We start from the raw sequence: 121,896 nt of genomic DNA, 5'->3' as shown, positions 1-121,896 counted from the left end.
CAAAGATACAAATGTACTGATCCAAAGGGGCACATGCACCCAAATGTTACAGCAACAATGTCCACAATAGCCAAACTGTGGAAAGAGCTTAGATGTCCATCAACAGATGAATGGATAAAGAAGATGTGGTGTGTGTGTGGGGGGGAGTCTGTGTGTATACACACACACACACACACACACACACACACACACACACAATGGAATATTATGCAGCCATCAAAAGCCCCACAAAATCTTGTCATTTGCAACCACGTGGATGGGACTAGAGGGTATTATGCTAAGCAAAGTAAGTCAATCAGAGAAAGAATTATCATATGATCTCACTGATATGAGGAATTTAATAAACAAAACAGAAGATCATAGGGGAAGGGAGGAATAAAAGAAACAAGTGGAACCACAGAGAGAGACAAACCATAAGAGACTCTAAATCTCAAGAAACAAACTGTGGTTTACTGAAGTGGATAGGGTGGCTGGGTGATGGACACTGGGGTGGGTATGTGCTATGGTGAGAGCTGTGAATTGTGTAGGACTGATGACTCACACACCTGTACCCCTGAAACAAATAATACATTATATGTTAATTAAAATAAAAAATAAAATAAAAGTTAAAAAAACACATTTGTTTACAATTGATTGTTTTGTGGCTGTAAACTAGGTGTATTAGGTAAAGAAGGCTAACTGCTCTGATAAACAACAAAATTGTGGTAACAATGCAATAAAATTGTTGATATGGTGTTTCTAGTTGGCAAGTAGTCTTTTGTATGACCAATCTTGAGAATCTAAAATCCTCTCTTACTTTGGAGTCTCCTGCTTTGTGTACAAACCTCGAATACAGAAAAGGAGCGTGGAGAAGGCACACTCACTATTTAAAAGGCTTGCTGTAGAAATGACACATTCCATTTCCATACCTGGACAAGAATCGATCACATGGCCATCCCTCCTGGCAAGGAAGCAGGAGTTCTAGTGGAATGTTCAGGAAGAAGAAATGGGTTTGGTGCGCAATGAGCCAGTCTCTGCCATTCTGGGCTCTGATTACCTACTTCACATTCTTCAGTATATTTACTCAAATGTCTATATACAAATCTAAAACCCATATAAAGATCATGTCAGTGAAAAGGTGCTGTGTCCTTTCAAGACAGCCTTTGAAGTGTGTGCAGCAAATGGAACAAGGGAGCTTATGACAGGTGCAATTTTACAAATGCCTATATTTTTACATGAGCTATCATTCAAGGTAAAATTTCAGTACCTAGAAGTGACATGGAGACATTTGGCCACCTCCAAAATATGCAGTCTGATTAAAAATGCGTTGCTTTGTAGAAGTGGTTTCAAGTCATGTCTCCCAGTCTTTGAGGTCAATCAAATTACCACAGGCAACCAACGAAGAGTAGAGACTCCATATTTCAGATCCTATTCATCTGAAATTTTCGATGTCATTGGAGATTGAATTATAGCTTGACTTATCCATATAGAATGTTCATAAACCAACTTAATAGAGATCACAAGATAGAGAAATTTTCAAATACATATTTTAAAAGTTCTTGAGCTTTGATATATTTACAAATAATTAATGTTATATAATTTTTTTAAAAGATTTTATTTATTTATTTGACAGGGGGAGAGAGAGAGAGAGATTAAAAGAGAGAACACAAGCAGGGGAAGTGGGAGAGGGAGAAGCAGGCTCCCCACTGAGCAGGGAGCCCAATGGGAGACTTGATCACAGGACCCTGTGATCATGACCTGAGTCAAAGGCAGATGCTTAAGGACTAAGTCAACCAGGCACCCCTAGAAATATTTTTTTAAGATTTTATTTATTTATTTGACAGACAGAGATCATAAGCAGGCAGAGAGGCAGGCAGAGAGAGGAGGAAGCAGGCTCCCCGCTGAGCAGAGCACCCAATGCGGGACTCGATCCCAGGACCCTGAGATCATGACCCAAGTTGAAGGCAGAGGCTTAACCCACTGAGCCACACAGGCGCCCTAGAAATTTTTTTTAAGGCAAATTTGGTATTTTTCCTAGGCAATATGTTTAGCAGCTACTTGGAGTGTTATATATATTCACATGTGAAAGTATTATAAATTTCTTATATATTTATATTTATTTTTATATTTATCTAAGTATTTATCTTCAAGATACTGCATTTATCTTCAAGTACTCTGTAATTCATAACATTTATTAATTAGAACAAACCCTTTCTGCAGATTAGAAGTTCTACTATATTACAAAATCAGTGATGTGACACAAGTACTTCTACATTATAATAATATATAATAACACTGATTTGCCAGACTTTTCCCTCTCCTTACATATTTTGTAAAATTCCTAAATTGTCAGCTTCTTTTGCAGAAAAGGTGACTTGTTTCATTTTTGAGACTTAAGATGAGTACACTGTTTTAATTTTAAAACAGGAAATAAAAATCTAAACAAAGAGCCAGCATGTAAATTTCCATATCCTGTGGTGAAATATGATAAATGACCTGGACAGCTCTTGCCTAGAGTTGTTGGATTAATCTATTAATGGAGGAAGAGATTGTCTCAGACCATTTCCTGCTGAGATTCTGAGTAGTAGAGAAGGCTTATTGAAGAAATAAATGACTATTTCATGAAACATCAGGACACTAGAAGACAATGAAAACAGAATTCATCCAGAAAGAACAACACTGATGCCTTAAACACTGTTGTTCAGTTAGAGAGTTTACATATTTCGTTTAAGACAGATAAAGTAACAGGTACATATGGTCAAAGGCACTAATTAAATTCTCTTCTGAAAGGTTTTTCATTCAGAAAATTCCTTAAAGCAATTATAATAGCTAACAAGATGATTCTCAGTTAGTTAGCTGTATTAGTTAGCTTTCCCTGGATTGTTCAGTGCTAATAAACAGTTTCAAACTGCTCTCACCCCTCCACTGCCCCAACACACAAAAGAAAGATGAGAAAATCTAAGGGTCTGGAAAAGACTTTTGGCGTCTCTCTTGAACCATTTACATCCAACTGAGAGGACCATGGGGTCACACTTAACTCTACAAAGTTTTAACAATGGGTGTGATAGCCACTCCTTTCATATGGTTTTTCCCATGGTATTGAGTTTGTGGAGGAGTATGAAGTAGAAATTTCTTGGCCTTAGACTCCTGTCTTTTTTTTTTTTTTTTTTTTTTTTTTTTGTAGTGTTTCATTTTCCTCTTCAGGATGAAGATAGCATTTGGATTCCCTCTCATACTAAGATAACTACGTGGAATTTCAAACTTAAAGAAGTTAGCCAATGGGCTTGTCTTAGTTATCTGTGCCTTGTAACATTGGGCATAAGAAATTTAAGTAACAGCCAAGAGTTTAGATAAAACCAGATTGAGTCTCAGAATCTCTGGCAACATCATTATTTTTGGTAAACAGAATAGTAAGGATCCAAAACTGATTAATGTTCATTTCCCACACTTGTGGAAATGTTTTGAACAACATCTTGTTAGATATTGTACCTATGGGAAATTTTCTAGTTTAGTATGGAATCATTATGCCCAGTGAGACACCACACACATTTCGCTTCCTTGGGTCTTTTCCTTTGGCTGCTCTTTAGCTCTCAATTGTAATCACAGTTTTCCTTGGTGCTGTCATCTGAGGTGTTCAATTAACTAAACAAGTAGGCCATTACACTGATGTGGCTCTAATGTCACAGCAGCCTAAAAATCTAAGCCCGTAAATGCCTCTAGGTTATGAAATAGAAAGTAAGATAACCAATGACAAATAGTCAACTAAGCTTTAAGCTATAGCCAATCAATCAATCAATCCTGCTTCCACACCTTCCTATGTAAGTCTTTTCCCCCAGCTCCTGTCAGTGGAGGGTCCCTAACTATTTCTGGTTTGGTGTTGCCCAATTCCAATAAATTTTTGTTCTTATAAACTCTTACACCTTTTAATATGCCTCAGCTTATCTTTTAATGGTTCTGATATCACTATCGAAATTTTTTGTTAGGTATACTCTGTGGGATAGATCTTTGAAAAATTTTCTTTTCACAAGCTCCTGCCCTTATTTCCAACAAACCTTCTTGAAAATTCCACTTGATTTCCACTGTCAACTTAAATATTTCATAACTCTCCTAAATTAGTTCTTCCTCTCTCTACCCTCTTGGTTTCCCCATTTCTTTATTTAATTTTATTTTTTAAATTTTTTATTTTATGTAGGCTCTATACCCAATGGCAGGACTCAGATCCATGGCCCCAAGACCAAGAGTTGCAGGTTCCAGTGACTGAGCCACCCAGATATTCCACCCCATTTCTTTAGATGCTACTTCAGATCCCAGACCACAAATGTAAAAATCTAGGTATCTTTTTTGATGCCCTTTCATTTATTTATGTCCACCTCCCATGCCTTCCTGAATGTCATACCCAGTCAGCTACTAAATCTTATTGATTCTTCTTTCAAGATGTTTTACATCCTTCTCTTGGCTACAGTGTTAGACTGGTTTTAGGTTTTATATCTAGGTGACATATATCATCTTCGCCAGGTTTCTAACAGAAGTTTTCCCTTTTATGATTTGCCTTATACTTCATGCTATATTAGAATCTTAAAAGCAATGAACACTGTATCTTCCCTTCTCAGAAATATTAATTGGTTTCTCAGTTCTTCAGGGTAAAAAGTCTGCTATCTTTCTCCAAGATTTAGGCTGTTGACTTACTGTAATGGTTAAGATCAAGTTGAACTGCAAGTGACAGACAATCCAAAATAAAAGTGATTTGAACAAAACAGATGTAAAAGTTCAGAGAGAACCAGGGCTGGTTTAATACTCCATACTACCACTTGCTTTTTCTATTTCATTATTCCTTCGTGTGTTACTTATATTCTGAAGTTCATTTCATGGTCCAAAATGGCTTTCCAACTCTATCTTCATTCCAGTCTGCAAGAAGAAGAAAAGGGCTTGTCTTTTTTAGGGAAATTTCCAGGACAGTGTGCCTACTGCTGCTCACACCCTTTGGTGAAAATTTATTTTTCTGGCTGAGTGTACTTATATTCTGATGAGCAAGTGCCCCACTAAAAATTGAAAGTGCTATTCCTCAAGAAGTTGTGAGAATAGATATAGGGATATGACCAGGAATCTCTTCTGCACCTAACCTTCTAGCTGCTGCTTCTTTACACCAGTCTGCCAGTCTAGTTAAATTCTCCCTGGGTCCATTTAAACATAAACGCTTCAGAACACTCCAGTTCACACTTGTGTCTGTCCTTTAGAGAAAATGTTGATTTGGCAACCAATCAGGAACTTATTTTGTAACAGGCTTATTAATGGAGTCTTAATGATTAGAGCATTGCTTAAATTTTCCTCCTTGTCTAATCCTTTCAGCTAGATCAAGGAAGAACCTAAGCTCTACATAGCCTATCTCCCAACTGTGATTGCTTGGCATGTTGCCTGGCATACAGTACAACTTAATGACTATATTCTAGTTTACCTAACAGGCTGGGAGCACCAATCTGGCATTTATCACACCTATTTCTTTATTAGGGAGGGATTATGCATCAAGCGTTTTGATGCACAGTATTTACTATTTAGCTGGTGGGATAAGTTATAAACTACTAATATAGGTGAAATCTTATTTGGGAAAACGGGATCAAAACATAGACTCCCTCCCTCTACTCATTAAATCTTAAAGACCAATAATAGGTAATGAAAAATATGAGAAAAAAAAAAGACTCAATTTTTTTACTTTGAAAAAGCAGGTTTCCAAACATTCTGAGGACTGTTAGGTATAGAAAAAACAAATTTAGTACTGTATTAAAAGATATATTGGGCCCCCATGACCTTTGAATTGTTTTTCCTGAAATGGCTATGGACTGGGGTAGAGTAGCTTCAGCTGATCTTCTTTGTAACCTACACTTTGAACTTCTGAATTAAGTATATGAAATCTGTGGTCATGGGAAGTATATAACTGGGCAATTGGGATTTTAAAACTATGGCCTTGGTTTCATCAACACTGTAAACACATAGATTTCTCTTAATGTAATCATCTTTATATGATGAATTCAGGGAGGACTACAGCCTTTGTCCCACAAATGTTAATACACTATTCCATATGTTCTTTTTAAAAGATTTATTAGTGAGAGAGAGCATGCTCAAGCAGGGATAGCAGCAGCAGGAGAGGAGAGAGAAAGAATCCACAAGCAGACTCCCCAGCTGAGAGCAGAGCCTAATGCAGGGGCAGATCCCAGGATCCAGAGATGAAGACCAGGGCTGAAACCAAAGTTGGCTGCTCAGCCAACTGAGCCACTTAGGTGCCCCCTCCCCCATATTCTTTATACTTCATGAAATCCTTTCACAGTTCTATGAGGTTGGTTTATCTGATGTTATGAATCCCTATTTGAAGAAACTGTGGCTTAGAGTTTAAGTTACTTCAGGCTGTATAACAAGTGTGTGCTACCCAGACCCGTTCCATTTTTCTTGTTTTTTTTTATTTAACTCTGGATCAGTATGTTGTATTATATCACACGGGAACTCAGAGTCCTTGAAGGCACATTCTTTCCTGAATGTATTAGATAGTGAGAACTAGGATTCTAATGTGGATTACCTAAAAAGAAGAATTCTGCCATTATCTATCTAGGCTGATACCTTTTGAAATAACTTGTTTGTATTTGCTTAAAAATACATGTTTAAAGCAAAATGTTATTCAGAAATTTGAGATTCCCAAATGTGACAGTCTCAAATTCTCACCATAAAATGTAAAAATCAACAGTAGTTAAGGATAGTGTTTGAGAGGAGGTAATAACTGGTCATAGAAAGTTTGGCTGAGTTAGGATAAGGCCATTAAGGAGAGAATCAATAATAGTGAGGTCATCTACTTCATATGTAGACTTTTATGGCAAAAGAGGACTTAAATAACCATTGGATATGGCATTGTACAAAATAATTATATAGCTTTGGCAATATACATTATATACTTGTAGTAGTATACACACAAGTACAGGAGAGATGATCCAAGAATATTAACATACTTGTAGTATGCATTTTCCAGAGAAGCAAAAAGAGTAGGTAATCACAAAACTGCTGGGAAAATGAAGAAACTGATGTTGTCCTGCTATCAGAAGGAAGAGGAAAACCATGGAAGGTATTAAACCAATTTAGGATTTTAGTTTGGAGGATGGATGCCTTGGTTGTGTATACATAGGCAGTTTTTAGGCTTGCCACTTTCAAATCAATGGAAGACAATGTACTGGACAGGAAAAAATATTTAGGAATCAAAAATACTTTATTTCACCCCTCCCCAGCATCCAAGGTAGAAGATAATCGTAGTTATGATTGAGTGCTTATTGTGTGACAAACATATGCTAGAGGGTACATTGAATGCCCTCTCCTTTACTCTTTCAACAACCATGTGAAAATAGGTGATACTATACCCTTTTCTTAGAACTAGAAGTTCCAAAAGGTTAGTAAGTATGATAACAGTGAGAAAGAAGAGCAGAATCTATTTCTACCTGTTCCTGAGCTCGTTCTGTTAAACTCTATTCAGTGAGGCAACAGTGAATTCCTTTAGTTGGACCTCGTAACAAAGAGAACATAGTCTCTAAACTGGAAAAGGTATTAATGTTGGCTTGTGAGTTGTTTATCAGAAAGGCCCAGTGGAGCCTAGGTTAATTGTTACATCGGGTCCCACAGCTTTTACTGCCATTGTATCAGTTCGGTGGGGGAACTGATTAATTCTTCTATTGATGACATCATGAACAATTCCTCAGTTCCAGGGGGTGGGGGGAGCGATAAAAAACCTTAGTATTGAAATTATTGGGGATCTCTTCTCTCGAATTTATCTTCCAGAAATGGAGAATTCCTCTAATTTGATAAAATCTTTCAAACTGAAACTTTAATGTACTTAATACATATTTCAAAATTACTTCATGTCGGAAACACTGTTAAAGTGTAATAACTCTAATTATGAAAGATTTACATCACCACAAGCATCTGGAGATGCACACAGGTGTTATTAATCTATTAGTTGGAAGGCTAAGTAGCTGGCATTATGATAGTACTCTGTGTACAGGACTATTTTTTAAACCCACCATTTGCAATTGATTACATGGACCATCTGTAACTGTCTGTGAATCATGTTAGGAGTTACCCCACTGACATTTATCGAACATTTGTCATGTAGCAAAATGTCTTGTATAGAAAAGTTGACACATAATGGCTTTCAGGTTTCACTAAATCAACTTTAGATACCAGGCTGTAAGTACAACCCATTGATATGTAGTCTCCAGAAAAATACGGTTTATGATTCGATTAGGAAATACAGCCTCACCCCGAGCCCTCCGCGCGTAGAGCAAAAGGTCTTTTGTGACCAGAGAGGTGACTTTGCTCCACCGTTTGTTCCCGTGGAACTCTCGAGTGGCGTCAAAAGTGGCGAGGAAAGAAAATGTGGGACATACAGCTAAAGATGACGTGGGAGCAGCGGGTCGCGATCGTTCGGGCGGCTGGGGATTTGCTTACGGGGAAGACGCGAAATCTCTGTTAAGCCTGTGGTTCACCGAGGAGTGAACCATTCTCACTCCACGCGAACGCGCCACCTGTCAGACCAGAGGAGGCGCTGGGGATGGAGAGGGCGGCGGGGAAGAAGGGGCCCGGGGTCCCGGAAAAAAAAAAAAAAAAAAAAAAAGGCTGTGAGCCAGCGAGCGGGTCTCGGCTCTCGAAGCGCTCTGGTCGGAGTGACAAAGCAGTGGGGTTAGGGGAAGGAGTGCGAGCTAGATCCGGAGGCCACAACACGCAGACCCCGGGATCAGACTGGGAGACCGCGGGCGCCACCGCGTGCCCCTCCCCTGAGCCAGCCTCTCAGCTCCTCCTCCCAGACACGTGACCACAGCCGGCGGGTCTCCTCGCTCCGGCAGCGTAGCTCGCTCTGTTTCTTCCCTCCCGCCGCCGTGCCCTTCGTCTCCTCAGTTCCCATCCCTCCGCCCTCCCCCCACCTCCTTCCCCACGCCCCAATAGCAGCTGGAGCTGAGGAGTGCCCGCCCCTCTGCCCTATTCTTCGCTTGTTCATTGGCTGAGGCTTCAAGGACGCGTCCCGAGGGCGGGTGGCAGCCATTGGTGGGATGAGCAATCCGAGTTCCCGGATGAGGGAACATTCAGCAGTATAAAGGGAGCGGGGAAGGCGGGAGACAGCGCAGTTTGAATCGCGGTGCGACGAAGGAGTAGGCGGTGGGATCTCGCTGGCTGGCTGACTAGTCCTTTCTCTGCCTTGCTTGTTTGAGCTTCAGCAGAATTCGAAATGGTAAACTTCGCGGAGGCGCTCGAAGATTTCGCGGGTTTTTGCCGATGGGAGAAAAACCCGTTACACACGGGAGATGGGGGTGAAGTGGCGACGGTTGGGAACGCGCGGAGACAGGATTTGGAAGAGCGGGGGGAGGTGTTTTGTCGGCGGCGAGCGGAGCAGCCTCCGATCTCGCGGCGGGCGGCGACGGTTGGGTGGCGCGCGCAGCGCCGCTGGGGGCCGGCGGGCGGACGGAGGCGCGCGGCCGCGGCGGGCGCGCTGCGGGGGGCGGGCGGGCGGGGTCGCCCTTGCGGCGCGCGGCTGGCCGGAGACCCCGGCTGGGCACGGGGCCGCGCTCGCGCCCGGGCCGCGCCGCGGTGGGGGAGGGGCGCGCCGCCCTGGTAATCCTATATTCCCCATTCCTCCTTCGCTCGCGGGCGTGTGCGCGCCGCAGGCTGGCGGTAAGGCTGGGAAGGACTCCGGAAAGGCCAAGACAAAGGCGGTTTCCCGCTCACAGAGAGCCGGCTTGCAGGTCAGTGGTGGTTCGTGCAGTCTGGGAATTGTGGCGTTTTTCTTTCCACCGCTTTTCGTGTTTATCATCGCTCTAGATGGGCGTTTCGTCCTTGCGTGGGTGATGCGGTGTCGCGACTTGGTTTGCCGATACGATAAATATCGGAGGGGGGGCGATCACGTGTGTCGATGCTGGGGCGCGTTGCTGCACCAGCGTATATGCTCCTTGGTTTGGCGCGCGTGTGATATTACCATCTTTGACTCTAACATCTTTGTGCATTTATGTTTGTGTGCTTAAAATTAAGTTCCCGGTGGGCCGTATTCATCGACACCTGAAATCTAGGACGACCAGTCATGGACGTGTGGGCGCGACTGCCGCTGTGTACAGCGCAGCCATCCTGGAGTATCTCACCGCAGAGGTAAATGGGTGTACGCCTATAATCTGGAAAAGGTTTTGGGGGGGTTGGGGGGAGGCGGCGAGAGGGAAGGAGGAAAGTGATGCAAGAAAAACTCCCAGGCCCTAAACGCGGCTAGAAGCTTCTGAGAACGCTAGAGGGGGCTGGTGTTCATTAAGGAATCCTTTTGAGCTTGGTTGAGTTTGCTGATCTTGGAAATAAAATTGCGTGCCCCCTTTTGCATGTGTTGCCATTCAGGTAGTAGGGGAAGACATCATTTGGTAGACTTACCTTCATGAAGATTTGATTCTACTCTCTGGGCTTCCGCTTTAAGGAAAGTTGGAAGGAGATTGATTAGAATCTGCCTTGTAGGTACTTGAATTGGCAGGAAATGCATCAAAAGACTTGAAGGTAAAGCGTATTACCCCTCGTCACTTGCAACTTGCTATTCGTGGAGATGAAGAATTGGACTCTCTCATCAAGGCTACAATTGCTGGTGGTGGTATGTAAACACTAAAATTTTATTCCTTCGTAGAAAAAACTTTGTAGCTCGTTATTTTTTAGTACAGAAGAACCCATATTTTTATGGATCTTAAGTGTGGTTGCATTATGAAATTTGATTTGTGTATGTAACTTAGTGAATATTTACATACTTGAGCTTTGCATTTAAAGACCTTTTCCAAGCTGAACATTAAACTGACTTAGTTTTATGTTTTATGTGATGTTTATATATATTAAAAAGTAGTATTAATCGCTGTTCCTCTCCTAGGTGTCATTCCACACATCCACAAATCTCTGATTGGGAAGAAAGGACAACAGAAGACTGTTTAAAGGATGCCTGGATTCCTTATTATCTCAGGACTCTAAATACTCTTAACAGCTGTCCAGTGTTGGTGATTCCAGTGGACTGTATCTCTGTGAAAAACACAATTTTGCCTTTTTGTAATTCTATTTGAGCAAGTTGGAAGTTTAATTAGCTTTCCAACCAACCAAATTTCTGCATTCGAGTCTTAACCATATTTAAGTGTTACTGTGGCTTCAAAGAAGCTATTGATTCTGAAGTAGTGGGTTTTGATTGAGTTGACTGTTTTTAAAAAACTGTTTGGATTTTAATTGTGATGCAGAAGTTATAGTAACAAACATTTGGTTTTGTACAGACATTATTTCCACTCCAGTGGATAAGCTCAATAAAGGTCATATCCCAAACTCTTTGTGTTTTAAATTTGCTTGATTGTAATGGGAATTCCTTTCTTTTGAGTAGGGATCCTCATACAGCAGTTAACATAAGCCTATTTATTCTCTTGAAATGAACTTGGTACAACCAAGTCAGCAGACCCAAGTGTAATTTTTTTTAATGTTATGTAATGAGCTATTAAAAATTTTAAAACGTTGGCAGGAGCTGCAGTGGGGCAAGTTGCTGTTTCTTAGGCTAAGCTTGGCCATCTCGGTTTGTCGGTGGTGTCTGCTCTGTGTGATCGCATCACACTGGTGGGCTATTGCCTTGGTGGATTTGGGGAGGAAGAGGGCATTATAGCTACCTCCACAGAGGGAACTGTAAGTTTAGACTTTGGAGATAATAGATTTTCGTGTGCTATGGTGTTTTGAAGTTTACTTGAACTAAATTTATCAGTTAACATCTTGGTGGGGGGCTTCATGCTCTTCCCATTTTCCAGAAGAGTGTCAGTATTTATTTGCAAGTCCTGAGTTACATATTTGCATGCTGACAATAGCTTGATTGAACATGGTTAAAAAATGAGTATTTTTTGGTTGGGTCGAGTGGACCATTTTGACACTTGACTTGTGAAGTTCCTGCCCTAATCTGTTAAATTTGGATGACATTACCAAGCAATAAGTGGTCCCTTTCGCCCCACCAAGGAGACTCAACATGACATTAAAGATCACGAGGAAATGCTATGAAAATGGGGGAAAGGAAAAATCCAACAAGTCATTTTCTGTGGTGGAATATATTTAAAGGGGGTGCCTTCTTGTTTTGGTCATAAAGGATTTGGATTAGGGCTTTTCACCGGAATAATTTGCAAACTGCAAATAAAGTGTTAATATCTTGTGGAGGTACCGAGAAGCAATTTAATGCAATAGGAGTCAGGAAAATGGTGTGTAGCTGAAATTAAAAGGAAATAAAACAATACCGTAGTTAGGGTATAAAAGGATACTGTGGTTAGGTCAAACGGCGCTCTAATGAGCTGAACACCTGTGCCGGAAGCACTTCCTAGGGACTGACAGCGCGGTACTCACCTGACCGAAACCTCCCAAGGCTGAAGGGGCCTAGAAGCGGCCCTTTGATCCCTGGGATTTTTCCCGTAAACCAGCGGCCCCAGCCCCCATCCGTAGCTCCGGCCGCCCGGAAGGCGGTCTCCCGCCTGCGCTGGCCGCGTTGGGAGGTCAGGGGGCACGGCGCTGCGAAGGCGGGAGGCCCGGTCCCCGCCTCGACGGAATCCCCCGGCGGGCAGCCGGGCTGGTATCGCCCGCCTACTCCCCCCTTACCCTCCCCCCCGTCTCCGGCGTTGGTCGGCTCCGAGCGTGTCGGCGCCGCGCACTGACAGCCGAGCCGGCTCCGACTCCCAGGCCCGGGAGCTCGGTCCAGGGGCCCGGAGGGATGAGGCTCGCGCCGTAGGGGCCCGCGGGGGGCGGGGAGGCCGCCGTGAGGAGGCGGAGCTGTGAGCCCGCCAGTCCGCCCGGGCCGCCGCCGCCGCCACGGTGCCCTGCTCTCCTCCCCGCTCGCCACCGCACGCCCCCACCCCGGGTCGGCTCGCCTCCGCCGCGGCCGGGCGTCCGTTTCCCCACCCCCACCCCCTCCGTAGCTGCGCTACCGGAGGAAACGGAAGAAAGCGCGAGCCATGGAGGGGAACCGGGATGAGGCGGAGAAATGTGTGGAGATCGCCCGGGAGGCCCTCAACGCCGGCAACCGTGAGAAGGCCCAGCGCTTCCTGCAAAAGGCGGAGAAGCTCTACCCACTGCCCTCGGCCCGCGGTGAGGCCCTCAGTGCCCCTTCCCTTCCTGCCGGGTCCCCAGACCGCCGCGTAGTCCGCCCCCGCCCCCACCATCGCCCCTCCGGGAACCGGCGGCACCCCCAGCCTGCCAGACCCTGCGGCAGGGCCCCGGGAGGAACATCCCGACACACCCCCGCCCCGGCCCCGACTGCCCCGGCCTGGGCCTGGGGTGGGCTGCCCGAGATTCCCTCTGCACTAGCTTGCCTTCCAGATGCCGGCTCTCAGCTGACAGACGAGTGCTGCCGGTGCTCGGGTCCGTTTTGTAAAGGTCTAGCTGTCATTCTGCCAGGAGATTCCTCTGAGCCCGTCTTACCTGAGAGGGGCTTTATAAATGGCTGTTCGGTTGTGTGGCCCCCTCCCACTGCATCTTAATCCTCAAATAAGGCCTAGGCCCCTAAGGAAGTGAGAGGGATGGGGGACTCTGGTGGCCCCTGTACAGGTCTCCGTTCCACCACCTCTGGGCTAGAACCCTATTCCCAGAGCAAACATTTCGAATACCTGAGATGACATTGCTTTTCCCCGTTAGAGCTTTTTTGTTTTTTTTTTTTTTTTTATTGGTTGGTTGTTTTTTTAGAAGAGAGGAGCACAAATTTGGCAAGAATGATAGTCAGCAATGATTTCCTGAATAGTATCTGACTGATACTATTTGATAACACCATAATTATGGATAAATCAGGCAAATCACTAAGGAATACCAGACTGGACTGACTTATTGCCCTGTTCAGGTCCTGCTCTGTAGGCTTTAAAGTAATAATAATAGCCAGCATTTACTGAGCACTTTAGTGCCGGGCTTTGTGCCTAGTGTTTTGTATAAAATATTTCATTTACTCCTCAGAACAGTCCTCTGTAGAGATGGAATTTGTTTAACCGGGTTTACCCATGTGTAAACATTTTTTGATGAATGAGTGAATCAGTGAGTGAATGAATAAAAATATTTCACCGAAGATCAGAGTAATTAGTACCAAAGTCAGAGTAGTACTTGAGCTTTCCAGCTCCAAAGAGCCTTTAACCATCATGCTCTATTATCTTGCCATTAGAATACTGTTTCACTGGAGGTTCAAGGTATTTCTAGGTTAAGAAAATTAATGATAAGTTAATAAGAACGTGAGGCTGTTTTATTGTTTTCTCAATTTTTTTATATTGTTGAACCCCTTGTATTCTTTGTTTTCTCTGTCATTTTTGTTACACTGCTGTTGAATACTGTACCAGAGAGGACAGGAAAAGGAAGTGAAAGGAAAGAAAGGAGTTAATATTTTTTTAAAATGTGGCACAAATATGTAACAAAATTTACCAAATCATTTTTAAGCATTTGTTTCAGTAGTATTAACCATTTTTATACTGTTGTGTAATAGATCTCTGGAATTTTTCCTCTTCTAGAGCTGAAATTCTATACCAACAAAGCAACTCCCCATTTTCCCTGCCTGCTAGCTTTGGCAACACTGTTCTTTATTTTTTAAATTCTACTACTTTAAATATGATCTGTAAGTGAAATCATACAGTGTTTGTCCTTTTTGACTGGTTTATTTCACTTAGCATAATGTCCATGAAGTACATGTTGTAGCATGCGATATGATTTTCTTTTTTAAGGCTATATAATATTTCATTTTGCATGCGCGCGCGCACACACACCCCAACATTTTCATTCATCTGCCAGTAGACATTAAGGTTGTTTTTATATTGTGGCTATTGTGAATAATGCTGCTGTGAATGTGGGTGTGCAAGTATCACATTGCAAGTTTCTTCTGCTTTCAGTTCTTTGAGATACATACCCAGAAATGGGATTGCTGGATCATATTGGCAGTTCTATTTTTAAATATTTGAGGAACTACTGTACTGTTTTCCAAACCAGTTGCACCATTTTACATTCCCGCCAATAGTGTGCACAAGAGTTAGTTTTTTCACATCTCCTCACCAAAAGTTTTTTAGATGTTTAACGGACTAGGCCACCCAGGCACCCTTACCCATTTTTAATTGGATTATTTGTTTTGTGGTTGAGTTGTAGGAGTCCTTTATATATTTTGAATATAAAGCCCTTATCAGATATATGATTTGCACATTTTTTCACCCATTCTGTAGGAAGTCTTTCATTCTGCTGGTTGTGTCCTTGATGTACAGAAGTTGTTAAGCTTCATGTAGTTTCATTTGTCTGCTTTTAAGCCTGTGTTTTTGGTGTTATATTTGAGAAACCATTGTGCAGAGTTAAAATTTGCATACTGTATGAATACATGATTTCATTTTAGCCATTATCTAGTACTAGAGGGACAGTTTTAACAGATGGAATACTTTGGCTTTTGAATCCTATCTTCTCCAGTTTCTAGCTGTAACCTTAATCTTGGGCATAACCTCTGTAGCCTTTGGTTCTTTCATCTGCAAAATGGGGCTGTAATGTACTGATATCATGGGGCTATTGTAAGAGTTAAAGGACTTAATACATGCAATGCGTTTAACAGTAAGCACTCAGTTTTGGGGGTATCATTTCTATTTAACAAATGTGAGGCTCTGAGAAGCTTTAAACTTGTGGCTTGTTATTCTTATATAAACAATTTGTTGTTTTTGTTGTTTGCTTAATGATTCATTGAGAAATTTTATTCTTTGTGTTTTTTTCTTTTTTCTTTCTTTCTTTCTTTTTTTTTTTTTAAGATTTTATTTATTTATTTAACAGGCAGAGATCACAAGTAGGCAGAGAGGCAGGCAGACGGAGAGAGAGGTAGAAGCAGGCTCCCTGAAGCGGGGCTCGATCCCAGGCCGCCAGGATCATGACCTGAGCCAAAGGCAGAGGCTTTAACCCACTGAGCCACCCAGGCGCCCCTCAGTGGTTTTTTTCTTAACTAAGCTCTATGCCCAACATAGCTTGAACTCACAACCCTGAGATCAAGAGTCCTGTGCTTATGAACTGAACCAGCCAGGCATCCCTATCATATAAACAATTTGAATCAGTCTGCTAAAGGATACTGTAAGATATCAAAGCACAATACAGTTGTTGCTCTTAAAGACATGAACATAGAAAAAAATTAAGAAAAATAACTGAAAATTAATAGTACAATGTCTTGCAAAGACAGTTCTGTGATTACCAAGTAAAGTGGTAGGGTACAGTCGTGGTGTGGTCAGAAAATCTTAGTTCAGATGGAGACTTTGCCTCTAACAGTTTTATAACCAGGGACAAGTTACTTAACATCTCTAAGTCATTTTTTGTGTGAGTTGTGAAGGGTAAAATGTTATGTGTGAAATGAAGATTTTATCACAGGGCTGAGGTGAGCATTAGCTGAAATAAAGTTATGCTCAAATGCTTAGCAAAGTGCGTTTTACACAGAATGTTCTCAGAAGATGTTTAATGGAATAATTTAAGGATTTAGGGGAGGGAAAGATCTAGAACATTTGTTTAAGTCCTAAGAAAATATTTAGTGTAGAAAGAAATTGAAGCTATTGGTTAAAATGAAATTTTAAAATTTTATCGCTAAATTTCTCCTATTCTTCTCCTATTCTGAAACTCTCCTATTCTTCTAGATTACTTCCAAATTCTTATAACTCAGGGTTTTGACTGAAGGTTCCTATGGATGTATTTTCCTACTAAGATAGGCAAAAGAAGACATTGCTTATTGACTTTCATTATTCTTAATCGGTGAATGGGAAAACTGAGAGTAAATTCTAACCAAACTCAAGAATTTTTATCTTCTTTACATTTTATTTTTGCCAGGTGAGCATTTGGATTGATAAAACACTTTAAAAAGTTGGCAAGAGTTTTCCTTAGGGAAAACCTTGGTCTTAAAATGGATTAGGACATTATTGCTTTCTATGTTTTTAGTTGAGGATATTATTTTATGGATCATTTCAGTGGACTTCTAAGAGAACTGAATTTTACAAATATTCAAATATTTTCATACTAGGAGTTTGGTTTATGTTCAAAAGGATTGATATGTATGACTAGCTACTATATATTCTGGAAAAATAATGTCAGCAAGCAGAAAAGTAAACTACATTTTATTTTCTTAAACTGTATATTTATTGAATTATTGATATGTTTTGGACTTTCACAGAGGGATACAATCTCACTGTTTTAATGCTTTACATTGCTATTTACTTAGTATTGACTTTACTGTTTCATACTCATTGGGGCCAATTAGTATAGATATTTTCGTTGTTTGGTGTTTTTTTTTTTTTTTTTTGAAGAAAAGCATTTTGATTGTTTTCAAGAATTCTTAGTAACTTGAACTAAATTGTGGCCTACAACTTCAAAAAAGGCCATCCTGTGTCTACTTTAATGAATGGATAACTCATGTGTAATTTGCAGCATCCATCTGCACAATAGCACTTAAAATAGTCCTCTATTTTTTTCCCTCATATGGGAGATATATGTATAGAATTTTCCTTTTTTTTAATTAAGTTATTTCAAAATTTAAATCTAATAAAAAATTCAGAGTTCTATCCCTCTTTTGCCTCACTTCAAATAGTAAATTAAAGCTTTTCAAACTGTCATTACACATCTGGAGTATTAGCTAACCTAGTCCTTTTAAGGCAATTCGATTTTCTTTCTATTTCTGACTTAATTAAAATTTAGTGACGAATACAAATTATACATTCAGAACAGTTACTTAGATAATATTGAGTTAAGTGTTATAAAATGATCTCCAAATTTCAGCTAATAGCCAAACTGTTTCAGACATTATAGTTAAAGAAAGAAGACTGAATTTGGTTTTGAACCTTAATTTAATAGTTGTGTGACCTTGCATATGTAACTATTTTTTGGAGCTTCAATTTTCTCATCTCTAAAATGGGGATACCTTTATTCAACACACATTTACTGAATCCACACTTCTTTGTGGTTATCCCGGGAGTCAGTGAACAGTAAGTCAAAGTTCTTGTCCTTCTAGAGCTTACATTCTATAGAAATGAAGTATGACATATCTGCTAGACATAATAATGACTTCATTCCTGTGATTCTCCTTTCCTTTCTTGAAACTTAGTTATCTCATCTATAATTTTCACAAGACTATTATAAGAGTTTTGTATTAAGTGCTGTAAGAATGTCATGCATTATTACTAAGCCAAAAGTATTTGGGTGTACTGCCTTTGGGTCAACAGTATAATATTTATTTTCTGTCATTTTTAGATACCTGTTTGAGCACAAAATAATTGCTTTAAGTTAGGATTTTTCTCCATTTAGATTCAACTACTCATTCCATGCTTAGTTAACATGTGGTTCTCCCTCTTTTGCTGCATTCATTCCTCGCGCATATAGCCGTACTTCTCCTAGATTAAAAAGTCTTGCCATCACAAACCATTTTAGTCTTAATTATCCTTTTTACTCCCCTGGTATCTGACAGTATTTGCTTTGGCATATATAAGCTTGTATTTTCTGAAATGACACCTGTTTATATAACTTTATTCCCTTCAATAAAGATGATTTGCTAAATAATTAAATGAAAATCTTATAGCTATGTGGCTTAACATGCTAATATATTCACAAATGAAGCTTTTCAATAATCAGGTAAGTATGCAAATGTATATGTAAAAATTGTCACTAGCAAAATGTGGAAAGAGTATAAGTGTTCATCAGTGAGAATTGTTAAATAAATTACATTGCATTCAGATACTATGCACCTATTAAAAATAATAATGTGCCTCAATAATTCTCCATCCACTGATTCCCTCACCCTGCTCATTGGCCATAAATCCCCAGCTGTCTTTGCTGAATTTGAAGTTAAGCCTGATTACTCCCCTATTGCAGTAGTCCTGAATAATAAATAAATAAATAGTGACATGGACCGATATTTTGCTAAAAACTTAAATGCATGATGTTTTATGAATTAAATAAAGCTATCAACACATATAGATTATTCTAATTTTGTTTAAGCATACATAAAAAACTCGACAGTTAACTAGAGTAACTAAAGTCAAATATACCAAAGTGGTGAGTGATTTTCTTGTGTGGGATTTATAAGTGATTTTTACTTTGTTGTGTCTTTTTTAATGAGCTGAGAAACATTACTTTTGTAATTGCACAAATAAAAGCTGTTTCTGGTTTGTGAAGAGGAGGAAAACATCCATTTGTTTTTCAAATTATGCATCCTATTTTAGTTTAGCTAATAGGGGACATTCTATCTAACAGGTGTGCAATAGAAACAAGAAATAAAGACAGACCTTGGTTCTTCACTTTTGGATGATTCATATAAACATTTTTAATATTGTATTTACTTTTTCATTAGTCCCTAATATGGAGTATTCTTTTTTTTTTTTAAAGATTTTATTTATTTATTTGGCAGAGAGAAAGAGACATCAAAAGAGGAGATTAGGCTGGGGAAGTGGAAGGAGAGAGAAGCAGCCTTCCCACAGAGCAGGGAGCCCAGTGTAGGGCTTGATCCCAGGCCACTGGGATCATGACCTGAGCCTAAGGCAGACACTTAATGACTGAGCCACCCAGGTGCCCCAATATGGAGTATTTTTAAATTAAATGTAGATTCTGTCAAAATCCCCAAAGCAAAGCAATAGGTGTGGAAAGTGAAGGCATAAAATGATACTGTGTAATTTTAAAAACCAAAGATAAATGTAGTCTGGTTTATAAGTACTATATTCGCCCTATTAATGTTTGTAATACTGCACATTATTTGCAAATGAGATCTCATGGTAGCTAATACAGAAAAATCCAATGTGTTCTAAATTCTGGCAGTATTTGAACTGAATCATATTACCTTCTCAGGGATTGGTTCCAGAAATTGTTAATAAAGAAAGCCTTGCTGATTCCATTTTTAAGATGACAAAACTGGATATTGAGACCCAGAGGTAATGGAACTTGTCCAAATTTTCACTCTTTGGAGTCAAAGAGTATTTGGTGTGAGTATATGTACACATGTAGCCATTGTTAAGCAGAGCCCCTATGCATGAAATTGTAGACAAATTTTCACTATCATAAAAATGTTGAAAATATAAAACAACAGTGATCCTGCTTCAGCAATATTCAGCATCTAGCTATTAACCTGGAAGATGTCCAAAACAAACACTGGAGGAGTATTTTTGTGCTAAGAATGAAAGGGAATGCACAGATAACTTCTAAATTGCATGCATAGGGATTTTGTGTCTACCTGTAAATACTAAACGCACAAAACCATTTTCATATCTGGTTCCACAAGTTTTTAAAAAATTCTTCATTTATTAGCTGAACTACTTCTATAAAGAGATAGTTCCCCTTTCCTGTCTTTGGGTTATATAGTAGTACAGTTCATACAGGAAAGACAAGTGCTTGGTTGCTTTTATCAGTTTTCAAGAAAAGGAGTTTGTTCCCTGTTTTTCTACAAAAGCAACTAATTAGTATAATTGACCCTTGAACAACATGGGTTTGAACTGTGTGGATCCACTAATCAGATTTTTTTTTTTTCTAAATACAGTACAGTTCTATAAGTGTGTTTTTCTTATAATTTTCTTAGTAACATTTTTTCTCTTATTTTATTGTAAGACTATAGTATATAATACATATGATAGACAATATATGTGTTAATCAAGTATTTATGTCATTGTTAAGCTTCCTTCCAGTCAGTAAGTAGTAGGCTATTAGTAATTAGGCTTTTACTGAGCCAAAAGTTATATGGGTATTTTTAATTGTATGTGGATTGGTGCCCCTAACTGCTGGGTTGTTCAGGGTCAACTGTTATTATTTTTGGGGTCTTTGGCCAGTATGGAGCCCCTTTACATTTAGCTCCTAAGTACACACAGAGTCCCAATAATCTTAAATAGTTAACCTCCTGTTTGGTGTAACAGAATGTTTCAGGCTCCTCTTGTACATATTCTGTGATAGATCTGGAATCAGTCATATCTACAGTAAGTTTCTATTAATAGAAAATGGTGTTTCAACATTGCAGTCTGGCAGTAAGGATGCTGTAGCTACTAGATTGTTCATTATTTATGGGCTTTTTTAGTGTACAGACTAGGAAATAACTTTTTTCTTCTGAATCTAAAATAGTTTATGAGTTTATACTTTTACTTCTCATTCATATTAAGCACTTTGGGGTGTTAAATTTCTCTAGTTTATATTTCTTTTTTTTTCCTAGTTTGTATTTCTGTTTCCTTCCTTCCACAGTAGTAATGCTGGTTCTCAAGGCCATAGTAAATGATAGAATATGTCATGATTATTTTTTTGCTTTCTGCCATACCATATACTTACATAATAGTTTCAGAGTATTTTTAAATTAAATGCAGATTCTGTCAAAATCCCCAAAGCAAAGCAATAGATTAAACAGGAATCCATGCAATTAATACCACTCCCCTAATGCATTTATTGAAAAGTTAAAAATTTTGGCATATACTCTCCCCATTTGCCCTCCCCATTTCAAATTTTTTATTTAATTTGAAATAATTTAAAATTTCTATAAAAGTCACAAGAAAAGTATAGACTTCCCTTGTGTATCTAACTCAGGCTTTTTCTATTTGATAAAATTTTACTATATTTGCTTTATCATGCCCTTCCTCTGTCCTTTCTTGCTGTCTCCCCTGTCCTATGCATACATGCACAATTTGTTCTTATTATATTTTTTCCTGAACCAGTTAAGAGTAAGTTGTAGACAAGAGGTCCTGTTAGCCCTCAATAATTCAGTATATATTTCCTAAGACAGGGACATTCTTACATAACCACAGTATAACTGTTAAATTAATGAAACTAATGCATGTACCTCATTTAAATTCTGTCCATCTTCCCAATTATGTCTTTGATAGCAAAAAAGACACACTGCATTTATTTGACATGTTTTATTCTCCAGGTAGCATCTTATCTCTTTTCTCCTTTGACCTTTGGTGGGTACAGGCCAGTTATTTTGTAAAATTTCCCTCAATTTGGGTTTGACATTTCTTCATATGAGTTTTTGGCAGGAATACATAAGAAGTGATGTTGTTTTCTTAGTATAGAATATCAGGAGTGATATGGTCTTTATTGATTGATGCTTATTTTGATCATTTGTTTGAGTTGCTTGTTGTCAGGTTTCTCCATTCTGAACTTACTTTGTTTCCCCTTTGTAATATTTTATGGGGAAATACTTGAAACTGTATAAATGTCCTGTTCCCCAACAAACTTTACCCAACTCCTTTTAGAGTTCATCAATAATTCTTTTATGAATAAATTTCTAATGGTTGTCAAATGGTGGTTTTCTAATTCTGTAATTCCTTCTACTATTTAGTAGTTGCATTCAACTTTATTAGTTTGGATTCATGGATTCCTGTTTAATCTATTACTAGCATTTTTTAAAAAAGATTTATTTATTTGAGAGAGAGTGAGCATGTGGGTGAGTGGAAGGAGGGGTTGAGGGAGAGGGAGAGAATCTCAAGTAGACTCCCCACTGACCATGGAGCCGATATGGGGCTCAGTCTCATGACTCATGAAATCATGACCTGAGCGAAAACCAAGAGTCAGACACGCAACCAGCTGAGCCACCCAGGTACCCCTATTGCTATCACTTTTAATTTTGTTGCTCATATTGCCTCAAATTTAGTCAGGAGTCCCTTCCAGCTGACTCCTTTGTCTTTTTTTTTTTTTTTTTTTTCTTAAGATTTTATTTATTTATTTGACAGAGAGAGAGAGAGAGAACACAAACAGGGGGAGCAGCTGGAAGAGGGAGAAGCAGGCTCCTGCAGAGCAGGAAGCCCACCGTGGAGCACGATCCCAGGACTCCGGGATCGGGACCTGAGCCAAAGGCAGGCACTTAACCAACTGAGCCACTCAGGCACCCCTCCTTTGTCTTTTTGACTTATCTTCATCACTCTTTGAGCTTCCTTCCTTTCTGGCACAAAAAGATTTTCAGGTTCACTATTTTATTGTCCTGGGAATCAGCTATTTCTCCAAGGAGTTCCTATTCTTTTCAGTGATCAATGGTCCTTGGAAACTAAGATACACACACTAGGTAGGCTTCTTGCTACAGGATTGTCATTGCCTTTGGGCCGTCTCAGTCATTGGAGCTAAGAAATATATGTACGTGTGAATGTATGTTTTTATTTGTATGTGTATGTATTTCTGCGTGTTACATGTGTTTGTTTATGGACATACACACATTTATAGTAATTTAATCTTTATCAATTTTGATATCTGTGCAACACTCACAAACCTCCACCAGAGTTCATTCTAGCCTTCTGTTTCCATATTTGTAATGCCATTCTCAGCTGTGTTGTTGGCTATAACTCCCCTTTTGGTTCCAATAAGCTTCCTTCATTCAAACGTCAGCTGCAAAAGGGAGAGAAGGAAAGGGAAGAGAAGACCAATAATTTGTTTTTTCAAGTAAAAGACAAGCAATGGAATACTATGCAGCCATCAAAAGAAACGAAATATTGCCATTTGCGACAACATGGATGGAACTAGAGCGTATCATGCTTAGCGAAATAAGTCAAGCGGAGAAAGACAACTATCATATGATCTCCCTGATATGAGGAAGTGGTGATGCTACATGGGGGCTTAAGTGGGTAGGAGAAGAATTAATGAAACAAGATGGGATTGGGAGGGAGACAAACCAGAAGTGACTCTTAATCTCACAAAACAAACTGAGCGTTGCTGGGGGGAGGGGTGTTGGGAGAAGGGGGGTGGGGTTATGGACATTGGGGAGGGTATGTGCTTTGGTGAGTGCTGTGAAGTGTGTAAACCTGGCAATTCACAGACCTGTACCCCTGGAGATAAAAATATATGTTTATAAAAATAAAAAATTTAAAAAAAAAACAGATAACCTAAAAAAAAAAAAAAAAGACAGGCCAGAGGAAGCTCATCATTTTAAAAATATTTAAATCTGTTTACAGTGTCAGAGCATATTGTTATTATATACTATATGCTCTTTCTTTTGTCATTTAGTCTTATCTCTGTAGGTCACTATACATTTAGTTCTCACCATCAGTTCGTATATCAATGTTATTTTTAATTATTTTGGATTCTTAAAGCTTTTTCTCTAGTAGATTTCTAGGAAGGGCTTATGGAAACTATGCTCCTAAGTTCTGGGATGCTGAAAACTGTTCATTTAGGGCTTAGTGCTTGACGTTAATTGGTGCGTACAAAATACTTGGCGGAAATTTTATTTGCTTGGATATCTAAATATGTTATTCCATTGTTTTCTGCAAATACTACTTACAAGCAGAGTTTGATGACAATCTAATCTTCTTTCACTTATAAATTGTTTTGTCTTTTTGCCTAGATGCTCGGTTAATTTTACTGGACTATATTTTGGTGTTGGTTATTTTGTGTCAGTATTCTTAGGTATGTTATTTGCCCCTTCACTATATGATTTTAGATGTTTTTATCAGAAAAGTTTTCTCCAGTTATTGTTTTATTGGTTTTATTCACTTATTTTTCTTTTTTAGGACTCCTGTTATATGTATGTTGGGTAGTCTATTTTCAGTATTTGCCATTTCTTTTTCTCATTTTTTGTCTTTTTCATTTTTTTAATTTAAAAATTTTTCCTCCTTTTAATATTCTCTTTTGCTTACACAAAATTATCTGTAGTTTATTAATTCCTTATTTCATCTAGTTTAGTCTTCTTTTTTGAATTTGTTTTTCTTTTATTTCTTATTGTTTCTTGAGCTTTATCATCTAAGCTCTAAATGAATAATTCTAGGGTTTTTTCCAGTTCAAATTTATGGTATACTTTCATATTATGTATAATTTTTTAAAGTCTTTTCAACTTGTTTTGAAGTAGTTACTTATAACATTTACCCGTTTTGTTTGCAGTATGTAAGTCTTTGTGGTATGTAATCATTGTCTTCAGAGATTTATTTTATTCCTATTCACTCTTTTTCTCACAATAACTTTGTATCAGATATCAGTTCTACCATTTTCTTTTACTAATTTTTTATACTCATTTTTATGTAACGTTAATTAGCCTTTCTAAATACACAGAGATCCTTCTCCAGTTTTGGGGTAATGTTTGAAAATATGTCACCTTGCTATGTAAGTTCTCTCTCTTTTCTCCTTCCTCACTTAATCTGGAGTTTATTTCTTCTACCCCTGTCCTATTCAGTTTGGGTCCTGTTTGTGTGGCTTTGTTCTGGATGGGAGTTTTTAGTGTTTATAGTGCCTGGAGTTTCTATCCCCTTGAGAGTTTATTGTGGACCCTGTCACTCACTTGCTATGGTAATGAGCAAAACGCACTCTTTTTTTTTTACATACTTTTCTCAGTTTTTCCTGTTATGTTGTAATATAGAAAATCCCTGTTGGTTATTTTGGAGTTCTTTTGTTCTGTGGACCAGCAAATGCCCTGTTACTGTGCTCTACTTCTTCCCACACAGGTGATAAAACCCACATAGATCTCATAACTATTAGTTCATCCATACCTTCTGGTATTGGGGATTTTGTGCATGGGGTTTGGATTTTACTATCTAATTGCCAAGATTTTATAAGGCAATTAGCAGAGATTTAAAATTTTAGTTGCTGTGTCACATCCTTCTTCCCAGAATTCTTCAACAAAATTTTTGAGGATTTTGTAACCTCTAGACCATGTTGTCTTCTGCTCTCAGGGTTAACATTATGAGGGCATTAAATACAAATTAAACTATAGTTAAAAATTAACTATATAACATATATTATCTTATTAATAACTAATAGGTTGTGGTCTAAGAGCCTTTCTGTGTCATCTGCAACTAGATATTATAAAAACAATTTCTTATGTCTTTGGTGACCTCTTGAATGCATTAGCTAGATGGTAGAAAGAAATATACACACATACTTATATACGTATACACATATATAAACTTTTATTATGATATAAATAATAAACAACTATATGTTTACAAATTTGCCAGCACTGCTAAGATCTTTAATATATATACAAATATGCGTGTGTGTGTGTGTGTGTGTGTATATATAAAACAGCCTTATTGAGATTCAGTTCACATATGTATAATTCATTCATTTAAAGTACACCATTCAGGGGCACCTGGGTGGCTCGGTCGTTAAGCATCTGCCTTTGGCCAGGTTATGTTCCCAGGGTCCTGGGATCGAGCCCCACATTGGGCTCTTTGCTCAGCGGGAAGCCTGCTTCTCTTTCTTCCACTCCCCCTGCTTGTATTCCTTCTCTTGCTGTCTCTCTCTCTCTCTCTCTGTCAAACAAATAAATCAGATCTTAAAAAATAAATAAAGTATACCATTCATTGGGTTTTAGTACATTCACAGTTGTGCAACCATGGCAGCAAACAATTTTAGAACATTTTCTTCACCTCAAAAAGAACCCTATACTCATTAGCAGTTAATCCTCATTTGTCCCAAATTCCTCCTTTTCCTCCCCACTAGCCCTGGCAAGGACTAATAATACTTTCTTCTCTCTACATTTGCTTGCTTTATACATTTCATATTAATAGAATCATACAATATTTGTGACTTTTTTTTTTTTTTACTGAGCATGTTTTCAAATTCATTTATGCTGTAGCATATATCAGTACTTCATTTTTTCCCCAAAGATTTGATTTATTTCAGAAAAAGAGAATGTGTACAAGTGGGGGAGGGGTAGAGAGCGAATCAGACTCCTCGCTGAGCAGGGTGTCCAATGCAGGGCTTGATCCCAGGACCCTGGGATCATGACTTGAGCCAAAGGCAGACGCTTAACTGAACCACCCAGGCATGCCCTTTCACCCAAATCTGTATTGAAATTCTAGTTAGTTAATACACAATGCAATATTGGTTTTAAGAATGGAATTTGGTGGTTCAACACTTAATGTAACACCTAGTGCTTATAACAAGTGCCCTCCTTAATACGCATCACCCATCTAGCCATCACCCCACCCATCACCCATCACCCTACCCACCTACCTCCTACCTCCATCAACCCTCCGTTTGTTCTCTATCATTAAGAGTCTTTTATGGATTGTTTCCCTCTCTTTCTTTTTTTCCTTCCCCTCCCATATGTTCTTGGGTTTTGTTTCTTAAATTCTATGTATAAGTGAAATCATATGGTATTTATCTTTCTCTGACTTATTTCACTAGCAGAATACACTCTTACTCCATGTTGCACCATGTTGTTGCATATGGCAAGATTTCATTCTTTTTGATGGCTGAGTAATATTCCAGTGTGTGTGTGTGTGTGTGTGTGTGTGTGTGTGTATACACACCACATCTTCTTTATCATTCATCAGTTGATGGACATTTGGGCTCTTACCATATTTTGGCTATTGTTGATAATGCTGCTATAAATATAAACATCAGGGTGTATATATCACTTTGAATCTGTATTTTTGTATCATTTGGGTAAATACCTAATAGTGTAATTGCTAGACTGTAGTGTTTCTATTTTTAACTTTTTGAGGAACCTCCAAACTGTTTTCCAGAATGGCTGCACCAGTTTGCATTCCTATCAAGAGTGCAAAATGGTTCCCCTTTCTCTGCATCCTTAACAACACCTGTTGTTTCTTGTGTTGTTGATTTTAGCCATTCTGAGAGGTATGAGGTGGTATCTCATCATGGTTTTGATTTTTATTTCCCTGATGATGAGTGAAGCTGAGTATCTTTTCATGTGTCTGTTAGCCATTTGTATATCTTCTTTGGAAAAAATGTTTTCTTTAAAAGGTTTCTTTGGATAAATGTCTATTCATGTCTTCTTCCCATTTCTTAACTGGATTATCTGTCTTTTGGTTGTTGAGTTGACAAGTTTTTTATAGATTTGGGATACTAACCCTTTATCAGATAGGTTGTTTGCAAATATCTACTCCTGTTCCATAGGCTGCCTTTTAGTTTTTGTTGATTGTTTCCTTAGTACTTCCTTTCTTTTTATTGTTGATAATATTCCATTGTATGGACATATCACATTTTATCTGTTCATCAACTGATGAACATTTGGATTCTTTCCAATGTTTTTCTAGTATGAACAATGCTGCTATGAACATTTGTTAACCAGTTTTTGTGTAGATGTGTGTTTTTATTTTTCTTAGGTATATGTCTTTTTCAGATGTATGATTTCTTAAATATGTTCTCTCTTTCTATGGATTGTCTTTTTACTTTATTGGTAATATTCTTGGAGGGGACAGAGTTTTTAATTTTGGTGAGGTCTAGTTTCTCTATTTTTCTTTGTCACCTGTACTTTTATCTAAAAATGTTTTGCCTGACTCAAGGTCACAAAGGTATATTCCTATATTTTCTTCTAGGAAGAAAATTTTTCTTTACTTCTGTGTTTTCTTCATACACACACTTAGATGTGTAATATGGTTTTTTGTTATTGTTGTTGTTGCTCTTTTTGGTATATCGTGTGACAAAGGGATCTATCTTCATTTTTGTTCGATTTAATTTTCATTTCTATTACGATTATTTCTTTGGTATACAAATTGTCTTAATTTTGTTCTAACCCATTTGTGATCTTTCAACTTAAGTTTTTAAATTGATTTTTTACTTAAATGCATTGTGCTCATATGATTGTGGAATATATGACTACTTAGAAATTCAAAGAGAATAACATTATGGTCTAGCTATAATGTAGTCAGTGTTTTTATTCCTTGTGTGTCTGTAAAGAATGAATATTCACCCGTTGTTAGGTATAATGTTATATCTCTTAGATCAAGCTTGATAAATTAGACATTTATATCTTTTGTATCCTAGTGATTTTTTTCATCGACCCAGTGTTAGTTAATAACTGACATTGAATTGTGATAAATTGTGTTCAATTGAAATGTGCTAAAATCTTCTACCACCAAGGTGGGTTTCTGTTTCTTCTTTTAGTTCTTTTTTTTTTTTATATTTAAGTTTTTCTTAAACATTTTTTAAAAGATTTTATTTATTTATTTGAGAGAGAGAGAGAGGGTGTGTGTGTGAATAGAGGGAGAGGAAGAGGGAGAAGTAGACTCCCTGTTGAGCAGGGAGCCTGATTTGGGACTTGATCCCAGGACCCTGAGATCATGATATGAGCTGAAGCCAGATGCTTAACTGACTAAGCCACCCAGGCCCCTCTTATGTTCAGTTTTAACTTATGGAAAGTTTCAAGCATACACAAAAGGAAGGACAATAGTGTCTTCAATTCCTATTGCTCTCTCATCTTTAACCTTTGTGAATATATATGGCCAATCTTATTTCATATATATTTTCTCTCCGCTTTCTTTTATGCTCTTCCAGTATTTTAAAGCAAATCCTAGATATAACAATACTATTGTTTTATAGACTCTGTTTAGATTTATTCATATATTTACCACAGTATTTGCTCACCATTCCCTTTTACATTTTCACCTATCTTGGAAGCATTTTCCTTCTGCCCAAAACGTATATATAAAATACAGTATCCTTTAGATCTTAATGGTGAATTTTATCCATTTTTGTTTCTTGGAAATGTTTTTAATTTTGAGCAGCTTCTAGAAAATAAGTACAGAATTCAAGTTGACAGTTAACTCTTTCTGTGCTTTTTGAAGGTATTGTTACCATGCCTTTTAGCTGCCATATTGTTGAGAAATAAATAGAAAGTCTAATTTCTGTTTCTTTATAGTTAATCTCTCATTGGCTTCTTTAGTGACTGTCTCCTGTCTTTGGAATTCTGTAGTTTCACCATGATAAGACAAATGAAATTGTGTCATAAGGAATTAAATGATAACAATTTTGAGTTATTAAGTTTAATTCCTTAATATTCTATTTCTAAATGGTGATTAGTGGTCTGTAAACAGTCATATAAGGAAATATATTTTATCTTAAAAAATCTGGTGAATACTTTTGGAGTACATGATTCTTAATTTTTCAGCTTTATAACTTTGTTCTCAAGATCATGTGTATGTACATGATGTTTCTACAGCACTATTGGAAATAATTATGAAAAATGGAAGCACTGCTGGAAATAGCCCTCACTGCCGAAAACCATCAAGTTGTGGTGATCAAAACAAGCCTAACTGTACAAAGGACAGCACATCTGGTAGCAGTGAAAGTGGAAAGGGCTACACCAAAGACCAAATAGATGGAGTTCTCAGGTAGGGATAAATATGACTTATACCTCACCTATAGTTGATACTAATATACTTTTTGATATTTTAATACCTAAAAAATGTGTGAACTATAATTTAGTGGAAGAATTGGACTCTGGGTGTCTTATAATTTATGTTATTTATGAAATCAGTCTATAAAGTACCAACTCTATGGAAGGTTTCATCTTTTAAAGTAACTATAAGGCAAAAGTTCCTTCCAGATATTTTTTTCCTTGGGGAAATATTGTTTCAATTTTCTGATGCGGTATGATATTTAGATAACTAATAAAAGAGGGAAAGAATTGTTTTGTCTTTGCATACAAGAAAGTAGGAGAATTTCATATGAAAGGAAAATTGAGGACAAATAGCAACAGCATTTTCAGATTCCTACTTGTATTAATGTAGCACAATTTTTTCTATTTAAGGCCATCATATATATATACATATATATATATACATATACATATATATGCAAACAAACTAATGTGTTCTTCTTTTAATATTTTTCTTACTGTCATTATTCTGCCTCTGTGTTTTTAGTTTTACCTCATGTTACACTCTACTTAAAGTCAAAGAACTAGGTAGAGTTAGAAAATTGTGAACTGGGTTTTGGGGATCTGATGTGACTGATCTTAGAATTAAGAAAAGATTTTCTGGAAATAAAATGAGCCTTTCAGTGTGAAACGCAACAGAAAATGCTGTTTTGTTTTCTGCTACAGCTTAGGGAAGCTGTATTGATATTGTACTGATGTTGCTCTCCAGGGAAACTGAAGTGTAAGATTGAAGGACTCTAAACAATGATTAATCAGATAATTCACATGGAGAATGAATTGTAGTACAGTGAACTAGCTCAAGTGAAAAGCAGCTAAAACTAGATTGTTTTTCTCTTTGTTTTCTTACCTATTTTCCTTCTGATCTTATTTCCTTTTTTCCTCATCGTTTTTTCTCCATTGCTTTTTAGTTCATTCTTTTTTTTTCTGACCATAATTTAGAATTGAAGTCATTTTAATCAAATATCAATGTATTTACATTTTTCTTTTTCCCCTGCATATTTAGATGCTAAAGTTTGATTGTAACATTTTATCTGAGTATGGCCACAGATGTTGGTGTTTGGTTGAAAAAAGAAAAGAAAAAATACTTCCTAATCATGGTGAAGCCATGCTTAAAGGGTATTTGATTTGCATGAATGGTAGCAAAGCACTTTTGGGATATAAGTTAATTTTGCTAACTACTTTTATAACTAGTGTTGGGTGAGAGTTGTCTGAATATGTGAGATAAGTGAATGAAAAAATGGACACTTCCTTTTGAATTTCTTCAAGAAAAAGCTTTAATTAAATGGTGTGCTAAAATGTGTTCTAGGAAACCACATCTATTTGAAAACAAATTGTATTTTCTTCTAAAATTTACTTCTGCTGGGAGAGTATGTTCTTAATGAAAGACCTAGATAAAGTTAATTGTATTGTCTGTGATTTCTGTTTAGAATCATTTTGTGATTAAAGAAAAGACAAAGAACTACTTTTATATTTTGAAATATCACCAAAGAAAAGAGTTGGAAATTTTGGAGAATAGTATCCCCTAAATTTGGTGCTATTTTTTAAAAATCTTTTTTCTTTGTTTCCTCTACTCTCCCCTTGAAATGAAAAGAAGAGTAGTTCAACGTATGGTAGAAATAATGAAGAAAGAACAGTGCTTCATTTTACTGTCTCTTGGAATATTTAGGCAGGATATCTTGAGAATGGAATAGTGAAAGATGATGGTGGGTACAGATACAGTTTGTATATGGCCAGATTTGGAAAGATCGAAAGAAGTTGAGGGAGTTTCTGTCTGTTGGCTTCTATATTCCTGTGAAACTAGAGATGAGGTTATCATCCAAGAGAAGAGATGAAAGAAGCCGGAAGAGAGTTGTAAAAGTGTGGGAAATTTCCAGAGGGGAAAGGCAAAGGGAATGGAAGGATTGCCTGTTAGCACTGAGGACCAGCCAAATATCAGACCATGAATTCTTACTGGGTATAAGTATTAGCTTAGTAGTACAGCTGTGTTAGAAATTGTTTCTCTGGTCAATAATTTTCTTATCCCTTTTTATTAAATGCAGTTTTTTTTTTTTTTCTTTTGAGGACTAAATGTGATTGGAACATTCTTTAATAGAATCCCTGAGTTATTCAGAGTAACTTCAGTTGATAACTTATATGAGTTGCTTAGCTGAGTTATGTAACATTTACTCATTATATAAGCCTTCATAAGTGTTGCTTAAGTGAGGTAACAGATCACCAGCAAACACTTAGATGCTGTATGGTTTTGTTTTTTGTTTTACCTATACACAGGGGATTTTTTTCTGAAGAAAGCCATGTGATCTTATGTTAGCAGGATTATGCAAACAAGTTGCTCAGTGACAATTTGGCTCAATGGGAGAAGTCATGCAATAATACTGCATCCATTGCATAAGTTAGAGCTAGTTTACAGTAGGACTGAAGAAAAAGTGTATGACTTTGTAAAGATAATGTTCTGTGTAACTAAACACTGTTTTTGAGTTGAAATGTATTGAAAAATTATTGAGAAGTATCCTGGATCTAATTTGAAGTTTTTAATTTCTCATTGAAAAAAAAACCCGTCTTTTGTTTTAAAAACTTATAAGATCATTGTAAAAGCATTAACAGGGTCATCATTCTGTTTATCAATTAGGAACACTTCTGTACAATTATTATGTCATTTGAATTGTGGGGATTTGATTAGGGTTTGCTTTAAGCTGTAGTTCTTAAAATGAAAAGAAATCGTTTTGCTAGACTTATGAAATAAATAATCCTTTGTCTCAGGAATAAATAAGTATTTCCCTGAACACCAATTAAATTTGGAGTCTATTTAAATGATCAGCTCTAACATGCAAAAAAGAATTGAAAGAGGACCTTCCTGCCCTACCCAGTATGCATTCGTGCACATAAAAGAAGACATAGGGTCTGAGCTAGATGTACTTCTCCATTTCTGAGCTTGCAGTTAGTCTTTCTGGCCTGAATGTACATTATTTCCTTCCAGAGTAGGTAATAGGTTACCTCTTTTTCATTTCTTTATCTCTTTTTTAAAAATTCTTTGGTGAAGATGGAGAAAAAGATTTGACTCTTTGAGTAAGGAGTGAACTGTAGAAAGTATGACAAGTGCAGTTAATTGGTAAAGGAATGATAAATAGAAATATGAATTAAAATAAATATATGAATGGTAGTTTTTCATTCAGTTGTGAAAAATTAGGTAAATGTATCTGGAGCATTACTTGAAATATATTGTGGTCTTCAGCTGGTGCATTGGTGATTTCAACTTTATACCTCTGCTAGCCTCTCAAAAAATCTGTCTTCTAATATATGATGAAAAACTCAGTGCAGGGAGGATATGGTAAAACTAGCTACACTTATGAATTAGTGAAATAATTGTCTTCCTACCTTTTTTCTCTTTGTGACAATTCTTTTCTTTTTTTAAAGATTTTATTTATTTGAGAGAGCATGGGGGGTAGACAGAGGGAGAGGAAGAAGCCGACTCCCATCTTTGTGACAATTCTTAGCTTTATGACCCATCTCTAGAGGATTGTGAATTCCAACCTAATTTCCCTACACTATCCAGCAGTCCTCTCTTGGGCTGCCTTTTTCTATTGCCTAGACTTTTATGCTTAGGAAGTCTCTACAGAACAATTTTTGGAGGGTTAATCTGGTTATAATAAATCATCTTATGCATGTAAACCAAGTAATAGTGACTAGAATCGTTTAGTGTTTTGTTTATCACTTCCTTTTGTTTTCTGCATTCAGATATTATCTGTTGTATTCACAACTCTACTCTATTCCTTCTCCTCTTCTCCTATGTTCTCCTCTATTCCAAATTGATGTTTGTGCCAACTTCATTTTTATTATAGCATTTACCACCTTTGGCTTTTAGATCCTAACCATTTCTGCCCTTATATTTGGACCTATTCATCCATCTGTCCATTCGTCATCCATCCATTCAACACATATGGTGAACAAAACATAATCCTTGCTTTCAAGAGACCTGTAGTCTACAAGAGAAGACTAGTCAGAAAAGGTAGCTGCAGTACACTGTGGTAATTGCTGGGAGAGGGCTCACCTCCAGAGGTTTTTGAGGGGGATAGAAAAGGAACACCAAACCTAGTTTTGAGGAATTGGAGTTCTTGAGGAAAGGAAAGGCTAAGTTGAGGTCTGAAGAAATTGTAGAAACTAAATAAGAAGGGAGGCAGGGAAGGCATGTTTTAGGCACCAAACCCAACATTTGAAAATACCTGTGAGAGTAGTCTGTTTAAACAGTGATTGGAAAAGCAAACAGAAAGGAAGAGGTGGGTTACTCTGATGTCTGAAGGACTCATTTTCCTTGTTTTAATTTCTGAGATAGCAGGATTTTCAAGTCAGACAGACTGAGGTTTGAATTCTTACTTGTGAGTCCTTTCCTAATCATCCTATTTAGAGTAGCTGGCCTCCCCATCCATTCTCTCATCTCCTTTGTCATGTTAGATTTTTCTAAATATTTATCACCATGTGATATACTTTATATTTTACTTATATAATTTGCTCATTGCCTATCCCTCTCCCAATTGTAAATTTAGTGTGAGCAGAGATTTTTTTTTTTTACTGTCTTATTCACCATTAGCATCTGAAACAGTGTCTAGCAGAAAGTAGATGATCTGTAAATTTTTATTGAAGAAATAAATTTCATTTCCCATCTATTACTTGGTTATAGGACTTTTGGCAACTTCCTTAACCATTTTCAGCCTCGATTTTCTCATTGGTTAGATAGAAACAACATCTACCTGATGAGGAATAAGTGAGACAGTTTGTATAAAATAATCAACATAATAAGATTCTGCAACTCTCTGTGTGAAGTCTTTGTAGACCAGATACAGTTTGGAATTCAGAATTGTTCCCATTTTAGAATGGTAATGAGAGTATATTATACATAACATAGTAACATTTAACATCTGGCAAATAGCCCATTACTTAATAGTAACATTTCTACAGCAACATGTAGAAATACTCACACTTAAATGGGATAAATGAAAACTCTATAGGAACTTCATGTCCCTTCAGGTCAAATTTTGCCTCTAAAAGAGTTCAAGTCAGGTTTTTGCAGTCAAATTATAGAATAACTTTCATTTTTCAGAGCTTTATGGATATTGGAACATGGATATGTGATTGTGGACCTGTGCCTGACACACAGTAGGTGTTCTATAAATGTCCCCTTTCCCTTTTTCTCTATCACATAGTTTCTAAACATATCTGGGAGAATGGGTCTCTTCAAAGGCAGGAATCATTGTTTTATTCACTAATATATCTCAAGTGCCCAGAGCACTGTGACATAATTGGTGCTCCATAAATATTGTTGATTAAATAAAGGAAATACCACATTTATGAAATAAAGTTGATTGTTAGTATTTATTAAATATCTAAAGTAGAAAAAAATAATTTTAATTATTATTACCATAAAAACTGCATAAAAGACTTTTGTTGATAGGTGACTATAAAAAAATTTCTGTATCTTAAACATGTCTTTTCTTTTTACCTTTGTTCATTTGACAAATGTTGAATGTTTTCATTGTAAAAGGAGAGCTAAGGCTTATTTATTTCAGAAATACTTACTGAGAATCTACCCTGTACCAAGCACTATCATGGCTTATAGTTTCAGTAGTAAAATAAGATCAGTTTTGTATCTTTCCTTTGAGAACTTGTAGTCATTGCAATTCTTTAGCTGTCTGTGAACAATTATGCCTTAGATCTTTTCACCTGTTACTACTTTAAGCTACTCACACATGGAACACATCCAAAGTCATAAAGTACTCCACAGAAAATATTTAAAATATTACTGTATTTTAGTGAAGGAAAATTATTAGGTTTTAGAAAAATATTAATATTTAGAAGTATTAATATTCTCTGCTCCATTCAGAGTATTTTTTTCCTTAATATACTTTAAAGACTCTGGGCTTAAACCATTAACATCTTTAATTAGCTATGTAAGTAACCTTCAGAAGTATGCTAATCATAATGAAAATTGGGTCTCACAACCATTTTTGAGTCCTGTGATCTATATTATTATGAGATTTTCTTTTTCTTAGACAGACACAGATGAGTTCTCTTTAGTATAGCAGAGCTGAGTTAACTTGCCTTGACATTTAAACCACAAGGTATTTGTAATTGTTTTACATGCACTAAACTATTGCTTTGATATTTGGTAGGTCTACGTTCTGTGACAGCAAAAATCTTGGAATGCAATTCATATTAATTGATCTTTAGCTATAACATACTTGTGAAGAGTTTTGGAATTTCTTTGTGCACTTAAAAATTCTGTAAAATTGTTCTTGTCCTCTCATTTTAGTTTTGGTGTGTGCTCTGTCCTTCATCTGTGATTGTTATGGGCTTTGCTTTACTTCTGTAGTTGTGATAAAAAGCACCAAGGACATTCTCATGGCCAACTCTCCTTAGACTGGAAAGAGGTTAAAGGAATGGTCTGTGGAAAAAAAAGAGATTGGAGCAATAGCCTTTAATGGGATAAGCTATCATTTGGCACTGAGAAAATAATCCACAGACAGTTCTTTCTACTATTCTAATAAATAAATAATTAGACATATTACATGAAGTTCTTCTTTGAAATTTACATTATAACACATTCTTTTGTTCACAGCATAAACAAATGTAAAAATTACTATGAAGTACTTGGAGTTACCAAAGATGCTGGTGATGAAGATTTGAAAAAAGCTTATAGAAAGCTTGCTTTGAAGTTTCATCCAGACAAAAACCATGCACCTGGAGCAACAGATGCTTTTAAAAGTAAAGTAAACCTTTAAAGCAATTTTACTAAGCTCTTTTTAGAACCCACTTTACAGTGTTTTAAAATATTAAATTCTGCATTTACACTGGTACATTTAGAAGCCAGCATAAGTAAGGTCCTCAAAATCCTTTAAAACTTTGCTATTAATTGGTTATGCCAAGAGCCAAATAAATGCACTGTGGCTCGACAAAAGCAAAATGCCAGTTTGGGCAAAGTCCTAAGTAACTTTTCTAGATAATCATGCATGCTTTCTGGTTTACCACACACTGATAGTGTAGTGATTATACACAAGCTTCTTGTATATTACCATCTGTTTCCAAAGGAAACTAAAAATACAGATTTGCAAGTTTTTAGGGTAATAAAGGCTGTCTAGAATGGAAAATCGCTTGGAATTTTCTGCCTTGTGTTCTTATATTTCTGATAACTGGCCAACTTTTGCATTTTCTTATATGTGGTTTTAACTAATGTGATTTTTGTTTTGTTTTGTTTTTAAGAATTAGTTTCTTTGGGCTCCTGGCTGGCCTAGTTGGAGCATGCAGCTCTTGATCTCAGTGTCATGAGCTCAAGCCCCACACTGGGTATAGAGCTTACTTAAAAAAATAATAATAATAATAATTAGTTTTTCTCCTTTTGCCTATTCCATTTTTCTTCATTTTCTTTCTTAATATTATTTCGGGGTTGGTTTGGGGTTTTTGCCAATTTAGTAAATAAATGTTATTTTATTTTTAAAATTTTGTATTTTATTACATACAATTTATTCATAATAGTTAGCTTATAATTCACTGTAAAATGCTTATATTGTGATTGTACCTTCTTTTGAATTTGGTACTTATAGAGCCCACATCCAATGTTTTCAGTGAAGTGCTGGAGTCTTGGAATAATAGGAAGGAAATGCTAATTTTTAAAATGCTCCTGAGGCCCCTACGTGGCTCAGTCAGTTGGGCGTTTGACTTTTGACTTAAGCTTGGGTCATGATCTCAGGGTCCTGAGTTGTAGCTCTGCATCTGGCTCCATGCTGGGCCTGAAACCTGCTTAAGATTCTCTCTCTCCCTCTGTCATTCCCTGCACCTCATGCACTCTTTTTCTCGAAAAAAATAAATAAAATGAAATGCTTCTAAAGGATAGATGATTTCATTGGTCTTTCACAAAATACTGTTTAAATTGTTTCCACCAAAACAGTTTTATATTTTGAAGGAAGTTGCCAAGTAAAATATATTCAGGCAATTATTAATATGTTTCAATTAAAGCAATTGCCAAACTGGTGCTGGTGGAGGTAAAATATCACTGTGACAGTGAGAACCTTCTCTTTTGTTTCCTTAAGTTAAAAGTGGCATGTTGAAAGTACTGAAAATGTTTCTTCACTCAAAAACACCAACTTTAGCACGTTTCCCCAAAAGTTAAAAAATTTTTTTCACATTATGAATTAAAATCATTTAATTTAAAATTGTTGGTGTTTTTAAATAGTGGAAAACATTTAGGTAGTGAATTTTTGCATATTTGTGATCCACTATGTAATTTCAGTATTCTCCATTAATGTTAAAAATGTTAAACTGCTTTCTCTGACTCCTGTATTTAAATCATTTGGCATTATTAGTCTTGGGATAACAGTTAGTGGACCTCCCAATATTTTTACATCTTATGTATTTTGAAGAGGTGAGCAGCATAAATGTCATGCGAGCTAGACATTCAGAAAGGGCTTTTTTTTTACAAAGGTGATTACGCTTTGATGTGGTACATTTCAGAGTCTAATGCCCTACTTCGCACACTAGAAACTTAATATTTATCAACATGCTGGGAGGTGGTTCATCTCTAGAGAAGAGGCTCACATTATTCAATACACAGGAGGTTATCTGTAAATCAGAATACTAATTTATTAGTCCCAAAGAGGATCAGAATAGAGAGTTGGTTGATGAGCCCGTTTTTCATTGAGTGGAAACTCTATAGAAAACTAGATTGTAATCCACAGATGCTTGGTGAGCAAAGGTAGTTAATTAGAAAGTATTACAGTTAGTGTCATCATTCAGGAATAGGTTTCATTTATTCAGCACACAGGGTCTTAATCTTCTGAATCATCTTATTTTATTTTTAACCAATTAATCCCAACATCTGTTTTTTGGATACCAAGCTGTTTATTTTAAGCACATACTGTAGTAGTTTCTTTTGTATGAAAACGGTATAGATTGATTGCTCTGTAACTCCAAAACACTTTTTACAGAAGATGGAAACCACTTGCTTTTTATTTCTTCCAAGAACAGAGAAAGAAGAGGTAATTGGTTTAGGGAGTTAAATTAGGTAAAGAGATATTTTCATTTGTTGTGTTTTGTTTTGTTTTTTAAGTAAGCTCAGTGCCCAAAGTGGAGCTTGAACTCCTGATCAAGAGTCACATGAAAAACAACAAAACAAAACAAAACAAAACAACTGCTGAGCCAGCCAGGTGTCCTTTCATTTGTGTGTTTTGTAAAGCTTTAAAATTTAAGAGGTTGCTGTCAAGGAGGGTAGACTAAATGGACTCTTGAGTTCACGTGGCTGTTTGTTCTTTAAAGTTCTTTAAAGTTAAGATTGTAACTCAAGTTCCTCAAAGCAGGGAATATTTAAATAAAACCACATCTAGAGAGGGACTTGCACAGTATATATAAACACACTTTTAAAAAATATTTGAATGAAATGGATCCCTTTCCTTCTGTCTGACATGGATGTCTTCAAAATATACTTTGTCTCCTCTATCTTCAAAGAAAAATACTTCAAAGTATTTCAGAGACCATTTGAATAGTACGTGTGCCTGTTATACACATGAGAGTAATGACAAGGGGTGTGGTTTAGCTGTTTACATGTTTACATGATAAATAATAATGGATCAGTTGCTATAACCTGTGTTAGGTCTGGTAGTTCAATACTCAACATCTGGGCTAGTTTTTCTAGAGATATATAATGTCTTACTCTAAGAATTTGTAATTCATTAAGGAGAGAAAAGTATCACACAGAATATTTGGAATAATAGTAATATCTAACATTTGACAAGCATTTTATAGTTTTTCATTCTTATTTTTTCATTTAATGCTTATTAAAAATCTTGTGAAATAGTCAGGGGACTAGTGTCATCTGCCTTTCTCCAGTAAGAAAATTGAGGACCAGAGAGATTAACTGATTTACCCAGGATCTCCCAGAAGGCTGAATATAATTAAATACCAAAACATTGAATAAAGATATTTGAAGAAAAGCAGAAAGATAAAGTAGATTATAATCAGAGTAATTAGAGAAGCCTTCATATAATAGGTGAGAATTAAGAGATTTTTGAACATGAGTGTGATTAGAGAAGAGAGAAAATGAAAGAAATTTGAGTATGAGAATGAGGCAAGTGATTTAAAAATCAGTGAAGACTTCCACTTTCAAGAAGATGGAATAGATATGCTTTTCCCTAATCCTTGCACAAAATATAATTAAGTATTATATGTAAAACAAAATGAACATTTTAAAAAAAGCTTTGGAAGGTAGAAAGAGGAAGGTAAATGAGCTAAGAACCTTGGGACCCAAAAGAAGTACATGGCAGTAAGTTGCTTGGGTTTTCATTTTGCCTTTTATATTAGACTAGGTGCTGGAGAAGCCTAGAACTACAACCTAGAAATACAAATAAGCACAGATAAATAATCCTGAAGAAAAGCCTACTTTCTCTAGGTAAACCAGGAAGGGGGCAACTGAGTAAGGTAGAAAATTTTTAAGTAATAACCGTCCAGTACAGCTAAATATCAAAGAAAAAAAACATGGTCCCACCCACACCCAGATCAGCAAAGAACCTAGCCTGTCACCCTCTCTGGGCTGTAATAAGATGCCTTGACATGCCTACCCTCTTTACTGTAGGGTAACAGAGATGATCAAGTAAGGAGCTGGTAATTCTGCTTGGTAGTAACAAGGTGTCCCTTTCCCTCCCCACTGGGCTAGTGTCATAAATGGCCTAGTGGAGAATTAAGACTTTCACCACCATTTAGAGGTAAACAAAGCCATATCCTTGTGGTGTCAATGAAGCTACCTGGGGGACAGTAATATGGCACCCCTACCTACTCTTACCAGCCACAGGGTATCATTGGAGGCTGGATGGAAGGCTAGGAATCTCATCTCTGCTCAGCACTAACGAGGAGCTCCTCCTTTCAGATGTCATCAGAGGCCAAGGGGGAAACTGAACTTTTATTCCCAAGGTGGTATTTTTTCTTCCTGTACCAGAGTAATGTCAAAGGAGGACAGTTAAAAACAGGAGTTTTAGGTAGGTCCAGGGTCTCATAAGAGAGCAGCTCAAGAGGGTATGTGCTATGGTGAGTGCTGTGAATTGTGTAAAACTGATGAATCACAGAACTGTACCCCTGAAACAATACGTTATATGTTAATAAAAAATCAGAAAAAAAAATAGCTCAAATGACCACATTTCAGTAGAAAATCATTTGTCATACTAAGAATGAGGAAAACCTCAAACTAAATCTAAAAAGTCATAGATGTCCACATGGAGATGACAGAGAAGTTAGAAGTGTCTAACAAAGATTTTAAAGCATCCATCATAAAAATGCTTCAATGGGCAATTACAGATATGCTTTAATAAATATTGAAAAATGAGTCTCAGCAAAGAAATAGAAGATCGTGCAAATAAACAAAGGGTATAAAGAATCAAATGGAAATTTTACAACTTAAAAAAACTGAACAAAAACTAAAAAAACAAAACAAAATTAAAATCTAGCAGTGAGTGACATAACCAGTTAAATGACAGGAAAGAATCAGTGAACTGGAAAATAGAAAAATAGATGTTATCTAATCTGAACAGCTCCAGGGACAAGTGGGACTATGACAGTGTTTACTGGTTATATCATTGAGGTCTTAAAAGGAGAGGAAGAAGAGAGCATAGCTGAAAAGGTACTCAAAAATAAATAAGTAAATAAAGATTGAATACTTCTTATACTTGGTAAAAGATACAAGCTTACATAATTCAAGGAACTGAATGAACCCCAAATAGGTAAAGCTCCTAAAATCCATACCAAGACATATCATATTCAAACTTCTGAAAACTAAAAACAAAAAGAAAATTTTGAAAGAAGCAAAAGAGAAATTACACCTTACCTGTGGGGGAAAAACAGTTCAAATGAACAGTGAACTTCACATTAGAGACCATGCAGGCCAGGAGACAGTGGCCCATTTTTCAAGTTTTCAGCCTTTTGTAAAAAAAAGAACATTTGTCCAGAATTGTATACCCAGCAAAGGCATCCTTTAGGAATGAAGACACAATCCAGACATTTCATACCCTAAAAGAAAACTTCTCTAACCAAAATAAAACAGTAAAAGAAGAAATCTTGAAATATAAAAAAGGAAGAAAGAATGTGGTAAGCAAAAATATGGGTAAATGTAATGTACTTTGCTTCTCCTTTTGAATTTTTCAATTGTTTGACATTTGAAGCAAAATTTTAACATTGTCTGATATGGTTCTAAATGTATGCCAAGAAAATATATAAGACAGTTATGTTATAAATTGGGAGGGATAAAAGAAAGTAAAAAAAAAGGTAAGAGTTTCACAGTATCTTTGAACTAGGAAAATGATGACAGCAGTAGGCTGTGAAAAGTTGTGTATGTGTAATATATAATACCTAGAACAACCATTAAAAAGTTATACAAACAAATACACTCAAGAAATACTGGATAAATCAAAGTGGATTTAAAAAAAAAAACGTTTAAGTAACTCATAGGAAGTCAGGAATAAAGGAACAGAAAACAAAAAATAAAATGGCAGACATAAACCCTAATTTATCAGCAACTACATTAACTGCAAATGATGTAAATACGCCAGTTAAAAGACAGATTGGCAGGGTGAATTTTAAAAAAACAACAACATGACTATGTGTTATTTGTAAGAAACCCATTTCATTTATAGCAAGATAGATAGGCTGAAGGTAAAGAGATGGAAAAAGATGTATCATGGAAATGTCAATCAAAAGAAAGCAAGGGTGGCTATATTAATATCAGATAAAGGAGACTAAAAAAGTTACCAGAGAAGAAATTATATTACGATAAAAGGGTCAGTCCTTCAAGAAGACATAACAGTATACATGTGTTCACATCAAAAAAAACAGATGTGAGTGCTGTGAAGTGTGTAAACCTGGTGATTCACAGACCTGTACCCCTGGGGATAAAAATATATGTTTATAAAAAATAAAAAATTAAAAAAAAAAACAGATGTAAAATATGTAAATCAAAAGCTGATAGAACTGAAGGAGAAATAGACAAATTCATTATTATAGTTGGAAACATCAACACCTATCTGTCAACAACTGATAAAAAAGATTGACAGAAAATTAACAAGAATATGGAAGAATTAAACATTGTTTCCCAACAAGATCTAATCAACATTTGTAGAACACTCTATCCAACAACAGGAGTATAAATTCTTTTCAAGTGCTCATAGAACATACTTCCAGATAGAGCATATCCTGGGTTATAAAATAAACCTCCACCAAGTTAAGACTGAAGTCATACAGTATGTTCTCTGACCACAATGAAATCAAGGTAAAAATTAATGACAGAAAGATAATTGGAATATGTCTAATCACTTGGAAACTGGACAACACACTTCTAAGTAATATATGGTTCAAAGAAGTCTCAAGAAATGTTTAAAATAATACATTAATCTGGATAAAAATGCAGCATATCAAAATTTGAGGGGAACAGCAAAAACAATGTTGAAATAAATCTTTAACACTAAATGCATATACTAGAAAAGAGGAATGGCCCTAAGTCAGTCATCTAGACATCTACCTTTTTATATTTAGAGATATTAACTACATTTCTTTATACTAGCTGAATATATAGATACAAACTAAAAATGCATTGCCATTTATACATATACACAGGAAATACTTAGTTGTAAATTTAACCTACAGGATTTTTGTGCTGAATGCTATAGAATATTAGTGAAAGAAATCAGTGATCTAAATGAACAGAACAATATATCATGTTCATGGATTGTAAGACTCCGCATAGTAAAGATGTCAAGTGTTCTCAAATTGATCTACATATTTAACACAATTCCTACCAAAATCCTAGGAAAACTTTTTGTAGATAAAAGCATGTTTATTCTAAAACTCATGTGGAAAGATAAAAAACCTGAATAAATAGAAGTAATTTATTAAAATAATGGAGTCCTGATTTCAGGACTGACTTTATAGCTACAGTTATCAAAATAGTATAGTATTGGCAGAGGGATAGACAAATAGATAAATAGAAAGGATAGGGAACCCAGATATGGACCTATACAAATATACCCAGCTTATTTTTGACATAGGTGCAAAAGCAATTTAATAGAGGAAAGATAGAATTTTCAACAAATAGTTTTGGAACAATTAGGTATTCATAGGTGAAAAACATTAACCTTGACCTGAATGTTAGGTTTTTTTTTCCAAGAATGAACTTGAAATGAATCATGAAATATAAAACACTTTTTAACTTTTAGCAAAAGTCATGTGAGCAAATCTTTAGGGAACAAATCTTTTGGATTTTGAGCTAAACAATAATTTCTTATACTTAACACCAAAAGCACATTTCATAAGAGGAAAAGTTGGTAAGTTGGATTTCATTAAATTTTTTTTTTTTAGTTTGCTCTGCAGAGACCTTATGAAGAGGATGAAAAGACAAGTAACAGAGTGGGAGAGAATATTTGCCAAACACATATCTAAAAAGGACTAGTATCTAGAATATATAAAGAACTCCCCAAACTGGAAATTTAAAAAACAGACAATTCAGTTACAAAATGAGTGAAAGACATTCCACTGAAGATTACATACAAATGAAAGATAAACAATGAAAAGATTTTTAACATCATTCATTAGCCATTAGAGATAATGTAAAGTAAAACCCAAAGCGATATCCCTATGTACCTATCAAAATGGCTAAAATAAAAAATAGCAATACCACCAAATAGCTGGTATGGATGTAGAGAAACAGTACCACTCATATATTGCTGATGGGTTGTAAGATGACACAGTCACTCTGTAAAACAGTTTGGCAGTTTCTCAAAAAACTAAATAGTCAGCTACCATACAACTTAGCAATTGCATTCTTGAGCATTTAACCTAGAGGTAAAAGTTGATGTTTATACATAAACCTGTACATGAATGTAAATAGCAGTTTTATTCATAATACCAAAAACTAGAAACAAGCCAGATGTTGTTCATTGGGTGAATGATGAAACAAACAATAGTAAATTCATTGTTTGGGATACTACTCAGCAATAAAAAGGAATCAATTACAGTAGGCACCCCCCTTTTATTTGCAGAGGAAATGTTCCAAAACCTACAGTGGATTCCTGAAACCACAGATAGTACTGAACCCTGTATATACTGTGTTTTTTTCTTATACGTACCTACCAGGGATAATTTTTAAATTAGGCACAGTGAGATATTAACAATAATAACTAACAATAAAACACAACAATTAGAACAATATACCATCCAAAAAGTTATGTAAAATTTCTCTCTCTCTCACGATATCTTATACTTATTCACCCTTGTGATGATGTGAGATGATAAATTGCCTACATGATGAGATGAAGTGAGGTGAATGATGCAGGCATTATGACATAGCATTAAGCTACTATTGAGCTATGGATGATAGGTCAGAAGGAGGATCATCTGCTTCCAGACTATAGTGAATTAAGGGTAACTGAAGCCATGGATTGGGGGTGAAGGCGGGGATTACTATTTTGGCTTACATAACAACTTGGATTGATCACCAAAGAATTATGCTGATTGAAAAAACCCAATCCCAAATGGTTTCATTCCAATTGTATGTTATATTGTTTTATTTGTATAATATTCTTGAAATGCCAAAAATATAGAAATAGAGATTAGATTAGTGGTTATCAGGGGTTAAAGAGGAGATGAAGAGGGAGAAAGTGGGTGTAGCTATATGAGAGCAACAAGATGACAATAATGGAAATGCCCTATATCCTGATTATATTAATGTCAATATCCTATTTGTGAGAGTAATTTTACAAGAAATTGCCACTGGAGAAATTAGGTAACAGGTACAGGGATGTCTATATTATTTCTTACAACTTCATGTAAATTTAAAGTTACCTCAAAATGAAAGTGTAAGAAAAAAGAATATGATAGAAGGTACTTTTGGCAAAGTAAGTGATACTGAAGTAGAAATGTATTTTTTAAAGGTTTTTGAATGCCAAATTAAATTTTGGATTTAAATTTTTAGGTTATAAGGAACAGAAAAAATTTTTGATTACAGGTGTCGCACAAAGTAAATGAATAGAAAATGACTTTAATCACTGTAGATAAAATAAATTCTCTTGCATATATGATTATGGATTATAACAATATTTCATATAGATCTTCTAAAATATCTTAATGTTTGGAAGTTATTTTTTTAAATAGAAAAATTAAAACCTTAAGACCAATATATCAGTAGTTTAAAAAGTAACACATTGTGAAATTACCTGGAATATTCTATTTAGTATGTAAAGGTGAATCCTAAAACTGATATTATTGGAAGTACAACTCTGGCAGCTATTGACAGATATGCTTCTTTTTTGGGTATTTGTTAATACCTTGGTGTTGTTTATAAGTACATTGTTTGGATCTCTGATCATGCTTTCCCATTAGAGCAATATTATAAATGATGGTTATGTTTCTGAATCATAGATCTGTTTGAGAATCTAAAGAAAGTTTTGGACCATCTCAGATAAATAGACCATCGAACTAATTTTTCATACATTGGGGTCCACAGACCACCTAAAAGCTATCTCTGAATGCCAGCTTTTAGAATCGCCATCAGAAGAAAAGTTCCAGAGTATATGGGTATAATTAATTTCATTGTGTTACATAATCATCCAAAAACAACTACCTAATGAGTGTCTATTTGCTTGTACAGTACCTATGGCAGCTACCACATGGGATCCAAAAAGTATTTTTAAAATATCTCTTATTACAAAGGGTTTGCAATCTACTTTAAGAAGTAAGCTATATTTATGAAATGATTATTAGAAGTGTCAGAATGAGAATAGGGTAATTTCTACTTTTAGATCAAAGCACTGCAACTTTTGTAAATAGCCTCAAGAAGACATTTTGATAATCAATGTACCATTGCCTCTTTTGAAAATGGGAGTATAAGATGGGAAATAGAATTCTTTACTATAAATGAATTATCACAAAACTAGCAAAATGAGATAGTAATTCTAAAAACTATCTGGATCCATTCAAAAGCAAAATCATACTTTTTACTGGGCCACGGGGATATTGCAGGGAAAACATAGATACCCTCCCTACCCTCATGGATGTTACAGTTTAAAGAGGAGTAAATTGTTAATGAATAAAAGAAAAAGTAGCTCACTCTGGGCTAGAGTGTACAAAAACAGTTTTATAATATCAGTTGAATAGAGTATACCTACTATGCTAAAAAATTTTTGACCTTGAACAAGTATCCTAACCTTTTTGAATCTCAGGACACTCATTTGTAAATTAGGAACAGTAATGAATACTGTAATAATATATTGGGTTCAGGGCCTGGCACTTGGTAGCTACTGTAATTATTATTGGTTTGAATAGCACTAATGAATGACCAGATTAGTATATTCAAAAGAAATAGGGTATTAAAGGATGTAGCAAAATAGTAAGAAAACAAGATAAATGTTCCTTTATGTTCAAGATATTAGGGAGACTTACCAGTTTCCTGTAAAAATTTGTATTGGGAGGTAATAACATGTGTGATTACAAGTAATGTATAAATTTAATGTACAAAGCTAATGTATAAACCTTTTTTAAGGGGGGAAGAGGCAGAGGGAAAGAGAGAGAATTTTTTTTTCAAAGATTTTATTTATTTACTTGAGAGAGAGACAGTAAGAGAGATCATAAGAGGGGAGAAGGTCAGAGAGAGAGGTAGACTCCCCATGGAGCTGGGAGCCCAATGCGGGACTCAATTCTGGGACTCCCGGATCATGACCTGAGCTGAAGGAAGTTGCTTAACCAACAGAGCCACCCAGGCACCCTGAGAGAAAGAATCCTAAACAGGCTCCACACCCAGCATGGAGCCTTCTACAAATCTTAATCTCGTGAGATTATGTCCTGAGCGGAAATCAAGAGTCTGATGCTTAACCGACTGCATCCTCCAGGCGCCATTAATGAATAAACCTTTAAAAGAAATTGTTACTATTTTACTATTTTCTTGATTAGACTGAAATAGGATTTGTTTTGTTTTACTTTGTTTTTTGATTAATATGACAGTAGCTTTTATATGGGGAAGTCTTTTTATGATAAAAAAAACTTTGCTTACTAACCATAACTCTTTACCTTTTCAGAAATTGGAAATGCTTATGCTGTTTTAAGCAATCCAGAAAAACGAAAGCAGTATGACCTCACAGGCAATGAAGAACAAGCATGTAATCACCAAAACAATGGCAGATTTAACTTCCATCGAGGTTGTGAAGCTGATATAACTCCGGAAGACTTATTTAATATATTCTTTGGTGGTGGATTTCCTTCAGGTATTTTAATGTTAGTTGTAAATAATATATTTTATGAAACTAGAGATTCTCACCTAGATTATTTACGTTCTCCCCTGCATTTCATACACTGTTAATGATCCCCTGATGATTTTTCATGAAGGTAGAAAAAAGTGTTAGGCTTACTACCTTTACTGTGAGTTTACCTTTTTTTTGAGAAAATGTTTTATCTTTTGAAAAAAATAAAGGAGTACAAATATTTTCTATTTTATATAAAGCTGAAGAAATGATGTATAAGTAGAAAATCCACTGGCAGTGTCTTATTTAAATGCTATTACAATTACAGGAGGAATCCTAAACCCGAGATGAAAATTTGACTTTGGTTCTCTGAAGATCTGTATAGATATTTCATTCATAACATTATAAATTGCTAATTTGGATGTATTTGGAGGCACTTCCCATTGAAATATTAAAAAGTCTGATTCATGGGTTATATATAAAGTACATGGGTTTTCAAAATTATATTAAGAGAGAAGTAATTAGTTGAACTAGGCTATCAAAGTAAAATACTGTATAGAGGTACTACTAAATGAATTGATTTTATACTACCAGCATAAGTTGTATTGAACCCTACTTATATTTACTATGAGTTCTGTGAAAATTAATTTTCTTTCAGAATAGCTCCTATAAGATAGTTAAAATTATAGCTCCAGTCATGTTTACAACATTTATTTAAATGCTAAGTTTTAAAACACTCGATTTAAAATTAGGAGAATCTTTAAGAATGTAGCAATATACTTTGGTCTGATGGCCCTGTCTAAATATTATTGAGAAAGATTATGGTCATTGATATGGCATTTTGTAAAGCATCCTTGAAGGGAAGAGAATGTGTAAATACAAATTAATGACTGAATAAAATAATATAGCATATATTTTGACATATTAGGATATATAATTCTCACAGAAAAATTATAGTAGTAATTTTGACGGAAAATATGCTAGGAATAATCAGAAATCCTTCAGGTAGTAGTTAATTTTGAGTTACAGTTCTTTTGTTTGTTATAATTTACTTTGTGTCAATATTTCTGATTGCTCACCTTATTTGAAAACAACCTGAAAGTCTATCAGTAGCAGAATGTTTGAATAAATTGTGGTCTATCTCCACATAGTATATTGTATGAATATATTGTACTCATTTTTTTTTAAGATTTTGTCTACCTATTTGACAGACAGATCACAAGTAGGCAGAGAGAGAGAGAGGAGGAAGAAGGCTCCCCTTGGAGGATAGAGCCCAATGCGGGGCTTAAACCCAGGACCCTGGGATCATGACCTGAGCCGGAGGCAGAGGCCTTAACCCACTGAGCCACGCAGGCGCCCCTATTATACTCATTTTTTTTTTTAAAGTCTTGATTTCTAGAGGTTTTGTGATTCATTGATAAATGAGAAAAGCAAATTTTCAGAGTGATAACTCAAGAATTGTAAAAACAACCAACCACAACAGAAGTCCTCTATGGGTGCAATATTAGGCAGGAACTCTTATTCATGGTTTCATGAAGAAAGAACTTCTACTTTTTAATTTTTTTCAATTTTTTTAAAGATTTCATTTACTATTTACTTATTTGTCAGAGAAGGCACAAACGGGGAGCTGCAGGCAGAGGGAGAAGCAGACTCCCCACTGAGCAGGGAGCCCCATACAGGGCTCCATCCCAGGACCCTGGTATCGTGTCCTGAGCCAGAGGCGAACGAATATTTAATGAACTGAGCCAAGGTGTCCCAGAACTTCTACTTTTTAAAAATGTTTATTTAAATCCTAGTTTATTAACATACAGTGCAATATTGGTTTTAGGAGCAGAAGTCAGTGATTCATCATTTACATACAAGACCCAGTGCTCATCACAAATGCCCTCCTTAATACCCATCACTCACCCACCTTCTTCCATCAACCACCTACCTTCCTCCATCAATCCTCAGTTTGTTCTCTATCATTAAGAATGTCTTGTGGTTTCTTTCCCTCTCTCCTCCCAGCTCCCCCCACCCCACTCCCATATCTTCTTCTCTTTTGTTTCTTAAATTCCACATATGAGAACTTCTACTTTAAAGGAAGCAAAGTCTGGGAAGAATCGTTTTTGTTTCCATCCCCCCTTTACTCACACGAGAAAAGGGCAGTAAGCATTCACTACTCAAACATGCATTATTTTAGTAGTTTAAAAAAGTTAAATAAAAATGTAAAAGAAGGGGCACCTGGGTGTGTCAGTCGGTTATGCATCTGCTTTCGACTCAGGTCACCATCCCAGGGCTCTGGAATTGAGCTGTGTTGGGCTCCCTGCTCAGCAGGGAGTCTTGCTTCTCCCTCTGCCCCTTCCCCTGTTCATGCTCTCTTTCTTGCTCAGTCTCTCTCAAATAAATAAAATCTTTAAAAAATGTAAAAATGTAGAAGAAAATATGATTTTTCTGATCACAGTTGCTCCCCTTAATTTAACCTTTTAATTTTTTAGGTAGTGTACATTCATTTTCAAATGGACGAGCTGGTTATAGCCATCAACATCAGCATCGACATAGTGGACATGAAAGAGAAGAAGAAAGAGGAGATGTATGTTTATGATATGATAAGAAATCTCAAAATGGCAGATTTCTGCTCAGCAAAAGCAATTAGAGCTGTCTGAAAATAGGACAAGTTGTTTTAAAAGAAAATAATGAGTGTTCTCATGCCAGATGTATTCAGTAGAGACTAGACAGTTTTTAGGGATATTGAGGGAGCAGGGGTAGAAGTCAAGGTACGGGGTGGTGGGCAAAATGATACCTCTGAGTTTGTTGTTCTATGATTCTGATGAAAATACTCCTGCAGTATGAATGCTTTGAAGTTCTCATTGTTGGTCCTAAAACATTTAGAACTAATACTGAAGAACCTCAGTTGGAAGTTACTTTCCTTGTTCTAATGTGGTTATACCCAGCTGCATATAGCTCTTAAATTACATGGAGTAGAAAGAAGCTAAATGGAAAGAACACTGGACCGGAAATTGAAAGGCCTGGGCCCTAGCTCTACCACTCATCTGCTTCCGCATATCACCCTCAAAGTCAAGGGAAAATTAGTTTTGCAAGAAAGACAGAGAATTTCCTCATCTGTAACATGAGATCAGTTTATGTCAGTGTTTTCCAAATTGGGGTCTCTACATAAAGCACATGGAAAGTGGTATTTTTAAGAATCACTCCAGGAAGCTGGTGTGATCAGGCAGATTTGAAAGCACTGAACCAGATGATCTCAAATGTCCTTTCTGTCTCTAAAAATATATGACAGCTGTTAGATTATTAACAACTACAACTATATTACAATTTATTATTTTTTTATGATTTTTTGTAGGGCGGTTTTTCTGTGTTTATCCAACTGATGCCCATTATTGTATTGATCCTCGTGTCATTATTAAGCCAATTGATGGTCTCTAATCCTCCTTATTCCTTATATCCCAGATCGTAAGTAGCTAAGTGAATTTTTTTAAAATTGTTTTTTATCTAGCTTCCTTTAAAGGGCCTTGTGTTCCTTCAACTTCTAAGTAATCTTCTATTACTACAAGTATACCAGATTTTAAAATTTCTAAATTGAAAAATAGTTACTCAAGTGATAAGTTTGTATTATGATGTTAGTTACATTTCTGTTCCATGTGGATAAAGACAGAAGTACTATTTTTGAACCTGATAGCAATTTAATGTGATAGGTAATATGTTGAAATCAAAGGCAAAAAATAGTTTAAAGGACAAAAATACTTCAAAGACAAAAGTAGGATTGTAATTGATGTTATATAGATATATATCATTGAGGAGTAAATTACTTCATTCTTTTCTTTATAAAATATTGGTTAAAGACAAGCAAATATTACTTTTTGTTATATGAAGTATTTTTCTACAATATACTTACATATAAGAGATCAGGACAAAAAGGAAATTTAACACAATATGCATTCTAGAAAACTTTAGTGTAATACGGTGAACATAAAGGAAACTTGATAAAATCATACTGTCAGTGATTTTACAGATTTTACAGTGATTCTACAGAATGGCCTAAAAATGTGAAGTAACTTTTTATTTCTAAGTAAGATTTTTATTAAATAAAAATTGAAAGAACTTAAAAGGACCATACTATATTAAAATATGATTACTTTTTATGACATTGATGGTGGTTTTAGGCAATTCAAAATAATGTAAATAAATGACTACCAATATTAACGTTTTAATTATTTTTAATTGTTTTTGTTAGCTTGGTTTGTAGTAGTAGGATCAGAATATGCAATTTTAATTAAAAAATAATGATCAAGCATTTCTTTTACAGTGGATCAGGACAAACTATTAAAATGCAAACAGAAAACTTGGGTGTCGTTTATTATGTCAACAAGGACTTTAAAAATGAATATAAAGGAATATTATTACAAAAAGTGGAAAAGAGTGTAGAAGAAGATTATGTGACTAATATTCGAAATAATTGCTGGAAAGAAAGACAACAAAGTAAGTTTATGAGATCTTTAACATTTAGAAACTCGATCAGAGTCTTTGGAATTGATTATTGTAGATTTCCCTACTCAGAAAATGTTCTAGCATTGCCTGGCATCATAATTGGAGCTCAGTACATCAGACAGCATGTTTTGTATGGCCTTGTAACAGTATTTAGCACATAGCAAGCTCTTAGTCAATGGTATTTGTGGTGTTGTTATCAATAAATATTTGGTTGAGTAAATGAATAATACCATATTGTATTTAAGGTGTTGTCAGTTGTAACATGCATCATTATTTTATGTACCACTAAGAAAAAAAAACTCTGGCACATTAGCTATGTCATCAGTTTTAATATGAATCCTGTTTCAGAGTAAAGTTTGAAACTCTTCACTAATTTAACTTAAACATTTAACAGTTAATATATAATGAGTTCTGTTGACATTCCATTTTCTTTTATTTATTCTGTACATGACTGCGAACACGTGGTGAATTTGTTTAGCCTTTTCTAGCCTCAACTTCCATAACTTAAGAAGCAGTTCCACCTATAAAAGCTTGACCATTAGAATCTACAGAGATGCTGCATATGAAGCTAGTATTGTTATGGTTATTATTTTTCTGACTTATAAATAATAATGTAGACAGTATACTGTAAACTTCAGAATTAAACAAACTGAAGTTGAATCCTAGCTCTGAAATTTTTAGCTGAGTGATTAGGGCCAAATATTCTAACTTGTTTCTTTATTCCCTCAGGTGTAAAATGGATGATGATGATGAGTGGGAGGAGGAAATAACTGTCATTTATATAATACCCATTGTTTCAGTGACTGTCCTAAGCACTTTATATATATTAACTCATTTAATCTCCACAATAACACAGTAAAGTTATACCCATTTTAGATGCAAGGAAACTGAGGCAAAGAGAATTTAGTAACTTGCCCAGGGCCATAGAGGTAGTCCATGATTCAAACAGTCCATTAGTCTCCAGAATCCAGGCATTATGCCCCACAGTTTTCTCAGTAATACCAAACTTTATGGTTTGTTGTGAAAATTAAATCAGATAATAAAGTGTTCCACATGTAGTAAAATGCCCAAAAATGGTAATGGTTATCTTTGTATACTTCCAAGAAAGTTCTTATCGCTGGCCTTGGTTTCTTCATCTATGTTCTATATAGTGGCAGTTAGAAGAGATACAACTTCCTTGGTGTCTCAGGCTCTGCGCCTGTTAAGTCAGGGTGTTCTCAGTGTGGAGAATGTTACATTAGACTAGTGGCTTTCAAAGGGGAGTGGTTTGCCTCTGCTTCGCATTACATCTGATAATATCTGGAAACTTTTTGTGTGTCAGCACAGGATGGGGGTGGAAGAGATTATTGCTGGCACCTTAAAGGCTAGAGGCCAGGGTACTGCTAAACATCCTAAACATCCCACAATCCACAGGGTAGCCCCCACAACAAAGATATGTCTGGCCCACAGCTGAGGCTGAGGAAATGCGTTAGCAGAAGGTCTTAAAGGCAGTGAATGCCAAATCTTTCTTACTTCATTTCATTTCATTTCATTTTACTTTTTGGTGTCTAGTGCCTTACACAATCCTTGGCACATCATAGGCAGGTGGTAAACTTTCGATGGATATATGAATAATTAGGTGAAGGATTAATGAATTCATAAGAACGAATACATGAAAGACTTGCTTATTTTGTGTCAAAAGAATGACTAACACATTAAAAATAAAACCTTTTGAATACAAATTCTAATCTTCAGCCAAATAGCGGCAATTTTTGGATTATGCATACTTAAATCCTATTACCGTAAATAATTGGGACATTGACTATATAAATAGGAAAGAGGGAAAAGATATTCATGTTTATGGAAGATAGTATAATGTTATGGCCAAAGTGCAGGCTCTGAGGCTGCCTTGCAACATAAGATCCTGGTTCAACCAACATGTTACCTAAGACAAGTTAGTTAACCTCACTATATCTGACTTATGTCATCATTAAAATGTGGATTGTAACAGATAATACACGTTACCATTTGGCATAATATCCTGCATCAGTAAGTGTTCAATATTATTACTTACTATAATTAAAATTGTTTTTTTTTTCTACCCATACTATAAGCCAAGTGTTTTTGCCTGGCATACTTTAATCTTTTAATCATTTGGCAAGACTGGTGTTAATATTTCACAGACTTTCAATCTGTGTTCTGTTTACTCTACCAAGCTATCGACAGCTATATTGTACACAATTATATGTGTGTTTTTTAAAGTTACTATCAGAAGTTTTAACTAAATCTGATTTTATTAAGTCATTATTTATAAAATAACTTGCTTATATTCAACAATGTCAGTGAAACAAGACATAGCTCTTAAAGACTAAAAAGAAAAGACAAGTACAATAGTTGATCCTGCATTGGATCATGGATGGGGAGGGGAGGAAATGTCTATAAAGCACATCACTGGGGCCACTGGTGAAATATGAATATGAACTATATATTAGATAATAGAATTATAGTATTGTTAAATTTCTGAATTTGAAAATTGTATTGTGGTTATGTAAGACAACGTCCTTGTTCTTATGAGAAACATGCTGAAGTAATTAGGAATGAAAGGTATGATGTCCACACCTTATTCTCAAAAGGTTTTGCAAAATAATAAAAACCACCATAACAATAACAGCTTTTATTATAGAGATAGCTAAAGCAAATTTGACAAAATGTGTAGAATTGGTCAATCAAGGGGTAAAGAGTTTTAGAGTGTTCATTGTAATTTTTGTGTAGATTCATCTAATTTTTGTGTAGGTTTGAAAAAAATTTTTTAAGATTTTATTTATTTATTTGAGAGAAAGAGAGATGGAGCACAGGCCAGGGGGAGGGGAAGAGGGACAAGCAGTCTCCTTGCTGAGCAGGGAGCCCAATTTGGGACTAGATCCTAGGACCCTGAGATCATGACCTGAGCCGAAGTGAGACACATAACCAACTGAGCCACCCTGCACCCCTTGAAATTTTCAAAATAAAACTTCAAAAGTTCAGAACATCTAAAAGTTAGGGGGTATATTATTTTTTTAAAAGATTTTTATTTATTTGAGAGAGAGAGAGACAGAGATAGTGACAGACAGCACAAGCGGGAAGGAGAGGGAGAAGCAGGGAGCCAGATGCTGAGTAGGGAGCCCAATCTCAGGACCCTGGGATCATGACCTGAGCCGAAAGCAGATGCTTAACCAACTGAGCTACCCAGGCGCCTCTAGAGGTTAGGGGTTTTAAATGAAGATGGAAGTTAGAGGAACTCAATATAACATTAATTAATCCACTGATTGAATGTTTTACTTGTTGATTAGAATGAAGGCATCTTGTTTTATAAATTAATGTCATCAAAATGTTGTTGGCCAATAGAGTTTTTTTTTTTAACCAGTGTTTTTCCATTTTGCAGTCATTTCTAATACTCTCTAATGTCTAGATTGATACAATAGATATTATAAAATACAAGCAGTAATTTGAAGTAATGGAAAGAATATTATGTTAGAAGTTGGAAGTTTGCCTTAGAATCTAAATTGTCATTGATTAGCTCTGTGAATTTGGGTTTATCTACCTTATCTGGGAAGACACATCTGCAAAAGGATTTTACAAGTGCCTCAAATAAAGGGGATGGAGCTAATTTTTTACCAAGAAGTGGAACAAACAATCCTAAAATTTATATGGAACCAGAAAAGACCCCGAATAGCCAGGGGAATGTTGAAAGAGAAAGCCAAAGTTGGTGGCATCACAATTCCAGACTTGAAGCTCTTATTACAAAGCTGTAATCATCAAGACAGTATGGTACTGGCACAAAAACAGACACATATATCAATGGAACAGAATAGAGAGCCCAGAAACAGACCCTCAACTCTATGCTCAGCTAATCTTCAACAAAGCAGAAAAGAATGTCCAGTGGAAAAAAGACAATCTCTTCAACAAATGGTGTTGGGAAAATTGGACAGCCATATGCAGAAGAATGAAACTGGACCATTTCCTTACACCACACACAAAGATAGACTCAAAATGGATAAAATACCTCATTGTGAGACAGGAATCCATCAAAATCCTTGAGGAGAACACAGGCAGCAACCTCTTCGACTTCTTCCTAGAAACATCGCCAAAGGCAAGGGAAGCAAGGCCAAAAGTAAACTATTGGGACTTCATCAAGATGAAAAGCTTTTGCACAGCAAAGGAAACAGTTAATAAAACCAAAAGACAACTGACAGAATGGGAGAAGATATTTGCAAATGACATATCAGATAAAGGGCTAGTATCCAAAATCTATAAAGAACTTATCAAACTCAACACCCCCAATCAAGAAATGGGAAGAAGTCATATACAGACATTTCTGCAAAGATCATCCAGATGGCCAACAGACACATGGAAAAAAAAGATCAACATCACTTGTCATCAAGGAAATACAAATCAAAACAACAATGGGATACCACCTCACACCATTCAGAATGGCTAAAATTAACAAGTCATAAAATGATAGATGTTGGCAAAAATGCGGAGAAAGGGGGCCCCTCCTACACTTTTGGTGGGAATCCAAGCTGGTGCAGCCACTCTCAAGACAGTATGGAGTTTTCTCAAAAAGTTGAAAATAGAACTATCCTATGACCCAGCGATTGCACTACTGGGTATTTACCCCAAAGATACAAATGTAGTGTTCCAAAGGGGCACATGCACTCGAATGTTTATAGCAGCAATGTTCACAGTCACCAAACTATGGGAAGGACCTAGATGTCCATCAACAGATGAATGGACAAAGAAGATGTGGTATATATATACAATGGAATACTATGCAGCCATCAAAAGAAATGAAATCTTGCCATTTGCAATGACATGGATGGAACTAGAGGGTATTATGCTGAGTGAAATAAGTCAATCAGTCAATTGTCATATGCTCTCTCTGATATGAGGAGTTTGAGAAGCAGGGTAGGGAAGGAAAAAATGAAACAAGATGGGATCAGGTGAGAGACAAACCATAAGAGACTCTTAATCTCACAAAACAAACTGAGGGTTCCTGGGGGGTGGAGGGGTAGGGATAGGGTGGTTGGGTATTGGGGAGGGCATGTGCTATGGTGAGTGCTGTGAAATGTATAAGCCTGATGATTCACAGACTTGTACCCCTGGGGCAAATAATACATTATACGCTAATGGAAAAAAATTTTTTTTAATTTAATTAATTTTTCCCAAAGGTAAAGCAGTGGGGGCGGGGAATGGAGCAATTTTGAAATTTTGATTGAGTAGTTAAATCCTAGCTGGATTGACTGAATAAAAGGTCATTTCTGAAGATCCTTAAAAAGAGGATATACTTTTGCTGAGAGTATATTTTGAATGTGGTCCTGACTGATGTCCTTTACTTTGGCCATTGTTTTCCTGAAAGTGACTTTTTTTACTGGGTCTTGTTGCATCTTTTCTAAGTGCCCCACCCTTTGGAAGTGTTAATAAACAGTGAGATGACTGAGAGTAACAGAAGATAGCAAAGAACCGTTCCCTAAAGATATATAGTCCATTTATTTTTCTTTAGTAATGCTACCCACATACTGAAGGAAGTCTTAGAAGTACTCATTTGTCAAATAGCACTACTGTGATTCTATAGTGAGCTTTTTTCCCTTTTGTGTTCCTTCAGTAAGATTTTCTTTTTTAATTCAAGCAAACTCAGGACAAGATTCCAAATTTTTCTACTCAATTCCTGGCATAATTAATTGAAACCTTAACAAGAGGTCACAGCAAAACAACCACTAGCAGGATTGAATAGCATATAATTTATCTTTAGTATGAAAGATCAAGAGGATGCTTCTTTAGAGCATTAGGTTTTAAACCATTGAGGACAGGAGTGAGAAAAAGTGTTGGGTTGATAGGATTTTATTTTCATTTCTTTCCTAGAATAGCTCTGTGTCGGTTTTACAAGCTAGGCTTCCAAAGTCTTTTAGAGCAATACTTGGATGTCTTTCTTTAAAAAAAAAAAAAAAAAAAAGTCAGTTAATAGAAATACTATTGAAGGGTTTCTTTTAAACAGCATTTCAGCTTAAATAGCTAGGTGACCTAAATTATTATCTACTTAGCAAAATATTTTTGTTTGTTAACAGAAACAGATATGCAGTATGCAGCGAAAGTATACCGTGATGATCGGCTTCGAAGGAAGGCAGACGCCTTGAGCATGGACAACTGTAAAGAATTGGAGCGGCTGACCAGTATTTATAAAGGAGGATGAACTGGGATTGTATTTATACCTTTTAGCGTACTCTTTATTTTTTCTGTAAGTAAGTTTAGTTTTATCATGAGAGCTAAAGAAAAAGATTGGATATTAAAAACTAAACTGAATAGTTGGTCCCTGAAATCTTGGACTGTTTATGACCTACTGGCTCCTTTAATAGTAGGGAACTGAAAACTAAAATTAATGTTTTAGTTACGCTTCTGGCAATTATTTTCACTTTAAAAGCTTATATTGTTCCTAACTAAAAATGTCTTGAGAAAGGATTATCACACCTGTAGCCGTTTCCAGTTTTAGTGATTCTTCATGTTTCCTTTGGTCATGTAAATATTTATGGAATGATCATTTTGTGTACATATGGGTTACTGCATTTTTATTTAAATTCTTTTAGCATTTAACTCCATGAGACACTTTAGTTTAAACTGATAGAATACATGGTCTGTGACAAAATTATGTTTTTCTTGTCAGATGTCGAATGTTTGTGGAGTTTAAACAATGAAACTTTTTCAAAAAGAAAAGAAACAACAAAAAGCTATTTAACTGTGTAAATCTTGTAGCATTATCAGCTTAGAGGGAATTGATATTTTTAATATTGCCATTATATTCCAGAATATATATTGAGATACATGAACTGGTGTAGAGTATCAGTTTGCTATTTAGTTTTATGAATTGCTAAGCCATGCATAGAAATGAAATGCTATACTGATAGATTTTAAAGAAAATATGAGAAAATGGCTATGTAGATATTAAATAAAAATGGTCTTCAACAGTAAATTGAAGTTATGTAATTTGCAATTCCAGTAATTCAAAGGCCCCACCACATGTTTATATGTCTGTCTTTAAAGGCTGCTAAGATTTATGAAGAAGAGGACCCACCTGTTTTGCCCCTCTTGGAAATTTTAGTTTCTTCTTAGTGATCATTTGAGCAGGATCCAAAGTAAATGGGTTCTTTATACAAATGAGTAATAAGAGAAAAATACTACAAAATCGAAGCTTTGTGCCTTTTAACCTGATTGCCAACTCTTAAACATATAAGTAGATTACAGCACACTTACTTGATCAGAGCATGATCTATTTGGCCACGTGCAACAGTGAGCAGAAATATAGCAGCAGGTAGAATAGTGATTCATAGCAAGTTATCCTTACAAAATTCTGAGCTAAAAACTATTTGCCATTGAGTAATTCAATTAATCTTATAGGATTAAGCTCTCTGTAACTCAATCCATAATATAAATTAGAAAAATAAGCTGGAAATTGAAGTTTTTGGTGCCTGTATATTGAGTATGAAACTATTTGATTTCTAGTCTTCTATGTTTATCAGTTCTAATATTTTAATGAGATTTGCTTCATACTCAGTTAATGGAACACAAATGCATCTTTGGTAATTTTTTGTATGTGTGAAAGCATGCTAGTTCTAGTGGCAGTGTTCTTTTGGTTAAAGATTTTTTTTTTTTCTGACTGTAGTTGATTTTATAGCATTTGTTGAATAAAACTGCTAAAATGACCATTCTTTTTAAAATGTTCTCTTGTATCCCCTTTTCCAGGTGAATCAGTAAAAATATCTGAATGAATTAGTGAATTACACTAAACAACATACTGCCCTAGGAAAACTGGACAGCTTCACCAGTTTTCTTTTAGAAATGAAACTTTTAAATTAAAAAAAAGAGCAGTGCTTAAAAGAAAATACAAATTTAAATATGTTCTTGAGCCTGCAGAATGAATTTTTAGAAAATAAGTTCATAGCATTCTCACTTCGAAAATTCATATACATCTGAAAACTTACAAAACTTTAAATGAAAAAATTTCATTTATTTATTTTTCCAGTTATAATGGGAAATTTACACTACTGTGATTGACGCTAATGTGACTTGAAGTCCTGTTGAGTGATTCTTTTCCCCTTAATCTTAGCTTTATAAGGATAGATGAAATTATCAAGTTAAGTGAAGTTGTAGATTATGAAGTCATATATGGCTTTTGGACAGTATTATATTTCCATTGCTGCATTCCATCACATTTCATAAAATGTTTGGGAAAATGTGTTTGATAAAATAAAATTTTCAAACAACTGTGAGAAATAACTGATTGAGTGCCTGATAATTTAAACTACATACAAAGTATGCAAGGAAAGATTAAGTCTTCAATGTCATCTATATTTTGGTGTAAAGGCCCAACCAAGTAGTCTGAGAATTTTGTGTTAATTCTAAAAAGTAAGACCTGTCTTGAGATGTAAGGTCTTCATGTGTGCTGTTCTTACAATAAAAATCCCAACATTTTACCGTCTTATTTTTATTACTACACAAGCTTTGCAATTTCATTTGATAAGTTGTGCTGTTCATTTTAGCCATTGCCTGAAAGCTCTCAGTCTTTTAATGCTGCTTTACTAGCCTTTCAAACTGGTATTTTAGAAGTTTGGCAGCAACTCTATTTATTAATGCTTTACACTTTTATCTCTTTTTACACATACACATGAATGTTGTCCTTGTGAGGATTTGGTGGAAAGTAAATAGTACCTTTTCTCCTCCTTTTTTGGTTCCTTAGTTCCGAAGTAGACTGGTGCTAGTCACTTATAAGCTTCAAAATTTGTTTTGATCAAATCTGAGAATTTCATTCTCAATGAGAATAATTCAAGTTTTAATCCATCTAATAAAAACAATATATTTTGGGAACAAATTTCATTTGAATGCTTAAATAAGTATTTGTTTCACAATCACTGCATTTTTCTTTATAATTTACAGAGATTTGATAGATGAATAAATCCTTAAGGCATGTATATGCCAGTGCATTAAGCCACTCTACTTTTGTGTCAGCTCAGGTGTTCACAGGAACAGGAATGTGGAGGTCCAGCCCTTTACTGTGATTGCACTTTTATGCTCAAGTTTTCTTCCTGTTAAATCTTAACTTCACTACTATTTAAAATAGTGTATAGTGAGAGAAATGATTATCCTCTCCAATTTTTCTTTGTTGATCTGTAATAATTTTAAATGCAGCTGTTATATTTAATAACTGTGACACATTATTAATAATGCATTCCCATATATTTCCTTTAAAAAAATATTTTTTGATGTTGACCTGAGAACCAAATGAGCCATCTTTCCAGTTAAGTAAGTGTTACGTCAAAGGACCATATGGTTCAAAAGGAGAATCTGTGCATTTATTCAGCTTCCCCACATGAAGCTTAGGTTCATGTTACCATCTGTCTTCATCCTGAGTGAAGCAAACTGAAAGGGCATTCATAATCCTTTTTCTTATGTGAACAGGAAAACTTCTGAAAACGAACAATTAATCAGAATTTCAATCCTTACTAAATAGCTAAAAAACTATGTCTATTGGCTACATTGGACTATTGCCTAGTTAAAATCTGTAAAATTCTCTATAAACCAATGAAAAAGGAAAGACTAGTATAACAATAACCTACAAAACTTTTTAAGTTCTAATTTGTAATTACAAAGAAGTGAGTAGAAAGGATCTTCAAGGAATTCTTGCATGTCCCTTTAATAATCTGACAGGCAACACAGTCCTAGAATTCAGGCTTCCTTTTTGGTTTCCATTACTATTAGAGACACTTTCATATAAATGGAAACATTTTCCCCCAAAACAGTACTTCAAAATATACTCCTTATATTAAGGATTATATAACCACGTTTTTTGTAAGTTCTCTGTGTGTAACTTTTTCCTGTTGGTATGTGATTCGTTCTCATTTAATTTTATTACCTGCTGGTTTTGGGGCCAATGGACTTGTGAATATTCTGTGGATGTGTCTATGTATAGGTGTATATATATATATATATATATATTTCCAGCTAATACCTCAAATGTGTGATTGTTTAATATATACCACACTATGTTTGCACAAAGCAGGGCTTCCATTATTAGTGGATATTCTTATTTCTAACTTTGAAAATCATTTTACAGAATTTCATTGGTGTGAATTCTTTGCATTGATCCTTTTCAAATTTTACAACTGAGATTCCTACTAGAAGGCCCATACTTCAAAATATAATTGTATGTTTCTGTCTCTAGCAATGGAACTATGTAGGGGTAAGAAGTGTTTCTCAAAGTATCTAGTTTAGTAAGTAATTATGAACAATTGGGATTATTGGTTGCCAAGCTGCCAAGCTGTCTCGTAACTGCACAGCGATGACACCCGGCATGAATTTGAGCAAGTCTTACTCACTTTGGCACAGGAGTCGGGACATTCCAGTCTGATTCTACTTTGCCATTTAAGAGTACCACTAAAATAATAGAGGTTTTCCGGTGACATTGGAGTGTTTTAAGCATCGATTTCAAAATGAAATGTTTTTGAGTTGGCTGACTATACGAATGATAAGAAACACACATAAGTTATATTTTGTAATTTATTTATATTAAGAAATGCTTCTTACCTATTTTTGTTTTGTCTTCATTTTTTCAATTGCTACATAAGACTTTCTTCCATTTAAGGTTTAAATCATGTGTTTTTTAAAAGCTGCGGTAATTTTCAAGGTGTGATGAGATTTTAATGGAAGCCTTGTGTAAGTTAAATGAAGTGAAACTGGTAAAGGAGATCTTACTTTGTCTATAGTGCATTTAAGATTATATAATTAGATTTAAAAATGTCTGATTTGTAAAATACTTAATGTGATATCAGACTTATAAAATAAAATTTTCTGTGTGAGAACTCTGTTAAAAAATGCATTTGATTTTTAATGAATGTTCTGAATGATTTGTGATGAATTTTTGTCTTTCAGTCTCTGCAGTTTATCTCAATATATGAATAAAAAAAAAACACTGTAAAGGATGTGTTTTTATCATGTTTTATATTCTTAAAGATTTTATTTATTTGACAGACAGAGATCACAAGTAGGCAGAGAGGCAGGCAGAGAGAGAGGGAGAAGCAGATGCCCTGCCGAGCAGACAGCCCAATGCGGGGGCCGATCCCAGGACGCTGGGATCATGACCTGAGCCAAAGGCAGAGGCTTTAACCCACTGATCCACCCAGGCACCCCTGTTTTATATTCTTAGTATCCACTTTCTTTCATTTATTTAACCATTCAACAAATGTATGAAAGCTTTATTCCAAGCAGTGAGCTGCGTGCTGGGAATTAATCACTGAACAAGACAGAATCCTTATGGAGTTTACATCTCTTCAGGAAAATAAATGTCAAGTAAATAACTAATTATGGTGAATGCTACAAAGAGAATTACAAGGTACAATGAGAGCACATATCTAGAAGACTTAACCTACTGTGGAAGGATCAGGGAAGGTTTCTCTGAGAAAGTGAGCTTAAGCTGAAACCCAAAAGACAAGAAAAGTAGGAGTGAAGTGAATCCTAAAGATATATTTCAGGCAGAGTATGCTAAGTTGATAAGACCTTAGAAATTTTGTGGAAGTGAAAACAAACTTACATGAGAACAAACTTGTATGATTATAGCGTAGGAAGTGAAGGGTAAGTTAGAGAATTAAAATAAGATAGGGGCCAATTTCCATAAGACCATATATAAACTGTGATGATAACTGGACTTTATCCTAAGCCAGTAGAAAACCTTTGAGATTTTTGAGGATGGAATTACATAATGAGATTTGATTTTCTAAAATATCATTTCAGTTATTATGCAGAGAGGACTGGAGGGCAAACATGAATGTAGGGAAGATAGGGAGTTCCTGGCAAAGGAGAGATGATCATGACTTGGATTAGAATAGGAATACAGATAAATGAGTGATGTTGAGATATTCAGGAAGTAGAGCCAAGAGAATTATTTGATTGAACGGATTTGGAATAGAGGCAGCAATTAAAAACTTCACAAAAATTTGGCTAAGAAAGGGAGTAGAGAAAGATATTAGCTGAAAGAGGATGTGATTTCTAAAGAAGGCTTTTTATTTTTTCAATTATTAATTACATGAGATTTTATTTACTGCACGAGAGATCTGTTTTATTCTGTTTTTCATTCTGATGTAAAAGGGCAGGTAGAAAGTGAAAGTAAAGATAGAGGAAAAGAGGGATAGTAGCAGTAAGTGCTTGATATGTCCAGGAGGATATTATGTCCACTTGACAGATAGAAGAATACTTTAGCTAAGCGACCACCAGCATTCTTTCAGCATGGAGGATAGGTAAAAGGCAGGCAGATCTGTAGTGTTGGTGGTAAAGATGTCACAGCTTTCACTGGCTTGATGAATAGGCAGTTTATCTGAGTAAAGTGGGGGAGGGAAAAGAAAAATAAACAGCCTTGGAAAGAAGACAGTTTGAGGAAATTTTTTTTTTTCACTGAGTCTACTGACGAGTGAAAAAGTCAGATTTTTACAAGTCCCAGATTGGTGACAGAATTTAGTCTACTTAGTTGTGTGTGTTTTCTCCAGCCTAACCTGTCAGCCTAGGCATAGGCAGTGGAATACAACTCACTGAACTCATCCAAAGTTGGGGTTCTATCAGGCTGGAAAGAAGGTAGGGGAGTTTAAGCTGTTGACATGTGAGTGATTCATTGTCTATTATATGCAAGCCAGAGATCAGAGGAATTAGTAATTTCTCAGGTGACTGGCTAAATCCAGAGTGTGATGATAATGAATGGTGGTATAAAAGAGAAAGTTATTGCATATGACCTTGTAATTGTATTCTCAATGCATCAAATCCCATACCATAGCCAGAATCAATATTAGCAAGACATTTTCCAACTTGGCCAATCTAAGTGATAAAATTTTCATATTTGTATGTTGGAAAATCAGCAAGACTCTCTCTTGCCCATGAGTTTGAATACCAACTAGGATTTTCACACTAATAGTGGAGCCAACCTAAACCAAGATGACTGGTAATTTTTCATGGGAAAGAAGAATAAAAAAATTAAGCTATCTCTGGCAATATATAAAAGCTAAGAGAAGCAAGCTAAAAATAAGCAGAAACAAAGGCAAACAATAAAGTTAGAACTTTAACAATGTGCTCATTTAACTATTTCATGTATTAAATATACTAATATACTATTTCTCTGGTATGCTGTGTACTAGAAAATTTGAATGGTGAGATAAAAACTTTATGTGCATGTGTACAGTTTCTACTAGTTACTTCCTGAACCTCAGGGATCATCTGGTACACCCCACTTTGGAAAACTGTACATAATGCTGGTAATTTTTTAGGCCAGTAAATATTTCCCCTAGTCCTATACCAGTGGCAGTGAGTAAATTCAAATAGATTAATCTCCCATTGACCGCCATAATTCAGAAACCATCACACTTGGAAATTAGAAATCTTAGTTCTTTCAGTTTGAGGACAGAGTGGTATTTGGAAGCTTGGAAAGCTATGCTTTCCCTTTTTTGCCACCCAAGAAGGAGGGAAAAAAAAAAAAAAGTATTTTCCAGGTCAACTATCATTTATCGAGGTCAGTAGGATGGAACATATTAAAATGAAAAACCATTTCCAGAAATTGAAAGAACTTGCTAGAGTTCATATTTTTACTTGCCTCTAAACTTGGGAGCAAATGGTGAGGGGTCAGGGACGGATAAGAAGTTGTAGTCAGGCCCAGGATTAGTAGTTTCTTTTAACCACTTTTAGTCTACAAATGCTGAATGAGTTGCCTACAGAGTGCAAGACATTGAGGCATTATAGGAAACTGGAAAAAAAGTCCAAAACATGACCTGACCTTCTAGGGGTTATGGTCTCATTGGGAAAGCAACACTATGACACATAATTATGCACAGATATGGGATATGTGAGATGTTATCAGAAAACAAGATTTAAGTATCTCAGATAGAGAGGCACCTGGGTGGCTCAGTCGGTTAAACATCCAAGTCTTGATTTCGGCCCAGGTCTCAGGGTCATGAGATTGAGCCCCTGCATCGGGCTCTGCTCTGGGGATGGAGCCTGCTTAAGATTCTCTCCCTCTCTCTCCTTTTGCCCCTCCCCCACCCCATGTGGGCATATGCATGCTTTTTCTCTCTTTCTCAAAAAAAAAAAAAAAAAAAAAAAAAAAGCATATCTAAGGAAGTGAAGGGATTCAGAACATGCCACCCCAAAATATGCCACTTTGGTGTTTTTTAAAAAGATTTTATTTACTTATTTGAGAGAGCATGAGGGCAGGTGGTACATATGGAGGGAGACCGACAAACTCCCCTTGGAGCTGAGAGCGCAATGTGGAACTTGATCCCAGGACCCTGGGATCATGACCTGAGCAGAAGGCAGACCCTTACTTAACCTATTGAGCCACCCAGGTGCCCACCACTTAGGCATACTGATTATTTTGAGCTGAAGGAACTAAGAAAACAGATATAGGAAGGATTCTTCGACCTCCCCTTTTACCAAAAAACAGGTCATAAAATTTCCTGTGAGAAAGGTGCCCTTCCTCTACCAGGAAGAGAACATTCTTATCACCAGAGGTGAGACTGACACCAAAATGGACCTTTACAAACAAGCCTACTAAAATAATCCTTATCTTCCATTGGTTTCATCCACACGTTTCATTATCACTGTCCCACAATTTACTGTCCATTACCCAAGCCCCTTTCCTTGTCACATCCCCACAATTTGTTGTTTTTTGTATAAAAAGGTATGTAACTTTTGGGACTAGTGATGTCTTTGGACCTTATCTCCTTCTGAATACTCCCATATACACATTAAAATATTAAATAAATGTGTTTTTTTTCCATTGGATAATCTATCAATTCTTAGGCTCAGCCATAGAAACTAAGAGGGTAGAAGGGCAGATGTTTCTCCTTCCCTACAAGAGAAATAAGCATTTCAGTTTAAAGGACCCTCCAGAACCAGTGTGGAGAAATAATAAACAGTGATGGAAAGGTGAAGTAATCAATTTGGCTGGAGTATAGGATTCACCTTAGAATGTGTTCAGAGGTAAAAGATTAGACTCAACTATCAGTCTGCAATGGTGCATCACTGAAGATTTTTTGTGCTGCAGTAATGTGCATTGTTTTGGGAAAGTTTATCTGGCCATTACTAAGTGGCTATTAATATCATCTTGCTAGATAATGGTTTGAGTGAGGAATTGAAAAAAAAAATCGATGAAAAAATCTGTTACAGAAAAGGAGACACGAGGAACAAAAGATAGCAGTCAAACATGACACCTGACTAGTAGAATCATGGAAATGATACAGGCACACATTATGAAAAATGTTGATGGGAGAAGTTTTTGGAGCTTTTGAGTCAGAGGTGACTATAAGATATATACTTAGAAATGTGCAACAACCAACAAGCAGCCAAAAATGTGAACCTAGAACTCTGAGGAAAGGTGCAGACTTAGGATTCACGTTCTCAGGGAAATGTGGAAAGAGAAAAACAAACTAAAGACAGTGCTTTAAACGCAATGATCTAAAGAATTAGGAAACTAGAATGAGTGAGGACCTAAAATAAGTAATACAGTATCCCAAAGCTAGGAAATCAAACGATTTAAATAAGGAAAAGGAAGTAAACTTCAATGACGTGAGTTGCTATGGAACTGTCAAGTTCACTTGTAATAATTAGATCATTTTAACAGCTGGGAGCTCTGTAGTTTACCATTTTGTCTTCTCACGGATAAACAGGAAATTAGTATCCAACTCTTCCCCCTGTCTTAAGCTAGAATCCCTTTTGCACTCCTACTTTTAGGGACTGGGAGTTGAAGATGAGTCCTTAACAAGCTCCCATAGTCTTTGTTTTCTTACCAGCTACCCGTAGTTTTTTGTTACTTGTGCAAATGAGCAAGGCACCAAACAAAAAACATTGACTGCAACTAAGTCACAGCCTTCTAAATCATGAGGCAAAGAAGGAAGGTCGTCCAGTATTTGCATATGCTGAGTTCCACAAATAACTGTGAAAACTCCAGAAAGCCCATGGCTCCTCTATTCAATCTATACAAGACCTTGAGTAACAGCCCTTGGAAAAGCCAAGGCAGAGAAGGTCATCAGGCTCACAAATCCACGAACCTGGGTTTTGTTTTGTTCTTTAAGATTTTATTTTTAAGTAATCTCTTCACCCCCCGCGGCTGGAACTCACCACCCCAAGATCATGTCATAAACCCCACTGACTCAGTCAGCCAGGCGTCCCAGGAGCCTGGGACTTGTAGACACAGGCAACTCTGCTGCAGTTCCCCCTGTAAACAACAGCCCTTCAAACATTTTTTACCTACAAGAAAAGATCTTAAGATAACAAGCCTTGAAAAACTAATGAAATCTGTGCACCCGCCCCACACAACGTCTTCGTGCATACATCTTCCGCAGGTCTTTTAGTGCCAGACGATAGCCAAGGAACCCTCTAACCTCGGGCCGGCGTCCCCACGTCCCCAGGTGTGCGCAGGCGCCAGGAGCAGCCCGCCCAGGGGCGGGGACGGGCGGGGACGGGCGGGGTGCGCCGGCGCAAAAGTCCCCCGCACCTCCCCGGAAATTTCACGTCGCCGGGCTTCGGAGGCGTCGGAAGTGCTTCCTGGAGCACGGAGGAGGTCGCAAGTCATGTGACGACGGCTTTCAAGGGAGACTGTCTTTGAAGCTGTCCCTGAACTTACAGCTGAGAGAACACCGCAGCCCAGAACGCCGGGTAACTTGAGCCGCTATGCGTGGTATTGAGCCCGGGTCCCCCGGTGGCGCCGGCCGTGAGACTCAGGGGAGGGAGAGGACTTGCCTTCGGGCCTAGATCTTCGCGGGTGGAGGGTGGAGTGACTGAGATAGGGCATGACAGCTACCGTCTGGGTATTTGAGAACTCGCGCTCATTCCCGCTCCCCTGGTGCGAGTCCTAGAGCCGCGGATTCTTGCCTGGCCTTGATGAGAGCTGACCCCGCTTATTAGGTTGGAGGTGGGAAGAAGTGTCGAGGGGAGAGTCACCAGGAGTTTCTCTTCCAGGAGTGGACATTGATCCTGCGGGACAAAGGGGTTCGTCATGGCGGATGTGAGTTAACACACCCACACAAGAGGAAGGGGAGGATGGGAAGTTTAGGGGAGGCCTCCTGGGCGGGGAGAGGTAAAGCTTGCCAAGGAGAGATATGTTCCCTTTCAGACCCCCACCCCCACATAGTTTCTGTAGACTCTGGAGTGAGTGACTAAGATGAAGAGATTTGCGGAGTCCCGAGTTTCTGCCCACAGTGGGTGTGTTGATGTCTTGAGGTTGAGAGAATTGTTTTCTTCCCACTCCCTAGTCCAGCAGGCTAGACTATTCAGAGAGGCTCTGAATCCCATTTGAATTTCTAAATGTTTTGCTGCTGTGAATCCACTTTTTTCCAGGAAGTGGTCATGATGTCTCTCTAGATTCACTGGAGCAAATTGAGATGATTTCTGACTGATACCTCTTTAGCACAGCGGTAAAACCCAAATTTTAAGTTTAGGAAACTTAATTGTACTAGTTACTAGAAACAACAGGGAATTAATACTACTGATGTTTGTGTCTATATTTCACATCCTGTTTTATTACTTACATGCTGGGTACTCTTCCAAACAGTGAACATATACTCATTTAATTCTTACAACTTTTATGAAGTAGGCACTGTTACTGTCCTTGTGTTCTCGATGGGGAAGCTAAAGCATAGAAAGATCATGTAACTTGCCTCTGGTTACACAGCTGGGAAGTTGTAATGTCAAGATACCACCCCAGGGAGTCTGACTCCAGCTCTTAGGCTCTTAACCACTAGGCTAAATGATCACTCAACATTAATATTGAATGTGATTTTTCTTTTTAGGTTGCAAGACTATATGTTTGAGTATTTAGGAACTCTGTATGCCTTTATCACTCCATTTTTGAGTGTCTGTCATTATGTTCTTGAGAACGTATTCTCCAGTCATAGTCAAACACTGTGTATTTATTGAGTAGCACCTTGCAAAGTTTGTTGTAATAAGGGCTGTGTGTGAAATAGAGATGATGAAGGTATAATTCCTCTCCATGAGGCATTTTTTTAAAATATTTTATTTATTTGTCGGGGGAGAGCTCATGCATGTGAACATACGAGCACAAGGAGTGGCAGGCGAAGGGAGAAGCAGACTCCCCTCTGAGCAAGGAGCCTGATGTGGGACTCCATCCCAGGATCCTGGAATCCTGACCTGAGCCAAGGCAGACACTTAACCAACTGACCCACCCAGGCATCCCTCCATGAGGGTTTAAAAAAAATTTTTTTAAAGTATAGTAGGCAGGTAGTCATAAATGTATATACATAATTGTGTGAAAATTCAAAAGAAAGAGGGATTACATCTCATTTGTGTGTATCAGGAAGGCCTATTTGTAGTATTTGGTGGTTGAGATTAGCTCTAAATAATGAGTAGCACTTTTTCTTAAAGTAAGGTTGATAGAGAATCACTATTAAAATGAATAGCGTAAGCAAAGTTTGAGAGATGGGAAAGGGAAAGGTATGTGGAGTAGCTGTGAGTAGTCCACTTTTGCTGGGTTTGAGAATATGTATGAGGGAGTGATAGGAAGCAGACTGTAAAATTAGCTGTAAACCAGAGAAGCCCAAATGAATTTGTAGAGAATTTATTCAACAGTGGAGAGTCATTCAGACATTGGTTCTCAACCCCAGCTGCACAGGGGATCATCTAGGGAGCACCTGTAGCACAGGTAGAGAAGGAGAATAATATGGTGATTGGCATTATGTAGAACTAACTGTATGGGATAGAAGTGGAAGATCAGTTTACCAGTTGGGAGGCCAGCACAAGTCACAGATAATTTTTAAAGTGAAACTAAATTGTAATGTGAGTTGAAAAGGAAAGGAAGAGGGGCGCCTGGGTGACTCAGTCAGTTAAACATCTGCCCTCAGCTCAGGTCTTCATGCTTCTCCCTCTCCTTCTGCCTGCTGTTCCCCTGATTGAGCTCAGTCTCTCTGTGTGAAATAAATAAATAAAATCTTTAAAATAAAAAAAGAAAGAAAAAAGGAGAGGAAGAGGTCATTTTAAAAACATTTGACTTCACAAATCATTTAAAGGTGATAAAGGTGAGGTTAGGGTTAAATGTTACTTTGTGTTTCAGACCTGAATAATGGGATTGGTAGTGGCATTAGTAAAGACAAGAGGAGATTGAGGAAATCTGGGTTCTTCATGAAACATAATGAGTTGAGTTTTAATGTGTGTGTTTAAGATAAGAGCAGAGGTAAGGTGGTGGTCATAACATGAAATAAAGTGAACATTCAGGTCTCGAGAATAGTAGGGATTAGAGTTTCAAAACAACAGATTCCTGATTTACCTATGTAGACCTCATAATTCCTACCTGGATTGTCAGTGAAATTCCCTGGGTGAGAAAGTGTAATAAGAGGAAATAAAATAGTCTTTTTTTTTTCTTTATTCCTAATTATGTTCCATGCTTAACACTTGATACATGTTGTCATTTATCTTTAGTCATGAAAAGAAACAGAATTTCAGAGAAGTTGATTTACCCAGGATTGCTAAAAAGTAATGTGAGAAAGTTTATCTGCAGACATGGAAAGATGTTTATAATATATTCTCAAGTGAACAGGATAATAGCAACAGGATATAAAATAGTATGCAAAATATGATCTAATTTTACAGCTAATATGTATTTACTATGTATTTGTCTAGATATGCTACTCAGTTTACATACATCTTCTCAATAAATGTTAACAGTCTTATGAGATAGGTTCTGTGATTATCCCTTCTCAACAAATAATGAAACTGGGGCTTAGAGAGAAAGGTTAAATAACCTGTTTTAAGTCACATTGCTAGTATCAAAATCAAAAAGAAAAAAAAAACAAGCAAAAAAGATTATGAATTATGATTTAAAGTACCTGAAGTGTGGGTAGAACAGTTTCTAGAGAACCAGTATAAGGCATGTTGTTATAACATGACTTTTTTATATTCTCTTTCAGGACCTAAAACGATTCCTGTATAAAAAATTACCAAGGTAAAATATTACCAATTTGTTAATATATGTCGATTTTATGTAGCATTTTGTTTCTATTTATTTTAGACTAGTAATATGTGTATATTATATTGTTATTTAACGTTTTCAAATACTTGGCACTAGACAGTATAGGAAATGTTCTTTGAATTTGTGGATAAATACTATCAGGCCTAGAGAAGTTACGTGACTTGTTGTCTGAGGTTAAATAGTTCGTGAATGCCAGAGAGCTAGAACTCCTATTTCTTGCCACTTTTAGAGTTTTTTCAAATATACTATCATAACAGTTTACTGGGTTATATTTTGAGATAGAGCAATTTTAGGGAGAAAAATGCTAGAATTTGCCTTTTCTTTAGTATTACTTTTAAAAGACCGAATTGTTGAGTTTGCATAATCCAAAAATGCTAGATGTAGATAGCAGTTCATACTCGGAAAAATCACAAGGCTTTCTTTTGCCTACCCCCAATCCATTTGATGTACCGTTATCAATTTGGCTGTGTGTGGAGAACAGCAGACTTCCTTTTAGATATTTTTGTGGTTCAAAGGACTTTGTCACTTTAGTTGTATTAAAATTCACATTTAGTTTAGTGTAAAGTAATACCTTAGAGTTAAGGACATGAGAGAGAGAAAGACATCCATTTTCACATTCCAGCATAATTGAATAACCTTCGAGGTGTAATGTAGCAGAATATGTGGTAAGATCCTTTTTTTTTTTTTTACTTTTTTTATTCTCCAAATGTGTGAATTTAAAAAGGTTTTGGATGTTAGTTCATTTCTGTAGGTAGTTAAAAAGAAAGAAAAAGAAAAAAAATTCTCATTTAGATTTTTGCCTGGATTGTTTGATGTGGTTTGACTATTAACTTGTGCCTTTACCCTGACTATAAGCCAGTAGAAATTAATGGTATTAATGTATATTTGTCTGTATTTGGGAAAAAAATACTATTATATTCAGGAAGAAAATATTATTGAAGTGTTAAATAATTGTTACCTTTGGCTTCGTGTTAATGTAGTATTTAAATTCATTTTTACTCTCTTCTTTCTAGTGCAAACTGGAACACTGACTCTGTTCTCAACATAATGATGAGCAGGCAGTCCTAGCTTTGCACGGTAGTTCAGGGCAGTAAAATGACTGTACATGCTGAGACTGTCCAAAGCAACTTTAGTAATCCCTGGGAAAAATGACAGTTGTTTTCTGATGTTTAGAAAATTTAGTCAAAACCTTAAAACCTCTTTTGTTGGTTCTTTTTGAGGGAATGGAAACAAATGCTAAAAGCAGTATTTGTTTAATATACTGCAGTTTAAAAACAGTGGAAATACTGAGTACTAATGTTTATTTCTTCGTAGAAAACTTCTCAAGTATAGTTTGAACATACTCTTTGCATATACAGTAAAATAATATGAAAGGTATAACCTTAAGATAATGAGTAGGCATCTTTTCTGTGCCTTCAAATGAACATATACTCCTTTCTAAATTTGGATCAGCTTCCACCATTTTGTCCTTTGTACTGTCGATGTTGTGCGAAGTTTTTTGCCAGCGTCACTTCCTGTGGGCTCTCTTCATCCTTTTCATCCCAAGCACTTGCCTAATTACTGTCAGTGAACGCACTTGCACGGTTCCTCTGGCTGCATGTTTTGTGCACAACAGTGAAAGCGTCGACATTCTTTCAGCCCGTTATTTCTTCTCGAGGTGTTGACTTTCTGCTTGAATTTCACTTCCAGTATTGTCACTTTCCTTCCTTTGCTGTATTTCATCTTGATTAGCCAGTTCCCTATTTCAGTTCTGTTTTTCTTTTTAATGTCATATGCTTTACCATTAGAAAACAAGGAGATAATACTCTGTACTTTACCGTCCCTGCATACACTGAGGAATGGATGCTCGGTGACCAGTCACCAACACATTTTGAAAGAAGTGATGTGGCTGGTTCCTGATACAGTGAGATCTTACAAAGTTGTTCCCATTAGTGAGGTTTGTACTGTATGTATTTACTCACTATACCATACTTCCTGAAATTTGAGCCTTGCTTTCAGGGGGAGTGGTGGTATTTAGTTCAACTGTGAGAACTAAAATGTGTCCATATTGGAACTGTACAAAATGAAGGCTTTCTGTGTTTCTCTGTATCTGCCTTCTTGGAGGTCTGAAAGGATGATAAAATTGACCAGTAGAGTTGGAGGGAAATCCTGCACTGGCAACAGAATATAGGAGCAGAAGCATAGTTGATATGTGTAAAAAGGGCAATTGTTAAAGTGTCATGAAAATCTTTCTATAGTGGAAGAAAGGGCTTTCCGTGTATTTTGTTTTAGTTTGGTTTTTTCCCCCCCATAATGAGCAAGGCCAGTTTGATTCATATTCATTCATGACTTTTTCTTGAAAGTAGGTTTAGTGTATCCCAAAAGCGAAAGGACTGAAGAAATAATATTGAACACTTACAAAGAAAAGTAATAAAATACACATTTTGATTTGTTGCTTGATGTGTGTAAAGTGAAGGGATTTGTACGAAGGCAACTTGGCTTCAGAGCTGTGGGTTCATGCTTTTAATTGTTAGAGCTCTACCTCTCAACACTGAGTCAGTAAATGGAATACGTTTTTGTCATTTTTAAATTCTCTCCTAAATACAGTTTTTGAATGTCTATTTTTAAGTCTAGTTGTAACCCAAAGTAGGCTCAGGCTTTAATAGTCACAACTTTTGTGTTTTAAAAGAACCAGAAGTTTCGTTATTATATATATGAAAGGAAGTATGATGTCTGATTACAAATACAATATTTGCTTTTTTTGAAATAAAAATGTTTGTTTTATTAAGCTTAAGGTTTAGATGTCTGCAGAATAATTTCATAACATTTAATTCCTTCTAGAAGTGCAGTGTACCTATTAACGCATCATGCTTATTTTCAGCTACTAGTAAAATCTACCTATGTTATTTTTTTGTTCACTCTGTGTAGAATTGGAAACACCTTATATATTTGTGACCTGATTTCTTTTAGTGGGTATTTTAAGTATATGAGTAATTTTTCTCTTTTGTTGGGCATTTACCTCTGTGAATTTAAAATCCATTAAAAAGAAATTCTTTATTTCTTTTTAAGATTTTATTTATTTATTTGACACACAGAGATCACAAGTAGGCAGAGAGGCAGAGGGGGTGCGGGGAAGCAGGCTCCCCACTGAACAGAGAACCCTATGCGGGGCTTGATCCCAGGACCCTAAGATCATGACCTGAGCCTAAGGCAAAGGCTTAACCCACTGAGCCACCCAGGTGCCCCAAAAGTCTTTATTTCTGCCTCCCCTTTTGGTGCACTAGTTGGCATTTAAGTTAATTATCTTGAAAATAAGAGAAAAGAAACTGTGGTGACACAGATATTTCTAAACATTTTTTTTGTAGGACTCTTTACCTGCTTTTTAGTTTGTTTATCTTTTGAGTAGGCAGTACATTCATAAAGTTCAAGATTCAGAAGGTAACTGAAGGACAATAGTGAAAAGTTTCCTATCCTGTCCCCCAGGCACACAGTTCCCTTCTCAGGGATACCCAGTACCTTCAAAGATACTTTACACACCTGCAAACAAGCATGTGTATAAACACACATAGGTCAGAGTTGAGACTGTTAAAACAAAATACCATAGATTAGATTTCCTATAAATAACCAAAATTTATTTCTCACGGTTCTAGAGGCTGGAACTCCAAGATCAAGGTGCCAGCATGATTCTGAATTGCAGATTGTAGACTTCCCATATTTTCATATGGTAGAAGAAGGGCTAGCTATCTCTCTAGCCTTAAGTAAGGGCACTGTATGATATCTGAGGGCTCCACCCCCCCATTCTGATGACCTCACAAAGGCCCCGCCTCCAGACACCATCACAGTGGGATTTAGGTTTCAACATGAGTTTTGCGGGCTGACATAATCATTCAGTCCATCACAACATATACATACATGTCCCTACCCTTGTTATTATGTAAGTTTTGCTTCCTATACATACTATTCAAAACTTGTTTTCACTTCACAATATACTTTTGAGATCAGCCCTTCCCAGTACATACAAAGAGCTGTTTCTTTGTTTTTAATGGCTGCAGAGTATTCCATTGTGTATGTGTGTTATAATTCATTGGACTCGTTCTTCTTGATAGGCAGGTTTCTAGTTTTTTCCTATTTCAAGTTATGCTACTATTGATAACTATATAAAGTAGTTTCTGTGTGTGCAAGTATCAGTAGGATATACTTTTATATAACCTAGTTTTTAATTAAGAAGAATTTGTTTTATAAATTAACCTTACAAGAGCACATTTTAATGTATAGATAATTCCAGGATTGAATGATAATAAAAAATAATACCAGTAAATGTTTATACAGGTTATTTCATCATTTTTACTTTTAACATGAGGTTCATAAATGGTAATGTTCATAACATTTTCTCAAAAAAATTTTTTTTGTTTTAAGAATTTTTATTTGTTTATTTGACAGACAGAGACCACAAGTAGGCAGAGAGGCAGGCAGAGAGAGGGGAAGCAGGCTCCCCGCTGAGCAGAGAGCCTGATGCGGGCTGGATCCCAGGACCCTGGGACCATGACCTGAGCTGAAGGCAAAGGCTTTAACCCACTGAGCCACCCAGGCGCCCCCATTTTCTCAAAATTTAATAACACTTCTCTTAAAAGTTTCTCTTAAAAGACTTAAAAGTTGGCGATTCATAGACCTGTACCCCTGGGGATAAAAATACATTATATGTTTATAAAAAATTTTTTTTAATTTAATAAAAGGGAAAAAATAAATAAAAGTAAAATTGCAGTCTCAAAAAAAAAAGAAGCTTTTGCCACTGGGATCTTTAAAATTTAATTTCAGTGTAGAATATGACTATTCCTTATTTCTAACTTAAAACATTAAGGTTAACACAACAAGGAATGGATAATCTGAGTTAGAGTAGGAACGTTGAACATATTTCTGAGTAGCAATCTTGGATATTATAAGATCATAGAACTGAAAGTTTGAGAATGTTTTCCCATTCTAATTTTTAGCACTTTAGTTTTGTAGCTCTAGAAATTCTCTTATGAATTAATACTTCAACTGCACTAATAAATCCAGTGTGTGCAGATGACATTCTGATGCTAAGTACTAATAATTAATATTTTTTAATTTTAACTATGTACCAGCCTCTACATTATTATTTTATTAAATTTTATAATAATTACATAAATACAGTTATTCCCATTTTCATATTGTTAATGGAGTTTTCATAATTGACCCAGGGTAGTGTAAATAGTACGCTAGGCTGGACTAGATGGTTATAGTCTTGACCATTCCGCTCACTGCTTCTTATGTAGGCATAGCTGAAGAGATTGCTACATGACCTTCATTCTTTCCATTCTGTTCCTTTAGCCTAGATTAGTCTTTCTGCCCCTCTTCTCTTGACCAGTGCTGTAACATCTCAGCTTAGCTGTCACTGTCTCAGGGAAGCCTTCCCTGACCCACTTGTGTAGATCAACCACCTTTTTATAGGTTCTCATAACGCACAGTTATCTTGATGGCACTTGATACCATTGTCACTGTAGCTGCTGCTGATAACCTGTCACACTTGCATAAATAAAGGAAAGATAATTAACAATTATAATGGAGAATTATGCATGTTTTAGATCTTTATCAATTGCATAAATTTGTGAAGATTATAAGCATGACAGTAATACGCATGTTTATTCAATTTCTAGAAGTTTTGGCAGACATCTAGGAACTTTTGAGGTCAGTAACTGAGTTGACATAGTTTTTCAGAAATGTACATGAAAATCCCCAGAATGACTTTGAGGTACATATTTTGAGAAAATGAAATGCTTCATAAGATTTTAATTTCTTTTTTTTCTTCTAGTGTTGAAGGGCTCCATGCTATCGTTGTGTCAGACAGAGACGGAGTCCCCGTTATTAAAGGTAAAACCGTGCCTCCCTGCCAGTGTCGTGTTTGCTTTTGAATAAAAACATATTTAGGTCTGAGTGGTGCAGAAGGCAAGCGTATAAAAGCTGTTTCAATAAATCTAGGAGATGGTCTTAGTTTGGGGGGAGATGTTTGCTTTTGTATGTGGAAGGCTTCGTTGGAGCTTATAACTTACTATGTGTTGAATGATTGTGTCACCGTTGAGAGTTTAAGCAGGAATTTATCACAAGCCTAGTTTTTCATGAAAGACATTAGTGGCATAATGTCAAGAGTAAATGTCAGTGCTGGGACTGGGACTGTATGTAGCTACATATATTGTACACACAGACTTCCCCTGACATCTGTTTTTTAATTAGTACTGCTGGTGGTTTGGAGATAAACTTTCATACATCTGAATTAACATATTGATTGTTTTGCTGAATCTTTATTGATTTTCTCCTTCTTTACTGGAAATAAGATTTTTTTTTAACTTTTAACTTCACAATTACTTTAGTTAACCAGACTCTAACAAGACTTTCTTACCTAAAGAAGAGCTTGTTAACCTAAAAAAAGAAAAAAAAATTTTTTTGCGTGATTTTCAGGAGGTCTTTTTTGGGTTTTTTTTAGATTTTAGTTAGTTATTTGAGAGAGTGTGTATGTGTTTGTGCATGTGCTTAGGCAAGCAGGGGGAGAGGGACAAGCAGACTCTGGCTAGAGCTGGAGCACAGATCCCAATGTGGGGCTCTATCCCTGGGCCCTGAGATTATGACGTGAGCTGAAATCAAGAGTTGGTCGCTTAGTCGACTGAGCTACCCAGGCACCCCTGAGCTTTAGTCTTTAAGTATATATGATGTCACTGGGTGACCATGTATTAAGACCATTTTTAATACTTGTGTCTTAAGCCATTATCACATGAATGTTCATAGTTCTGTAGGGATGCTATAATAGCTTTATCAAAGAAAGATGAAATGATTTTCTTTACATTTTGTTTACAGTTTTCCACCCGAGGTTATCATATATGTCAGATAATTTTAGACCTTAGAATTAAAAGGAAGTTTAGAAATTACCTAATTTAGTTCTTTCATTTTGTAAACAGAGATGGTCAAGTGCAAAGAGTGCATTGTTAGTACAAAGTTGCACATGAGTCAGTGACAAGATAATAATAGAATACATACAATATATTATGTATATTATAAATAATATACATATATTATTATATATGTACTTATATAATATATGTACATATATAATATATGTACATATATATGTATTATATATATGTATTATATGTGTATTATATATGTATAATTAATATACATATATTATTATAAATAATATACATATTAGAATATATAATGATTCTAATAATAGAATACATACAATATATTATGTATATTATAAATATATATTATAGTATAACATATATTAGAAACAAAATACTAAACTATAATTATAATAGAACCCATTATCTTCTGATGTGTAGTTCAGTGTGCGTTCTAACCCACCATAAAACATAAATGACTGTGGGCAAGTAAGTCACCTGCGTTTTTGCCTTTACTCAGTTCTGAACAAAATTAAAATAATCGGCAGCTCTAATTTTCTTTCTTAGGAGCTCTGTGTTAAAGCTGTTGGTACAACTAACTCCATTTAGGCCTTTTAATCAGTGAAAGAAACTTACAACAGATGGCCACCTCCAAATTTATTAATACCTATAAGTAATGCTGCTATAGGTTTTATGAGAGAAATATTTTCTGGAAGCTTTTTTTATTATTCTAGCTTGGCTCTCGGTTAACCAGAATATCCAGTTTATTAAACATACTGATTAATTTGTGTTTTAAAGTAGATATTAAGAAAACTAAACATTTAGTATTCTTTTTTAAAAAAATTGTGAGAACTAGTATTTCTTTCCTTAGTTATGATCACTCAATTTCTGGTGAAGCAGTTTCTCACCTAAATTGATGAGATCCAGTTAGTGATATGATTTTCAGTATAGTGAAGCATAATAGCCCTTCTCTCAATATTTTCACTGATTAATGTTTAAAAAAAAAAAGTGCAGTAAACTTCTCTGTGTCATATCCACTGCGTGATTTTTTTTTTTTTTAATCATTTGTATTTCCAGTGGCCAATGATAATGCCCCAGAGCATGCTTTGAGACCTGGTTTCTTATCTACTTTTGCCCTTGCAACAGACCAAGGGAGCAAACTTGGACTTTCAAAAAATAAAAGTATCATCTGTTACTATAACACCTACCAGGTAGGTTCATAATTATAGAGCTGTTTGCTGTTTTCAACTGTTGTTATGCCTTCTATACAAAATAGCTTGTGTTTTTATTCTAAATTTTAGTTTTGAAGCATGGATGACATTTTAAAATTTTAGCCTTCAAATTGGTTGTGTTGAATTGTAGTAATTGTCTTCACATTTTATACCAGGAATTAATTAATGTGGAAAAGTAGTCAAAAGATTTATTAATAAAATATGTTATTCTAAAAAGGGAAGTCAGGTCACTATTACCTCCAGTAGATGGTGCCCTTAGCTTAACAAATGTGATTTCTCAAATAACACACTTTTTTTTGTTATGACAAATAAAAAATTTTCCCTGGACAGTAATGCTAAGTTATTGAAATTTGTTACTGCTGCTAATTCCTTCATTTGGTTTGGAAGATATATTTTCAGTGAGGTTATCATGAAGAAATTTCATTGCTACATACCTCTTGGTCCCCAGCTGCATTTTCTTATTTAGAGTAAATTAATTGCTTCTGCTTTAGAGCAGTGTTTCCCAGAGTTTGATTCATGTACTGCTGATGTTACACGTTATATTTCTATTTTAAAACTTCATATTTTCATGTGTATTGGACAGAAGATAATCAACCCTTTTGACCTTCAATTTCATCAATAAGGATTAGTTTGAAGCTAAGTTTTTTTAAACGATAGTTGATTTGAAGGCAACTTAAATTTAAATTAATAGTGGTACACAGGAGGCAGGGAAATCATGAAGGTATAAATACTTGAATGAGAAATACTGACTTCAGCCATTTAATTGTCAAGTGTTTGTGGAGCCCCTGCCATGTAATAATTGACACACCACTGGTCTTTGGGAGGTAAAGAGGTGAAGGTAGCATAGTTCCACCTTTAGATCTCTCCAGGCTGAGTAATCATAATGGCTTTAAGAGATACTCAGTAAGTCTGTTGAATGGAAATACTTGTTTTCAGCTCTTTCATATTACATAATGGGGTAGGTAGTATCTTACACATTGGCCATTTAAATAAAAGTTTTGAAAGATTAAGGTATTTCATTTGAATAACATTTATTTAGATCTTAACTTTCTTTTTAGGTGGTTCAATTCAATCGTTTACCTTTGGTGGTGAGTTTCATAGCCAGCAGCAATGCCAATACAGGTGTGTTTTAACTACCTTCAATACAGCTTTTAATTTCTTATAACACCATATCTGAACAGTCTAATATGATCAGAATAGTAGATTTAGAGTCAAAAAAGCTGAATTCAAGACCTACCTCCACCATCTATTCCTTGGTCTCCAGAAAAGTTTAACTTCTGTGACTTCTGTTTTCCCTGGCTATATAATGGAGCTAATATCTGCTTTCTCTGTCTCATGGGGTTATTTTCTAGTTCAAATGAGACATCGTATGGGTAGGTGATCCTTGAAGACAGAAAGGGAAATTAAATTAAATTAAATCTTCACCCCTTGAATGCTACAGCTTGCTCACATTAAAACAGCTTAAGAAAACACAAAAAGAGTAGAGTAGATAACCACACACATAAAATGGTCAAGGATGAGTTTCAATTCTATGTAGACCCATCTATTAGTTGATAAAATCTTGAATGATAGTGGGCAACATTAATGTGATTGAGAATTCTAAGAGCATGACTAGGATGAACTTAAACATGTGTTCTTCCTGAGGTTCGAAGAATTTGAGATCAAACACCAGGAAGCTGTACTTTCTATGGCAGATCATAAGATCCCATTATATTCAATAGCCCTCACTGGATATTTATGTTTAAAATAATGACTGTATTCTATAATTAACATGCTCCCTTTTGGATAAAGTGGGGTTTTTTTGTTTGTTTGTTTTTAAGTATTCTTTAGATTTGGCTGCCATTTAGAACTATTATGCATTCGTTTTCTGTTTTGTTCTGTTTTTTTCTTTCCAAGTTGTTTGACCAAATCACCAAATCTCTTTCCAGCTATGTCACTGAAACATGTTCTTTAGATTCCTCATCTTTAAAGTGAGGGTTTCAGATTTGATGATCTAGAAGGTCTCTTCCATTTCTAAATGTTTTGAAGTTGTAAAATGCTCTGTGTGAAAACACTTTGTTAATTATGTAGGACAGTAATGGTGTTGACATTTAAAATATACTGAACCTTAATTGTGATGTCACCATCATGTACTAAATCATCCCTTGTTACAAATTTTGATAATATAATAGAATAATATTTTAGTATCTAGAATAATTTTCAGAATTTTTTTAGCAAGATCTTTGAGCATTAAACAGCATCTAAGATATATAAGATATATAGTTTTTCACTCTGGTAAACTAAAGAGAAGCTAGATATGCTCATTTTTAGACTACTTTGTCTCCCAGATTCAGCACTGAATTTTAAACCTGGAAGTTTATAATTTATGCTCCTACCATTCATCTTTAAAATTAATTTTTTCATTTGAAAGACCTATTTATACTTTAGCTTTACCAAATTTATAAAATAAACAATATTTCTTTGTTCAAGGTTGATGCAGGTGTCTTCCTCTGTTTTGATAAAGTACATTAAAATTTGTTCAGGAAAAAGGGCACCTTTTTAAGTAAAAATCTTGTATCATTTCTGAATGAGTACAGATTTTGAAACAGTGGAGTATAAATTAAAGTTTTCCTTTCAAAACTAACAAAATTACAGTGCATACAATTCATTTTATACCTTTTAATGCATATAAATATTTTTCATTTATTTACTTTAATAATAGATGAAGAAAGTAAAATAGATGAACAAAGGGTGTTTGATTAGTTAGAATTAAAACAGTATTTTGCTTTATGGGGAGTAAACTAGATCTTGTTTGCTTTTTAGTAACTAAATTTTAACAGGAGGAAACCTAAGTCAAAAACATTCTTAGGAACATTTCTCTGATGTTCTAATTTTCTTAATCTCTGTTTTAGGACTCATTGTCAGCCTAGAAAAGGAACTTGCTCCGTTATTTGAAGAATTGAGACAAGTTGTTGAAGTTTCTTAATCTGGCAGTGGTTTTGATGTACACTTTATTTTCATTATGACCGACAAAATATCAATCCAGCAATCTTTACACCACAACAGTCCTTGTATCTGTGTACTCAAGAAAGGGTCCCTTTTCCCACCTGACACTAAAGAAAGAGCCCACAGAAACAATTTATGGACAGACTGATTGTTATCTTTTCTTGTGTAGGGTCTTTTCTTGATGTAATGAGATCTGGGGTTACCACAGAGATGGTTCAGTACATCACAGCTCCCATGGAGTTAATCCAGTCACAAATATGCATGAGATTCTATTCAGTGGGTCAGAATCAAAATGGTACTTTGATCCACTTGAGCCATGAAGTGCTCCCTATTATATAGTATGCCCAGGCCTGCAGAATGAGGCAGAACCTTTTTATTGTGAATAATAATGAGGACATATTTTTCTTTATATTGTTTTATTTCTTTGCATTGAGTGTGAGGAAGATAAAATGGCTTAGTAAAAGTAATAAAATCAGTACAATCACTAACTTTTCTATGTATATATTATTTTACAGTATAGATGAATATTACTAATTGATTTGATTCTTCTCAGAGGGTGCTGTGCTGCTCTTTAATTAAATTAAAAATGATAGCTAATGGTTTTTTTTTCTCCACTCTGCTTTCTGTTTTAATGGTTGTGTGTTCTTTATAAAATTTAGAAGTGATTCGTAATTGAATTCTGCTGCCAGTATTGGTATTTATGTAAACATGGTAGTAAAGCCTTTTTTTTTTCATACATAAGTATAAATAAAATCATATTTTTTAAGTATACTTTGAACACTAAATAGGTTTCTTTCCTGGCTTCTTTCAAAAGTTTAAAGACTATAATTAACTGAATTCACTTTCAACTATGTGCATAAGCAGTGAGTGTTGCTTATAGATACTGGTTTGGAGACAGATTTACCTGGTGGCAGTTGGAAAACAAACCTTATCCATGAGCTTCATTTAATCTCTACAAAAGAAGTATCTTGGTTCTAGAATATGCCCTTTATATTCAGGAAGGCAGTCCATCATTCAGAATTGTGGTTTCTTCCTAGGTTCTTTGACAGAGTTAGTCACGGGAGTTCAGTGCATGTACATTGAGCGCCTAGGTGTGCCATGTACCAGAGCGGTCACGTTGCAGGGTCCTGAGGAGTATAATTCACATCCTGTTTCCGGGCTCCAGGGTCTCTTATGGGCAAGGTGTGAATGCTGTCCCTGGAGTTGTACGGTGAGGAATCAGCCAGCACAGTTCGTGCTTGCTCCTTCCTCCCTCCGTCCCTTCCCCTCCATTTCCTTTCTCTGCAAATATGAAACTGAATTGTGGTTCCTTCCTTTAAAGAACTTAGAGCTCAGTAAATAAAGATAGGTAGAGGAAGTACTGTGATAAAAGCTCTGCAGCTGTCAAGCTGTAGAGATCCAGAAGGCGGGCATTTAAAGATTTTTTTTTTTTTTTTTTTTTTTTTTTTTTTTTGACAGATAGAGATCACAGGTAGGCAGAGAGAGAGAGGAGGAAGCAGGTTCCCTGCCGAGCAGAGAGCCCGATGTGGGGCTCCATCCCAGGACCCTGGAACCATGAACTGAGCCGAAGGCAAAGGCCTTAAACCACTGAGCCACCCAGGCGCCCCAGAAGGCGGGCATTTAAATTGGCAGGAGAGACAGCCTGTGTGTGGACAGAGAGGCAAGAGGGCATGTCTGACCTGCAGGGAGCTAGAAATAGTTCAGAAAACCTAATAATGCACGCTCTACACCCGTTACAATGTAGAATTACCCCCCAAATAAAATAAAATCTAGACTTCCCATTATCTGGATTATTAAATTGTGTTCAGGACATCATTGCTAATGTGTAATATAGAACTTTAATTTCGGGGAATAATTATTGTATACCTAAAAATCCCAGAAAAGGAAACTATCCTAAATGGATGTATGTTTAACCTTTGCATGGTGAATACTGCTACTATTAAAATTTCTTTTTGAAGGAGTAGATAAGTTACTCAACAGTTTATGTGGGAAAATAGGTAGATGAAGATCACTAAGGAATGTTTGCAAAGCTAATGCCAAACTAGATGAACTACTTTTATTTATTTATTTATTTTAAATATTTTACTTATTCATTTGTCAGAGAGAGAACACAGGCAGGCAGAGAGAGAGGCAGACTCCCGCTGAGCAGGGAGCCTGATGTAGGGCCCCATCCCAGGACACTGGGATCATGACCTGAGCTGAAGGCAGGTGCTTAACCGACTGAGCCACCCCGGAGCCCAGGTGAACTACTTTCAAAAGGTAGTCTAAACTTCATAATTAGATCAGTGGAACAGTCTTAGCCAGAAACAGATTTTGGTAGATACATGAGGACTTAAAACATTTTGAGGAGGACTTAAGTCAGTGCAAAAAAGATTATTCAGTAAGTAGGACAGGCATTTTTTATGCCTTGCTGGTAGAAGTGTATATTATTATATGCCCTTTATATAGGACTGTTTGCCAATCTCTGTGAAACTTGCAAATGCACAGAACTTTGGCCTAGTGTGTTAGGATTCTCTAGGGCAACAGACCCAGTAGGATATACGTTTTTTATTATGTACAAGTATATATTATATATTTCACACAAATGTAACAGATTTATTGTGAGGAATTGGCTCTCATAATTCCTGGAAACCGAGACCTGCCATGGTCTGCCATCTGTAAGCGGGAGAACCTGGGGAGCCAGTGGTGTGAATTCCAGTGAGGCCAGATGAGATGATATTACCTGGCTCAAGGCAAACAAAAGGGGCAAATCCCTTCTTGTTCCAGCTTTTATTTTAGTCAGGGTTTCAGTAGATTGGATGATGCCCACCCCTACCATAGAGGGCAATCCACTTGTCCATAGCTTGAATGCTAGAGGAACATCCCCACAGACCTGAAATAATGTTAATTTGGGCATCCTGTAGCCAGTTGTTGATAAAAAGTCACCATACCCAGCAATTCCACTTACAGAAATTTCTACTGATGCAAATGGACATGTGCAAAATTATAATTTTGTAGGTATATTCGTTGCAACTCGGTGATATAAGGAATGAAAACAACCTGAGTAGGGGCTCAGTGGGTTAGGCCTCTGCCTTCAGCTCGGGTCATGATCCCAGAGTCCTGGGATCAAGCCTGTGTTGGGCTCTCTGCTCGCTGAGGAGACTACTTCCCCCTTTCTCTCTGCCTGCCTCTCTGACTACTTGTGATCTCTCTGTCAAATAAATAAATAAAATCTTAAGAAAAAAAAAACCTAAATATCCCATCATAGATAGGTTGAGCCCTATGTTCTGTGCTTCCTAACAGTACCAGATTATACCTGCTATTTTTTGTGTAATTAATGCTCCTTTTCTCTCTCTCTCTCTCTCTCTTTTTTAAGATTTTTATTTTAGAGAGAGGGGGAGGGAGACAAGGGGGGGGGGATCCCAAACAGATTCTGTGCCAAGCCTGCCATGGGCTCTATCCCATGACCCAGACCTGAGCCAGAATCACAAATGGGTCACTCAGCTGACTGAGCCACCCTTGCAGCCCTGTGAATGTTCCTTTCAACTCTTAACTGTCCTCTTTAGATGAGAAATTACTTAGACACCCTAATCATAGAGGACTGGTTAAATAAATTACTACACTTTCCCAATGGGGAAAAGAATGGAGAAGTGCTTTAGTTAGGGAGATAGAAATCCAAGACATGATGTTCAAAGAGAAAAGCAGAGTGTGAAATTGCATGGTGTACTGCAATTTATATATAAGAAGAAAAAATATACATGTACATTGATGTTTGATTGTGTATGATAGGAGGACATGGTCATACTGGTAGCCTCCAAGGACTGGAGCTAGATACCTGGGGCTCAGGGATCCCGGAAATGAGCCTTTTCACTGTAAACCACATCGGTGGTTTTTTAATTTTTCATTTCAAAAATCATAAAATATTCCAGCAAACAAAATTTATAAAAATATGATGATAGGGTATTTGGAGAAGAAAATTCTATCAGTCAAGAATTGCCAAAGAAACAGACGCAGGAGGATAGATAGGTATTAAATGTATTTCAAGGAACTGGTTTATGTGATTGTGGGAAGTGAGTGGTCCAAAATCCATAGGGCAGGCCCGAAGTTTGGGCAACCTCAGGAGGGAGCTGCAGCTGCAGTCTTCAGGCAGAAGGCTTCTGATTTCCTCATGGAAACCTCTGTTTTGCTCTTAAGGTCGGCCTTTCAACTGACTGGATGAGGCCTGCTCATATTAGGGAAGATAATCTCTTTATTTAGATTCAGTGGATGGTAGATGGGTGCTAAGCACATCTATAAAATAACACTGCCACATGTAGATTTGTGGTCTTTTGAATAACAGGGTACTAGAGCCTTGCTAAGTTGATACCTAAAACTAACCTTCACAGTCTGCATCTGTCAGCTTGGCATCATAGACATCTTCCTAAAGCACACTTAACCTCCAAATAAAGTCAGTAATCAAGTTGTGTTTCTGTCATCAAACATCAAACAACTAACCCACATACGGAGGACACGTTCCCTCTCCCCAGAATAGGATGCAGAGTTCTTGGGTGATGTTTACTTTTCTCCTATATTACAGTTTAAATGCTGTGATGTAAGGTTAACCATTTTTAATACATCTTATGTTAGATGATAAGAGGGTGCAAGAGGAAAGGAAAATTTGCTAAATATGTATTTATATTTATGTACACACATTCATAACAAAACAAGGAAGAAATGTAGTAATCACAGTCCTTGTCTCTCAACTGAGTGTGTGATTGTAGCTGGTGTTTATAATTGTCTCCCATTACCCCACGCCATGCTCCCTGTGCCCTCAGCAAGCCCCTCAGCTGGTCATGGCTCTGCCTGTGGGGTGGCCCAAACCTTTATTCCTGAAGAATCCAAGCCATGGGTTGTCCTGCCTGAATTGAACTATAGTTTTCCACTGACTTTAATCACAGGACTCAGTGGCACTGAGATCCCCTAGATGTCCTGTGTGAACATACTCTTCCCTCCATGGTGCAGTCACAGCCCAGGTTCCCCCTGGTAATGAGCCTCAGTCAGACCCACCAGGTCAGCCATTCCCTCCCTTACCTGTTGAATCACAGCTAGGAACCCAAAGCTGGTAGCAGTCTTAAAGTCCAGTTGAATGAATAGATCATTGTTCTCCTGGTGGAAGGAAGCATTCCTCCCTTTGGAACAAGAACACCTAGCCTAAGAACCTGGGGATACTGCCCCTGCCCAGCCAGGCATTGCCACCTAGGGAGTGCTATAACTGAGTCTTCAAAATGCCATTCCACCATTCTGTTGGGCCTGCTGCTTCAGGATGAGAAGGAACACGGTAAAACCAACAAATTCCATGAGCAATATGAGAAATCTGTTACTTCCAAAATCCAAAGAGGCCCAGTAGGTATTGTGCCTCTTTTTTGGTTGTGAAAGGGGCCAGATGCAACAAGTTACCCTTTATCCCAGAAAAGCTCTCTTGACCTATCCCATGCCACCGGACCCCAAGAATCTCAGTGAGGTGGAAAGCTCCTGAGTTTTTGCTGAATTTATCTCCCACCCTCAAACACATAATCTTATCACTATGTCTAGAACAGTTGCTACTTCTTGCTCCTTAGGCCCAATCAGCATCATGTTATCATCAATGCAGTGGACCCATGCAATGTTATGAGAAATGTGATCAAGGTCGGTGTGGACTAAATGATGGCATAAGGCTGAACTGAAGTAGGATAAACCTCCGAGATAGGATAGCGAAAGGTGGGTGCTGACCTTGCCAGATAAAGCCAGCTGCTTCTGGTAGTCTTTACCAATAAAAAAATAAATAATAATTTGCCAGATCAATAGCTGCATGTCGGGGACCAGGGGATGTGTTAACCTCCTCAAGCAACGGAATCGTATCTAGAACTAGCTGCAGTTGGCGTTGCCACCTGATTGATAATCCACTGTCATTCTCCAAGATTCATCTATTTTCCGCACAGGCCAGATGGGTGGGCTGCATGAGGATGTGGTGGGAAATTACCTGCCCTGCATCCTGCAAGTCGTTGATGGTGACACCAAGCTCCGAGACCCTTCCAGAAATATGGTATTGCTTCTGGCTTACGGTCTTCCCGGTTGAGGCAGTTCCGGTGACTTACGTAGTACATTTTATAAGTTAGCTTCACCTCTTCATGTCAGAACCCCTCCAAAAGTTACTCTAGCCCTGCTGAGGTGTACTCTCTCCATCACAGAGTTTCAAGTGCCTCACGTGCAGAATTTGTCTTATTTACTTCGATACATTATCATATACTCTCTTTTTCCATATTTAACTAAGAACTCCTTCAGGACCAGGACTGGCTCTCCAACCCCAAATTCTCTGTAGCACACAGTCTAATGGAAGTGGGTTCTCTTCATGGCCATTTATGACATTAATCAGTCGTTATTTCTTTTTAAATTACAGATATTAAAAATACATTTTATTAGCAAAATGTTACAGGCACAGCAAAATGCTTCTTTTAATAAACTTAGCCAAAGAATATAAATAAACATGGCATACTTTACAAAAAGTAAGGACAGTAATATTACCTACACAAAGAAAAACTCTGGGTTCTACGAAAACAAAACCTGAACCGCTCATCTCCGTGAGGATTCATTCGCAACTCCTTACTTGGCGAGCCTGACCGAATACATTTTAACTTGACATTTGCTTTATCTCATGTGATACACACATAACAAGATACATTAAAAACCTTGTGGAAATATACAAAAATGTAGCTTCAGAGTTCTGGATGTTTAAATAACAAGAAACATATCAATCAAGTTATGCACTTGGACTGCAAAAGCAGTGTTGTAGCAGAGCTCTGCACCATACTCGTTATTCTGGGCCCTCCCTCCACTTTTATCTCCCTTCAAACGTCTACCTCAAAAAGCAGTATTAATAATGATAAGAGAAGGGGTTAGAATCTGTGAGCTCTGGATGCCAGTATCATATTTCCTGATTTCAACCCCCTTATTCTAGCTTGCAAATGCGATATAACACATCATCGTATAATTCATGTGGATTTAGTGTTGCTCCTTCAACCAACCACGGATGTCTGCTCTTGAGGAAGGGCTCAGAGTGCTCAGCAATCTCAGAGCTAAGGGGCTTCTTCCCTTCAGCCAACAGGGACCGCTCACCCTTGGGGGAGAGGCTGGCATAGCACCCTCTTCTCTGCCTGAGAAGTCTCTCCGTCTATGTGCAGAAATGTTGGATGGAGACAACCTGGTGCTTCCAAGTGCTCTATTATTGTTATAGTGCTAATAGTAATCATGCTGATTATTGTTATTAAACTAACTACAAGTTCTCTACTATTCCATTCCCTTTCTTCCATTTATGTTTTCTTACTCTTTAATACCGTTCCCCCACCCCCGCACCCCACTCCGCCAAATGATTAAGAGGTGTTTTTTAGGTTTTACCTCCCTTTATCTTTCTCATCCTCTCTGAGGTTCTACAGGACATTTAGTTCACACAGATTTATCGTTAGAAGGAAAGGCAGCACCCACTATATTTCTGAGCCTTTAACAAAGAGAAAATAAATAACCGCAAACATTTCCCATTTTAGTTTTGGAAATGTTTTGTTTTCTGTATAAAGAAAAAAAAAAGCAAAAAGAATTCACGCAACCCCCCCCCCCCGCCCCAGTCTTTGGTGTTTGCTAGTTGCATACACTTTCTATAGAAACATCAGAGGACATAGCTGTTCCCTTCCTGGTGGACAACACAACCCGGATGTCAGATGAGCTGACCAAGATGAAGAGTGAGACCCCAGGCAACTACTGTCAACCAGCATGGGCACCACAGTGAGGGAAAACACAAACCCTTGATCTTCTCTCACGCATTCTAAGAGTGAGCATGCCTGGGTTGGTGGTGTCATCAGTTCCCATCAGAACGGTGATGATTTGGTATTCTCAAGGAGACGACAACATCTTGAAGGGCAAGCAGTGACCCATGAGTTCGCGAATGCAATGGGTTCTGAAAGGTCTAAACCCACATCTGCGTTCGATTTGTTTCGAAAGAAGAATCCTTAGCCTTCCTCTGAAGCCTGCTGCAGATCACAGCATCAGGGACCATGCTGCCCTGGTCCTGGGTCAGGACATCCTGGATCAGGAAAGGTCTATTTAAAGATGAATGACCGAGATCGGATTGTGCCTTCCCTTTGGTCGAGCTGCTTTCTTATTTGAGACTTTAATAAAGCAAACACATATGCGTATTGATTATTGAGCAATTTAAGATAAAGAACTTAACATTAAATAAGACATGCTGTTACTAAGGACACTATGCAACTAGATCAACATGTTACAATTTTCAGTATGGTTTTCTTATTTTTCTCGGGATAAATACTGTAAAGTCACTGCTAAAACATACAAACTAGGAATTGACCTAAGACTTAGGTAATTCATTAAATGCAGTACTACTCAATGAATCAAAATGAATACTTGGGTCTAAATTTTTTGATAGGGAATATTGTTTATTATACATTGTCAGTGGAGTGCACAGGTAAAGAACACTAAAGAATGATTAGTTTTTTGTTTTTGAATATTTATTTGTATAGGGAGAAGTCTACAAGTATGTGAATCTGATCTATTTTTGCCTTAATTTTTCTCTAATGATATGTCACTTCCATAATTACAGCATACAAAGAATAAAAAGTTCATTCATATCTGAGCAAATGTTTCACGTGCCAAAGTATTACTCCACTCAATATCAAATACACTGAGACTATCTCAAAATGAGTGGTATATTTATTTGGATTTCAAACTGAAAACATAACCAAAAGCAAAAGTGCCTGCATCTAGAAAAGAATATTCAATGAATTTCTATGTGTCAGTTAATTACATAAAAACAGATAAAGAAAAATATATAGGACTAACGACTCACTAAGACTAATGTACTTGAGGGCTTGAGGCTAAGGCTCTGGGGCTGAGATCCCAGTGCATCTCTATCCTTTCTCTTTTACCACCCGTCTGCATGCCTTCTTTGTCCCTCAGGAATGAACAGACTATTCCATAAACCTGCCAGTAGACATCCTATTGACTCTTGGGGGTAGTCCAACAGTTTTAGTAGCAATATGTTTGAAATCGTCACTATGTTACTTCTGAGTACTAGGCATCCAGAGGATTTGTGTAACTCACCAGTTTCCAACGTAGTATCTTGATCCACTCATCAGCTTCTACTCCTGTCTTTGCACAGAGATAAAATGTCCTGAATGGAAACACCAAGCTGATAAGACAAAAGAAAAACTTAAGATATTCCAGGTGGTTGGTTGAACATATTAGTTGAACAGAAACTAGACTATTCAACAGAAAAAAAGAATCAACAAAGAGCAACTTGAAGACTTGGTAGATACAGAGCGATTCCTGCCAGCAAACAGCAGAAATGTTGAGGAAGCTGGAGACTCATATTATTATCACCGGCCAGATTTGTATTTTCGAATGAGAATTCAAAAAAGAAAACATGTCCATGACACACCCAGATCCTTTTGCCACTGACGTCTTTGACTGAATACACTTGTGTGCTTATTCAGCTGATGTGTTGAATGACTCAGAACCTGTACCATGAGTCAAAGAATAAGCAAGACAGATAAGAATTTACTTAAGAAACTCATTTGTGTTGGCTTGATTCCATGAGAAATAAGCTATTCTGTGGATGTAAGCAGTTTTGACTATCTGGGACAGGAAAAAAAAAAAAAAAGATAATAAATCTCATCAACTATTCTTTTTGCCTACTCTGTAATGAGTTACTCTCTGCTGGAAGAAGACAAACTCTCCTACTGGCATGAACAGCTTATTCTAGAACTATGGTAACTCTTCATTGACTTTCTTTGGCTCTATAGGCAAATCTTTTGACTAATAAGGTCAGCCTTAACTTACATCTTGCCCATATTTCCTGTCCTTACAGCTGAGATGCAAAACACTTCAAATACTTTTTCCCTGCCTCTCATGGGGAGAAAAAAAAAAAAAGCTTCAAACTGAAATTCAAGAGAGTTTCTATCTTCTAGAACCAAAGCACCATATCTTGTTCATGTCTGTAATTAGGGTTGAATAGACAAGACCTAAGCCCCTGTGTGTAGAAGATAAACCTTGACATGAGGTCCTGTTGGGCAGTGAGGGGACAGTGGGACTGGGATGCTGGTAACCTGTCACATTGTGCAAAACTGCTTTCTGGAATTGTCATTGCTCAGTACTCCCTGTGAGAGACATTATTAATCGCCTATTAATGCAGATAATTTTCCCTTTCTTCTTGCTAACAGAGCCCCAGGCAATAAATGATAATTAGTTGGAGCCAATTATGATCTTACTAGTTTTCTAGCTTCCCCTGCTGCTAGCGATGGCCATGGGACCTAGCCATGGCCAATGAGATGGGAGGGAAAACCCAATAGAAAATTTCTGAGAAAATGTCTGCCTTCCTGATAAAAAGGGACAGACATGGCTGATACCATCCCTACGTCCTTCTTTGTGACTGACCTGAAAATGTTAGGGCTACAACTAGAGTAGTTCTCTTGGACAATAAAATAGCAAGTGAACTGCTAAAGCCCAAGAGAACTGTAGAGACACTGGTGCTGATCTTGTCAAGCTAGATGTCTGTGTCCTCCTATTTTGTTATATAAAAAATAACCCGCCCCACTGGCTTGTGTGGTACATTTACGTGAATTTTAAAAAGATATCCGTTATTGGTTGAGGTTAATGTTAATTAATTAATTAATATTAATTTGGGGGAGTATGTAATGTGGCATTTTTATTCTTAGGAAGTGCATACTCAGGCATATAGGGATAAAGTGCCATTGTACCTCCAACTTACACTCAACTGGTTTAGGAAAAAAGTGAATCAAAGATAAAGCAGGTACAACAAAATATTAATGATGCATGTGTAGCTGAAAGGGATATGGCTATGTAAGTCTTTCAGCATTTGTACATTTGAAAAACATTAAAATAAAACTTTGTGGGAAATAAGACACTCCTTTTGCAAGACACTACTTCTCCTAGTTAGAAAATTGTCATGATCTACTAATGAGGTTAAACAAAAACACTTTCTGCCATCTGCCAGAAATTGTCATAATAATATAAATCACCCACTGTTGGAGTCAAAGTTGAAATTAAAATTGAGTAAAAAACTTAAAAGGAATAAAACATGAATGGAATCCAATTATGTATATACTTATGTGGCATACAACATAAACAGCTATAGCCACTGGGCCTGCCTGTTTAAGTCACTTTATTTATTTTTAAGGATTTTGTTTCTTTATTTGAGAGAAAGCATGAGCAGGGGGAGGGGGAAGGGCAGAGAGAAGGAGAAGCAGATTCCCCTCTGAGCAGGGAGCCTGATGTGGGGCTTCATCCCAGGTCCCTGAGGTCATGACCTGAGCTGAAGGCAGACCCTTAACCAACTGAGCCCCCCTGGCACCTCCCAGTCCAAGTCACTTTAAATGAGATATTATGTCATAGTCAGTTGGAAGCACTGCTGATATACATGCCCTGAGTGCTAGTTAAATCCATGCCCCTCAAATCAAGACACTCATTTACATTAAGATATACAGGTTTTTCTTTAATTCCCCAGCTAAAATAATTGGCAAGAAGACTTTTAAAATCATTTTCTTTACAAAACAACTTACCAAAAACAGTTTACTCTTTCCTGTGAATAATCAAATTGCACAGCCGAACATTCTGTCAAGTCTAGGATCCGAATTGGTTCTGGTGACTTAAAAAAAAAAAAAAAAAAGCAACCTATGTCATCACACACACACAAAAAAAAAACCCACAAAAATTTGTTCATCCCTTAGTCCCCTAAAAGTCTTCCACTGTATGCACCTGTCAATTTTACTTTCACTAAGGGGACTGATCATAGAGATGCTTACTCAGGTTAGTTATAAGCCCCGGTTTGGGGCTTGGTTATTGATGAGACTGGATGTTGGAAAGATTGTCTTTATCAATTTAAATTTAGTGGAGGTATTTTAAACATGGAAGGGAGTCATATTTTCTTTCATGTTTTTAAACTTCTGCTTTCTCAGAAATTTGGTATAGGGAAAGTGAGAAGAAACAAAATAATTTCAAATTGGCTTAATGAAATGGGCATGTGAAATGGACATGGGTTTTTTGGTTTTTGTTTTGAGTTGGCTCCATTACCAGCGTGGAGCCCAGTGCAGGGCTTGAACCCACCACCCTAAAATTAAGACCTGAGCTGAGATCAACAGTGGTATGCTTAACCGACTGACCCACCCAAGCATCCCAGAAATGGACTTTTTTAAAAAATTTTTTAAATATTTTATTTATTTATTTATCACAGAAAAAGAGAAATCACAAGCAGGGGGAGCAGCAAAGGGAGAGGGAGAAGCAGGCTCCCCACCAAGCAGGGAACCCAATGTGGGGCTCCAAACCAGGACACTGGGGTGATGACCTGAGCCAAAGGCAGACACTTAACCGACTGAGCCACCCAGGCCTCCTGGGGACTTATTTTTAGTAAAAGGAGAAACTGCAGCAGAGAGAGCTCATACATCATGACAAGAGAATAACTCCATTGCCCTAAACAAGGGGATGATGTACCCTGGGGAGCTAGTTTAGCCAGTTTCTGGGACACACATCTCATCCTTGCAAAAGCACTCTGCTCAAGGTTCCTGGCTGACTGGTAAAACATGCTGCTCTTGATCTTGGGGCATGAGTTCGAGCCCTAGGTTGGGTAGAAAGCTTAGTTAAAAAGAAAAAAACTCCGCCCCATCAGGAATCAAGAATTCACATTTCCAGTCATTTATTGGTGTTTCAGGAGCTCATAAGGAAAATTTCAGAGATTTCAAAGGCAGATGTTCCTTGCATCTAGAAAGCTGATTTTTGTTGTTGTTGTTGTTATTGTGTTTATTAATTAGAGCTGATTTTCTTTTAAAGATTTTACTTATTTATTTGACAGACAGAGATCACAAGTAGGCAGAGAGGCAGACAGAGAGAGAGGGGGAAGCAGGCTCTCCACTGAGCAGAGAGCCCGATGCGGGGCTCGATCCCAGGACCCTGAGATGATGACCTGAGCTGAAAGCAGAGGCTTTAACCCACTGAGCCACCCAGGCTCCCCAAGAGCTGATTTTTAAAGGGAAAATGTGTTATCATATTTCTCACCATCTGATCTTTGAAGTATTTCAGTTCATTCCTGTGCAATGTGAACCACCTTGTTTTCCAGGTCTGAGGGGAAAAAATAATTAAAACATGTAGGTTTTGAATTGAGGAAGACAATATTAAACAGGACGATTTCCTTTCACTTGAAAAGTATCTAAAAAGATTAGATACAATAAAATATTGTGTGGTAAGTCATTTCTGAAGGGAAGTTTCAAAATAGCTACAAAAACTAAAATGAGTCCATGCATGAAGTTCAGAATGAAGGCAGAGATATTGACATATTTAAATAAATAAGAAGAAATAGCCTATCATAAATATGCAAGGTGAATTATAACAAACCACTAGATAACTGTCTTATATATTATCTCTATAATAAGAACAGATACCATTTTGTGGGCACCTACTATGGGCTAGGTACTATCTAGCCAATCTTTATGCAATGCCAAATAGTCTTGTTTCACAAATATACAAACTGAAGTTCGGGAACCTCAAACCACAGGATTTTCTAAGACTTGCCTAAGAGTTCCACGATATTGGTGGTGGGAACTGTTGTTCCCCATCTGCCCTCTCTTATGTACTAATAGAACCCTCCCACTATCTTGAGCGGCAATGTATCCAGTTAAAAGAAGTAACAGAGAACTTAAAAATAAATATGCCACGAATATAAATACTTCCTATCCTTGGGGCGCATCAGTCTAGTAGGGACACAAATAACCAAATATTTAGGTTGAATGCAAGCGGGCCAATATCCAGGAGAGAGGTTAAGTGCCCTGACTCTTAAAATAGGGAAAAGTAGACATATTCCATGAAGGCCTTCTTGAATATTAAAGTGGGCATCATAACTTAAAAAATACAATTACATCAATAAATGGAGGGACAGTTGGATACCCCAGACCTAGTAAAGTTTTGTGTTTTCTTTAGGATTCTATAATAGAATTACATTAATGCCAGTGACGTTTGGCCTACTTTTAGGTTAACATTTTATGCAATTTTGACTTCTTATTTTAAAAAAGAAAAGAAAAGAAAAGAAATATTCTAGAGTTTACTTGCTACTTTTCATCCTGGCTTGTTCCATTTAAAGGACTGTACGTTTTGGGAGGTCTTAATGGTAGACTACTCTCACACATTTGACTTTGCCAAAGAAAAGTCAAGTGATTTTCCAGAATTTTGACTAATACTAGTCATAAAGACCGGCTTTTGAAACAGAAAAATAGTGCAGCAGCTCAAAATAGGCAATTGTGCTTTTAAAAAATGTCAAAGCAAGAATTGAGTCTACAGGAGCTGTCTCTCTGTGTGGCCGGGGCTAGCAGAGACATGTTTCCTTACCTTGACCAGGCCCCCCTGTTTGGTGAGGTAACCTTCTTTGGTGCCCAGCTGAAAAAGAAAGAAGCACCAAGTGAAGCCCAGAACTATCGCCACATGATTTGTCGTTCTATTCCTGTCCCATTTTAAAATGAAACACCGGTTTGCCTTTGATCTTTAAATAATCGCCCTACATTCTTCACTGAGACACTTGAAAATCCTCCCTGTGTTGTGAGAGACTGTTTTCAGACTGGGTCGTTGGTGGGGAGCTCTGTAGCAAGAGGCAAAAACTCAAAGACTCTTCTAACTTGAGTTAGCAATTTGCAAACAATAAGCCACATCCCATCACTTCTAAAAGCGTTGGGCAGAGTGTGTCATGTAAAACCCAGCTGCTTAAACTGTTGCAGAGGTATTATGCACAAATGCGTGCCCAAGTGTGTGCACACTTTGACATTGGGTCACACACACACATTGACATTGGGTCAATGCATTTGGAAAACTTTGGATGAAGTAGAGGGACTTCTTTACTTCGCAGAGAATGTATTCTGCCAGTATGCCTTGTGAACTTTAAGGGGGGACATGAGAAATAGCATATCCAATATTTATTTTATCACATGAACCTCCCCCATTACAGCCCTCCCCCCACCTTTTTTTCAGAGACCATCTCTTGAGACCTCTATTCTGTGGAAAAGACTTCCAGGAATGCAGATTTATTTACACTTGATTTATCCAAAGGGGATCTGAAGTGACAATGAGTCATTTCTTAACTCACACAGCATTAATTCAAGGGTAGTAACATCACACATGTAGCTAGCGCCTATAAAATATAAGGAATGGTAGATAGCCATGCAAATAGAAATATGCATAAAATAAGGACCCTAAAATAAAGAAATTTAGAACTTCATAAATTCCTAAAGAAACTGAAGGACATTTTGTTCTAGTATGGTGTTACACTGTATCTTACACCGGTAGAATAACAGAACAAAGAGAAAAAATTTGCAGAAGTAAAAGGAATAGAAATCTCACAACAGGGAAGCTAAGGAAACTGACAATTTAGATTGGGACCTATTCTATGTCAGGTTTGCAAATCAGATCATCTCAATCTCCACCAACACAACCAATTGGTATTTCACGTTTCCTGGGTCCAAAACAGAACTGCTCGTTCCCATCCCCCAAACCCACCTCCACCATCTTGGTAAACAGCAGGAAGACCACTGTGAGACTCTCTTGCACATCTCACATTCGATCTGTTTTAAGTCTGGTCTCTTCTACCTCACAGCACACCCTGAAGTTCACCAGTTCTTACCCCACTGCCTGTGTAGTTTCAACTACCACCATCTCTCACTGGACTGCTCCAATAGCCCCCTCACCAGTGTTTTTCCTCCAACTTCAGCCACATTCCATTTTCCACTTAGCAGGGGCAATGAGCTTTTTAAAAATTTTAAGACTTAAATTATGTTGCTCTAAACTCTTATACTTCCTCCTGGACACTTAAAACAAAAGTCAATCCAGCATATTTAGCCTCCGTGGCCCCTGCCCATTGCTGGGAAATAATTCTCCAGAGCTTTCATGCCTCTGTGTGTCTTATAAGCAAGGCACTAATAGCCCTTTGTTCCAGACCCATTTTTATTTTTTTAAAGGTTTTTTTATTTATTTGAGAAACAATTTTTTCTTTGAGAAATAGAGGGTACATGAGCAGAGTAGAGGAGCAGGGGGAGAGGGAGAAGTAGACTCTGCACTGAGCAGGGAGCCCGATGTGGGGCTCAATCCCAGGAGTCTGGGATCATGACCTGAGCTGAAAGCAGATGCTTATATGACTGAGCCATCCAGGCGCCTCACAGACCCATTTTTAAAGCACGTTCTTAGGGCAAACAACCTTAGAAGATGGAGACAGTGTCTCCTTCCAGAGGAAATGGCAGCCAACCAGCAGTCTGCCGTGACGCCGTGCAGCTCTAATAGTGTGCAAGCAGGCTAAAGTGTCAGGCTCTTCCTAGCTCCCGACACCCACTAATGCCAGCAGCGCCCCAAAGCACTATGAATTTCCCAGCACTCAGTTGAGGGGTGGGCCCTTTGAGAAAAACGCCACCTGACATGACTGACCTTCAACAACTCTTCCCTCAACAACCTCATCTCCTACCACATTGCCTCTCTTCACTTCATGCCGATCATTATAATCTTCTTGCTAATCTTCAAAACACCTCAGTTTAGTTCCCACCTTGGGCTCTTGCACTGTTCTCTCTCCTTGCACTGTTCTCTCTCCCTGCGACACTAGAAAATGTTGATTGTTTTCTGCCTGTATTAATGCACAGTAAACTCCATGGATTTGTCATCATACAGTGTGGGTGCAGCCATGCCCCACCAATCCCTCAATATTGTTTTAAAAACTCCATTATACAGAACCTTCTGTGCCCAGGCATCTTGAGACACTCGGGCAGGAGAACCTGTCAGATCCTTGGAGTGTGCCAAGAAGGTAGGTAATAAGGCTTGCAGAATTTGTTTTCAAGAGGTCTGTCTCCACCTAAGGCTGCTAGCTCTCCTGCTCACACCAGGTCTACAGATTAGGTCCTACATTTTACCGTTGATAAAGAGCACACATAGTAGGGTATATGGTACAACTGACCCTGGGTGGGGATCTTTAAGGGAAGGGTAACCGAGGAGAGGACAGATGAGCGAGATGTTGAGGTGACTGGTGGGCAGGGGTGGGAAGCAGGCTGATAGGAAACTCAGGGAGGGGTGGGTTGGCTGGAAATCGAAGAATCAATTAGGACGTAAAGCTTGATTTGTTCTTTGGTCCGTTTTGACTTGGGAGTATTTATGGTCTTGCTTTCCTCAGTTTTGCTAGTTCTGGGGTTTGATGCTTCCTCCTCCAACTCTAACAAAGCTAAATAAACTACCTCCTTCAACGATTTCCAGGATTTTTATCTGTGAGTCGACGGAGCCCAGAAACAAAAATGTAACGTGCGCCGTGAACCAGGCTAGGCTCCAAAAAGCCACAAAGACAAGTTATGAGTCTTGTCCCCAGAAGTATTAGGCCCACAAGGGGGTGGGGAAAGGGGTGAGCAGACACATGCACAGATGTTAGCCATGCCCTTCTGCCCTGCTCTATGAGGACTGCAGGGTAAAGGCAAGCAGAGGGTGCTGGGAACACAAAAGAGGGCCATTTTAAAGAACGCTAGGAGGGGCCCAGGAGGGCATCCCGAGAGACACTGGTCTCTGACATCCGTCTTCAAGGCTCAGGAAGGGACAGCCACCGTGTTGGCACATGTCAGGGACGGGGAGGGGAGAAGGAGCCCAGTCAGGGGAACGCACGTTGGTGTGAGCATGGGAGGAGCACAGGAGAGGCCAGAGAGAGAGCAGGGCCAGGTGGACCGGGAAGACAGCAGGCACTGCCAAAGGTTGACAGGGAGGTCATGTGACCCATTTGCTTTTTAAGAAAGATCTCTGTGGTGGCAGGATAGGTCCTACAGTAAAATGTAAATGTAGGACCTTTTTTTTTTTTTTTTTCAACCTGCTTTGTATTTCCTTTGTGTGTTGTCTTCTTTATTACACACACAAATCCTGACGCCTTATGCCAGGAGTATTCGGCAAACAAGGGAGAGAGGAAGAACAGGAGAGCCGCCAGCACAGTGCAGGGGAGAGCGGAAATGGTGCCGGGAGGCATGTTTGCAGGGTCACAGCTCACAGAACAAACACGGATGGGCTCCTGAGGAACAATGAATGCTCGGGCTGCACAGAAACTGAACAATGGTCCCCACTGCCAAGAAGTGCAAATGTGTTCTGTCTGTACCCTCCCTTCAGTGAAGGAGAGAAAGAATAGGAGAAAACAACATCCTGAGATTTTATAGTCAAAGTGGGGCATATTTATCCTTCACAGACAATTGAAATGTTAAAAAAAAAATAATTCTTAATTGAAGAAACTCGTGGACGAGTAACAGTGTAGCCAACTGTGTGAACATCAACATCTCTCCCCCTTCTAAGTAAGGACAGGAATTTAAGCAGTGTTTTTGAAGTATTTAGAATCCTATCTATCGCTATGGCATTGTTGTTGTTGTTGTTGTTTTTAATGTTTTACCCTGGATCAGAGAAACTGAGTCACGGGCTTCACGCTGGATGTTCCTTTTCAGGTTTTAGTTCCCAAGGTAGAGTTTTCACATGAACAAACATACTTCTTAAAGTATCTTAACACTTCCTTGCACATTTGCGAGGGCACCACGGTCAGCCACTTACGGAAGGGGCAGTGGGCACGAGGTCACTTTCCGTTCTGCCCGTCTGCATTGCTGTGTGAACCCGGACAGACTCGTAAATGGAAGGTTCTTCCACTTTTCTCGGGTAGGGGTGTTTCAGGACAATCAGGGTGCCTGAGTGAAGACAGAAGAACATCGTCAGACAGCAGCCCCAGAAAGAAGGCCCACAGGCTAACAACCAGAGAACCACGGCTAGATTTTAGCCTCTTACATTCTCATCTTTTCACTTGCTCATTTTCTCGACGTTTCTGGAGTCGCACCCATGTGCCAGGCACTTAAGGTGGACACTAGATATAGAAAGCATGAGGAGATGATTTCTGTCCTTCCAGTGCTCAGACAGAACTAGCAATGGATCTTACTTAACGGGTTGCCATTTAAATGAACAGGGTGATAAGAGCAGGGTCAGAGATGAGGATGACGCATGCTGGGGGCTCCTGGGGGCCCCAAAGACCCCTTCCATGGAACACTTCGGAATAACTTTCGTGGAGGGGCCCACATGGATCTAGACCTTCAGCTGTAACTGGAAACTTACAGGAAGGCTTTACAAAAGCCACGAAAGTAAAAGTGAACAAATGCACTGCGGTATGAGAGGATTTATTCCACAGTCCTTATTGCTCACTAGTTTCAGAACAAACTTATAACAGATCAGTGGGTCTCAGGAAAAGTGGACTCGTTGAATTACCCCTACTGTCTCTTACCACCCAATTAACAAAATAAGCTACATGAAAATCTGCTTTGCTCTAGTGAACGTGACCTGAACTGCCTTATGCATGATTGCCCTTACTTCCACCTGGAGGAGAGGGTCAGGCAGAAAAAGGGCTCCAACAGGGGCCAGTTCTGGGGGGCTTCGGCGTGTCTCTCCAAACCTGAGAGCACTTCTGACTCAACACTTTTGGTCTTCCCCCAGTCAATCACCTGATCAGAAATAGACACTTTATAAAAAGAGTAAGTTAAGGGTTTCTTCCTCCTTGCTGTGGTTTCTTTCTTTTTATTTCACTGGGGTCTTGTAAAGGCAGGTCTGAGATTGTACCATTCAGGGAGAACAGAACTCAGTAATACATTCAACAAATATTTACTGGGCTCTCCTATGTGCCAGACACTCATCCAGGCCGTGGGAATACAACAGCAAACAAAGAAGATACAGCACCTGCTTCGCTGGTTGGGGAGCCAGAAAAAAAAAAAAAAAGAAAGAAAAGAAATACAATATGTCAGGAGAGAGCAGTGTTGTAGAAACCCTAACAGAGCAAGATAAAGGCATAGCAGGTGATGAGGGAGGCATAAGGAAGAGGGTGTTATTTCATAAGGGTGGTGAGAAGGCGCCTTTGAAAAAGTACTTCGAAAGATTATAGAAAGTATGGACCTTGGGCACTGGGTGGCTCAGTGGGTTAAGCATCTGCCTTCGGCTCAGGTCACGATCCCAGGGGCCTGGGATTGAGCCCCACATCACGCTCCCTGCTCAGCGGAAGGTCTGCTTCTCCCTTGGCCTCTGCCCTTCCCTCCTGCTCATGCTCTTTTTCTCTCTCAAATAAATGAAGGAAAAAAAAAAAAAGAAAACGAAAGTATGGAACTTGAACTGGTGTTAAGAGAGACAATGAGGACAGAGACCAGCTCTGCAGGTAAAAAGTACATTATAATAAAAATACACCTACAAACAAAGCCAGCCGATTATAGTGCTGGTGCTCAGTGCTCGAGTATGCATGACCCACTGACTGAAGAAACACCTGTGGCCTCTGACGACAGGCCCATGGGACCCCCTCCTGTCCCTTGACAAGAATCACCGAGAAAAGCCAGGAGAGGGTCTCTGACCTGGGCCCCAGAGAAGAATGAGACCCTGGCCTCCTTCTTCTGCACCCAGGTCACACCTGAAGCATTGGGATCACAGTGAAAAATGGCTTTCACAGGGACCCGCAGCCCCCATCCCATGCTTGCGCATTGTCAGCGCTCTCTTGTTAAGGTGATCCTTTCATGAGAACAGATCCAGTCATATCAGGACAAGGGGCCAGCGACAGGTTTACAGTTTTAGAGTCATAATGAAAGCAGAGACACCGAAATCAAGAGCAGACGTTGCGCGGCTTGGAGGCCGTGTTACACCATTGTAACGGTGCCAGGTGCTCGTGAATGTGGGCCTGGCTCCAAGATGCCCCCCGCAAAGATGCCCCTCCCTCCAATGATATGCCCGACGGTCACCATGGCATCATGGAATGAGCCACCACTGCCACTCTGTTCCCGTGGACCCTGGACAATCGTTCTAGCTTCTGTTTCCTCCTCAGACACGTGAGAATAATGACCTTTCTTCACAAGGCTGTCTGAAGCACTGAATAAAAAGTATTTTGTGAAAATGTGAGATGTTATTACGCTTTGATATAGAGTATTTTTAAATTCTTAGACGAAAACCCAATGATCGCATCTCTGGAACATGCATTTTTAAATGTCGAGTTAAAAAAGCCCCATGTGTGACATTCTGCCAAGAATGAAAATGGCAGAGTCTAGTAGCCGCCAATGGCCTTTCTTAAGCCGCCCGGGCCCCTCGTAAACCTTCCATCTGACAGTGGAGGAGAGGGGCCTGGAGCCAAAGCCTCAAAGCAGTTTTCAAGTTAGAAAAAATGTGAAATCTCGTGCTTTCTCTTCCCAGAGGATGCTAGATTTTCATTCTTTTCCCTATGTTTAATATGAAAATAATTTTTTTTAAATGATGTGCTGGAAAGGCACACCGGGTTAATTCCGGTTTTGCACATAACCAAGCATACTACCTGTAGTGACTTCCCTTTGTTTCTGTGACAAATCACCACCACCATAGGGCTTAAAACAACTCAGATTTCTTATCTTACAGTTCTGGAGGTCAGAAGTCTGAAATGGGTCCCATTAATCTAAAATCAAGGGATTGGCAGGGATGCTCTCTTTCTGGAAAGGCTCTAGGGAAGTATCCATTCTGTCTTTTCTAGCTTCTGGAAGCTGCCACCAGCCCTTCCCTGGTGGCCCCATTCCTCCATCTTCAAAGCCAGCAACAATGCGTGTGAGACCTGCCCACACTGCCACGTCTCTGGGTCTCCCTCTACCGCCTCCATCTTTTACTTACAAGGACCCTTATGATTACAGGGTGCCCACCTGGAAAATCCAGAGTAACCTCCCCATCCAGAGTCAGCTGACGGGTAGTCTTAATTCCACCTACAAACTTAATTCCCTCCTGCTACAGAACGTAACATATTCACAGGTGCAGGGAGAGAGGTGGGCATCTTTGGGGGGGTCACCAGTTCCTGGCAGATAAGGACAGCCTTGGGGGGCCGCTGTGTTACAGTATAAGGACCTCTGGGCAGGGGTGCTGCCTGAGCCACAATGCTTTAACCACTTGGTATTGTAAACCCATTGTCTTTTCAACCAACAGGTGCAATTCCCAACCCTGAGAGTCCCTTCAGAGCAGGTATGGTGCCAAACTTATATTTGTGTCCCCGCCTCCCAGTAGAGATGCTGACATAATGAAGGCTTGATCAGTGAGGGGATACATGAATGCCATAGCTGGTCAGGGTTACGTCAGAGAAGAGCCTGGGAGGAGCCAACCTCCCAGGGTCATGATCACCTTGTGCCAGGATAAGGACGGGACCACAACGTCAAGTACAGCTGTCCAAACCTTCACTGGGGGGAACAATATTCTATTTCAAAAACCTCTTCTAAACTTTAACCAACAAACGCTAAACCGAGAGAAATGTTAATGAGTCAACAGGAAAGCAGAATTGAGTTTAGATTGATTTTAGCTAGTAAGACCATGAAAGAGGCTAGACTGAATGGTGGAATGAAGAAAATGACAATCTACTTATAAAATGATAGCTCCCACTGGTAATCCACCTCTTGAGGTCTTCCTAGCTTGATGGTTCTGGTCAAGGAGAAAACAATACATAGACTCCTTGGCACGGCTGCTGGGCTTACGATGATTTCCCCTTCAGCAGAGACTGTCCCGTTCTTGTACTCCAGGGTAGATCCCCACAGACCCTGGGTGTCCCCCACAAACACCTCCCCCCAGTGCACTCACGGGACTCACTTCCCAGGGATCTACCAGGGAAAAGGCCCACTATCTTCAGTTTCCGAGCTACATGAAGGAGACTGTTCTTTCCTGCCTTTCACATAAAACCAGGTCTCAGAAATGTCTCAGAGGTACATTTTTGAGGTGATCAGAGCAAGGCCAAGGGAGGCTTTTCGGTTTGCTGAAAGCCTCAGACTTGCCGTGATCATGGGGCTGATTCTTTATTGGCACTTGGTGTTCATCCTGCCTTTATATTATGAACAAGAATACTAATATCCTTACCAAAAAAAAAAAAAAAAAAAATCCACTTCTCTCCCCCATCTTTTTTGTTTTGTTTTTTTTTTTGTCTGTTTTTGTTTTTGTTTTTTAAATTCATCTAGCCAAGGTGGGTTTCTGTCATTTGCAATCAAAAGAAACTTAGAAAATGTAGCCACCACAAACTCATTATATTTCCACCTAAGGTCCAAGGTAGGCCCTTGGTCCCTTCCAGGAGGAACTCCAGGTGAGTGATAGGCCAAACGAACAGCAGGATCTGTTCGGAGAATTCAGCTACAAAGCAACGGGAGGCAGGGGCTGGTGGAGGGAGGAGAGAGGAAGCTCTGCGACCACAGGTCTGGGAAACCTGGCTGCAAGTTTCACTTCAGCTTCTGAGCTACATGAAGGAGATTGTCGCTTCCTGCCTTTGACGTGAAACCTGGTTTCAGAAGCGCTGCGTGGAGGTACGCTCTTGAGGGGATCAGAGCAGACCAGGGGAGGCGGTTCAGTTTGCCGTGGCTGCACTGCTAACTTACAGGACGCCCACTCCGACCCTGGCTTGTATTCCTGTGGGACCTCGTGGGACCTCGCGGGACCTCAGCGACACCGGAGGAGCAGCCTCGCGCCCAGGCACTGGGGTGATCTCTGCAACAGAGAGTAGCTCAAGAGCACATATAGCTCCTACAAGGGAAACTTTTTTTTAATTAAAAGTTATTTAATGGGAGCAGAGCAGGGGCCTCCCTTCAATCCTAGGAGCTTGCCATTGTGTTGTGTTGCTAATGTATTTTCAGGATCAACAGGAGAAAAGGAGGCAGAGAGAAACACTCCACTTTCCTGGAGCAGCGTCAATAACCTGGAAGCTTCTCCTCCTGAAAGTGCCTAGAACCACCAAAGTTTCCTTCAGTCTTAAAAGGGAAACTTTTATTCAGGGTATTTCTGTTATGCACTAAAGCACCTGCTTACCCACCAGGTTTCTCGGGCCAGACTGTAAGATGTTTGAGGGTAAGAATGATGTCTGATTCATCACTCTACTGTCAGTAGCATCACAGCGTGGCTCATAGTTGGTGCTCAATACCTATTTGCTCAATTAAAATAGGACCACGTCCATCCATGTTTTGTCCTTGCCCTCGGGTTCAGAAAACAAGCTTGGCAACTGGCATATCTGTGGCAGTTTCCTCTGTCACCTCTTGCTGGTGGGAAGGAGCTTTCCAGAGGGAGTGACAGGAATATTCGAGATCTTTCTCCTTTTGTCTTTGCAACCTGCTCAGCAGATGAACTTGAACCCATTATAAAATGGTGCTGGAGAAACTGTGTTCATTTACATATACAGGGGCTTTAAGTTCCCTTGTCCAGTCTCCCAGGGAGAACTATACAGAGGAATGAGAGGCAGGTCAGTCAGCCAGGTTGGAAGATTCTGTTGAAATACCCACGTCAAGTCAGGTCACTCTCTTTGGAGCGGCCACTTGACCTAACCTTTCATCTGAATCCACTGTGGAACTGGCTTAAAATTTGGAGAGGACATAAACATTTGATAAACAGAAATTCAATCATCCCTCACGAACTCTTCATGATCTACCAAAGAAGGTAGAGGTCTTGCATATAATACGACGGAGTGAATTACCATAAACTGCTTCATGGAAAGACGTGTTAAAAATTATTTTTATAGCCTTACATACTTAATCCCATCCAATCTTCACCAGTAAGTCATGAACTATTAGATCATCGGCTCTAATTTATAAGATGATGAAACTGAATCTCAGAGAGGTTACGTAATTTGCCCAAGGACATCCAGCTGGTGAGCAGTTGAACGGGGAGTTCTTGTGTTTACTCATTTTACGGTATTATTCTCAGCCATGGTGGCCACCCAATGGAAACTCTCTACAGCCTGTGAAATATGCTCCATGGTAGGCAAGACAGCATACACAGGGATCAAAGTTCGAAGAAATGGGTTCTTTAAGAGGCAGCTTGAGGAATGGAGATGTGTGTTTTTGCCTCAACATTTCTCACCAGACCTCAGTTTCTTCATTTGTAGAGGAAAAATGAGATGGTCTGTAGGCTCCCTTCCCATACTAATAGCCTATACATCCAGTTGAACACCCAGGCTCGAGGCAGGCGTAAGAAGTACGAGGACACTGAGTGACCAGAGCTGTGTCCTGTTTCCTGTAAATGTACGTTATCCATTAAAGACTGTCCTCCTGGGGCCATTAAGTCTTTGTGCCTCAGTTTCCCTTTCTTCCACCTTCCCATTCAACCTTTACATTTCATTTTACCTGACTGTATTTATAGAGGCTGTTTTGTATCCTTTCTGGAGGGACATAAATAAGATGGGCCTCTGTGTGTTTGTTTTCTAGTTGACTTTTTTTCTGTTTTAAGATATCCTCTTGATATCTTGATATCCTCTTGAGACAGTATCATTTCTCAAAAGGCCATTCATGTAAATAAAATGAGAACAGCAGTAAATACAAAGACAGAGGCTCAAACTGATTCACATTCTTTACATCACAAACCAAAAATATCATTACAGACCTTAAAGAAGAGAGTCGGGGAGAGCCCCGCCATGTCCTACAGACATTCTCTTAGGTCACTGTGGCAGGGAATCTTCCCATCCAGACCCACTCGGGGTCACACTGCCGCGGCGATGGCGTGCTGCCAGGTGACTGGTAGACCAGGAGACGTGATGTGAATGGAAAGCCCCTATGCTTCAGAGCAAGGTTGGCCTGGATTCCACTCGCAGCTCTGATGCCTGCCAGCGGTGCCCCCTGCCCCAATAATTCAGAATGCCTACGTTTTGATCACCTCATCTGAAAATGGGACAACTTTCACATTTATGGTGGGTGGTACAGAAGAGTAAAAAAGAATTTGATATATGTGAAAACGTCTGATAGAACGCTAGGAACTCAATGAGCACTCCACAAATGTTGCTTCCCTTTCCTGCCCTGCCTGCTTTTTCCTTTTTCGAACACACCTCATCACAAACTAAGAAAATTTCCTTTTTTGGTGAGCATAAGCTAAAGAAGTGATTCTTGGTTGTGGTTTGGCAGAATTCTGAGTTGTCACCAATAATTTTCAGAAATGTCACACAAGTCTCAAACTACAATTAATTTTAACTTCATTATTCTTAAATGCCACCTGGGTAAAAAGGCTGGGGTTACAAAATAAAATAATAATAACTATAGCAGTTATCAAGAGGTTGGGAATCCCCACATCAAGACAAAAAGAGAAATGGAAATTTGACATTTAAGAAAGAACCAGATAGGACCTTCAAAACTGAGAACCAATTATCATAAAGGGTAAGCACAAACATAGCACTTGACTTGTATCATGCTGGGTAGGTGATTAAAGTCCCAGCACAGTAATTCCTATAATACATTGTGTATGACTATTTCATACACAGAAGTATTCTTTTTTTAAAAAAGATTTTTATTTATTTATTTGACAGACAGAGATCACAAGGAGGCAAGAGAGGCAGGGAGAGAGAGAGGGGGAAGCAGGCTCCCTGCAGAGCAGAGAGCCCGATGTGGGGCTTGATCCCAGGACCCTGGGATCATGACCTGAGCTGAAAGCAGAGGCTTTAACCCACTGAGCCACCCAGGTGCCCCTACACAGAAGTATTCTAATAGAAACAAAAGGTAATAGGAAAGGTAATTTTTGTTCTAATAATATTTGGATATTTAAGGATAAAAGTAAATGCTCTCTAGGGCCACTTGGGTGTTTCAGTCATTTAAGCATCTGACTTGGGCTCAGGTTGTGATCTCAGCATCCTGGTATCAAGTCCTGCATTGGCCTCTGCACTCCACAATTCAGTGGGGAGTCTGATTCTCTCTCTCCCTTTCTCTCTTCCTCTACCCTTCTGCCTCTCCCTCCACCTTCCCCTGCTCCTTTGTGCATGCATGTGCTCTCTCTCAAATAAGATAAAATAAAATAAAATAAATGCTGTCTAAATTTTCAAGATTATATATATGAAACTTAGCTAATTACAAGAGAATACAGTAAAAATTGATAATGGACCAAACATATCCATGCTAATAAAAAAGTCTCAAATTTCCAAGTCTAATTTGAATTGAATTTTAGAAGCCATGTACACATATGAAGGAAGTTTTACATAGAAGCTTATGATTACAAATGAAAGTCAAATTCTGAATTTAATCATTACTGACCATACATACAACATAAAGCATCATTTCAAATGACGCTCCACATAAACTTTGGAAGTAAAAGTTAATTGTCGGAAGTTTGCTGGTTACAGTGTTGCCATGCACGTTGCAAAGCAGCCTTGGGCAATGGATGAATGGGAAACCAACATGAAATGATGAAATGTGGATAATTAGCAGCATTTATTCTCTTACTGGGAGGAAGGATCAGGGCACGAAACTGACAAACATCTTTCTTCTCATAAGATTTACATAGCAATGCAAAGATTTAAAAAAATTTTTTTTGCAAAGATTTTTTTTTAAGTGAATTATGCAATATGTTAGAACAGAAAGAGCCACCGAGGAAAGTAAAGGGAGAGAACATGTCAAATGTCTCTCTGATATACTTAGGAAATGACTGGGATTTGACAGTCAGAAATACCTTAAGAGTATTTATGGGTGTCAGTAAGGAGAAATTAGAGGGAACAAAAACTTTCATGGAGATTGGAAAGGTTAAATGCAGATTATAGCAAGGGAAATTATAATAATAGAATACTGAGGCTGTCAGGGGGCTTAGATCTTGCTTAGGAAATCTTCACTCTTCCAATGAGGAAACAGAAATCCTCAGAGTTTAAAGAGTAGAGAATAGGAATAGAATAGGAAAAAGGATATCTCAAAATAGTATTCTTCCCTTGAGGTAAACACTTTTATGTCTCCTCAATACAAAGATTTTCTTAAGACCCAGAGCCTAAGAAAAACCTGGGATCCCCTCTATATTATGTATGACTATAAGGTGAAGTGTAAGGCTATTGGTTATTTTGGAGGTTCCCCCTCTCTCCCCCCCACCGCCCCCCGCTGCCCTAGGAGGTAATGTGTCCAGTAGATTAAGTGTGGGGAAGTCTCTCTTAAATTCACTCCCCATGCACTGCAGGGGGATGCTGGCCTGAAGGGGGTCTGGGCTAAAAGGAGTGGACTGACATACCCAGTTCGAGTCCTTTCCATTCCTAGGATCTGGAGGTGAGAACCCTTGCAAGCCTCATCCATCGTGCAGGCAAATACCTCCCCTGGTAATCTTTACCTGAATGAAAACTTTAGGAATTTGCCCTTCCTCTGATGGTGAACAAGAAACCATGAGCCTGGAGGTTCCCCCATCACTGCGGGTAAACACCAGGAGCCAATACTTAAATGAATAAGAAGAGACCTATTTTTGGAAGGTGGCATCCTGGTTTCCATTCACTGTTATTCACAGGTCACAGTGCTGACTGTGACTTCTGAAAATCTGCTGGGCTTAAGAGTCATCATGACTTCAGCACGTTATCTTGTTTCCTGAGGCCTATTACTCTCAGAGGGGCAAAACTAGAACACTCACTTGTCATGGGTTTTCCCCCTTGTTCCCAGCCTCAGTGGCTTTGCCTTCATCTGGCTGGGACAGATAAGAGGAATATTTCAGAGTCCGTGGAATCTAACTCAAAGGCTGGAAGTTAGTAAGCCAAGTACAGACTCTTAAGCATCAAGAGCCTGTGACAGGCATTCGAATAATATCAAATTCCCTGTTGGATGATGATGGAACAGAGAAGGTGCAGCAGAGACGATAAAAATCTTAGTTTCCTGAGTTTCAGCGCAATACATAAAGTAGTTATGGTTAATGTTAATAATACTAGCTTTGGATAAAACTACCCCAGCAGTCAGGATTATACTTTTTTTTCATAATCCCTAATGGATTAATGGTAAACCTTCTTTAGTTAGACTGACATATTAACAGGGAAACTTAATGTATTTACAGGAAATTTCATTGTCCTGAATTCAATGTCAACGTGTCTATACTTCAGCGAAATCTTAGGTGATCCTTTTGGCTGGAGATCGGACCTGTGCCAGAAAGGTTCAACCAAACACCACTACATGCACTTTGGTCTTAAAGTTGTTGTTGTTGTTGTTGTTTTGAAACATTTTGATAGGTTAGAGTGTGCACCTTTTCTCTAACTTGGAGAAAGTTCAGGAAGGAGCACCGAGAATGATCCAAAGGGTTAAAAATAGAATCTAGGAGGAGTGTTTAAAAGAAGGACACTGATGTTGCTTGGAGGAAGAAAGAAGGCTGCAAGATAACACTGTTCATGGCTTTGAGGCAACACAGAGTTCTCACGCACAGTTTTCCACCCACTCATCCATTCATTCACCCGAAGCGTCATGCAACATATCGGGACCTGGGGGACGTGGAGAAGGACACAGCAGAGGCAGATAAAACAAAGTCTTTTGCTTCAAAACGTCTCTTCTCAAGTTCTAGTGACCAAGAAGTGAATAAAACTGAGGGTTGGAAGTGAAGGGATTTGAGAAACTGAAAAGCTTGCCAATGCTGGGAGCGATGGAAATAAATAATACAGGCCCACCTGCCATGTGTAATGAGAACTATTGCTGGTTAAATGAGGAGGTAGCTTCCAGGGCCAACTGGAAGAATTTCCACCAGAAAAAAAAATTATAGCTTCAAGTTCATAGTTTGGAATATTCTATTACAGGTCTTGTGCAGTGAGTATAAAGTAAGGCAACTATTTTGTGGTTTCCACTGTGCTTTTCGTCTACACTTGATACCGTATGATTCATCTCAGGGTCTATCCAGGCCACAGAAACAGCAGAAACAGGCCCACAGTGAATTTAAGAGAGACTTCCCCACTGGCATCTCTCCCCACCACAGTGAAGTTAACAGAAAGCCCACTGGCCATGTTTACCCAGAAAATGAGTATGTACAAGTTCATGGTAAAACAGCAGTGCTGCTAAGTCTTGAGTTCCTCTTCTGCCTCAAGTTCTGGAATTGCCCAGCTTTTGACTAACTGAGAGTTACCATCACTCGGGTCACATAATATTGTGATTCTGTATCACAAATACAGGGGTGATCTTCTGCTTACTTTATGGAACTGGTACAGAAAATCAAGTCGGATAATTCAAATACCAAGGTCACGTGTTTTTTGTTTTTAAAACTTCAATATTCTAGTTTGACTTTAACCACTCAAACGGGGAAATTCAAAATTTTCTATCCATCTTTAAGTCTAGTGTAAAAACTTAAAAAGCCAAGATAAGAGAAACAGAACTTTATGGTGAATAAAGGCCTTGCTCAAGAGAGCAATTTCTAGTCAATACTTGCAATATTCAGTGATGTTTGTGGAAATTTAAGTAAGAATTTTGTTTTTAAATGTTCAAAATTATCTTTTATGGGTCTCCCCAATATGCAAATGGTCCATACTAAAATTATGAGGAATCAGAAAGTTGTTCCAGCCTTTCTTCTTTCTTTGTTGATTATATTTATTGTTATAAAGTGAAAAGACTACTTTAAAAAAATTGTATATTTTATATCAATCCATTAAATGACGCATTCTAAGAAAACTATCTACTTTGCACGAAGCACATTGTTTTTTACCCAAAGATGATACTGATATAAACATATACACATACATACACATATATGTATATATGTATGTATATATAATGTTTGTATTATACATTAATATATTAATAAACTATATGAATAGTTTATTAATGTAACATATAGCAGAATAATTGAAAAAAATTGTTTCTAAACATATCTAATTGTGTATCATAAGCACATAATTCAACAGAAGTACAACTATTTAATGAAATCCTCCCTGTCCCTCCTCTATCCTGAAACAATGTCTCCTAGTTGAAGTCTCTATCTGTTCATTGCTTACCTGTCTCACTTCCAATCAAAGGCTGATTTGCAAAATGCTTGACAAAATCCTTCAAAGATGAGAATTCATTAAAGCCAAATTTAAATGAATATCCAGTATATTCAACATGAAAGTGTTTGACAGAGTCTTTGGCTCTGAAAGGGAAAAAGAAATGCTTAAGGTTATTTAAGGCTTTGAAGAAGAAGAGAAATATAAACTTAGGTATTAGCATCACCATTAAACTCTTCTAAAAACTGAGCCTTACAATGCAGCTATTGAAACCACTGGCATTTTAAAAGTACTCGTGCTTTTTTGGCAGAGCTCTTCTCAGTTTTTCACTGTAATAGAAGACAAGAGGAGATTCTCCCCGTGCATTCTCTGATTTACCCAAAGTTATCCTTGACCAAAACCCCCTTCAGTATTTAAGACCAGCAGAGAATAGGGAATGATAGAAATGGCAGCTCGCACCCTCCCCAAGTTCTCCTCTTTTTGGCTCTTCTCTCTTACTTGTTTGGGAGTCCATCTGAATTCTGTTTCTGTCACTGAATTTGCCCTTTTTTGCCATGCTGGTTCCACTGCCTACTGAATAAAATACACAATTTCCTACAACGTCATTTGCCACCTCACTTTTGGAATAAGGCAGAGCACTAAATAAATTTTAAATTGTAAGTGTATATATAGTTATATATAAATATATAAATCACGTATTATTTATAAGTTACATATATAAATAGAAAGCATATATAAATTCTATATTACACATAATATATATAAATGTTATGTGTCTTACATAGAGATACATTATTTGACTCCCACTAATCTTCTCTTCTCTATGAATGACCTGCTCCAACTTTAGCAAGCATCAGAAATCAGAATCACCGGGAGGGCTTGTTAAAACCCAGATTTCTGGGTCCTACCCCCTGGATTCCTGATTCAGTACTTCCAAGGTGTGGAGCCCAGGAATTTGCACCCTTAACATGTTCTCGGTGATGCTGCTGGTCTGGGGACCACACCCTAAGAATGGCTGCTCTAAGCCAAGTGGACCTACAGTTCTTCTAGAAGTTTCTTCTCTTGTCCCTTAGCTCTTACAGCCCCCAGTCCCCTTCACCTGCAACAGCGTCCTCTTTGTTTCTGATCAAGCATCAGTTTAAATACCACCTACTCTGTCAGTCACTGCATGACCCTTCCATCTTAAGTTACTTGCTTTGCTCTCCTCAACCCTCCAAGCACAGATCTTGCTTCCTTTCCCGTGGGTTACTGCATTCTATCTTGTAGACAACTACCTGTGCAGCGTCCCACTCCCCATGAGGCTGTACTTCCTCAGAGCGAAGTCTGAACCTTCTCAACACTCACCACCGTGGTCGGCATAGAGCGGATGCTCTCAAACACGGATTATTAAGGGAGTGAACCAGGGAACGAGTCAAATCGGCCAGTCTTCTGAGCCAGTCTATGGTTCCTGTCACCTCTGCTGGTGGTTATTTCTTTTTCTGAAAGTATTTCCAAGTGTTTGTCTTGGAAATTGGTGAATTTTACATTTTTATACAGATGGGATATACATGCGCCTGTTTGTAATAAGCTTCTGATCGAATTGCTCACATGAGACATCTACAGGTGAGAAGTTAACATTCTTTGATCGAATACTCCCGCAGGTTTGTTAAGTGATTTGGGGAAGAGCTATGCATTAAACGATTTGCAGCCTAATGACCTGATGAGATTTTCACCTGTAGCTGTCTATCAGAGAAAGCACCATTCTTGCTTCTACCTGAGCAGAATTTCATGTCTGATGAATACTTTTCCCAAAAATGTTATTTAGAAAAATTCTAAGCAAAATACAGCAGAGTAACATGAAAAATGTTAATGAATGTGTGTATGTGTGTGTGTGTGTGTGTGTGTTTTCTCCATGACCTCTTATTTATCCCATCTCCCATCCATGATGTGGCAGGCAGCTAGCTATCGCAACTCTGATCCTCAGTCCCTGGACTACATAAGCCTTTCCCATTTATTCAATAAAATGCTAGTATAGATGCTACTATGAAGGGATTTTGCAGATAATTCGGCCCTGCATTAGCTGACCTGGCAACAGGGAGATGGTGTGGGTGGGCCTGACCTAATCATGTGAGAGTCCTGGTAAAAGCAAAGAGTTCTTTCTGGCTGGTCACAGGAGAGGAGATCAGAGAGACTGTTCTAGAAGGAAGCAAACATCTGTGCTGTGAACTGCCTGTGGGGGCCACGTGGCAGGGAACTAACTGTGTGTGGATTCCAGAGGCTGACCCTGGTCCCTGGTCAATAGCAGCATGGAAAAGATGGAGCTCAGTCCTACAGCAATAAGGAAATGAATGAAAAGGAATGAAGCCAAAAAGAAGAGGTCGAGGGAAGAGGACTCTGAGTCCCGGCTGAACCACAACGTCAGCCAGCACCTTGGTTTCGGCCTGGCAGGAGCCCCAGCAGAGAAACTGGAGAAACCACCTGGGCTTGCAACACACAGAGACTGTGAGATGATCAATGGAGTTGTTTAAAGTCACTGAGTTTGGGGTAATTCATTATGGGCACAGAAAATACGGAAGTCCAGAAGCACAAAGAGAAGAAAAGAAAATTAATTCTTGGCTTTTGAGCTCATAGAAACCTGCCATCAATTATTTCAGGAAATACTTTTGAAGCCAGCCTTTGCCCCTATCAGAGGGAGAGGAGATTAAAAAAAAAAAAAAAAAAAAAAAAAAAAACAGAAAAACAAAAACAAAACCAAATGGTCTCTAATCTGGATTCAGGGTAAAGGATTCAGAGGTAAAGGAGTGTAGATGTAGATGTTGAGTTAGTGACGAGGAGGCCTAGACCATGTGGGGCAGAAAAGAATAGAGAAAACCTCATGTCAGATCAGCGTGAGGGGTGCTACATCAAGGGACACTTTTTTAAAAAGATTTTATTCATTTATTTGACAGAGAGAGCACAAGCAGGGGGAGAGGTAGGCAGAGGGAGAGGGAGAGGGAGAAGCAGCAGGCTCCCCGAGGAGCAGAGAGTCTGGCCTGGGGCTCAATCCCAGGACCCCTAAGATCATAACATGAGCTGAAGGCAGTCGATTAACCAACCGAGCCACTCAGGAGCCCCCCAAGGGACCTTTCAGGAGCACATGGAGGTGCTATTAGAACAGCAAAAAAACAGTAACCGTTTGAGGTTGTCAATTTCATGGATCCTCACATCCCCAGTCTAAGCAGAAGGCAACTCCCCATAAACCCAGAAAGCCTTGCTACACGCCCGCAGAGGCCAAGGTGACAGATGCTGACCGAAAACCAATGCCTCCTCCCAATTATCACCGGGCGAGGTCAGCTTCCCTGATCAAGAGGCCAGCTAGAAGGAAGCAGGGGAGGAGAGGGACCCTGGAAGGACTGGACCATTATACAGGTTAGATCTGTGTAGGGACCACATTAATTCCATTAACACTCAGAGGAAGTGGAGCTTGGAGAAAGGTCAATCCATTTATAGAAAGAAAAAAAAAAAAAAAACAACCTTAAAATTTGCCTTACTGCCTGCTTGAGTTTGTGATTATGAATGTTGCACAGTCACAAATCGTTCTGATTTTCCAGGGCTAGCAAGAACTATTAAGAGGACACCGGGCCAGGTTTCAGGAATTTGGATTCTGGTGCTGTTTCTATCAATGATTAATGGGGTGCAAAGACAATTTAGCACTTTGGGTTTCAGTTTCTCCATCAGGTAAGTGAGACACTAAACAATTCATACAGTGTCTTTAGGCTCTCCCGTTTCCTTTCCTGCTGAGGGAAGGAGAAAGAACAGTTCTCATAGTCCACCATTCAGGCCTTGGAATCCTTAGAGCTGCAGGTCTCCCAGGAGTCAAGAGAATTTTTTTCTGGCAATGTGAGAATGTTGTTACCTGGCAATGTGCGTGTGATGATAGAGTCAATGCCTGTGTAAGGAAGAGTTGGAACAATGTTGAATTCATAGAGTTCCTCAGCGTCCTACCTCACAGAGAGAGAGTACAGCCCCGTACTTTCATTGCTGTCCCTCAGAAGGTAGCTGCCGTCACATCCGTTTGAGAGGAGAAGAGCCTCGGCCGCGTGGCGTGTGAGGTTGCCGTGATACCACCTAGGAAGGAGAGAACCACACTTTCACTTGGGCCTCACCACAGGCGACTCTTCCTTTACTGGGTTTTCCTCTCAGAGATGACCTCAGCCATGTTCTCCACCACAGGTACCCCAGAGACCAAACATCAGGACAAGGAACTCTCTGGGCCGGGCTGAGGGGAAAGTAGAGAAAACTGGCGAAAAGCAAGGTTATGGGTTGAACTGTGTCCTGATAATTCGTATGTTGAAGTCCTGAATCCCAGTACTTCAGCATGTGACCTTATTTGGAGATAGGGTCTTCCCTTTAGCAAGATTTTTTTCAAAGTCCCAGTCAAAAATAACCATTAAGACAAACCATAAGTGACTCTTAATCTCACAAAACAAACTGAGGGTTGCTGGGGGGAGGGGGGTTGGAAAGAAGGGGGCGGGATTATGGACATTGGGGAGGGTATGTGCTTTGGTGAGTGCTGTGAAGTGTGTAAACCTGGTGATTCACAGACCTGTACCCCTGGGGATAAAAATATATGTGTATAAAAAAAAATTAAATTAAATTTAAAAAAAATAGCCATTAAGAATAAGATTTGGCCAATTTTCTTTCTCTTGATCTCTCTCTCACAAGCTCTTTTGCAAGTATGGTCCTGCTTTTTGCAGTGTTGCAAACCTCTGAGCTACTATACTGAAGTCCACAGTCATCAGTGAGATGAAGCTGAACACAAGGAATTCCAATGTTTTATACTGACACATAAACCCCATCAGATCGTGTTTCAAACTGACAAGTATCTGAGGAGCCAAGAGAAGTCCCAAGGAGTTTCAAATCAATCTATATGTTTTTTAAAAAGTTTGTTTTAGAAAAGGTAACGTAGATCCATGGTAGAAGAAAAAACCCCAAGTGGCTCAAAAAGAAGACTCAGTAAAAACCCTGTTCTCACCCTGAATCCCCAGTTCCTCTGTTTTCTTTCCAGAGGACACCAAGGTCAGCCATTTCCCCATGTTTCCCCCTCAGAGACAGCGATGCATCTGAAGGCATTCTAGTACAACCCCCACCTCCTAACTCTGTGGAAATAAGAGCATTCTAGGCACACTGATCTGCTCCTTTCCCCATAGATCTTACACATTTTTTAAATGACTCGCTAGAGGCAGTCCAGCGTGGTGAGATGGGATTGTGGCCCCTGGAGTTGGTTCACTCGAGTCCTATCTAGGTGATAGACACCTCTACCAGCTGCACAACCCTGGGCAAGTTACGTAACCAGTCAGAGCTTCAGCTTTCTCACTTCTAAAACAGGATTCATACTAGCCATATCCCATGGGCAGTTGTGAGTACCACTCACATTCACACACATGAAATGGCCGAAACAGGCCTGGCAAACATCAGAACTCAGGACATGGTAGTGGTTACATGAAACCACTGAGACCCACAAACCCTAACTTGTGCTACTTCTCATCAATGTGATTTTCTTCGGCCTCAAATATAATTTTTTTATTATCTTGAGTTTATTTTGGAAAATGGGAAGTTAGGTACAGGGGATAGTCGCCCCTGCAAGGGACCCCCAGCTCAGGGCAGCAGAGAGGAAGGGATCATAGGCAACTACACAAGTGATGTCAACTATGCCAGTGACTGAAGAGCTATTGAAGATGAATGGATAGTGTACAAGAACCTCAAGGAAGACAGGTGCCTGGGGGGCTCAGTCGGTTAAGTGTCTGCTTTGGCTCAGGTCACGATCCCAGGGTCCTGGGATCCAGCCGTGCCTCAGGCTCCCTGCTCAGCGGGGCATCGACTTCTCCCTCTCCCTCTGCCCTCCCCACTTGTGCTCTCTCTCTCTCTCTATTTCAAATAAATAAAATGTTAAAAAAACAAACAAAAAAACAAAAACAAAACTTCAAGGAAGAGTCCTACTCTGAGGGTGAGGGCTTCTGCTGTCGTCTACTGGGACATCCCTCTGGCATGAAACTTTAGCCTGATAATAAACAGTCCATGTAAGACCATCTGTGGAAGGAAGTTTCTACATAGGTCTCCAAGCAATCTGTTTTCTAAATCTGCATTTCCCAATACATCTTTCTTTAGCATATTTCCTCTGTGGGGCACAGATGCCCCCATCCAGTATTAGAAATGTATTTGTGGGCTGGAAGCAATGGCAAAGAGAAACATTTCTATAGGATCACTCAGTTGTTTATGCACAAAGAAGCCTCCCCTTCCTTGAACTGATTCAGACAAGTTCAAATTTTCTCATTACAATATGCTTTCAAAGGACAGTTGGAATCTGGAATGAATACAATGTTGTATATCAGTTATGCCTCAATAGAAAAAGGACAATTGTGGAATTAAAAGTGAAGCTATAAAAAATACTCCAGGTTTGGCTACTAATTCTTTTTGACAGGTGAAATCTCCACAAGGTCACAAGTCCTTAAATACATCATGCCAATAATTACTTTTTGGATGAACACTTTGGTGTAAGATTCTGTTTGAGCCAATAGGTTACTTCTTTGAAGTGATAAAACTTGATTAATGAAATTCTAAAACATAAAGGGCTTGGACATTTTTTTGGATTCTTTTCAGTGAGATCTGAAGTCTGTGTTGAAAACATTTACAGAATTCTTCTGGTAATTATAGCCGGATGTCAGTTTTCACGAAGAATTTTTTTATGCTCACCTTTCAAATCATAACAATATATCATAAACATACAAGAAACACTTGAGCGTAAAGCAGGGAGAATCACATTGTCCTGAATGTGGAGTATCTCAGCACGGGTTAGTTTCTGGCTGACAGCTTAGCTGAGTCACTACTGCCATCCCGTTGGGTTTTATCGAGTCCTGGGCCTGGGCTGACCTAAGACAGAGACTACCAGGCAGCTTCCCACATTTCAAGATGTCTCTGGGGCAATGGGATCCTCATTCCCCGAAGAGCTCTTCCACATCTGACCTTCCTCTTTTAGTTGAGTTTAGTATCCCTTTCCTAGAAATTCTGATGAATGTATCTTCTGGGAAAGTGACTCTAAATCCAAATAACATTACATGTCCTTTCTAGGTCTATGTCCACTTTCGGTAAGGATCATTCAAGACGGTGTCCACAAAGAGCCAAAGGTTGAAAATAAAGCTGACAGTTTTCTCATAACAACCTTCTCTATCTTTTATCATTCCAATTTTGATTTATTAAGCTTCAAATCTGTGCCACACATTACACAAGGCATTATACGAGGCAGGTCAAAGGCAATAGAAATGGAAAAGCCCCGGTCTAGTCTCC

General features: G+C 37.9%; 4 protein-coding genes across 7 annotated transcripts in view; 3 read left to right on the top strand and 1 right to left on the bottom strand.

The window, feature by feature from the left end:
* Positions 1-9,091: 9,091 nt before the first annotated feature.
* Positions 9,092-11,325, top strand: LOC132014100 (histone H2A.Z). The gene is made up of 5 exons (XM_059394759.1): positions 9,092-9,232; positions 9,666-9,743; positions 10,027-10,140; positions 10,489-10,618; positions 10,886-11,325. The coding sequence occupies exons 1-5, from the start codon at positions 9,230-9,232 to the stop codon at positions 10,945-10,947; spliced, it is 387 nt and encodes a 128-aa protein (XP_059250742.1). The 5' UTR covers positions 9,092-9,229; the 3' UTR covers positions 10,948-11,325.
* A 1,042-nt stretch (positions 11,326-12,367) lies between these two features.
* Positions 12,368-61,270, top strand: DNAJB14 (DnaJ heat shock protein family (Hsp40) member B14). Of its 4 annotated transcripts, XM_059376459.1 has the most exons (9): positions 13,016-13,104; positions 19,819-19,952; positions 29,828-29,999; positions 36,654-36,799; positions 48,130-48,315; positions 50,769-50,863; positions 51,632-51,741; positions 52,595-52,767; positions 58,857-61,270. In XM_059376459.1, the coding sequence occupies exons 3-9, from the start codon at positions 29,845-29,847 to the stop codon at positions 58,979-58,981; spliced, it is 990 nt and encodes a 329-aa protein (XP_059232442.1). In that variant the 5' UTR covers positions 13,016-13,104; positions 19,819-19,952; positions 29,828-29,844; the 3' UTR covers positions 58,982-61,270. The 4 variants fall into 4 exon arrangements, with proteins under 4 accessions (XP_059232434.1, XP_059232458.1, XP_059232442.1 ...); XM_059376451.1 differs by lacking the exon at positions 19,819-19,952 and having other exon boundaries at positions 12,368-13,104; XM_059376466.1 differs by lacking the exons at positions 13,016-13,104; positions 19,819-19,952 and adding an exon at positions 35,139-35,194 and having other exon boundaries at positions 29,915-29,999.
* An 8,105-nt stretch (positions 61,271-69,375) lies between these two features.
* LAMTOR3 (late endosomal/lysosomal adaptor, MAPK and MTOR activator 3) lies at positions 69,376-84,671 on the top strand. Its single transcript, XM_059376439.1, has 7 exons — positions 69,376-69,465; positions 69,769-69,814; positions 72,729-72,763; positions 78,600-78,658; positions 80,761-80,894; positions 81,974-82,037; positions 83,807-84,671. The coding sequence occupies exons 2-7, from the start codon at positions 69,806-69,808 to the stop codon at positions 83,878-83,880; spliced, it is 375 nt and encodes a 124-aa protein (XP_059232422.1). The 5' UTR covers positions 69,376-69,465; positions 69,769-69,805; the 3' UTR covers positions 83,881-84,671.
* A 5,617-nt stretch (positions 84,672-90,288) lies between these two features.
* Positions 90,289-121,896, bottom strand: part of DAPP1 (dual adaptor of phosphotyrosine and 3-phosphoinositides 1) — a 49,335-nt gene continuing 17,727 nt past the window's right edge. The window contains exons 2-9 of the mRNA XM_059394747.1: positions 118,558-118,680; positions 114,607-114,740; positions 102,495-102,625; positions 98,292-98,339; positions 96,969-97,031; positions 95,480-95,565; positions 93,003-93,090; positions 90,289-92,053 (exon numbers count right to left, since the gene is read on the bottom strand). Of these exons, the coding sequence (XP_059250730.1) occupies positions 91,985-92,053; positions 93,003-93,090; positions 95,480-95,565; positions 96,969-97,031; positions 98,292-98,339; positions 102,495-102,625; positions 114,607-114,740; positions 118,558-118,680 (742 nt within the window). The 3' untranslated portion in view covers positions 90,289-91,984. The remainder of the gene's footprint in view (positions 92,054-93,002; positions 93,091-95,479; positions 95,566-96,968; positions 97,032-98,291; positions 98,340-102,494; positions 102,626-114,606; positions 114,741-118,557; positions 118,681-121,896) is intronic.

The sequence above is a fragment of the Mustela nigripes genome, chromosome 1 (genome assembly GCF_022355385.1).
Source record: "Mustela nigripes isolate SB6536 chromosome 1, MUSNIG.SB6536, whole genome shotgun sequence".
In the NCBI taxonomy this organism is placed as follows: domain Eukaryota; kingdom Metazoa; phylum Chordata; class Mammalia; order Carnivora; family Mustelidae; genus Mustela; species Mustela nigripes.
This window is presented reverse-complemented; position numbering and strand designations above follow the sequence as displayed.

Coding starts and splice junctions, on each gene's coding strand:
- DNAJB14 (XM_059376451.1), top strand. CDS start 12,972: ATGGAGGGGAACCGGGATGAGGCGGAGAAATGTGTGGAGATCGCCCGG. Junction 13,105..29,827: donor CCCACTGCCCTCGGCCCGCG/GTGAGGCCCTCA, acceptor ATGTTTCTACAG/CACTATTGGAAATAATTATG. Junction 51,742..52,594: donor TATTCCTTATATCCCAGATC/GTAAGTAGCTAA, acceptor TTTCTTTTACAG/TGGATCAGGACAAACTATTA.
- LAMTOR3 (XM_059376439.1), top strand. Junction 72,764..78,599: donor CTGTATAAAAAATTACCAAG/GTAAAATATTAC, acceptor TTTTTCTTCTAG/TGTTGAAGGGCTCCATGCTA. Junction 80,895..81,973: donor GTTACTATAACACCTACCAG/GTAGGTTCATAA, acceptor CTTTCTTTTTAG/GTGGTTCAATTCAATCGTTT.
- LOC132014100 (XM_059394759.1), top strand. Junction 9,744..10,026: donor CACAGAGAGCCGGCTTGCAG/GTCAGTGGTGGT, acceptor CTTAAAATTAAG/TTCCCGGTGGGCCGTATTCA. Junction 10,141..10,488: donor TGGAGTATCTCACCGCAGAG/GTAAATGGGTGT, acceptor TCTGCCTTGTAG/GTACTTGAATTGGCAGGAAA.